The sequence below is a fragment of the Drosophila gunungcola genome, unplaced genomic scaffold, assembly GCF_025200985.1.
Source record: "Drosophila gunungcola strain Sukarami unplaced genomic scaffold, Dgunungcola_SK_2 000018F, whole genome shotgun sequence".
NCBI classification, from domain to species: domain Eukaryota; kingdom Metazoa; phylum Arthropoda; class Insecta; order Diptera; family Drosophilidae; genus Drosophila; species Drosophila gunungcola.
In genome coordinates this window covers 11956-134627 of record NW_026453200.1, presented here as the reverse complement: position 1 = coordinate 134627, position 122672 = coordinate 11956, and the positions used below count along the sequence as shown (strand labels likewise).

At 36.1% G+C, this 122672-nt stretch overlaps 3 protein-coding genes and 1 pseudogene across 11 annotated transcripts; all 4 read right to left on the bottom strand.

Annotated features, from left to right (window-relative positions):
- Positions 1 to 2974: 2974 nt before the first annotated feature.
- LOC128263777 (transcription factor SOX-6) lies at positions 2975 to 59436 on the bottom strand. 6 transcript variants are annotated; one of them, XM_052998970.1, is made up of 5 exons: positions 58319 to 59436; positions 46315 to 46396; positions 36971 to 37088; positions 7065 to 7991; positions 2975 to 4613 (listed from the first exon to the last, which is right to left on the bottom strand). In XM_052998970.1, the coding sequence occupies exons 3-5, from the start codon at positions 37067 to 37069 to the stop codon at positions 3771 to 3773; spliced, it is 1869 nt and encodes a 622-aa protein (XP_052854930.1). In that variant the 5' UTR covers positions 37070 to 37088; positions 46315 to 46396; positions 58319 to 59436; the 3' UTR covers positions 2975 to 3770. The 6 variants fall into 6 exon arrangements, with proteins under 6 accessions (XP_052854930.1, XP_052854929.1, XP_052854928.1 ...); XM_052998969.1 differs by lacking the exon at positions 46315 to 46396 and having other exon boundaries at positions 58319 to 58917; positions 59340 to 59429; XM_052998968.1 differs by lacking the exon at positions 46315 to 46396 and having other exon boundaries at positions 58319 to 58958; positions 59340 to 59420.
- Positions 59437 to 66256: 6820 nt separating this feature from the next.
- On the bottom strand, positions 66257 to 77887 carry LOC128263778 (uncharacterized). Of its 2 annotated transcripts, XM_052998975.1 has the most exons (3): positions 77503 to 77887; positions 67967 to 68533; positions 66257 to 67912 (listed from the first exon to the last, which is right to left on the bottom strand). In XM_052998975.1, the coding sequence occupies exons 2-3, from the start codon at positions 68467 to 68469 to the stop codon at positions 66586 to 66588; spliced, it is 1830 nt and encodes a 609-aa protein (XP_052854935.1). In that variant the 5' UTR covers positions 68470 to 68533; positions 77503 to 77887; the 3' UTR covers positions 66257 to 66585. The 2 variants fall into 2 exon arrangements, with proteins under 2 accessions (XP_052854935.1, XP_052854934.1); XM_052998974.1 differs by having other exon boundaries at positions 66257 to 68533.
- A 12751-nt stretch (positions 77888 to 90638) lies between these two features.
- LOC128263774 (GIGYF family protein Gyf) lies at positions 90639 to 106004 on the bottom strand. 3 transcript variants are annotated; one of them, XM_052998964.1, is made up of 9 exons: positions 105938 to 106004; positions 104871 to 105240; positions 104640 to 104813; positions 104299 to 104578; positions 98374 to 101007; positions 96084 to 97052; positions 95939 to 96013; positions 90968 to 91122; positions 90639 to 90915 (listed from the first exon to the last, which is right to left on the bottom strand). In XM_052998964.1, exons 2-9 carry the CDS (start codon positions 105201 to 105203, stop codon positions 90790 to 90792), a joined length of 4746 nt encoding a protein of 1581 aa, XP_052854924.1. In that variant the 5' UTR covers positions 105204 to 105240; positions 105938 to 106004; the 3' UTR covers positions 90639 to 90789. The 3 variants fall into 3 exon arrangements, with proteins under 3 accessions (XP_052854924.1, XP_052854925.1, XP_052854923.1); XM_052998965.1 differs by having other exon boundaries at positions 105944 to 105970; XM_052998963.1 differs by lacking the exon at positions 105938 to 106004 and adding an exon at positions 105744 to 105762 and having other exon boundaries at positions 90639 to 90906.
- A 2599-nt stretch (positions 106005 to 108603) lies between these two features.
- LOC128263763 (protein unc-13 homolog A-like) lies at positions 108604 to 122410 on the bottom strand (annotated as a pseudogene).
- Positions 122411 to 122672: the final 262 nt, after the last annotated feature.

Below are 122672 nucleotides of genomic sequence, written 5' to 3'. Positions count from 1 at the left end.
GATGGACTGTGTGGAAAGAGGGCATAACCGCACGTTCCAAGCCGATATTTAGCCGATGTTTTTCCGGCGCAACCCTCTTCAGGCAGAAATTTGTATACAGATAAGATGCAAGCTATCACCTCAAAGTCAGATAAATATTTAACTACATATCCCTAACATATAATACAATTAAAACATGAAAAAAAATACATCTAAAACAATTTTTATAGATATGTAGACCCCTCAAAGAATTGTGCTTACGACACTGATACTTTTGTTAAAATGAAATAAAGTATAAGTATAAGTATAAAGTTTAAAATGATAATCTATCTTGGAAGTCATTCGGAAAAATTTAAAAACTTCGAAGCTACAATGTGTTTCATAAAGTTTTCTTTTTTGCTCTCATTTGAGCTACATGATATAGTCTTCGTATCTGGCTCAATTTTAATAAAATATAAGCAGTAGTTTTAAAACAGTTTTGTTGAGGCTAAATACCCCATTCAAAAAATTGTGCATATAACCTAATGCCCTCTGTCCACACAGACCATCCGTTGGAAACTGTTGGAATTTTCAACAAATGTGAAACACAGAGCTCATCCACCTTCCCCCTTCCGATTTCAGCTGATTTGAACAACTGTGGCTCGTCAAAACGTAAACAAAGTCAACAGGTCAACCATCTTTGTTTATGTTTTGATAAGCTACAGCTGTAAAGAACAGCTGAAATCGGAACGTGGAAAGTGGATGTGCTCTGTTGAAACCGGAGTTTCACTTTTTTCAAAAATCCCAACGGGTTTCAGGGATGGACTGTGTGGAAAGAGGTTAGCACCGCAGAAACATCGGCAAACTATCGCATAAAATAGTCCGTCGAAGTCCGTCAAAGTCCGTCAAATTTTAACGGCGGAATAACTGGGAAGTGTTTGGAACGGCAAAACCTTATGGACCATCCCTTCAACTGATGGTGAAAGGTGAAGTGATCTCTGTGGAAGTACGCTATATATATATGTATAATTTAAAATCTATCGTATTCCAGTGGGAATCGGAAAGCAACTTTGTAGTACCGAACTATAATGACCGCTCAATATACAAATCCCATAGAGCTCATACTAGTGGAACGATTGAAGTTTTTGACAGATGTAATAGCCTAGTTACACTTAAGCACGTCTCCTATCGATATCGGCGAAGAAAATCGAAACGAAAATTAATTTTATTTATATTTCGACAGTAGAGCTGTAAAAACCTCGATAGTGACCCCACTCAATATTATCGATAGTGATAGTTTAAACCATCGATGTATCGATGGTGGCGAAAACAACCGATAGGGACCCGCAGCACAGCCGCCATCGACAATATTGATACCATCGTCGACTGTTTTACATCTTTTATAGACTGCCAAACAGTGAAAAGAAAAAAAATTTGGGAAAAAAAATACCGCGAGACTGGCGGATTTACTAATCAAAATCCAACTGCTTTATTGTGCGCAGCAGCGCAGCTTCGTGAGAGCCTTCGCTGGCCCGCTGAAATCAAACATAGCATAGAACGTATCGTAGACGCGTACATGTGAGCGGTGAACATTAAAGTTATTGGGCTCTCTTAAGCTATTATAATAGTTGTATCTTAAGTCTAAACTTCATGTATTTGCGTTCTGCGCTTCAACATTCCGTCCATCTTGAAGGACCTGCCTTCAATCTACTGGGAGCACAGCCAGCTTCTCAATTGGACGCTTAAGGGGTATTCTGGTCTAGAAAGTTGAACAATATTCTTTTTGCATATTTTGAATGTTTAAACTTTTAAAAATATGATCCTAAAATGATTCTTCAAAATTCGAAATATTATCGAAATTCCGTGATGTGGCGTCCTAGCCATTACAATTGTTTTCTAATCCTTAATCGCGTTTTTCTCGAAACTTCTTTTTTTTGAGGCTGTTGACATGATGTTTCATGTTCTACTGAACCGATTCCGTTAAAATTTGGTATATGTCTTGTTTATACTACACGTCTATCGCGTCTGGCTCGGACTTAAAAAATTTGGATTATAGGTATTTTTTAATTATTTGAAAAGGTAATTGCCTAAAAAAAAGAATTGTTTTTTTCAAGACGACTACCGTTTTGTTATTTTTAGCTTTTTTATTAAGTGGTCAACCCGATAACGGCATCTTGACTAATGAAGAATTTGTTTTATTTTTTTCCGATCTCTACAAAAGCTGAAATTATGTCAACCAGAACTCACCGTTTTTTTTTTAAAGACCTCACTTCACCATCCATTATTTCGGCAAATTTTGTGGTGTTCTTTTTTGTATTTTTAAAATGTCAATAAAAATTTATTTATTTTTAATCTTACTTAAAAAAATGCCTAAAATTTAGGTTTCTTGACCTTTTGTCTGGGACTTTATATTGTTTTGGGTGTTAACCCATGTATTTTATCATGCCATCGGCCAGGTAGAGCCTGTCGAAAGTGCAGAAGAGGCCTTTTGCAAGGCTATACGCTGTGTGAAAAATTTACATGCCCCTATCATTCATTCGCTAGTAGAAAAATTTATTAAATAAATGAATGGTGATTTATTTGGTGATGATTTTGGGTGCTGTTTAGCTGATGATTTGGTGTTGATTTGACTCAATGATGAATGCCCATGAATGAATGAATGAATGCCCTACTTAAATCATTACTATTTTGTATGAGAAATCCTCACATTTTTATCAGTAGTGATGGTTTTTTGATGATGAATCGTCAGAAAAAACGTAATGAACGGTTCTGCAAGGCAGTCATAAGCAGAGTTTGGGCACACCTGGGCTTAGACCAACTCGGCAGAGCAGCAGCAGCGAGGCGGCAGAGGCCGACAGTATAAACAGTATAAAACCGCACACACACTGAAAAGTTTCGCTGTGCAAATTACTTACGCAAAGAAGTGCGAGCATTAGTATGTACTATTAGTATTTGTGCCGACCACTGGACTAGTACGGACTTGCTGAAAATTATCCATCATAAAAATACAATTCGATTGAAATAATTTTAAATTTATATTTCAGAGTATGCGCATTTTGATTTGATTGCATTGTTAAAGTTGAAAATTAATTATGTTAGCGGGAAATAATGTTGTGACTGATTGTACATTTTGACATTTTTTTCATATACAACACATTTTGTGAATTTTTGTTTATAAATTTTGTATTTAAGTTAATATTACCAGCATCATTTACATACTAGCATATGAAATAGCGGCTTACTACAGGTATAGGAATACTATTAATTTATTTTAACAACATAGTAATGTGTTTACCAAGTATGCACACAAGTCATCCTATATCGAAAATAATCATGAAAATCTACGACTAAGTGAATATGTAGGTATATATACTTATGTACTTATGTAATTTAGTGGCTTCTATTTAACTACGTTCGAGTATTTGGACGCATACAATTTTGACATTTATGGATCTATTTAAGTTTGTATATTTTACAAATATTAAACGATACTAACTACCTATTTGTGTACGCCTAAGCTGGGGTATATTTCTATTGCTACAGCATTGGTGCGTAAATGGCACAAAAATTGCAATGTTCCCAAGACCGAGTGTCTTGCGAACTATGGTTTCACAAATTAACTATGTTTATATATACGTGTAATGGCACTTGAACTGAAACTTAAATGGCTAATCAAACAGTGACTATCCTAGCCGTTTGTATTTACAAAGCCGATTGTGTTTGTGTTATTCCTTTCATCTGGGAAGAGCTGGCACGTCTTTCCAGTGTGCAGTGTGTCCCTATCGCGTTCTTGGCTGCTCTTAGTCGTCATCCTAGTCGTCCATTTCGCGCGGAGACGCAAGCTCCAATTCGTCGGAAGAAAAGCCCGAGGGCGATAAGCTCTCCGGAGGATAGAAGAATTGCTGAGAGGGTGGATGCCCACAGTCATTGCCATGAGCCGTAGCGGCTGCTGCAGATGCCATGTCCTGCAGCTGGTAAACAGCTGCCGCGGCTGCAACCGCAGCCTGGGCATTGGATCCCCCGGAGTGTCCCTTGGGGCAGGTCTCTGCGCAGGCGCTTCCGGAGCCAGCAGTGACGCCGCCTGTGCGGCACCATAGCTGCCTCATTTCTGCCCGCCGATTTCGCATCAGAACCTTGTACTCGGAAATTCTCATCTTTTTGCCGTCCACGATGCAGGTGCGCTTGGGGCGTGGTCTGTAGCGGTAGTCCGGGTGCTGTTCCATGTGAAGCTTTGAGAGCCTTGACTGTTCCTCGTAGTATGGTTGCTTGTCGGCATTGGACATTGCTTTCCAGCGAGCTCCGAGAATTTTCGATATATTCGAGTTGTGCATGTCAGGACATGCCTTTAAAATCTTTCTGCGCTCATCCTTTGCCCACACCATGAACGCATTCATCGGCCTCTTGATGTGCGGCTTGCTGTGCCCGTGTCCATGGCCATGGCCGTGTCCATGTCCGTGTCCATGTCCGTTGCCTTGCCTGAGGGGATGTGATGATGGCGACGCAGGTATCGGGCCCAGTTGATCTGTGGTGACACTTTCCGGGTCCAACGCCGCCGATCGTTCAGAGTTCGTGCCACAACTATTTATTGAGTCACGACTCATGCGCGTTGCCCGTGATCCCCCAGAACCGACGACTGCCGTGTTCCACACTCTTCCCTGGAAAAAATTAAAACATAAATATGCTTATGTTAGTAAAATTGTGCGTACACACCAACAAATTGTGTAAGCAAAATTAACATACATACGAGAATAGTTATTTCATTATTTTACGATTAACATGCATTTTGTTTTTGCTTTCTTGGACAAGTTGGTACACAAGAAGAATATGTCAATCGTAAAACTAACTAATCTTGCATAGTTGTTACTTTACTATGTAACACATTTTAAATTACCTATTTTGCTGTTGCTTTTATGGTAAAAACAAATATTTTAATAGTCCCTATGAATTTGGTTATTGTCTCTCCAGACCAAATTTATAGTAAAACTATTATTAAAATTGTTAAAAAAAATGTTTATTTTTCTTTAGTTTGTTGTTGCAATACCTACTATTGTTGCTTGTGATTATTTCCAAGTTAATAGTGTCATAAAAACAGAAGGAGTAACAATTACATTTAAATTATACCCTTGCAGAGGGTACAATAATTTCAGTCAGAAGTTTGCATCGCAGTGAAGGCGACATCTCCGACCCTATAAAGTATATATATTCTTGATCAGCATCACTAGGAGAGTCGATCTAGCCATGTCTGTCTGTCCGTCCGTCTGTCAGTCTGTCCGTCTGTCCGTCCGTTTCTACGCAAACTAGTCTCTCAGTTTTAAAGCTATCTGCATGAAAGCCGAAGTTTATATACCCTTGCAGCTATTGCAAAAATTAAATATTTTTTAAAACATTAAAATTATGATTTACTTGCGTATATGTCTAAAAACATTGAAGCTATGATGATTTGTAGCTCAATTATTATATAGTTATTTTATATATTTATATTAGTTCTATGGGAGCTATATGATACAGTCGTCCGATTTTGATGAAATTTAAACCGTAATTCTGAAATATTTAACCATTACTATATGTCAAAGAACTAATAAAAAAAATTAAAAAACAGCAAAGTTATACTTTTTTTTATTTATTTTTTCGATTGTTCCTATGGGAGCTATATGCTATAGTCGTCCGATCCGGCTCGTTCCGACTTATATACTACCTGCCATGGAAAGCCAACTTTTGGGAAAGTTTCATGCAGATAGCTTTAAAACTGAGGGACTTGTTTGCGTAGAAACGGACGGACAGACGGACAGACTGACAGACGGACGGACAGACGGACATGGCTAGATCGACTCGCCTAGTCTAGTAATTCTGATCTAGAATATATATACTTTATAGGGTCGGAGATGTCTCCTTCACTGCGTTGCAAACTTCTGACTGAAATTATAATATTCTCTGCAAGGGTATAAAATGAAAATAAATTATAACTTTATTTACTTTTATTTTTTTTTATTGATTTATTATTCTTTCAATACGGTTCAAATATGATTATATAGCTCCCATGGGAACAATCAGAAAATTTAAAATAAATAAATGAAACAAAATTGTTATTTCTCTAATTTTCAATTTTTGTTTGTGTTTCTTTTGGACATATAAATAGTTAAATAATTCCCAATTACGCTTTTAAATTTATTCAAGTCGGAAAACAATATCAATATCAAATCGAATAATGGGGGTGAAAATCATCATAGCTTCAAAGGGTTTTAATGGGTACTCATATTAATCGAAATTTAGATGTTTTAAAGATTTTTTTTTATTTTTGTAATAGCTGCAAGGGTATATAAACTTCGGCTTGACTTTCTTGTTTTTGGTGCTTTAACTATACCTATTATACATACAAATTTTACTTTAAAACGATTTCAACGTAAAAAAAACATTGAAGGCCGTCTTATCGAGTGCCAGTTAATGAGTTTTCGAGTTTCGCAGAGTTAATGTGTGTGTAAAAAAACGCTTCGTTGATGTCAGGACTTCTATAAAAAACACATAGCATCCTCAACACTGTAGTATATATAGTATATTCAAAATACATTTTTAAAGCAGTTAAGGAGACATATCCGACTTCTTAACCCGCTCACCGTATGCAAGATCAGTTTAAAAGCTAGAGACTTGAAACTTTCGTAATCCTCCTTTATTGTCAGTAGACTGATAAGTTTGAAATCTGGTCGTGTGGTTCTTTGCGCAGACAAAAAGCTATTTACATAAGAATTTCAATAAATTTTCTGTTTGACTGCATGGGTTTTCGTTTTGATTAAAGCTTTCTTATATTTAGATACACCTGTAAGCCAATTATTATTAATCGGAGGACTTTATATATATGTGGCATAAAAAGAATTAATTAAAACTAGCTAAATTGTGTTATTTTAGATGAATTATCCGTACATCTTGTCTAATAAAATGGACTATTATCATAATCAGGGCCGCAGAGGGAAAATCAGGAGGTATCCATGGAAACCCACCCGTTTCAAATGGTGTACAAAAACTATTCTATTAAAAAATATTTAATAGAATTTTACACAACAGACAAAACTATTGCTTCAAGGGAATTTTTTGTTTTAATAGAATTTACTCACGTGGCTCTTCAAAAGGTGCGACTCTATCTCGCCATAATGCTGCTGTCCTTGATGCCAGCTGAGAGGGGGACTGGATACCACGGGCGTGAGGCTTTCGCTGTGGTGCCTCTGACAAGAGCTGTTCGGCGAAGAACTGGGCGAGCCCTTTGGCTTGGTAAGATTCAGGGGAGCGTCCATCTCAGAGTCCTGTGCTTCGGACAGACTCGCCATGCTGTGGTTGTCCGTCGGGGATGGCGGAAAGTTCTTGGGACACTCAGCTGTTCGACCGTGTGGCGACTCCGGAGGTGTATTGTGGCTATAAGAGAGTATTGCATAGGATGGGTTCTCGTATGCTGGGGATTCCGGCCTTGACAAGCAAGCCCCTCCATTCCCGCCCCTTTTCATTTCCCCCATCTCCACTAGCGGGAGCGAGGCGGAGGGGTCAACGCTCGAAGGCTCATTAGCACTAGTCGATGAATCGAGTACATTGTTGTTGCTAGAAAAATTGGTGCTGTTTTTATTGTTATTGGCAGCTGCCACTGCTGCAGCCGCCAGAGCTGCCTGTATGTGCGCAGCCGCCACGGCCGCAGTGGACCACATGGGAGCTAGGGCCATTTTGTGTGCGCTGGATGGCTCGTTTTGACTGTGACCGTGGTGGGCCACGGCTTGGGGACTCGCATGGCCGGGAATAAGCTGCAGCAGCTGTTGAGCGGGCATTGGGGGCTGCAGGAAAGCCGGAAGGAAAGGAACCAAGCTTCCGGAAGACACGGAGACTGCCTGCTGCTGGTGGTGGGGGTTCGGTGCTGTAAATCGGGCTGCCCCAAACTGGCTGCTCAGTTGGTTGTGCAACTCCTGAAGGCAGCTTTCGTGTTGCAGCCTCTGTACGTTCTGGAGGTGTTGTTGCTGTTGAGCACTTGCATCAATGTCGGTCATGCTAACGTAATGGGTCTAAAAGAAACGAAAATATGTGGTTTCTCAGTGAGTATGGATAGGTCAAATGAATGATACTACTAAGACGTAGTATTTAGATTTATTAATGAACGAATTTAAAGCACAACAGCATATTTTATCCAAGAACCCATCGGTTATGAGAACAACGTTTGTGGGCGTTACTGTTACACCTAAGTTAATTAATGCGCTGTGTGTGTTTGTTCCGATCATATTTTCACATTTTCAAAATTCATCTATTATTTTAGAAGGTGTTGGCAATTATGTTTCGTCTTGACGTCACTGCATATTCGAAACTTCGAAACAAAATTTACCTAAAAACAAGAAGTATTCGACTTCTTTTTTTTGTCATCATTGGCAACCCACCATAAGTTCTAAAATTAATGTCGTTTCTTTCTAGATTCTATGGCAAAAAGCCCTTGAAGCAAGAAAAACTTTTCTAGAACTTAGAAAAACGTGTCTCAAATGTAGGACAGCTTACCATACATTTTAAGCGACTTTTTCAAAAATTAGAAAAATTTATAAAAATTAACATGTTTATTCAGGTTGAATTTGTATTTCAGAATGTATAGATTTTTTATTATGTATATTGTCCATATACCACATCACATCATACGCATATATAATGTATGTACACATTTGTATTGTTTTTGTTTGGAAATGAAAAGGCAATTTTCAACTGGAAAACCTGGGGAAATGAAAATGTAGGATTATAATAAATAAACATAACATACTTTAGTTCATATATGTAAGTAAATTCTGATATAGTATCTGTCTAAAAAAAAACTAACATTTTTATTTGATCGTCGGACCGTCGTTGGGAATCGAACACGGGTCTCCCGAGCGCGACCAAAAAATTATTTAACCCTAAAAAGTAGAAAAGTTTACTCACATTTAGAAATCATTTTCTAAAATGTCGTGTCCTGACCCTGAAATGAAACTAACCCTAAAAATATAAATATTTCTCTTTCAACAAGCTTGTAGTCCTGTTGCCTTTTCATTTCCAAACAAGAACAATACATATATATAGTATATAGATATACATGCTGAAATACAAATTCATACTGAATAAACACGTTTAGTTTTTTAATTTTTTTTTATTATTTTTAGAAAAACTTGCCCTAAAATATATGGTTAGCTGCTCTACAGTTGAGACACGTTTTTCTAAATTCTAGAAAAGTTTTTCTCGCTTCAAGGGCTTTTTGCATCAGATTTGAGGAAAAAACGGCATTAATTTTAAAATAAAATTTCCCCCAGAATTTATGGTGGGTTGCCATTGAGGACAAAAATCTAGCCATGTCCGTCTGTATGAACGTCGAGATCACGGAAACCATAAAAGTAAGAGATTTGGGATTTAAAATGCAGATACTTATATTTCTTACGCAGCGCAAGTTTATTTCAAAACGGAGCCACGCCCACTCTAACGCCCACAAATCGCGAAACATTAAAAACCTCTGTCACGTCACTCGTTCTGTCTCCCTACAGCAGCCGAGCAGCAGCAGAGGGGCGGCAGAGAGCGGCAGAGCGTCGGCAGAGGATTTCATAACCCTATAACTTCTAAAATATTAGCTCGATTTTAAAAATTGTTTGTCTCTATCGATAGATAGACCGAAACACACTCACAGAGTCCAACACCTACAAACGTGTTAAGTGTTTTGCGATTTGTGGGCGTTAGAGTGGGCGTGGCTCCGTTTTGAAATAAACTTGCGCTGCTTAGGAAACACTAGAATCTGCAAGCCAAATTCCCTTGCTCTTAAAGTTTCCGAGATATCGACGTTAATACAGACGGACAGACGGTCAGACGGATATTTGCATAATTGTGTAACATACGTACTTTGTTAAGGGGGTCACTCCATGTGACGGCCCGTTTTTATACCGGTTACTCGTAGAGTAAAAGGATATATTGTATTCATTGAAAAGTATGTAACAGGTAGAAGGAAGCAAGTGTATAAAAATATTATCGCAAATAGAGGCCGAAGATCGGCAATAACAGCTCGTGACAAAAGAGCCATGGTGACAATTGTGAAGGTTGAGTGATTTGATTACAACGGAAAAAGTGTTAGGCGTGACACCTTTTAATTGATTCAACTCAGACCGCTTCATCCAGGTGTTTTGCCTACACAGGCATTTTTTATTTCAGCGTGACGAATGGAAACATGCAAAAAGTGTATTTAATTAGTCGAATGCTTATTCATTTTTCGTCACAAAATTTGATATCAGATATTTTATGCCATGTTATGCTATGTTGAAGTGTGATCGTTACGACTTTTTTATCTTGTTAAGAGATGTTTTTGTTTGATATCAAAAGTTTTGGTTTGAAATATGGTCAAAGTACCCGCATATTATGACCATGCTTTTAACAAAAAAACTTTTAACTATACTTCAGTACTAATTTTTTTTTAACAAACTACGTTTGGCAAGATTTTAAAGCTTAACAAACAAGGAAGGAAGTCAGCCTAAGTTTATATACCCTTGTAAATATTAAAAAAAATTAAAACAACAATATTTCGATTTTTATACTTTTATGTTTTACAAGCAGCTATTTGACATCGTGGTCTAATTTTAATTAAACTAGAACCGTAATTCTGAAACAAATAAATCATTATTTTGTATCGAAGTATACTCAAGTCAATTGAAAACAAGAAAGGAAGCAAACTTCGGCAAGCCGAAGTTCATATACCCTTGCAGCTATTGCAAAAATTAAATATTCTTGAAACATTAAAATTATGATTGACTTGTGTGTATGTTAAAATTGAAGCTATATGAAGCTTATTTGATAGTTCCTATGATAGCTATACGATTGTTCCTATAGGAGCTTTAAGTTATAGTCGTCCGATTTTGATGAAATTTAAACCGTAATTCTGAAATATTTAACCATTATTATATCTCGAAGAACTAAAAAAAAATTAAGAAACACCAAAGTTATAATTTTTTTTATTTATTTTTCCGATTGTTCCAATGGGAGCTATATGCTATAGTCGTCCAATCCGGCTCGTTCCGACTTATATACTACCTGCCATGGAAAGCCAACTTTTGGGAAAGTTTCATGCAGATAGTTTTAAAACTGAGAGACTAGTTTGCGTAGAAACGGACGGACAGACGGACAGACTGACAGACGGACGGACAGACGGACATGGCCAGATCGACTCTCCTAGTGATGCTGATCAAGAATATATATACTTTATAGGAGATGTCTCCTTCACTTCTGACTGAAATTATAATACCCTCTGCAAGGGTATAAACAGCCAAATTATAATTGTTTCATATATTTTCCCGAGTGTTCCCATGGGAGCTGTACGATATAGTCGTTCGATCCGACTCGTTTCAACTTCTACTTATAGTTTTAAAGCTGATGGACTTGTTAGAAACGAGTGGACAAACAATCGGACATGGCTAAATCGACTCTCCTAATCATGCTGTTAGGGTCGGGAATGCTATATTAAAAGGCCATTTTTAAGGATACAATTCGTAAGGATACAAAAATTAACAAGAAAGTTGTCTGACATCTTGCTCATTTTTTTGCAAAGTATCTGATTTCAAAAATTAAATTAAATTAAAAGAAAAAATTAATATGTTGAAAATATTTCTTCATTAAACCTGAAACCATCGTATTGTTTCAACTTCTTCACCAAATTTTTTGGTGGATACTTTAAGGTAAAAATTCTTGCCTCAGCAGCGTTAACTTCCCCAAACTGAGAAAAGTAGCCGATTTCGTTGCTTAATAGCTTTTGAAAATATTCATAAGGAATCTCAAGGACTGAAACATTAAACAAAAATCGCCAATTATGTTACGGCTTTGTGATTATAAATTATCCCAGAATTCTAAAACAAGTCCTCAAAATTGTTTGAAGCTGACAAACAACAAGGAAAGCTTTTGTATTTTTTAAAATACCAAAGAAGTATTTTTTAAATTACTTTTGAACGGAGCAAGCAATTTTTTTAGTATGTCACTTTCACCGCCCTCTCTCCTGAAACAATTAATTTTCCTAAAGTATGCAACACCGTTCGATTGGTTTATTACTCGTTACGATCCGACCATCACAGCAGATTTTCAATTCAACGGCTATATATGTATATGTAGTATACTCCTCTGCACACGCTCTTGGTTCGCATCGTCACTACATGTGCTGTCGTGCATAGTGATAAGGTACATATGTATGTATGTACGGTGATAAACTATGTTACATACTCAATAGCTTAACTTACTCTTAGGCCAAGGAAGAACCAATGCTTTAACTTGGTGAATACATATTTTAGCAGGATGGAGCTTCATCTCATACTGCTAACGGACTAAACCATGTAGTGTAAGGAATTTTGGGTCTTAGTTAAAGTACAATATATTTTTTAAAGTGATTATTCAGTTAAAAATATGTTTTCATGTGTTATGTACATTACTATCGCCAATACCGATTGCTACACATTACATGCGGCTAAAAAAGCTTGCCGTGCGAGTTGGTAGTTGTTGGGGCTGGCACTATGCATTCCTCAAAAGGTAAGGGGTCCGTGCGTGTCGGAGCACGATGAAATGATGAAAAAAAGAACAGAAAAAAAACAAAAAATTTTGTAAAAGCAAAACAAAACGTTTAAAAATGTTAATGCGTTTTAAAACGTAAAAGGTTTCACAAAAATTGAAAGTTCGAATTTTCTCTATGTAGAAGCGTTTTGAAGAAAACTATTATCAACTTAAAAATACATATGTTCTTAAAGCAAAGCTATTGTTGTTTTTCGACATGTAAAAAAGCTATATTCGATTTAGAAGTTACCAAGCACTCGTATTATTATAGGCCACAATCAGATCAACTTAACTGGCACTAAAACACATTATTATTATTTTTAGCTTTCTCTCGTACTGCATGATTTTTCATTTTCTTTTTTAATATTTAGTTATATCTTCTTATCTTTTGCGATTCGGAAATAATCACCAAAAATATACTGCACACTCACTTTTACTCATATTCACAAATGTTTTTATGTAAAGTCTTTCTCGCCTTGCACTCCCACACTCGCCACAGATCTTGATAAATATAGCAGGTGGCTCACCTCGCGCATCGTCAACAGTTGTGCCATTACAGCAAGTCAATCCTGTCGAGCAGTTCAACAATTTAAACAGGGAGGATGGCCCGAAAGGTCTGCGCCTGATTGGCCAGGGCAATGCGACACAATGGCAAATCGCAGCGTGACGCGTGTCCGTATCGGTATCAGCACCCGTAAACGTCACTGCCAAGCGACCCTCTTCTTCCACCGCCTACGACCAGGCTGCTTGGCTATGCTTATGCTCAGTGCCCACGCTCAATGCTCACTGCTCACTGCTCACTGCTCACTGCTCTCAGAGCCAGCACTCGGCACACAGTGGGTATGGGTATTCATTCGGGCAGGGTATGGGTATCCAAGTCCAAACGCCCTCGGGATTTCGATTTTTATTCCACTTGCCGTACTCAGAGCTCTTACGTCCGCCCTCCGCCTTGGCATCTACTGCTCCTGTCGAGCCATCGCGGGAAACTGCCGGCGCTGGAGCAGCCGACGACTTCTGAGGCTGGCAGAGCTGAACAATGAGCTGTTCGACGCTCAGCAAGCGGCAGCTGCGCACAGTGGGCGGAATGGCTTACAATAATAATCGTCAAGTAACAATTGTATCCTATTGGGAATCTAATGGTCATGTTGATACAAAAATTTAAAGCTGTAGAGTTTTTTTTAAATACAATAATAAATACAACGTTTCAGTCATACTTAAATAAATGAGTCGAAATATAATTAAAGTAGTGACCGAAATGTTGTCTGCGGATGAAAGCGACAGGTTTCTATAAAAAAAGGGTACAAGCAGTAAAATTGTTTGGGGCTGTCGGCAATTTAACCCAAACCAAAGCATTCTTCTCCACTCGTTTGGCAGTTTCTCCCACTGTGCGCGGCGGCAGCTCCACCTTTTATTCTCTTTGCCGCTCTTCGCTCTCCAAACCAACGGGAGCTCTTTCCACGCTACTCCCACCCTTTAAGGTCACGAGACAAGCTCGCCGAGCGGTTGGTTGGGGACTGCCGTAAATGTATGTGGGCGTGGATTCAATTGTTCTGCACATACATATTGTTGCACGAATTACGAGAATTGTCTCTCTCGCTCCTTGTATTCCGACCAAAGTTTTTCCAGTCTCTCTCTCACTCAGCCCCAGCACCAGATCTGGTCCTGTCTCTGTCTCGTCCGCGTCCCTATATGTATGTATGTACGTGCCTCGCAGCCGAGCGAATATATGAGAATGCCGAGAAACAAAACCTTTTTGTTTCTGCTCGACTCCAAAATCGATAGAAAGAAAGCCAAGGAAAGGGCATTGTCCAACTCAGCCGCACATATGTACAGTGAGGCCCCGCCCTTTTTCGTGCGTCGACGTCGCAAGTAGTGGTGGGTACGGCGGTACGGCTCCGCTGTCTCAGCCAATTGTCTCGTCAATTACTTGTTATTGTATTGCCGCAATGCGATTCGGTTGGCGGACGGATAGCGGAAACTAGTACCGTAAGTATATCGAAATAAAGCACATTTCGTTACAACATGTACACGTGGATATGTACATTGCCTTTCCGAACCGTTTCCACTGGTTCGATCATGAACGCAGGGGCGGTGCCAGGGATCCATCTAATAATGGCTCAAAATACTCTCTGTAAGACAATTTACTGCACAAAGCACATACTCGTATTGAAGACATACAAATAGGGTTCATCAAACGTGTACAAAATTAAAAATAACACTTATCTGAACATGCATGTGGGAAACATAGGAAATTATTTAACTTTGTCAAGAATTGGTTTTGGAAATTAGTATTAGTAACTGTCTACCCTTCTACATGCACTTACATAATTGCCAACAAAATCCCGAGCATGATCGGGGAACTTACCCGACCATTAAAATTATGAGGATGCATGGAAGAGGGCACAACATTTTAAAATTGTGTACTTGCATTTATATACAATCATTTAATATGTGTTTATAAATACGTATTTAACATTCCACTCTAAAACACTCCGTAAAGACCCAGTTCCGCAGTTTTCTTAACGTGGCTGGGCCTAAAGCGTTGTCAATATGTTTTACGAATTTAAACTTTCTCCTCGTTATCGGTATCTTCTGATATCTTTAATTCCGCAAGCTCTACTTTAAGGGGTTACAAGTTAGAATTTATACACGCAAATTTTAAAAGGCGTTTCAGAGTGCTTGGAGGTACAAGTACAATCTTTAAACGCGTTTTTCTTAAAATGTTTAGCAAACGGCTAAACCGATTAGTCACAGTTTTAACTCGAGCTTCTTAAATACATATTTTAGTAATTAATTGAAGGGGTTTTCCCAACGACGAACATGTACTCTTGCAGAGGGTATTATAATTTCAGTCAGAAGTTTGCAACGCAGTGAAGGAGACATTTCAACCCCATAGCTCCCATCGAAACAATCCAAATATTAAAAAAAAAAATTAAAAAATGTAACTACTTTATTTTATTTATTTTTTTTTTAATTCTCTTTGATATAATAAAATCTTGATAGTTCAGTATTACCCTTTTAATTTTATTTAAATCGGAAAACGACATCATATAGCTGCCATAGGATCGATCGAATAATTCAGCTGAAAATAGCTTCAATGTTCTTAAACCTTTACGCAAAGAAAACCAAAACTTGTTGGGTTGTTTACTTTCGAAGTCCAGTTCAAAAGTGAAGTGGTGAATGTATTTTTTGTGGAGCTCCAGGAGATCAGCTGGACCAAATAAATATTTTTGATTATACTAAGTCTTAAAAGTTTTCTCAGATAAAATTCTGAAAAATTCGTTTTTATATTCGTATATAACGCCTTTAAACATCAAAAATATCGACAAAAAATGTACATTTCCCGAAGATCGGTCGGTTATCACATACTGCACATATATAAAGTATTGTTCATTTTTAACTTTATTTATTTATAAATCAACAAGAATTGAAGCAATCTTATGCAACCAAAGTTTGTACACCCCTGCATAAATGTAATATTTTTTAAAACGACTATCGATTTTTATGCGTATATGTTTAAAAACAGTCCGATGTCAATTTCCTTCCAAGTTTTCGATCTCTTCTATGGCAATTATAAGACATCAATCAAAAACACCTCTTGACGTGGTAAAAAATTATTAGTAACAATTATTATTATTTGTTGTGCAGGCTTGTGCGGGTTACGAAATATTTGGAGACTAAGGTGCGGTCATCACATTATTATTACAAGGAAAGTAAAAAGCCCTTAAAAATACCTTATTAACGATATGCAGCAAGAAGCTTCAGTCGTTTAGGGCTACGAAAAAATGGTTTTCAGCTCGAGCTGCTTAACAGAGTAAAAGCGTCCGTCTTATTTTTCTGATTGTTTCTATGGGAGATATAAGATATAGTTGTCTGATCCGGCTCGCTCCGACTTATATACTTCCTGCAATAGAAAGAAAGTTTCCTAGTGATGCAAGGGTATATAAACTTCGGCTTGCCGAAGTCTGCTTCCTTTCTTGTTGTTAAATGTGTTGATAAATGCACTGCCATAAAATAGTTTTAAGCACCCCTGCTTCAGTACAAATTTTTTTTAACAAACTTGGTTTGGGAAGACTTTAAAGCTAAACTAACAATAAAAATTAAATATTTTTGAAAACAAAAATAATCAAATTTTTATGCTTTTACGTTTAACAATCATTTTAATTAAATTGGAACCGAAATTCTAAAACAATAAGCCATTAATAACTATCGAAGTATATTTAAATCAATTAAAAAACAGCGTAGTTGTAATTTTTCAAAATTTTTCCGATTGTTTCCATAAAAGCTGTATTGTAAAGTCGTCCGATCCGGCACGTTTCGGCCGTTTTTTTTATAAATTTCAAAAAAGTGTAAAAAATAAAAAAGAAAACCAAATAATGTGAATATATTTTATTAAGACCAATTATGTTTTGGCAGCGTGATTAGCATTTGACAATACCTTTTAAACGACTTAAAGCTTTTAGAAGCTAAGAAGTTTGCTTTTCCAGCCGATTTCCCGCTAAGTAAGCTAGGTGTTCAAAAAGTTGAAGAAAATCTTTTTTCTAACAACTTGCCCAATACAAGAAAAATTATCCCATTTTCAACTATGCGCGGAATGAGCCAATCCTAAGAACTTTAAGACTTTTTAACTCTTTGGCACTAAGTATTCGATTGGTTTGGGGATCCAAGAAGGATGTGCTAAGGCAATGGCTTAGGGAATAATATTAAGTTTTAGAGTTAAGTTAGCTGATAGCCAGGAAAGGATTTATCCATCCATTTGCGAATAAATAAATAAATAAATACAACAAGTGAAAATGACAAACAGAGAATGTTAATTTTTAAAATATATAAAAAAAAAGGATTTCTGGAATAACTTTTGATCGGAGCATCGGACACAAGCAAACTCGACCCGTATTTTCAACAAAATTTAAGTAAATTATTTTACCAAACCGGGCCCAATTAAAACAAGAAAGGAAGCAAACTTCTGCAAGCCGAAGTTTATATATCCTTGCAGCTATTGCAAAAATTAAGAATTCTATATAACCTCTAAACTTCAGATATAATATACCATTACTATACATCTAAAAAAACTAAGAAAAAAAAATAAAAAAACAGAAAAGTTTTAATTTTTACAACATATTTTCCCTATTGTTTCTATGGAAGCCATATGCGTAATCGTCCGATCCGGCTCGTTCCGACTTATATATCCCCTGCAACAGGAAGACAACTTTGAAATTATAATATCCTCTGCAAGCGTATGAAAACGAACTCTACGCCGCCCACTGCGAACTACTGACTTAACCATAAAAAGGGCGTTTTTAATAATATAAGAAGTGGCACTTGCGGCGCGAACTAATAAATACTTTCGTATTTTTCGGAAACGTTACCCACGAAAAATGTCCGGTTCAATAAAAGGCAACCCCCTTTATAACTTTCTTACGACGAAGATAAAAAATATATATTTTGTCTTGCTAAAAAGGGATGAACCCGTTTTGTGGTTCTTAAAACAATTATTTTATTAGTGCTTTAATTTTAAAGAATTTCAAAGAAAATAGCTTAGAATAGAAGCGGTCAATAACACTGGCTTACAGATTTAAATCGAAAAAATCCCCCAGGGGTCAAACTTTAATTTTCTATTGGGTCTTCCTGATTTAGACAATTACACTCAAAATTGTTTGTATGGTACCATTTTTCTTCCAAGTGTAAGTAACGTTTTTCACCTGTATACTTTAAGTCGTTAAAGGCCTAAACCGCAGAAAGTCATTTGGTTCTGGAGAAGTGGGTGTGTAAGAAATTTTTTTTTAATATTGGAGCTGTTGGGGCGGATGGAGCGGGTGGTCATCTCATTCCGATACTCTGTCTACTCTGCCCTATTTAAGTTCTGTGTTCACTTTTTTTAAAGTATAGTTGTCTCCAAAAATCCACGTTTGTGAGTTGTTCAGGATTAAACGCCTTAGAAATTAAAATAATTTTTTGTCCGAAATACACAAACCTGTTAAATAAGTAAATAAACAAGAAAAAATTAAATATTTTCCGCCTCTTTTGTATTTTAAGAATAATGATTTAAATTATTTTAAGTAAGCATGGTAATAATATCCCGAAAATGTGAAGTTAAATCGTGTAAATTGAACAAAAACTGTGAGGGATGTCTTGGAACCAAGAACGGTAAAATCCGTTCTGGTTCATTTTTGAAACGCAAGTTGCTAGATTCAAAGACATATATAATGACACAAGCTTACAAATTTAAATTAATAAAATCCACCAAATGGACTCCCTGATTAAAAAAAATTACACTCAAAATTGTTCGTATGGTACCATTTTTATACCCTTGCAGAGGGTATTATAATTTTAGTTATAAGTTTGCAACGCAGTGAAGAAGAAATTTCCGATCCTATAAATTATATATATTCTTGATCAGCATCACTAGGAGTGTCTATCGAGCTATCTGCATGAAACTTTCCTAAAAGTTGTCTTTCTATTGCATCGGAAAAAAAATAAAACAAAATATTACTTTGCTGTTTTTTAATTTTTTTTTTAATTCTTCGACATATAGTAATGGTTAAATATTTCAGAACTACGGTTTAAATTTCATCAAAATCGGACGACTACAACTCCCACAAAAACAATAAAAATATATAACAAATTTTTTTTTAATTTAACTTTTCTATTGTGTAATTTTTTTAAAATTCTTTTTGACTTATTAATAATTTGACAGTTTAGAATTACGCTTTTAATTTTATTAAAACCGGAAAACAATATCATATATGTAGCTGCCATAGGAACTATCGAATAATTAAGCTGCAAATCATCATAGCTTCAATTTTTTTAAACATATACGCAAGTAAACCATAATTTTAATGTTTTTAAAAATAATTTTGTTTGCAATAACTGCTAGGGTATATGAACTTCGGCTTGCCGAAGCTTGCTTCCTTTCTTGCTTTTTTTTAATCGATGAAATCCTCCGGAAAATAATTTTCTGGAAAATCAAGGTTTGATCTCTGGAGGATTTCATCGATTTAAATTTGTAAACCAGTGTTGTTAGTATTAGTATTAGTATATGGAATACCGTGTCTATCGCTTGCTTTTGGATTGTTCAACTTGCTCAAGAACTGCAGTTAGATAACCCATTAATCTTTGTAAATCTGGAGGAACATGCCTCCAAAAAAAGTTTAGATTTGTCCGTCACCATACCATCAATGTGTGGATATATAAATACTCCAATAACAAACCTAATATAGGCTAAAGGCGTGCTTAGCTTCCAACGAGCCAACCATAATCGAATGCGACTTACACAATTTTTATTTGCCTTTTCATTTGTTTATCTTGTTACTTTGGTTATGGCTTCAAAAGCGTCTATGAACCAGTCGAAAATTACGCATTCTTAGGCGTGGGTTAAGCGTGGAGGAGGCGGAAAAAGATCAAAGGACCATTTCCTGATTGTTTTATTCCGTTATTTTATTTTGTTTGCGCTCCGTTTCGTTTCGTGTTGTTGTGTATATGTATATGTTGGTACAGTTTTATTGTTGATTTTTGGGCGTATGTTGTCTTTGCTTATTTATTCAATTCGTTTACTTTGACAGTCACCGTCACTCTGTTTCGAAAACCCTCGGCCAGGCGCATCCGCCTCCCTTATTGTCAACCACCCGCCATGGTCAGACTTATTTATTTATTTGTTTATTTTCATTATTAAATTGTACTTCATTTGTATATTGCGTTTTGTTTCATCTCAATTATTGTCAGGGTATTGTGAAATTCAGCTGGGCCCCAAAAATTCTGGAACCTGCAAGCTTTTCTAGCTTTAAATCCGATTTACTAATTGGTAAGTGCTTGTTTTCTTGGCAGAAAACATAATCGAACTGTCATTTTCAATAGCAGATTTCGGTCTGGAACCATAAGGTGGTGGTTTTTGGGCAACCGGGGCTATCTATTGCACTAGCATTATAAACTCAAAATAAAGCTTTAGCTTCAATTAAATCAGCAAGTGTTTTAAGCCCCGAACCTCTTGTCTTCCACCAACAATATGCGCCCTCTGGCTCCCATCCTAGGAGAAACCGCAACCCTGACACCGGCACCTCATTAACGCCGCGAAACGAACTCGACACAATGTCAAGTTTTCAAGTATACCCTTACAGCCCAGCTCATCGGATGGGGAATGAGAAGAGGGTGCTAGGGATGCGCTTTGTTGTTAAAATGTTTTGTTTGCTACCAAACAATTGCTTTACATCCGTCAAATGTACTCATTCTTGGGTTCTCGAACCCAGTGCAAATCCGTCAAGGGTGTATGCGCCGCGAATATTTACTCTGCTACGTTGGTGGTGTCACATAGAATTGGTGGTTTCACATAAAATTACTCGCACTTTTTTAGCACAGTTAAAATTTTGTTGAAAATACGAGTCGAATGACATTCAATTGGCTTGGAGCCCATGGTCCGTTCAAAACTTTCTCAAACAAGAAAGGAAGCGAACTTCGGCAAGCCGAAGTTCATTTGCAGCTATTGCAAAAATTAAATATTCTTGAAAACATTTAAATTATGATTGACTTGCGAGTATGTTTAAAAACATTGAAGCTATGCAGTTTCATGCAGATAGCCTTAAAACTGAGAGACTAGAAACGGACAGACAGACGGACGGACATGGCTAGAACGACTCTCCTAGTGATACTGATCAAGAATATTTATACCTTATAGAGTCGGAATAATACCCTCTGCAAGGGTATAAAAACGAAATCGTCATATAACGCTTCGCCCTCTGTCTCAATACGTGTTTTTGGAACTTCTCAGCCTTAATTGATCCTTCTCGAACTATTTGGAAATGCCGTGTTACATGAAAGTTGAAAATATAAATACACCGCAGTATACTCCAAATTTTCTTTAAATATACCAATATAATAAAATTGTATTATCTATTTTTGCTAAATTGTTCGACCATCGATAATACCGATAGTTAGATCGATTGTTTTACCCACCCTAGTTCCCGCTATATTGTATCGTTGCAGCCGGATTAGGTAAAACAAATTTCGAAGCATAAGGCTTGTATTTCTAAAGTCTTAAAAAAGTATAGTCTTGGTCCTGAATTCCCCGTGGCCTAGAATACATATAGTCTCCCCTTCCTCATTGAGTCGCAAATTCCTCTTCGTTGCTTGTATATGTATTTTCATACCCTTGCAACCTATCCTATTCTTAACGTTATATATATGCATGTTTGTGCTTTGTTATGCTTACATCATTCAGAGTAATCGGCCACTACACTTTATATCTCAAAGTTGAGGCTGCCCCTTCTTCAAGATGCCGGGGATGGTGTCTGTTTCTTTTATTTTCGTTATTTATTCATCATTTGGGGCAAGGCAGACGTCGGTAATAATAAAAACGCAAAAGGATTGCCTGACGCGCCTTGGGTCTTAAAAACTCCAGCGCGCCAGTTGACTAGATACTCACAAACTTTATGGCGGCAAGTGCAATATGGTATTTCCACGTTAAAGGAACAAGTATTCCTAACATATCACCAATCTAATACAACCAATTTCTATAAAAACTCATTGACTTACCCTTTCATAAGATATTTTGGTAAAGGCAAAAGTATAAATTATAAGAATTTCACGTCTTATAATGCTAGATTTTATTTTTTAAACTGATATGTTTTATACTTAGTTATGGTTAATGGTAAATTATTCAACCGACCATATCCAAATTCACTTTACAGTTACACTAGCAAAACCAACCACTTAGCACAGTTAAACAAAAAAAAATACACTCAGAAAACAAATTCCTTGCTTTTAGGATTAATTGCCTTATCACTAGGAATAATTCTTTTAAGTAATGACTTCGTAAATTTGTATGAAATGCTCAAATTTAGGAAGTCATTACTTAAAAGAACCTTAAATCGTTTTAGGACATGTTGTCCTAAATTTTATATGGAAGTCTCAAGTTTCAAGGCAATTTTGTCCTAAAATTAAAGGAATTTAGTTTTTTGAGTGTACGTAGACAAAATGCTTAAGGATAGAAAATGTTAAATATATCAGGGTTAATATTAAATCCGCTATTAATGAAAGTTATAGGATATAAACCTCCGATCAGCAAGATACATGATCAGTGTACATGTGAGAAAATATCTAATTTTACACTTCGCGAACAACACAGGTACACAGCCAAAAAATTCTACGAACCATTTGTACCTTTCCATCATAATTTGGTTTTCAATCATAATTGGAGCATTAGCTAAGGGTTCCGCTGCTTACGATACTTTTAATTATGTAGCCCATATAATTGGGGTTTCCAAAAATGAAATCTCTGATTTTGACACAATTTCAGCAATAGAATCAATTTTAGTTTGTGTGTTTTTAATTTGGCTTAAACAGTATTTATAATTATATTTAGTTGGATATTTTTATAGCATTTAAAGCAAAATTGCAGAAGATGTTATAATTAAGTTAAGGAGCCATTTCCGACCCTATATATGTTCTGGATTAGAATCACTTGGAGAGTTGATCTAGTCATGTCCGACTGTCCATCCGTCTGTATAGCTGTTTTCGTCTTTTGGGAAAATTACCTCTATCTCATTTTTCATACATCGATAAGTTTTAAAGTAAGATGCAGTAAAGTGGGGGATGGGAGTCCCAAATTTGCCAGTTGGGTTTGTGTTTCGACCATGTCCAATGTTTAATGGATGAAGATTGATGACGTCGATTGATGATCGTTATTATCCGTGTTATTGGCGGGGTGGCGGTGGCTGCTGTGCTTGGTTTGGTTCAACGTGATGACAGACCGTATCGCTCTGCTTCTAATATGGCCACGTCCGAAGTCAAAGCCTCCGTCCAGGCTTTCGATCTACGGCACTTCCGTAGGCTTCAGCCTGTGCGAATACATCCCAGCTCTTCATTTGTGACCCCATTGTGTGGCAGGAACAATGGCGCTGGATGTCCCAATGCATTGACTGTGGCGCTACTTTGGCAACAAAACATCGACAATGAGCTTCTAATTTGAATGCTATTTTGTCTTTTGTTGTCAGAGATTTAATCATCTCCTTCTAGGCGGGACTGGAACTGCCTGGCGTTTTCCCATCATTAGAGCACCCATTGTTTTCGGGCTTAAATGAGCGCTTTATTCCCATTGTGGATGGTGGGTGGTCAGAAGATTGGGACTACCAACTACATATGCGAATGCCACAATACATACTATTTTTCAAACTGAAATATTTTCCGTTGCAGTTGGATTGGATTGGATTGGATTGGATTGGATTGGGTGAACAAAAGTAGCTAACCAAAAGCTCCATAATCTTTGCTAACTTGCCAACGACTGGCCTAAAAATTGGTGTCGGCTGGTTCCACTCGAACAGCAGATATAATAATTTGCTACAAATCCAGTTTTCAATTCAAATTTCAATTTCCCCAATCTATTTCCAAATTTCCTGGCCGAGAGAAACAGTCTGACAAGGTGCGGACGACATGTGAAGGCTTCGTGCGTGTCCCGTTTGCAGTGCGAACGTTAAATAATTCGTAATTGAATTGACGCCGACTCAGGATGCTGTTGAAGGGGAAGCGACGTCGAGGTGGAACAAAGTTACAAATTGTCGTGCAAAGAAAGAAAAAACAATTACCCAGCAAACGATGGGCGGTCCAAGATGAAATACGCAGCTATTGAAGAGCGAATGCAGACCCCCAATCTCGTCTCCCACATGACGCGACCTTTGCTCTGACCAAGACATTTGCACTTGACATTAGGCGCGCGGGTGGGCCGAGGGTTGTTTTTGTAGCGGCTTAGCGGCTTGTACTCGTAATTAGAATAAAGCCAGGAGTTGAGTGGCGGCTCCGCCGCTTCCACAGACGTTCCTCCCCAGAAAGTACAATTCATTATTTGTATTGCCCAGCCATTCAATGACCTGCACGTGCAGTTGCATCACCCTGCTTGGAGTACTCTCCCTTCCATGTGCCATTCCAAGAGCCATCAGGACAAGCGTTCGAGTTTTATTCGCTTGCCATTTTTTTGCGTTGGATCCTTTGTTAAAACTCGGCGAAAAGCACAGGTGTAACCTCGGCGGTTTATAGGTATACCCTAGTGGTATATCAAAAAAGCTTTAGCTGTAAGGTATTGTTGTCATGTTACCACGTCCTCTAAATTGTAAGAGCGAAGCCGCTGATATTTGTGACTACCTAAAATAAGTTAAGGGCGGGGAGGAGGTTCGTTTCGGAACACTAGTTTTGATTACATACAAAACTTTTTAATGTTTATTGCCGAACATCCTTGAACACGTAAATGTTGAAGAGAATGTTATCAAAACCAATACTGGGCCGGATGGGCTGTCAATTGCTTATTATTTAACGTCGAATCATATGATAAGTCCAGGGATTGAAACCGAATCAAATATCGGTTTCGGGTACAGTTACGGTTACAACCAATGTAACTATTTCGAATACGTTTTCGGTGACTGTACCGCAACCGGAAAAAAGAAGAATAATAAATGGAGCTTCATTACACGCGAAGAGAACTTATCACGAGAAAACGATGAGTGTTAACTATCGTGTGTCAGTGTGTTTATAGATGAAATGGTAGAATTTTTAGAACCTAAAGGGCCTTTTCTCCTCGTTATTTCCTTTTGTCCTCAAAGAACAAGAAGAATCAAATGATGAATGCCGACGACAAAGTTAAGCTCAATGTAATTTGGTGGACCAAACATAAAGAGAAGCGTTGTGCATGTCCCACTATTTGTTCGGAAATTGTCACTACTTAGCGACCACAAATATAATTAAATATTATCACTGACAGTTTGTACATTGCGAATACTTCGTAGGATGGGGTGCCTCATAGTCAGGACATACTGTCCACAGCGCTGTCAAAAGCAGCAACAACGCAAACACAGATTAATGGCAGCGACATAAAAGGAGCAGTTTATTATTATAATTGAGTTGAATTTCATTTGAATTTTACGGCATTTTGGTTCTGAAGGAAAAAATTAAATTTTGAATCAGAATAATCCCTTTTGCATTACATTTTAATATTTTAATGCGCTGGAATTGCAGTTCATTCGATGCTTGAACTCGCGAACTCGGATGCTGGGCTAACAATTCTAATTAATTTTGCAAAAAAGTTTAAAACTTTAAGAGAAGCAGAAGGACCGCCCACCACCCGTTGCGTATTATTTGTTTTCCCATTGGGCCTAATTTTAAATATTTGTTTTCATCTTATCTCATCGTCGGATCTCAGATGGCTGCTTTTTTTTTTTTTGAAAGAAAACGGTATTGATTTTCTGTTAGTGCCATTCAAAAACAAAATCGTTAGGCGAGCCCTTTGCAAGAGCACTTGTAAAACCAGCAACAAAGCGACCAGATATAAACGACAATGCGAAATTATTCAATAAGCAAAAGGCCCAACGCACAGGAAACTTTTTCCCCAGTCATCTTCCAGGACTAAGGAGTCAGTCAATGTAGCGATGACACAGCGTGTCATCTGTGTAATTTGCAGCATCCATGCCTCCATGCCTCCATGCCTCCATGCCACCGGCACTCTTCCGCTGCTCCGCCTGACTTGTGAGTACCTTGGGTTATTGGAATATTAACGGTTTTTGTTACAGCTTTCGGCGACAAGAACTGTCGCTTGGGAATTCGGATTCGACAACTAGGCGGTTGAATGTCTCAGCTGGTGGTTGCGGTACTGCGGTTGCTTCAATTTTTATCAGATTAAGCTTTGTTGGCAGGCGACACACGGAGCGTGCCAATGAATTTTAATAGCAGTAGCTCTACTGCCGCCGCAAGACCAATGCCAGGCCAATCTCAACAGTATTTTCTTTTCATCAGACTTTGACAGCTAGTTAGGGCGTTACAACTCATCCTTTCTACTAAAATATCAACAGAAATAAATATTAATTGGTTTTTTTTCAAACGATACTATATCTGCTAGCAAATACGCAACACTGTATTGTAGAGTAACATCGGGAGGAACAATTGCACGCACTTGTCGCACTTGTCCTTCACCGCAGAGTTTGTCAACTTTCTAAAAATGTTAATGTAAAAGGGTATATTTTACTTGCTTAAAAAAAGGGAACAGGTAAATAGTTTTGATCAGGATCAATAGCCAAGTCGAAAATGCTTGCTCTAAGCAAGCAGGTTGGCAGTCGGCACTTGTTTAAGCCCGAATGTTTTTGGGGCATGTTTGTTATTATTATTTGCTTATTCATTCGCCCTGCTCCAGTTTTCATATTCAAACGGATTTGAATTTCCCAGACTGTTCCAGTTTTTACTTCCGATGGACTCAGACGTTAAATTCCGTAAAAACTCACGGAAACTTTCCGCCAAGCAATTGGCTGATTCAATTAAAGATCGACTCCCCTTGTTATGCTGATCACGAATATATATAGATTTTATAAGGTCGGAAATGCCTCCTTCCCTGCGTTCTGACTGAAAATATAATTTCATTTTGTGTTATTTGAATTAACATCTCAACGCAGCAAGTTTATACTTAGATAGTCACGTTGAATGGGAGATACAAACTTATTTTACAGGCACAGAAAGGAAGCATTGTTAAAACAACTCTACAAACTAAACAGTACAACATCTCTTCGTGTTATAGTGACTACTCCTACACCTTAGTTTCCTACCTGAGTTCCTGAGCTTCGCACACAAACGAACAACCCCTGGAAGCCTTGTTCAAACTAATTGCGTAGCACATACACGCACTTCACCACAGATTTATTTGCTATTTCAGGAGTCATTAGCTGCGCAATGGGAATGGACGTCAACCCTATCCAAAGTCCCCTCTGACCACGTTAGAAGAAACATAGGCTGCAAACTGGTGTTGGATGTACCATACCTTTGAGGGAGTGACATGGGGCGCTTAATTATAATTGTTGATTGGAGGATTTGAATCCACGCACTTGGCTTTTAATACTCCCGATTCTTGTCATAATCTTGCCATTAAAACTTTACTTATTTATCTTGGAAAACAAAAAACATTTGCTTATTATGGCAGTAAAGTTGCCCATGTTGGTACTCAGCCCAATCACGCTATATTAATAGTTATAAAGGCGTGCTCCGGCTTACGCATGCCGCTCCAATCGACACAAAAAAGATAAAATGACCATATTTTAATTATTAATTCGATTACTGGAATAAAGTAGGGGAAACACCACTAAATTACGAGGTTCATAGTTGCATTGGTTATAAGTTGACAAAAGTCAACTGTCAATCAGAGCACTCGATTTATAAATACAACACATTACATACATAAACATTTAAATACAGTCGTTTTAAATAATAAATTTTTTTCTCCCCTTTCATGATTATTTGGAAATTGGAGTAACGGATAACCTTTAGTCGAATCACTCGACTACAGAGTTCCTTCTGGTTTTAAGCTTGATAGCCTTCTGCAGAGGGTACTTTAATTTCGGACCCTATAAAGTATTCTTGATCGGCATTACTAGGTGATCCGATCTAGGCAAACTCTCCAACGGTTGTCTTCCTATTGAAGGTAGTATTCAAGTCGGACCTCCCACAGGGTAAAATATAACGTTTTAAATTATTTTATAAAATAACAAGAAAGGAAGAAACCTTCGGCAAGCCGAAGTTCATATACCCTAACAGCTATTGCCAAAATTAAATACACTTCAAAACATTAAAATTATGATTTACTTGCGTTTATGTTTAAAAACATTAAAGCTATAATGTTTCGATTTCAAAGTTGTATATCTTCAAAGTCTTGTGGCTTAAGTCTATAGAAATTTGCATTTAAATTTGGTTTAGAAAGTTTGGGTTGATATTTTTACTTTATGCTGTTACTTAATTAAATACCGAAAAACATCATTGTAAAAAAGGTACCAAAAACCGGCAGTTTTAGTTCCATAACTTTTCTTGCAAACATCCGATTTCAAAATGGCTTATCTTTAAAGTATTGGGGCTTCAGTCTCTAAAACTCTGCGTTTAAAAATTGGTTTGTAATTTCGGGTCGATTTTTTGTCATTTTTGTGATGTAACCCCTTCTAAATCTCCGAAAAAATCGTCTTTGCAGAAAAGTGGCCAGAAACCTGCAGTTCTAAATCCATAACTTTTCTTTCGTGCATTTGATTTCAAACTTGTATATCTTCAAAGTCTTGGGCTTAAGCATCTAAAAATTTGCATTTGAATTTTGTTTTAAAATTTTGGGTTTTTAATTTTTTGACATAACTTCTTAATTTATATCTGAAAAACATAATTTGAAACAAGAAAGGAAGCAAACTTCCGCAAGTCGAAGTTCATATACCCTAACAGCTATTGCCAAAATTAAATACACTTGAAAACATTAAAATTATGATAAACTTGAGTATGTGTTTAAAAACATTGAATAAAAATAAAAAACATCAAAACTATATTTTTTTTTCATTTATTTTTCCGATTGTTCCTATGGGAGCTATATGCTATATTCGTCCGATCCGGCTCGTTCCGACTACTACCTGCAATAGAAAGACAACTTTTGGGAAAGTTTCATGCAGATAGCTTTAAAACTGAGAGACTAGTTTGCGTAGAAACGGACGGACGGACAGACGGATGGACAGACGGACATGGCTAGATCGACTCCCCTAGTGATGCTGATCAAGAATATATACACTAGGGTCGGAAATGTCTCCTTCACTGCGTTGCAAGCTTCTGACTGAAATTATAATACCCTCTGCAAGGGTATAATAAATAGTCAGGGTATTCCCGAAACGTCTGAATCACTGAATTGCTGAATATCCATCGTCACAACATGTAGTGCCGTTTATATATATATTTAAAGCATTGTTCTTTTACGGAATGTAGCCGCCGTGCTAAGCATGGACTTCCCGATGTGACCGAAGTGTTGAGAGTTCATCGCAACTGGGTGTACAACGGCAGAAAATGTTCCAAATTGTTTCTCGCCATCTTGCAACTATTACATAAATATAATTATTATCGAAATATTTAACAATTTAATATTATTAATTGAAAATTACAATTACAATCTGAGTATTGGGATTTAAGTATTTTGAATCATGTTTTATAAAATTCTTTAATTCGGTAGCAGGGCTCGAGTTCCTAAAACTGTTGTCATTAATCATTAAGGGCCACACTGTAAGGAGTTTTTTTATTGTGTACATACATACGTGCCTAACGTGCACTTGCCCTGCACGATGCTCACGAGAATGTCAACATACTATAGGAAAACACATTTTCCAGCCATGCCCCTAAGAATCAGAATTCTCCCATCATCTCAAAACAGCACACGACCAACACCAAACCACGCGCCTGCCGCACGCGTACCCCAATTGTCTCTGCGACCCTTCCCCTACCCTTCCCTTCCATTCCCTTCCCTTCCCCAGCACCCAGTGTGCAGACCTCGATATTTATAAGCAGCCGTAATGAAGTGAGAAAAGTATCACGATAGAACGGGAACGGAAGCTTACTTCGACAAGCCGTATTTTGTATACCCTGTCATTATATATACCTACTCATTATATATCTAAAGTAAATATATATAACCTTTGCTGATACTATATATCGAATAATATTTGAATCAATTGAAAAACAGAGAAGCTATAACCCTTGCAGAGGGTTTTAATATATTAGTCAGAAGTTTGGCATTTACGACCCTATAAAGTGAGTATTTGATCATGTCCGTCCATCTGTCCGTACGTCCGTTTCTACACAAACTATTCGCTCAGTTTTAAAGCTATCTTCATGAAACCTTCCCAAAAGTAGTCTTCCTACTTGTATTACAGCCAGATCGGACAGCTATATAATATAGCTAAGATATGAACAATTGGAAAATACAAAATTACTGCGGTTCTCCATTTTGGTTTTATTATTTTGCCCGATTTATTCTATGGGAGCTTAAAGCCGTTACTGCTCGATCCGAATTATGTATACAGTACCAGCTGACTGACTGAAATTATAATACTTTAATCAAGGGTATAATTAACAAGGTAAGACATCACTTAATCAACAAAATTGCAGTAACTTAAATTTAAGTTTGGCCAATTACCCCAATGGATACTATTTCTTTTAGCTTTTAATGACAGTTTTTATTAGACTCTGCTACAAACTGACTATATGAAAGCATTGTTCTAAAAACCATACGGAACTGAAATTTAGGTAATGAGCTATCAAAATCTGTCACTTGATATAAGATATCCAACACCAGTTTCAATGCAAAGTTATATAATAACCTATAAGTTCAGTGGTGCACTTTGTCAGTATATGTAAATATATGTATGTTAGGATTCCAATTCACACCGGAAATACGTTTGCAAAATTTTCTGAAAATATTCTAGCATTAATCAAATTGCGCTAACCTTGCAAAGCCACTGCATGACAACCTCATCGCTGCATGAGCATGACAACCGAAAGGAAAGGAAAGGAAAGGAAACGAAAGGAAGGAGGAGTACGAGTATGTGTTCCAAATGCAGGCGCAGAGCTAGGGAGTGGTATTACGGGGGGACAGAAATAGGAAGGAAAGACAGAGTTCTATTTTTAAGATCGAAATTTATGAATGAAAACAGAAACAGAAACAGCAACAGCAACAGAAACAGAAAATCATAATTCAGTATGTATCATCAGATATAGCACATCTCACTCGAACTTTATTCTTTGCTTGTGTCATATTAAATACTCCGGAGATCATAAAACTGTAAGAGTTAGGAAATGTAATCTGGAAAGTTTTTTTAAAAGGTTGTTTGCTTAAAACGAAATCAGAGTTAGAACTAACAAACGCTCGTTACATTAATAAACTAATAAAGAAATTACTAGGGTAGGGTTTTTAAGCGCTAGCGGATTATTTTCACTTTGGAAAGCAAATAAACGATTTCTAAGTGTGCGTGCCATCTGCACTAGCACATGCAGTAAATCAACACATATGTATAAATATAGAAAAACTCACAAAAATATGAACAATAAACTGTCCCAATGCTTTATATATGTACATCATTGCACTTTCAAACACATACAAGACTTATTTATACATATACAAACCGTGAATGGCGCTCGCCGTATGGATGGCAATCCATTTCCATTTCCCATCCCTATTGCTGTTCAATCTATGAACCGATTCATTGTGTGGGCGAAGGAAAGCAGAACATCTCACATATAAATTGATCAGCCAGTTCATATTTTATATACATGACAACACCAAAATGCTGAACTCATCCATAAATGTCATAAAATTCATAAATATCGCTGTAAAATGTTCATTGTATTTGCTGAAGTGATTTAGGTCAGCCTATATCTTAAAATGCTTGTGTGGGCTTCTGTTATTTTATTGATGGCCTGCCCAATGCCCTGGCAAAAAGCGAAATGAATAGTTTAGCTTTAGAGCCCATGTTTCTTTTTAAACGCTTGCAGAAGGTATTCAAATTTCAGTGACAAGTTGGCCACACTGTGTAGGAGACCTTTTCTGAATCTTAAGCCTGACAAAAATCAAAAGGAAGATCTTTTCGTCCCAAACAGATGCACCTAGTTTCGCTTTAAGGCCGATATCTTTATACCCTTGCAGAGGGTATCGTAAATTCAGTCAGAAGTTTGCAACGCAGTGAACGAGACATTTCCGACCCCATAAAGTATTTATATTCTTGATCAGCATCACGAGGAGAGTCGATCTAGTCATGCCCGTCTGTCCGTCCGTTTCTACCGGACTAGTGTCTCAGTTTTAAATGAAACTTACATAAGTCGGAACGAGCCGGATCGGACGACTATAGCGTATAGCTATAGGAACAACCAAAAAAAAAATTATTACTTTTTTTTGTAGTACTTCGACATATAGTAATGGTTAAATATTTTATAATTAAATAGGAACAATAAAAATATTTTAAAAAATGTTTTGTAACTTTTTTTTTAATTCTTTTTGTCTTATTAATAATTTGACAGTTCAGAATTACGCTTTTAATTTGATTAAAATCGGAAAACGATATCATATAGCTGTCATAGGAACTATCGAATAATCGCAGTATAGCAGACAATTTCGACCCTATATAATATATAAACAATCTTAATACACTGATGTTGGCCTATGGTGATCACCCGATCCCCATAGATGTACTGTGGGCAAAAAAAAATTTACGAACATTTTATATAAAGTTTCTGTGCAAAGTGTTCTTTCACTTATTTTTCCCACTGTATGTTTATGAGTGGTTTTCCGCGATAATTGTAGGTCGACTAGCTTTTTGCCCCTCAGGTCAAATTAAAGTCAATATTTCATATTATCAAATGGCACTTGTTCATTTAATGACATTTTTTGCTTAAGGTTTGGTGTTCAAGCTACTAAAATTGCTCCCAAAATATAAAACGTAGAAAAAAAAGCACACAAATTTTTGTAGCAAATATTTGTTTTGGTTTTTGGACAGCGGTACTCAGGCTAACAAAGACAAAATATTCAAAATACTCCTCAAGAAATAATTTATTGAGCTATCGACTGTTATCGATATGCAACCGCCAGACTCTGCTTTGTGTTAAATTCAAAAATGAATTTAAAAAGTCAAAAGCGCACCAAATCTTTCGTAACAGAGACAATATTTTATCGTTCTTTAAATAAATAACAACAGCAGCCATAAGCATCAGTTTTTATTGATTTGAATGATCAAATATACACGTCGACAGTTAAATATTTTGTTTCTGTTAAGCCAGTGTGAACAGGGCCGTAGCTAGCATGTGGCGGGTGCGGCGGTGCCCTCGCCGAAATGCTTCTTCATCTCCGGAAAATCCAAAACTGAATCACAACCGAACCGAACTACATTCACAGAGTTATACATATGTATGTATAATCTTACTAAATAAAGCAGGGGTGCTCAAGCCTATGCATGTGTGCACAATTGTTTTTGTAAATTTACACTGCTTAGGGAGAGGGAGATGTGAGGGCGGCACAATAGGTAAGCCCGCTATACACTAACAACTTTTTGTTTCTTCCTTGCGGTCCAATTCGTTACTGATAAGACCGAGCCAAGGCAACAACAATTTTATTGGGCCATTTGTTTTGCATCGCGAAAATGTTTTTGTTTTTTCCTTGACGCTACACTGACTTCGTTTCTTGTGTGGGATTTTTTTTTTAATTGTTTTGCTGCAGTTTGAGCACCACTGAATCAAAACAGAAAGGAAAGCTACAGTCGAGGGCCCCACCATTAAATAACATTTACTCAGCTAACAAATTTTGAAATAACAAATATGCCTATTGAAAATAACCGGGTTTTAGGTGGCGGACTCTGCTGGAAAATGTACAATAATGCGCACAACTAAAATAATGGTCGGATTTACATCATTTTTATATGAGCCGATAGATATTGACCGAATAAACATATACATACAGCCTAATACATAACTGACCTCTATCATGTGTGACAAACTTGTTTTCCATGGCAATAGAACTTCAAATGGCGTTTCTGATGGTCAGATCTTATTTTTGGATATATTTGTAGATGACGTTTTATTAAACGTCCGTTTAAGAACAATTTTTTTCATTCAGACAGCTTTTAATGTATTTTTAAGTGCTTCAGAGCAGGTAATTTGCATAATATGCGTACTCAACAGCTTCAAGGTTTAATCCTATGTGTGAAAATATGCTTTTAATGAGACCCTTTTGAACTTCCAAGCTAAGAGATGGTATCTTTCGATGGGACTATATATTGCGGCGGCGATGTGATTGTCTTTTTTTAAGCACACATTGTTGACAACTACCCTAGGAAGCAAACTCAAACCGGAAAATTCAGATTTCATTAGATCTTTTGCGCATTGACAACAACAATCAGCCCATCATCATCGTCAATCATCCCCTTCTTTTAGGCAAAGTATTGGACAGATAAACATCACATTAGTGTGATTCCAAGCCGATTAGCCTAGTTAAGCCGGAGTCTGAATCCGAACTCCGCCGAAGTTGCTTATTCATTGACAGCTACGGCCAAAAATCTGCTACCTCACCGTTACGCCATGCTTTGAATAATTCCCCGGTGAGTAATAAGTACACTCAAACTGGGTGGTGGTAAAAATCATAAGCAAAATAGGCCCGAATATATTTGGTGGTCAAAACACAGCAACATGCACGCAAAGAAAAATATTATTTGTTTGTCCGTATGGAAAAACCCTTATAGCAAAGCAAACAAAACCACTTACCAAAGCATTGAACGTTTAATTAAAAAATTTAACATAATTCATCGCTTGGAAAATAAGTTAGTTCATTAATTTTTTCGCAAACTGATTGTTTTGTAATCGTTGTATATTGTTAGGGAATAAACAACACATTTATGTTAGCTTTTCTCATTAAATTAAAGTGTGTTAAGGATGTGATTTTGAAATCTATATCGAGGACGGAAACCTTCTTCGACCATCCAAAGTTGTAATACACTTGCAGTTACATAGAGTTTTCTCCGACCGGCATCTTAGGAACAGGACGAGTCCCCGGCAAGGGACTAAAGCCGGCAGGAGTGCTCCGGAGCGGCAAGGGAAGCTCAAGGGGTTGGAAAGGTCACGGTGTCGCTTTTCTGGGTCTGTCATAGAACACTTTCACCTCTCGCGATCTCGTTTTGTACGCCCCCCTGGTGTCGTAAGGGCCACTTGTTTGTACTGATCATAGTGCATCAACGTCCACGGAAAGAAGGAGGCGAATGCTAAATGGTCTTAAAACAATAGTTTTAAAACTATAAGAAAAAGTTATTATTTTTTTGAAAAGTGCTGTACGGTTTCTTTTGAACTTTTGTATATATAGCCTTTACTTTTGATATGTAGCACATATGACATGATATGATGATAACATAAGTAAGTGAACTAATCCCGCAAAAACAAAGAATTTGAGATTCCTTTGGCAGCCAGACGACTTACTCGTAAATTTTTACCTAAGCTTTAAAGCCTTTAAAAACATAAAACATATTTATTTAGTCGGATGCTTGTTCATTTCGTATGTTGAAAAGGTCGGAAAGCAGGCTTATATTTTTACACTTTACTATATTGTAATCGTTGAAAACTATGTAATAGGTAAAAAAGTGCTTTTCCGACCCTATATCATTATATATATTCTTGATCAGGATCAATAGACAAGACGATCTAGCCAAGTCCATCTCTCCGTATGAACGTTGAATTCGGACTATGATGATGTATAGCTGCCATAGGAACGATCGCATAAATCATCATAGCTTTACTTTTGTTGAACATAAAGCATTAAAATCGGAATACGGCTGTATTAAATAATTTTAAATGTTTGGAACAGCTGCAAGGGTATATAAACTTCGGCTGGCCGTTTGTGGCACCACTGCCAGGAACAGTAAGAAGGTCACGTAATACATCTAAGGTACCTTTTGAAGAATTACCATGTCCAAATTAAAGTAAGTAGTCACGTAGTTCGGAAAGAATTCAACGTTTTCAATGAAGCATTCAGAGCTTTCTTGAATACAATCGAACTTTTGTAAAAATTTTTTGTTCTTATAATATATATTTTCATAATGTGTACCTAACGAACATTTTATCTATTGCAATACATGTTATGTTTGTAATGTTTTTACATTACATTTCCTTTTATTTGAATTTCCCCAAAGCCGGTGGTATAAGCTTTTATTATTATTCTTTTATACTCCACTGTGCCGCTTTGTGTGAAAGTCCTATTTAGTGCTTCTTTCATCATTTGCGCAGGTTTGAATAGCCTTTGTATTGTTCTCTCCATTCAGGACCCAAACAATACGCTTTTCTTTCCACTGGCTTGTACTTTCTTTCTTGATTTCCCTTGGCCCTCCCTCACGACGGGCTCCCCACAAAGCTGAATCCATAACCATGGTCCTGCTACTTTTCACTCGTATTTTGGAAAATCGCTTTGGCAAAGGCTCTTACGTCCTTTCCATAATTTAACATTAGTTTGTGCGCATCAGGTTCGAACGGACCGAAAAAGAATGAGATCCTACCAACCAAATTTATACACAGAGAAAAATTCTGACGTTCAGAAATTGAGAACATGAATACTCATTTTGAGTACAGATTTTGCCCAAGAACTCACATAAGAATATTTGTACTCACTTTAAGAAAAAAAACTTAAGCTGAGGATATATTCGATTAGCTTATCGTATAACGATGCCTGGTATTACTTTTATGTGTAAACTTATTCACGAAGAAGGGGAGAGTCCCGAGTTACTGAGTCGCCTACATGTCCATGTGCCTAACAGAATTACTAGGAACTATATTCCTCTTATTACCATTGTCGATCAAACTATGATATGCATGAACCTTTTAGAGTACTATGTGGTGACTATCACATCTATCTATCACATCATCTCTACTACCGACTCTTCACCGATTTTGAAAGCATTAATCTTATCTTACTTAGCACGATATTAGTATTTAGTATTTTGTTTCGTATGTATTTTGAATAAGTCCGTCCGTTACTCTATCGTCCCTTTTCATTCAAAGATTTAAAACAAAAGTAAATATGGCGCGGTATATAATATATATAATTTTGGAACATATCAAAAAAAAATTAGCATTTTTAAAAAGAAACATTTTTTGGTTTTCTTTATTCTCAACTCATTAAAGTGTAGGCTAAGGGACTTACCTGACTAAGTAATCTATTTCTTATTAGTTGAAGTTGTTTAATCATCTCCAAGTCAGAGTGTTCCTTCTTATTCGTTTGATCTTCTTCAGGAGGCGGCATATCGGCATTTCGGCGGTCCCTGTAAGAATAATTTTAAGTTTTTTGGAATTAAATAGTAAAAACTCTGGTGTTCTTTAATCGTTTCATCAAATCAGTGGTCCGAAAGGCCTATTTAGGCTAAGGCCAACACGGCAGAGCAGCAGCAGCACGGCGGCAGAGGCCGACACAAACAGTATAAAACCGCACACACACTGACAAGTTTCGCCGTGCAAATTACTCACACAAAGAAGTGCGAGCATGTTAGTATGTGTGCCGACCACAGCATGTAATCCAACTATTTCTCTAGATTGTATGATATGCGCGTTTGTATATATGTACAATTATACCCAACAATGTTGGTAGGTCGGTTTATTATTATACTTTATAACATATTAGTATATATCGTTATTACGAAACCAAATACATTAACATCAGAGCAGGCTTTATATAAAGTTTACATTTTGATAGTGAACGGTGAAGACCGAAGATAATTGTCAACTAACAGTTTCCGATACATTTCGACTGAGGCGGGTCTAAATAGAAATTGCATTTCCAATCTAGACCTTCCTGTTGTGTGGCAATCCACAATGCTGAAAATTTTCCGGTAAAGATTGCCAATTTGGGAAAACTTCCTTTTTAGAAAATTGGCAATCTAATTATATTAGACCTGCGCACCGAAACAACAGAAATGTAGTTCAGAACAGCTTGGTGCTTGTTGCCAAGGCAATTTATTCTTATCCTCCAGTCGTCATTTACTGACGGAGCATTATACAAACGTTCAAATTTAAATCATAATTTTTTAAGCAAGCTTATGTGTAGGGAAGTGCGGCAAGCCGAAGTTCATATACCCTTGCAGCTGTTTCAAAAATTAAATATTCTTGAAAACATTAAATTTATGATTTACTTGCATATTTGTTTGAAAGCATTGAGCTCTGATGATTATTCGATAGTTCTTATAACAGCTATACGTTATCGTTTTCCGATTTTAATAGAATTAAAAGCGTAATTCTGAACTGGCAAATTATTAATGAGTCAAAAAGAATTTAAAAATAAAATTACAAAATAGAAAAGTAACATAAAAAAAATTTTTGTTTATATTTTTATCGTTTCTATGGGAGCTATGTATATGATATAGTAGTCTTATTGTGATGAAATTAAAACCGTAATTCTGAAATAATTAATCATTTTTATATGTCGAAGAACTAAAAAAAAATTAAACAAGAAAGAAAGCAAACTTCGGCAAGCCGAAGTTCACATATCCTTGCATCTTTTTCAAAAATTAAATAATCTTGAAAACTTTAAAATATGATTGAAGCAATGATGATTTGCAGCTCAATTAATAGATAGTTATTTTATATATTTTTATTATTTCTATGGGAGCTATATGATATAGTCGTTCGATTTTGATACAATTAAAACCGTAATTCTAAAATATTTAACCATTACTATATGTCGAAGAACTAAAAAATAAATTAAAAAACAGCAAAGTTATAATTTTTTTTGTATTTTTTTCCGGTCGTTCCTATGGGAGCTATATGCTAGATGGACTCTAATAGTGATGCTGATCAAGAAACTTTGAAAACTTCTTATTGAAATTATGATACCCTCTGCAAGGGTGTAAAAACCGGACGATATCATATATAAAGACGAAAAAGGAATCAAAATTACCTTAGTTCATGGCCGATATTGTGAAGAGGAAAGTGATACGATCTTATTTCGCGTGGTGGTTCAATTTCCAAAGTGGAAAGCTGTTTTTCAAAAGTCTGCAGGATGCCACCAAGCCTCTTCGTGGACTGCTCCCTTTGGCCCGTATTCATTTTTAATGGCAGCACGTGTTTGAGCTGCCGCATTAGGGCTACTACCACTGCTCGTAAACAATGCTGGCCACAATCAATAGAACAGACCACATGTCAAGGGAAGGCTAGGACCTCAATTGAAAATTCATTATTGCACCAGGACGTTTTTTATGTGTTTTGGGTGTTTTTGCGGCGCTTCAAGGGGGGGAAATAATATTTATTGTATGCACCTTACGAAAAACACGCCAATCAACCACGTGCCTACTTAGTGAAATCGGACACACTCGGCCAAAGGTATGAGTAACAGCAAAAAAATACAAAATCGATTTACTTAAAATTCTAGCAAATGAACATTTTGCAGATATATGTGTGTGTTCTATAACATATGGAGTACCAGAATGATCGGATACATACACACATATATGATAGGGTCGTAAGCTAATCCGTTATTATTAAAACACTATATAAACTTTAATATAAATAAAATGTAAATAAGTTGTAAGCAACAAAACGTAGACGGTTTTATTTCTGAAAGCCTTATCAAAATTAAGCCCTAAAATTAGCTTTAATTTGAAGAGATTTCCAATTTAAGTTTTTCTGGAAAGTGTATATTTACATTTTTACATATTGATATATGAGCGTACATTTCCCAATAACTTCTTTTGTCCTCTTTGTTTGTACACTTACGCACTTTCCGTATCCAATTTGATATTTATTTGTTTTGTATTTTGGGTTTCAGTCGCTGACCATCTCAGTCGCTTGACTACAAGTGTTTCGAATTCGGAAACAAGAAGTTACCTTAACCATAAAGGATGTAATTTTTTTAAGTTACACTCGTTTACGGCGCATAGGTGGCTATAAATATTGGCATTTTAATATAGGAGAGGGAAAGAGCCAAAGAAGGTATAAAAGGAGAGAAGTAAAAGTATATTGAAGTGAATTTGCGGAAGCTATTTGTAAGTGTACAAGTCAATATTTGTGTCTACAACTGTGTGGAACATCCACATAGTCGGGTTTATTTGTAAGCCTCTATGTGCCTCTATGTATGAAGGGATACGGATACGGAGAAAAAGCACTATACCCCGTGCGGATGGAGTCGCAGAGAGCGGAAGTCATCATTATAAATAAAATGTTCAGTTCAAAGCGAATCGGGAAAACAATCATTTGTACTTGGAGTGAAGGGCATGGCAATTCTGAATCTAGTGCATGGGACAGAACTTGTGCGGGTCTTCCGTGCGTAGGATACTAAATATAAATTATGGATACATTATGCAGATTTCATCGTGACAAGCTACACTTCCTTGTTTTATTTTGAATTGAACCTCTTCATTCGTTAATGCAAAGAAAGCTATTTAGATCCCGTTAAGGATTGTTTTGGGGCTTCTAGTCTAATTTGCCAGAAGCTTTAATATTCCTTCCTTAATGAAGGATCTGTTGAGTCCGCAACAGTATATATGGTATTTGCTTGAAGCTATATCTCCATAACAATCATCACAATAAGAGAAGAAGCAAGCTGAAGTTTATATAACATTGCAGCTATTGCAAAAATTAAATGTTCCTTAATACTTATTAACTTCGATTTACTGTACATGAGTATATGTTCAGAAACATTAAAGTTAAGAATTTAAAAAATGTCCGTCTGTCTATCCTTTTCTACGCAAACTAGTCCCTCAGTTTTAAAGCTATCTGCATGAAACTTTCCCAAAAGTTGGCTTTCCATGGCAGGTAGTATATAAGTCGGAACGAGCCGGATCGGACGACATATAGTAATGGTTAAATGTTTCAGAATTACGCCTTTAATTTTATAAAAATCGGAAAACGATATCATATAGCTGCCATAGGAACTATCGAGTAATTGAGCTGCAAATAATCATAGCTTCAATGTTTTTAGGCATATACGCAAGTAAATCAAATTTTTGATGTTTTCAATAATATTTAATTTTTGCAGAAGCTGCAAGGGTAAATGAACTTCTGCATGCCGAAGTTTGCTCCTTTCTTGTTATTATTATTATTAATTGTCGTAAGGCGAAATTTAAATTTGAATATATGTTACGTATTGGGCTCGAAAGTAGGCAGAGTTTTCAGATCCTTTTTTTCTGCCTAGGGCTATGAACGGATCAAGGGGCTCTTACAAATCGCAGTTCAAAGAGAGGTTGCCTTTGTGTGTATGACTGTTTTGTTACTGAATGCGCATTGTGTGTGTTTTGTTTGTTTGTTGATGGTGCACTTGTTTGGTCAAAAAGCCGCAAACAAAGGGCTGACTGGACCGCGCATAGCTCACAAAGGACTACATTTTCTGCTCCGTTTATCCGGCTGTCCAGACTTCCATCCGCTGCCAGGCTTATGTATTATTTATGCCTGCTTATGTTTGTGCATTTCTATCTAGCACCAGCCATCCCCAAGAAAAGCTCGCACATTTCCATTCATACACACTTGACTATATCATATCCAGTTCTGTCTATTACCGTTTGGTTTGAGCTGCCACTGGCTTGAGAAATTAGATGCTGATCAGTGCGATTCAGCCGCTGATTGGGGCTTTTCCTTGAAATGTTGTAGTGCAGAATATAGTGGATATATTGGTGGATAAATTGGACGGACAGGGCTATCTGATCAAGAGTATATATACTTTATAGGGTCGGCAATGTTTTCTTCATTTCTAAATTAAGGGAAAATGCATTCTCAAAATGCATACAGAAAAAAGTTATTTTTTCAAACAAAATCTTTAATATAAAAAAGAAACACAACTAAGCTCTAAACAAAAATATTCTTAAGTGATAGAAAGGGGGTAAATGTCTTATAATGTTTGTAATTTTCTGTTTTCATTTTAATTTTAATTTTTTATTCAGCTGACTTTATAATAAGAGGGAACGCTACAGTCATGAGATACCCGTAAATAGGCTTATTAAATTAAATTATTAAATATGCTCCTAGATAACAATCGACTTTTAGGTGACGTCATCCGTTGAACACCTACACTTATTCTAATAGCCTCTTACTTCTGGTTCGAATTGACAATCTTCTGTATGATTTAAAATATATGGACCAAATAGACATAAAAGCCAACAACTCGCCACTATCATTTCTCAAAGTGACATGACAGACTTTCGCAATTTGTGGTCGTTAGAATGGGAAGGCCAAATTCTGAAATAAACTTGCGCTGCGTAGGCAGCTTTTATAGCTTCAAGATCTTGACTTTTACACGGACCGACAGACAGATCGATCCTGATCAAGAACATACTTTATACATATAAAAAACACTTTCTTGTACCCGTTAAATATACCCTTTCACTCTACGAGTTACTGGAGTAAGAACTGTTAGACATGGCAGATAAAAGCTTTTGAGCGGTGTACATTTATTTGGTCAATATTTTACGAAGCATCTTAATTTTGCAAACTAAACATTTATTAATTAACAAAAAAAATAATAAATATGCCTACCGCGCTAATAGAGTTGCAAAGGGCGCTTTCTGAAGGTTTCTAAATGTTTTGTTGTTTAGAGTATTTGATACTCAATACTCTCCTCCTTGTTTTTTGCCAAACTCAAGGGTAAATACACTGCGGCCTTACTTTAATAAAATAAAACCTGTCTGCACGTAAGACTAAGCGGATTATATACACACACAAACAAAAAGGTTAGAATGGGAAAATAAAACTTGGGTAAAATATATTCAAATTAAAGTAAAGACCATACAATATAATATAATAATAACAGAAATAATTATTTCTATTATTTTGTTTTTTCCAAAATAAAACTTATTCCTGTCACCTTGTATCATAACATTGAATCAAATCAAGATTAGAATCCATTTTAAGACCCTTGCAGTGGTATTCTAATTTTATACAACAGTCATAATTATTAGGAATATAATAGGATAATCACATAATATCACAATAAGTATAATTCGTGAAATAGTTGTTTCACCATGTCATTTTTAATTTTATGAATATCGGATGATGCCGGAACGATCGGAAAATTATTATACAGCTTTTCGGAAACAGCCGGATCGGACGCCTAAATCATATAATCATTAAAACAATTGAAAATAAAATGATCACATAAAAACTTTTCTGTTTTTTAATTTATTTGAATAAAGACATAGTAATTTATTACTAATTCAGAAATACGCTTTAATTTTAGTAAAGTCGGAGTCCTATTGGAACAATCAGAAAAAATAAAAAAATTAAATTTATACGATTACCCACTGACATAAAGTAAAAGCACTGGCTTACAAACTTAAATCGATGAAATCCTCCATAGTTCAAACTCTGATTTTCCTGTGCATATGGGCTCCCTGGTCCTAAATATGCCACTCAAGTTTTTTGTATGGAACAATTTTTTTTGAAAGTGTAAATTAAAAGTTTAAAGTTTAAAAAAACTGATGTTCCGACAACATAAATTAATTCGTTCAAAATACACGCCTGTAAATCAAAAATAATTTTGCCTAATCGGTTAAGCAGAAATGGAGAAAAAAAATAAATTGGCTTGAAAAGAGGTTAAAACGTTATTTGAACTTTAAAAAAAATTGTACCATACACAAAACCGTCCGTCTGCACTGGAAAATCAAGGTTTTATCGCTAAGGGCTTTCATTGATTTAAATTTGTAAACCAGTGTAGTTAAACATTTAAAAATTACAATTTTAATTGAAAAAAAAAACAATAAAACGATATCATAAAGCTACCGGAGAAACGTTCAAAATATTCATCGAAAAATCGATATAGTAATAGTTTTCTATTTCAAAAAGCAGAAAGCGATATCATATCGCTACCAGAGGACCGATCAAACTTATCGAAAAATTAATATTGTTTCATTTTTTTTTAGTCATATACGCATACATATCGAAATATAGTCGTTTTATAAAATATTTTGTTTATGTAATAGTTGCAAGGGAATATAAACATCGGCTTTCTGAGGTTTGCTCTTTCCCTGTTGTATTTGTTTGTTAATATTTAAATACACAGTAAAGAGAGAAAAGTATATTTTTGCAAAAGTGCGCATGTACGTAAACTGAAGAATTTATTATTCCAAGAGAGTCGATTTAGGTTGTGCTGTTTGTGTGTGTTCGACAACTAAACCCGTCTTTACTTTAAAAATCGGCTTTCAAGCCAGTCATTTGCGATGTAAGAAAGAAGAAGAAAGTACCCGATTCTATTTCGTTGGTTGAGCCCACGACCTCCAGTTGGCTACACCCCAAAAAAACACACAGAAACTTAACTATTGTCGCATGAAATATAAACTATTGGGTATAAAAATGTTCTCTGTAGTTTATTATCAAGACACATTTAATAAAACTTAACTTTTAGCTTTTGTTAGTGTAAACTTTACATGGCCCTCTATTAAAATGAATAGTATTTTATACAATTTATTCTGTGTGTAGTATAGGAACACAATCGAAATACATGCAAGCATGTGATCTGTAAGAGATGTCGCTTAGACGACTGCAAATCAGTATGGTATTAGGAAAACCTTCATCCCCTTTTAGCAGCTCTTGTCATCAATGTGAGAATGCGGTAGGAAACCAGACAGAATAATACGCCACAAAATTTCATTGCATCTACGTGAAAGCCAAGGAAATAAGTAACAATAAGTACAGCGCAGATGATGATAAACCGGAGCTCTGACGGTTCTTGAAGCCCAGTAATCTGCAGGGTGAGTCAATACGCCGTGGCTAAGCCCAATGGGGTGCGACAAGTGTAATAATCGCTGATGGGCTTGATGGCCACTACATGACCCGACACCGGCTTGACCCCAAGAATGTTGTTCAACCAAATTAGTTTGAATTTGTTTGGGGTAGAATCTGGCCTTCAATTTCGTACCGGATTTGTTGTGGCATTTCTTAGCACACTTTAATTAGCACCAGCACTTATCCAACGTAGCTCATAAAGATCTTAAAATGTACACTAAAGCCGTGCAAAAACATATCAAATAAAATAAACATAAATTTAAATACTCCCATACCTTATATTGATGAGCGTCTATAAACAGTACAAGCAAGTGGCCCAACGAAACCAAAATTAGGCTGGAGAAGGGAAGTGTTTGTATAAGGATCGTTTAATTCATTCGACCATCGATCAATAAACGCGAGTCCACTCGTAGCCTCGTTAGCAGTAGACATTATGTGACAGTCGAATTTTAATTTTGGGTCAAGAGAACTCCTAATTTGTTGACAGAATATATATATATATATATGCTATATATACTAAAATATGTATACATAACATCTGCCTGCACTTTATTATAAAATCCTTTAACTACAAGGGATGTCAATTCAAGTAGGTTCGTGGTAGTTGACCTTCGCGTTACAAAACCATGTTGACAAGGTGATATTAGCAAGGAACACAAATGTTGCAGATGAAGAGTAACAATCCGATCAAATGCTTAAGGTATTGCAGACCATTTAGAAATACCTCAATAATTTTGAACATACGACTTTCCTTCCGTTTTTTGGAGTGGAATAATAAAAGAATCTCTTCAGATAGTTGCAAAAACTGATGTTGAGGTAGACAATTGAGACAGTTTAAGAATCGGGTTTGAAATTAAAACAAAACTTTTTTTAATTTTTGATTTTTAAGTATTTTTGCAAATTTTTTAAAAGTGGACTCAACTTTTGATGTATAATAAATGGACCTAAAAAGTCGTTTTCGAAATAAAATAAATCAACAAAAAGGAAACTTTTCTCAGTTCGGCTCCCTTGCCATGAATTTTTTCCAAAAAGTATGCCGCACAAATTTGGTTGGGAAAATGCTATAAGCAATTTTTTTTTTAAGTTGAGAAAAAAATGTTCACTTCATATTTTAAAAATTTGCAGCGCATAAAATATTCATATCACAAAGCATCTATATTAAAATATATCTTTGCTGTTTTTTTTCGATATGTAGTAATGGCCTATTATTTTAAAATCACGATTTAAATTTGATTAAAATCGAACTACTGTATCATATAGCTCCCATGGGAACAACTGGAATATTAAAAACTTGAATAAACAAAATTTTAACTTCTCTAATTTAAAATTTTTTTTTCTTTTCCACATAGTAATGGTTTAATAGTTTACAATAACGCTTTTAATTTTATTCAAATCGAAGTATATAAAAGCTGCCTTAGGAATGATAGAATAACAGAGCTAAAAATCCTCCTAGCTTTACGCATATAATTCGAAATTTATACATTTGAAAGAATATATACTTTTTGATATAGCTGCAAGGGTATATAAATTTTGGCTTGCCGATATATGGATATGGGATATAGTAATGGATTAATATTTCAGGATTACTGCTTTAATTTGCATTATTTTGGACAATGGTATCATATAACTACCAAAAAATTGATGGAATAATTTATTTGAAAATCATCATTGCCTTACTGTTGTAAATCGAAAAATCGAAATTTTTAAACGTCGCTTAACTGGCTAAAAAAAGTCGTGACGATCGCTAAGAGGTGATTTTTGATACAGAAGGCTTTTCAATCTACTTACCCAATTCTATTATCGCTTCCCAATCATAGTGGAGGCATATTTCTAAGAACCTAATCTACTGAGCCATTTGTTAAGGTCGTCTCTGAAACAAAAAACAAATGAGTATGCAAAAATTATTTAAATCGGAAAACGATATCATATAGCTGTAATAGGAACTATCAAATAACTGAGCTGCAAATCATCATAGCTTCAATGTCTTTAAACATATACGCAAGATAATCATAATTGCAATAGCTGGCAGGGTATATGAACTTCGGCTTGCCGAAGCTAGCTACAGTCCTCGTTTTTTCTAACAACGGCGCCGCATTGGGACCATAAAGGCGCTTTCTTGGTCGCTGCTGTTCTAAAGAGATTTTGAAATGAAACCATGCATATCAAATTTATTGAATGTCCGAGTGGTCACATTTCTTGTATTTCAAGACCAATAAAAAAAGGACTTCCATTTCTGTTTTTTTTACACACACCATATGGTGTGTTTGACAAAATTACATCGAGAGGAAAAGTTGTTTAGGAATGTTCAGAAAATATTAGAGAAGAAAAAATATATGAGGAAAGCTAGCTATTGAAAGTTGAAGTTTATTTAAATGTAACTAATATAAGATCATGATACTGAGAAGATAAAACAATAAGAAACGCATTCGTCGACTATTATATACAAATTTCGAGCTCTGAGTGAAAATCTGCCAATCTAAAATGACAGATTTTCATGGAATTTTTTGGCTTTTTGGGTTCACAACAACAACAAAAAACTGTAGCTCAGCGGTCTAGTGCGCTGCCCTTTAAAATGTTGGGAAACTGATAGGCATGGGTGGGTTCGACCCCTCTGAATGTCATATGGTTTTCTCTTGTTAAAGTGTTTTTAAAATCTTTTTTAAAAGCTCATCTATTAACCTAGTGTTAGGTGTTACTTATTTTACAGTAAGTTGGAACGGCTTGTAAGCTGAACGTAAATAATAAACTTAAACTTTAAACCGAGGCCAGTCAATGTAGTAAATTTTAATTTTTAGATTTAAGCTTAAAATAATAGACCAAAGAGAAGGAATTAAATTATGGACAAATATAATTAAGTAATACATTTACAAATATTTTTTTTTAATCGATTAAGTTTAACGTTACGACTTTGATGTCTTAGTTGAGAATGGAGTAGTAAACCAAAAAAAGAAATAGATATGGAAAGCTTTCGACCGTCCCTCTTCGCGATATTGACTGAAACAATTATACCCTCTGCAAGGGTATACAAATATAATTAAACAATTTTAAGTGAAACACTATTTAATTTGTTGGTCATTACCTTTTGATGGGTTTCAGTCATATATATTTAAATATTATATGTAAGGGCTTATATATAAACAGGTTTAAAAACAATCGTGATAAAAATAAATAGACGAGAACTTATTTTCGTTCTTTAACAAAGACCAGAAGTTTGTATACGATTGACAATGAGGTAATGCTGCTTATAAACCACATCTGAGGCACATCTGCTCTGCATATGCAGGCTTATACACATATACACCGAAATAAAATAATCACAGAAGTAAAACTATAGTTACATAAATTTTAAGCTTCTACGATGGATGTTGGCATAATGCTTACAAAACAGTTAAATTGAAATATAATGTATTAAAAAATTTAAAAGGAAGCAACCGTCGGCAAGCCGAAGTTCATATACCCTTGCAGCCATTGCAGAAAATGAAATAGATATACTTGAATTTATATTTTGATTTATTTTATATATTTATGTGATATAGTTTTAACCCAAATTAAAAGTTAAATTAAATAAAATTATGTAAAAAAAGATATATTTTTTGTTTTTTTTTTTTATTGTATGACTATATGATAAAGTCGTCCGATTTTGATCAAATTAAAACCTTGAAGAACTAAACAAAACTTCAAAACAGCCGAGTTATAATTTGTTTCATTTATTTTAAATGTTTCCATTAGGACCGCTTCATCCAGCTATTTTGCATTTTCTATCTCAGCGTGCCAAATAACAACTTTTAACAAGAAAGGAAGCAAACTTCGGCAAGCCGAAGTTCATATACCCTTGCAGCTATTGCAAACCGTAATTCTAAAATATTTAACCATTACTATATGTCGAAGAACTAAAAAATAATTTAAAAAACAGTAAAGCTATAATTTTTTTTTTGTATTTTTTTACCGATTGTTCCTATGGGAGCTATATGATATAGTCGTCCGATTTTGATGAAATTTAAACCGTAATTCTATATTATTTAACCATTACTATATGTCGAAGAACTAAAAAAAAAAATTAAAAAACACCAAAGTTATAATTTTTTTTTATTTATTTTTTCAATTGTTCCTATGGGAGCTATATGCTATAGTCGTCCGATCTGGCTCGTTCCGACTTATATACAACTTTTGGGAAAGTTTCATTCAGATAGCTTTAAAACTGAGAGACTAGTTTGCGTAGAAACGGACGGACAGACGGACAGACTGACCGACGGACAGACGGACATGGCTTGATCGACTCGCCTAGTGATGCTGATCAAGAATATATATACTTTATAGGGTCGGAAATGTCTCCTTCACTGCGTTGCAAACTTCTGACTGAAATTATAATACCCTCTGCAAGGGTATAATAAGTGTATTTATTTATTTTTCGTCACAACATTTTTTTTGGTTTGATATCAGAAGTTTTTGTTTGAAATATAGTCAAGGTAGCCCAATATTATAACCATGATTTAAAAAAAAAACCGTTTAGCTATACCGCAGTACTTATTTTATTTTAAAACACTAACATGAAAGGAAGCAAACTCTGGCAAACCGATGTTTATATACCCTTGCAGCTATTCAAAAAATTAAATATTTTTAGAACAACAATATTCAGAATTTTATGATTTTATGTTTTACAAGCAGCTATATGATATCGTTGTCCGTAATTTGAAACAAACAGTAATTCTGAGACAATAAAACATTAAAAATTAAAACTTCTGACTGAAATTATAATACCCTCTGCAAGGGTATAAAAATGTATTTCAAGAATGTTTTACGTTTTTATACCCTTGCAATTAAAAAACAGCAAAGTTATCATTTTTTTCATTTATTTTTCCGATTGTTCCTATGGCTTCGATCCGACTTTTATACCTGCAATAGAAAAACGGCTTTTGAAAAAGTTTCATGCAGATGGCTCTAAAACTGAGAGACTAGTTTACGTAAAAACGGACGGACAGACGGACATGGCTCTCCTAGTGAAGGTGATCAAAAAAATCTTTAAAGGGTTGGAAACGTTTCCTTTACTGCGTTGCCAGCTTCTGACTTAAATTGTAATACCGCCTGCAAGGGTAAAAATATTAAATAACTTAACAGTTCAGAGTTACGCTTTTCATTTTATTAAAATCGGTAAACGATATCATATATGTAGCTGCCGTAGGAACTATCAAATAATTGAGCTGCAAATCATCATAGCTTCAATGTTTTTAAACATATACGCAAGTCAATCATAATTTTAATGTTTTCAAGAATATTTAATTTTTGCAATAGCTGCGAGGGTATATTTTTGTTTCTAACTTAAAACAAGAAAGGAAGCTAACTTCGGCAAGCCGAAATTTGCAAAAATTAAATTTTTTAAAAATCGAACATCTTTAGATCTTTAGGCGTGTATTTATAAACGGAGATACTTCGATATTTCAGATAAATTTTTCCATTTGTCCAATGGCTTGTAAGTTAATTATATATAGAATTAATAACTTAATAAAAAGTGTATTAACACTTTTGCAAAAACATTTCCAAGGGGAAGAGTTCCTGCTGAACAGGCTTTCTGTGCAAAACGACACTGGCTTTTGAAAGGGTATGCAAATCTGCGAGCAATGTATTGTTTCTGCTGATTGCTGTACGAGAATACAAGTGCAAGTGTGCTGAAGAAAGAAAGCGAAGCGTGTGACGACCAGCAACTAGATTGAGTCAAGGATTGAGGCTGGGACTGAGACTGAGACTGGGACTGGGACTGCAGCGCAAAGTGGTTTGGTCCCCACCGATTCCCCGAGTCGTTGGAGTACTGGCAATGCATCATTTTGTGTTGGGCAAAGACTCAGTGGCAGCCGCGAAATCAGCAACGGTCACAGAGTCGTTGACTTGAAATCGAGCTGCCTTTTGTTTTGTTCTCTTTGTATCTCTCGTTGGCAAGGCGCTGTCATCTTAATAGCTTTTTTATTTTGCCTTTATTGCTTTGAGCAAGGAAAAAACAGAGTATACACAACATTTTATAAAATTTTATTAGTCGGTGCGCTTCAGTAAAAGGTTATACGAAATGTTGATTTCCCCAGAAAATTTGATATTGGAAATATCACGACTTCCTTACCTTGCTAAGATATTTTTATAAACTTGCTATTGGTATTATAATTTCAGTCAGAAGATTGATACTCGTTGAATAGAACAGAATAGAATAGAATAGAAAATATATAAATATATAAATAGTTAAGCTGATCAAGAATACATATACTTTATAGGGTCGCAAATAACCCCTTCACTGCGTTGCAAGCTTCTGACTGAAACTATAAAACCCTCTGCAAGGGTATACAAATTATAACCTTAATGTTTTTCTAATCTAAATTATTTTGTAATATTGTTGAAGTAAATACCCTGTGAAAATCGACAATTATAAAAAAATATAAATATAACTGAAAAAAATAAAACTTCCCTGTTTTTAGTATCATTAAAATCGGACCACTATATTATATAGCTCCTGGCTTAACTTTGCCTTGAACATATTTCGATACATTGCAATGGTTTATTTAAGAATAACGGTTTTGTTTTATTAAAATCGGACAACGATGTCATATAGCTGCCGCAATGTTATTGCACTCGAGAAACGCGAAAACAAACGCATCGTCTGTTTATTAAAATCAGAATGGAAGGAGGATTGCATTTCGCCTAGAGGGACGAACAAAACAGCTTTTGTTTTCCATTCTAATGTTGGTCTTACTCTTGTTACTGACTCAAAGATTTTACGGTTGATTTCATCTGGAACAGTTCAAACACCACACAGCACTATTTGTTGTTGGTTCAATCAATCAACTTTTAAAGTTATTGTAATGGCATTGTTGGAGCAGTGTATTTTATACATTATTGACGGTTAAAAACCACCACTCAAATGTTTCTTTTACGTAGCACCATATTTAAAATTGTTTAAATAATTATTATACCCGTTCTTCGTAGAGTAGAAGGGTATATTGTATTTGTTGAAAAGTTTGTAACAGGTAGAAAAAAGCGTTTCCGACACTATAAGTATATAGATTCTTTTATCTGTGACCGTCTGTCCGTCTGTCCGTCTGTCCGTCTTTTTGTCCCTTTGAACAAGTTTCTTTCAAAACAGGAAAGGAAGCGAGCTTCGGCAAACCGAAGTTCATATACCCTTGCAGCTGTTACAAAAATTAAATATTCTCGAAAACATTAAAAGTATTATTTACTTGCGTATATGTCTAAAACATTGAAGCTATGATGATACTAAGGTAGCTATATGATATCGTTTTCTGATTTTAATAAAATTAAGAGCGTAGTTCTGAACTGACAAATTATTAATAGGGCAGAAATTTTACGTTTAAAAAAAAAATTGTTTAATAATTTTATTGTTCCCATGGGTCCTGAGAGACTTGTTTGCGTAGTAACGGACGGACGAACGGACAGACGGACGGACAAAAGGACAGACGGACGACAGACATGGCTAGATCGACTCTCCTAGTGATGCTGATCAAGAATATATATACTTTTAGGGTCGGAAATGTCTCCTTCACGCTGTGTGCAAACTTCTGACTGAAATTATAATACCCTCTGCAATGGCATAAAAATTAAGTAAAATAAAAAAGCAGAACAAATTTTTTAGCTGTCGGGCATTTAAAATATATATACAAATCGGATCAAAAAAATTTAAATTGGTTATGGAAAGCCAAGCAACTTAAAGAGAAACAATAGTAAATTGATATGACAATAATATCAGATTGGTATGAAAAAATGTCATCCTGTTCTTAGCCTTACCATATTGATTTGCTAATCTGATATGGGCAGCTGCACATTTTGAGAAAATACTATGGAAGTCATCAAGTTAGCTTAAATTAAGAACATAGTCGGTGCAAATAATTGAATGAGCAGAAGAAATTAAAAATTAATTTCATTTTATTAAAAAAAAAATAATTTGTAATTACTAAAACTATATTAAGTGATAATTAATTATTAATTTTCAATATGTATATAATATTAAACCATAATTTTTATTTTCAATTTGTATTATAAAAATCAAAAATAGTAATTATAACAACTAAAAATAATAATTACTTTGCCATTTTTAAAAAAAAAAAATGTAACCGAAGAATTAAGCCTAAACATCGGACTATATCATATTTATAATCTGCACATTAAGCCTTCTAATTTTGTCAGTACATATATATATTTCCCTCTACTTACAGCTTTATATATATACCCTTGCAGAGGGTATTATAATTTTAGTCATATTTTGTTTAAGTTATGTATTTTTGATCCGCATCGCGAGTAGAGTCGATCCAGCCATATCCATCTGTCCGTCCGTATGCCCGTCCGCCCGTTTATGCGCAAACTAGTCTCTCAGTTGTAAATTTATCTGCTTAAAACTTTCCCAAAAGTATACAAGTCGGAACGAGCCGGATCGGACGACTGTAGCATCTAAATATCTCCCTTAGGAACAGTCGGAAAAATAAATAAAAAAAAATTATATCTCTGCCGCTTTTCAATTATTTTGTGTTTTTCCAGATACAGTATTGGTTTATTATTTAAGAATTACCATTTACATTTCATTAAAATCCGTCGATTAAAGCATATAGCTCTCATGGGAACAATCGTAATATATATAAAAAAGAACAAAAAAATTATCTTCTCTATTTTAATTTTATTTTAAACATTGTAATGATTTAAATTTTAGAATTACGCTTATAATTTTTTTAAATTGGAAAACTATTTCATATATCTGCCTTAGGATCGAATAAAGAAGCTAAAAATCGTCATCGCTTCCTTCTTTTTAAACATACACGCTTATAATCGCATTTTAGATGTTTTAAAGAATATTTAATTTAGACAAAATTTGCAAGGGTATATAAACTTCGGCTTGCTGAAGTTTGCTTCCCTTATTGCCATAACTTAATTTGCCGACGGAAATCTTTTTGTAACTTAGAACTTGTTTTGAGATAAGCAGCAGTCAACATTTTTGCAAGCATTTACCTTGTTTCATTCAGTAATTGATTGCGTAAGCGTCGTAAGCTTGATACTATTGTTCGCGAATTGTCTTAATGCAGGAAAGAACGTATTTATATATGTACAAAAAACTTGTGTGCTGCATTTCGCATGGATATTCAAGGGATAGTCAATTTCAATTTAAAAGTAATAAAAAGAAACACCTCTTAACTAGGCTTTTCTTAGCAAAATCTTATTATTATTATTATTATTATTATTATTATTATTATTATTATTATTATTATTATTATTATTATTATTATTATTATTATTATTATTATTATTATTATTATTATTATTATTATTATTATTATTATTATTATTATTAATATTATTATTATTATTATTATTATTATTATTATTATTATTATTATTATTATTATTATTATTATTATTATTATTATTATTATTATTACTTTTATTATTATTATTATAAAAAAAAATAAAAAGTTGAATATATCAGTGAGAGCGTGCAGCACTCTCTCTCATCGGCTAGCAGCGGCAGAACAGCGGCCGATCAGTGAGCAGCGGCAGAGTCACCATAACTTCTAAAATAATAGCTCGACTTGAAACATTTTTGAGTCTACCGATAGATAGACCGAAACGCACACACAGAACCCACCCCTACGTTATGTCATGTCTCAGAGTGACACTAAATACTTTTACGATTTGTGGGCATGGCTCCGTTTTGAAATAAACTTGCACTGCTTAGGAACTACTAGAATCTGCATGCCAAGTCCCAAATCTCTAGCTTTTATAGTTTCCGAGATCTCGACGTTCATACAGACGGACAGACGGACATGGCTAGATCGACTCGGCTATTGATCCTGATCAAGAACATATATACTTTATATGGTCGGAAACGCTACCTTCTACCTGTTACATACTTTTCAACGAATACAATATGCTCTTTTACTCTACGAACAACGTGTATGATATAATCATAATATAAATGAGAATGAACGCTATAGTCGAGATCCCCGACTACACTGGCTTACAAATTTAAACCGATGAAATCCTCCAGATATCAAACCTAGATTTTCCGGTGCAGATGGACTCCCTGATTCAAAAATTGGCACTTACAATTTGTTGTATGGTACCATTTTTTTTAAGTGTAAATAACGTTTTACGCTTTTTTTTCATGATATTTTTTATCTCCAGTTCTGCTAAATTGATTTTGGTCATCGATAGATTATTAATTAATTAATTACTTCTTAAACTTTCCCATATATATTATTGGGAAAGGTTTTCTTATAAAGATGATAGACAAAGTTTGAACAAATTGCTAAAACTAAAGTTCCGACAGCCTGAAAACCGAAAATAATAGTTTCAGTTTATCTTGAAGAATCTAACAAGTTATTAACCTCAAGAATACGCCTGTAAATCTATTTTATACAGATTTTCCAAGCTTGCAAAAATGGTGATTTTTAGGCAGTTAGTGGCCGTAAAGCATATTTTAAGTGCTGTTTGCAGATGTTAACGAAGGCAACAGGGGTCTAAGTCGGAAAATAACCGTTTTTCGGGGACAGTAAAATCCGTATAAAATCGGTTTACCAGACAACAAACTTGGAGTGCCATTTTTTGAATCAGTGAGTCCCTCTGCACCGGAAAATCAAGGTTTGATCTCTGGAGGATTTCATCGGTTTAGAGTTGTAAACCAGTGCCATTAGATACTCGTTACTCAAATTTCAAACTCCCCAAATTCCCCAACACAACAATCGTGGTCTAGGTGGCGCCATCTCTCGAACTACATTGCCAACACTGGAAGCTTAAAGCGTGCAGCACTCCCCGTTCTTTATTCGTTCTGTGTATCTATCTATCTTCAAAACTTTTAAAATATTAGCTCGATATTTATAAATTTATTGTCTACAGACAGCCCCATGTCTATAACTAGCAAGGCTTAACATCTTCCAGAGTGGGCGTTAGATTGGGGCCACGGTTTGAAATTATCTTGCTTTGCATAAGGATTACACGAATCTGCTTTGTCGAATCCAAAATCTCTAACGGCTATTGACCCTAATACGACATACCTTTATCCTCTACGAGTAACGGTTATAATAATTGTAATAATTTATTTATATCACTGTTAGTCGATTATTAACCCCTGAAAGTAGATGCCTGAAAGATGGTACGCTGCGAATCCGATGCAATAAAAAAATACATCGGGGGTAGATTTCTGGTTCGGCTTCTTCGAAACAATAAAATTCTAACTACTAAAACTGGAAATATTTCTTTTACCTTGCAGACCTCCTCCGTCTTACTGAGCAGCCTAACAAACCTCGCTTGTTTTACTTTTATTGATATCTTGGATTCGCATTCACCTGTTGTTATTTCGAGTGTGTTGTTGCTTATTTTGTTGCATCGACGCAAAAAAAAGCAACAGCATTAGCGTCGACAATACAACTAGTTTTCCGTGCTGCATTCCCGTCGACTGTCGTCTTATGTCGTCCCGGCGGATCGACGCTATTTGCGGCATGGCTATGTGGATTCGGACTTTATCTATATAACCCAAAACATGTTTTTCGCTGCATTTTCTTAATAGACAGAGACTTGCAAGAGTTGTGCTCTTGCGTAAAGGTATGCACATAAGGATAGACATTAGCTTAGAGCTTTGACTAATTTACTTTTGTAGTTATGTTCTATCGGCTCTTGCCACTGTATCCAATAAGTTGTAATAATATATCAAAATGTATCCTATTAGGCAAATATATTGCTTATCAGCAACACAGCCAATATAACCCTCATATTTACTTTGTGATATAGTATTTCGATACCGACATTTTTTTCTGGTACTATATGAAAAGTCCTTAATGTTTTAACCTTATTTAATTGTATGAAACGGACGTATATGCACTCTGCCATATCGGACATAGAAAAGGATTTTAGTGTTAAGAATAAGAAATATTTAAATAGCTAGCTTTCTTTTCCATTATTTGATACCGCTTGAACTTGTTCCGTGACTTACTTGGTTAGGTCAAACTCGGGCAACTATACCACACAACTTCTTCAAGATCGATTGTGCAAAAATAATTATTAATCTTAGTATATTGGTGTTTCTTACTATCTCAATAAGATGTTATTACACACTTAAATATTTTGTAATAGTTCTGCAAGGGTATTCAAAGCTTCGGCCCCAAAAGCCAGCCTTTCTTTCTTGTTTAGTTTGTTGCTGCTAATTTTTTCTGTGGGCCAGTTTTGCCAGATCTCTCAGGCAGAACTGGATAAACAACCTGTCATGCGGCCCCCCGTTCGTACTCCTCAAGTTGAACTTAATGATCGTGCGTGCAAATGGGTAAGCGCTGTGGATCTTTTAAAAGTGCATGCTGTATTTCTGCGAATAAATGACTATTGCATACACTGGCACTGTTGATAACATATAGCTCACCACGTACGGTACTACAAACTCTGGACAGGAACCGCACAATGGACAAGTCAACTTTTCAAATCAAATGAAATGGAAGAGGCATTTGATCCCTAATCCAAGAGCGCGCCACCAAAACTCATGCTTTATTTTAAGATATTTACTAATATCCACTTTTAGGCAATCCCTGCATATGCAAAACTCTTCTTTTATACCATCTAAAAAGGTATCTAATAAAAAACTTATGGTCGTAGAGCTGTTGTTGTTGGCAAGCAAATAACAGGAACTAATAGAAAATCTGGAATGCATTACAAACTAGAATCAACCAATTCAATCAGCGAAAAATATGGCAAATTACGACCAAGCTTGTTTCACATCAATGCCACGCCTTAGTATCTAATCCATTTTGGCTGCACTCTGGGCACTCTAGGCACTCTAGGCACTCTAGGCACTGGAGGTTATGGTTCGGCAACCGACATGGTTGTTTTTTTGTTTGTTAGATGTGCGCCAATTCCTTTTTCGCTTGCACCATTAGTTTCGTGGGGAAGGCTGCATTGTTTTGCCTTTGATTGTCTCTTTGATGTAACCGTGCCCCTATTATAAGCGCTGAGGATGCGACACGGCACCTTTCCTGTCTTAACAGTCTCCACAATTTATGGCGTTCCACAGTGACACCACGGAGAACAAGTAAAGAAACCCGACAGACAATCGAATCGAAGAACGGCAACAAAAACAATAACTCGACACAAGTTTGTACCGATATCATTAGGCCGAAACGAAAACTAGAAAGCGTGAGCCCGACCGCGCGAATTGCGCTCAAATTGAAGTCTATATTTCATACGAGAGAAATGTAAGAACTCGAATGTAAGTGTAGCAGCCTTCGAAGGATTTCGCAAATCGTATTGCAAGACTTTGGCAAGTACTGCAACGTTGTCGCGACTGCGTTAATGTCCACATATATACGTGCACGGACATACAAACACATGAGTACTCAAAAAACCAGTCCAGTCCGAGCCATCTCATACACGATCTTCAGCTCCTTCGAGCCAGCTACTGATGAGATACTCCCCCCTCCCCCTTGTCCCGACTCCACTTCGACCAGCTTGAATTTCGAGTCCAGTTCCGATTTCTGCCTCAGCAGCACCTAACCACACCCCGCTAGCCCCCCAACCACCACCCAACCAGCGATATTCTCGCGTGGCAAGTGCACCTGTCGCGACCAATGCTTGTATGCAGCACTCCAGACTACGATGAATCAGGCAAACTGGCCTGAACCGAACCCGAGCCACGGACCTCAGATCTTGAGCATTGGGAAAAACAATGCCAAGCGACGTGGCAAAAAGCAAACATTTTATGACTATCATTGGGGGAATTTGTATATTTTGCATTCGGTGGGTTGCCGCTGCGTTGGTAGTATGATATACTCACATTTCCTTACAGAGCCCGGTCGAGATTACACATCTCTCAGTTGAACTCCTTTGACTAGGTGCAACAAGGACTGTTTCATAGGCCGATTGCATGTTATATATATTAATAGAACAAATACATATAAATCATTATGTATGCGTATGCACCCACTTATATCATCTTATGGCACTTTCGAAAATTCACAATATTACACCCCGTCACATCTAATTAGGTCCCATAGTGCGGATCGAGGATTTCCCGTTTATCTGCTTCACGACACATCAAAATAGTTTGTTTTGATCATGACATAAGTTCGGATATCCATGTGAGCTTAGTCACATTTACAACTAGCTCCCAGTGAACAGGAACAGTTCCTCGACGAGCTGGGCACTACAAATTTGTATTTAAAGTTCGGTTGGAATTGTGGATTTACGAGACATTTCCATTTCCATTTCCATTTCCATTGTGACTCCTCGCTTCTTCAAGTGCTGCCGTGTTACGAGTGAGCATCGATCCACGTAAGGTCCGGTGTCTTTTCAGTGCGCAGCAATGCAGCTTTGTGGGCTTTGCTTTCCGTCTGATCGCGCCGAGCGAAGCCACAATCAAATGTGATTTTTACACTGCATCGAGTATTGAGTTTACCAATTTTGTTAAACGTTTGCTAACGTAAATGATATCAGCTTCTGTGAGACCTACTGATGACCATTGACCAACATGGTAGAGCCCTTTTAATGACGTAAAAGGTTCTTGCCCCACTTGGTGTCATCACTCATCACTAGGCTCAATAGACAGTGGCGCACGAATCATTTTTATTAACTCGAACACACTAAAACTTAAATACGCAGCATAGTGTAAAAGGCGCATTGCACACATGTGATTGCGTCTTCGTCAGTTGCATGTTTTGAGAGTGCATTGCAATCCCCGCAATCGGCGCTTGGCGGCTTCTAGGCAAAAACTCATTCTAGCCCGTGCCGTGTGAAGCAATGCGGCATTAGGTTGGCATAGGACTCTTTAAGTTCGGCACGCGCACGTGGAATGTTACCCAAACCACCCGCAAGTCCACCAGCAAATGAGACGGCACAACGACGCGGATGAAGCACTACCACCACTGCGTAGCGATGTTCAATAGTCACTGACTCCGAGTCCACTTCCAAGTCCACTTCCACTGCATTTCGAAGAAAGAGAGAGGGCAAACAGCCCATGCTCTTTCGGGTTTCTCTTCACCGGCCGGAGCTCTGCTCTCTTTTCCCGCGCCCAGAGCAGCAGAGCAGAGATGCGGCAGCCAATGATTTGGTGCCGGGTTATCCAATCGCTGCACTGTTTTCGGGCCGCCCACGCCCCGAGTAAGGTTTGGCATTCGCGCGCACACACAGTTTTGCAGCCACTGATGTGCGGCGTCATGGGCACAGACCTTTACATTTTGTTTCTTCCGCTGGTAGCTTAGTAGCACCCAGCCCGGACTACTGGAGGCTTTTCTCGCAGTGCACTGTGTTTACTCACTTGAAGGTCAAACGGACATGATCGTAAGCACGCCCGTTGAGTGCCCAGCGCGAGAATTGCAACCAGATATTACAACTAATTCTACTTCCTAGAGTATGCACAACATCCTTAACTTAAATTGTGATTCTGACCAACTTAAAAATCTATTTATATACATTAAAGTGCTGGTTTGAAAAAATAGGCTCAAGTAAATCATGTGGGAAAAATCAACTCTTGGCCAGCTTTTCAAAGCCTGTTACTATTGAAAGTTTTATAACACATTTTGGAAAATTGGTTGGCTTTGCTTTATACACATTTACAAATGAGCGTAAGCTGTAAGCCTGTGGAAGGTGCTATTGGAAACTAATTTTATTTATTTTTTAAAAGCCTGTTAACGGTTTAGATTTTTCAATTTTGGAGATTCAATTGCAGAAGCAAGAAAACTCAATAACTTATATTTTATGACAAGCTATGTAGTTGAATTAAAAAACACTAGAGAAATCTACACAAACACAGTAAAGCTAACTGATAAAGAAAAATGGCATAGGACATTGGGTCAAATTCATTTTTAGTATCTAAATAAATTAGTTTAATGTAAAATACAGTCATTAAGTGCACTAACTGTACACAAAGTAATACGTCAAATATACAATTTGAGCATAAAAGAAAAAAAACCAAGGAAATATTAGAACTAGTGCACTCAGATTTAAACGGCACACATTCTTTAGATTACGGCAATGAAAAATACCTTTTAACGTTTATTTATGATTACTGCTTTAGGGAATAAATTCACTTTGTAGAGAATAAATTTAATAAAAGGTTACAGAAGTTGCAGTGCGACAATGGCAAAGAATATTTAAGGCGAGGAATTAAAGAGTTTATTCGAGATATAATGAATCGAAATGTAAACTTGCCCCCCACATGTACATGAATTAAACGGAGTAGCGGAAAGATATAACAAATTGGCCATGGACATGGGTAGATGTCTGATGCGAGAGGCAAAGGTAAATAGATGTTACTGGCCTGAAATTATCAAAGCCACTGCTTATTTGAAAAACCGAACACTTGCTAACACTCAAGAAAATAAAACTGCTTACGAAATATTCTTTGGTGTTCAAACAAACGTAAAACATTTAAAAATTTATGGAAGTAGATGCTTTACAGAATTATTCTATCGTTCCCATACCAGCTATATATAGTATCGTTCTCCGATTTGAATAAAATTAAAAGCGTAATTCTGAATTATTAAACCATTACTATGTAAAAAAGAATTAAAACAAACATTGAAAATTAGGGCAGTTAAAAGTTTTTTCATTTATTTTATCGTAAAGGTCCGATTGTTCGTCCGATTTTAATCAAATTTCAACCATATTCAACAACAACAAAAATTACTATATCTCGCGAAACTAAGAAAAAAATAAACAAGAAAGGTAGCAAACATCGACAAGCCGAAGTTCATATACCCTTGCAGCTGTTGCAAAAATTAAACATTTTTGAAAACATTAAAATTATGGTTTGCTTGCGTATATGTTTAAAATATTGTAGCTATGATGATTTGTCACTCATATTTGATAGTTAACATGGCAGCTTTATAATATCGCTTTCTGATTTTAATAAAATTAAAAGCGTAATTCTGAACTGTCAAATTATTAATTAGGCAAAAATAACTTTAAAAAAATAACAAAATAGAAAAGTTACATTTAAAAACAATTTCTTTTAATATATTGTTCCCACGGGAGCTATAAGTTATAGTCGCCCGATTTTGATGATATTTGAAGCGTATTTCTAAAACATTTCACCATTACCATATGTCGAAGAACTATACAAAAAAATAAAATGCAGCAAACTTTTATTTTTTCATTTATTTTCCCGATAGACAGACGGGCATGGCTAGATCGACTCTCCTAGTGGTGCTGATCAAGAATATATATACCTTATAGGGTCGGAAATGTCTCCTTAACTGCGTTACCTGTTACTCAGCTAACAAATTTAAATATAAATATTTCACCAGAAAACAATCGAATTTTAACCGCCATCTGCCGAATCTGCTTTGTCAACCCCAAAAGCTAAGAGCGAACAGCTTCCCCACCCCCCGCTAAAAGCGGCTTTATCTAAGCAGATCATAGGCAAAGCACCGGCAGAGCTCGGTTCGAAGAACAGTTTGATATAAGCCGCTGTACTATGGAGCCCATATTAGGAAAGTTGTTAAATCAAAAAATGTGGTTTTCGGATTCATTAACCCAGGTCTGCAAAGAGAAAATAAGGGCCTTCTCTTATCTTTAAATATATCAGCTATTTTCGGCTGAGATGCAATTTTTTTAACTTATAGATTTAATTTCCCTAATAGCTTATATATTGTTATTTGTTTGATCAACAGCGTTATTGATGTGGAGGCTTTTAGCAAAATCGCGGGACCTTTTGAAAACTGCAGGCCCGGGGGAAACCCAACCATCACCCAATATTTTTATGACACTCCACGTTTTTGGCCATTAAAAACTTAAAAAAAAACAGAAAAAATGTGAAAATGTAAATTACACCTTAAAAAATTGAATTAATAGCCAATGTTTCTTGTAATTGGTGAATTTGTTTGAGATAATCACATTACTCAGTAATAGTTTTTCCAGCACTTGACTTTTTATCCAGTGTCCAGACTTACATTACAGCATTTTTACATTTTACACTTTGTTTTTACTATAATTTACTTTGAAATGTATATACATATTTTTTCACTGGAACTTAATCTTCTTAGAACTTACAAGAACACACTGTTAAAATTATGATTTTATTGGATAGAAATATAGATATAGAAATATATATGTAAAAGAATATACTATTAAAATATTGGTCTTTGCTTATAGTGTTGTCAATGCAGTTTGCCAGATGGCGCCACATAAAACTCGTTTATCTGAAGGGAATTTTAATTTTTTTTTAATTTATTAGCTGAGTAATTGGTTTCTTATGTTTTTATTGTTTCTTACTTATTTATTTTATATTTCCGTTGTTAGAATCTCAAGAGAAGATTTCTTTAATAGCTAAAGATGTAGAAAGCGCAATGTAAAGTACCTTACGTTACCAAAATGTAAACTAAATGGTTCTTAACTTGGCTAACTAATATTAGGTGCTGGAAAACTGTAATAGTATTTGGCTATATTTAAAGTAAAAAAGGCTCATAGCTAGATGGCGCTACCTATTTATTGTTTTACGTACAAATTCTAAGTAGCGCCATCTGTTGGGTTATAACCTTAACAGAAGGCGCTACTTGAACGCCATTGTTTTTGAACCGGTTAACATTTAGTCTTATAATAAGCAATTTAAGAATTCAAGATGTTAACAAACACAGACTTCATTGAGTATAACAAGTTTCTGAATTAGATGAGTGTTAAATTAATAACTTCGAACTTCATAAAACTTATCAATTGTATACTCACGAGTATTAAATTTAAAGTCAAGATTTCAAATCGATTAATATTATTCTTACGTAATAAAGAAAACTGACATAGACATTTATTACCTTTTTTATGCACATTTTCGGGAGTGATCGTGATCTCGCAAAATGTAAATACGACAAGAAATCTTTACGATACATATAATTGAAATCGCACGCACACCACATACATACCCAAGAGAATATATTTATGTCGTTATGTGGATATTAATCCTTCCAACTAACTAATTTAATTTTGCTCGCACAAATTTTATAAAAACGCAATGTGCCTGCGCTCACGATACCTGTTTTTTTTATGTGGGGCAAAGTTGTGTAAGTTATTTTATATACACGTTATATATTGGTATTTTAGGTGTCTTAATAAGAACACTGATAAATAATAAAGTTTTAAGCAATAAAATGCCTAAATCTCTCTCTTAGGCGGTTTAAACTGCCCTGAATTAAAGTCGCAAACAAAACAAAAAAATAGTTCTAAAGAATGCAGCTTTTGTCCACATGTTGATATTTCATTCTTTTCTTATACGTAAATTCTGGTACTAAAATTATATTAAATTTATTTAAATGTTATTTCGTTTCGAACCATTTTGGTGGTGCTACTGAAAACCAAACGGGCTTAGGCAAGGATATAAACCTGGAAAACTGGACTTAAACTTGGATAAGAAAACAGTTATAAATTGTTATAAAAACATAAAATACACAATCAATTAAAAGCTAAATAATCGTTACTTTCAGCTGAAAGTAACAATCGTTCTTAAAGTCCCATCTCTAGTTCTTAATTTTGAGATTTTCGGGCAAACTCTTTGCGAACATGTATGAAACGGTGAACTGCTGAAATTGTTTAATTATTAATACGAAAATATGCCCGATATCGTTGATAAGCTTACGCTTGAGTTCACAGGCAACAACTGCCGTGTCACAGGGTAATGTTCACAAAAACAATCTTCACAGAGAAACGAAGATTTATAAACTTTTAATAATGCCAATATTAGTATGCTCAACCTCTCACTAAGACAATGCCTTTTGATTGCCATGTAATTTTTTAGGAATGGACTTTTTGTTTGCAGATTTGCATTATTAAAATATATTTTGCAAACAAGGCTGTGAGCTAGTGGTCTGCACGGCATTACTCCCTAAGCATAAGACTTTCCCAGACTATTTTCTGGTATGGTAACTGTATATACATTATGGCTAAGCCGATATAGATTTTCCAATTGATTTTCTAGTCTGTATACTACTATTTCACATAATATCCTGCAATAAATAATAAGCATTCTATTAGATAAAGAGTACTGAAATTATTTTCATAACATAATGATTGAGGTCAAATATAAATACTTTACTTGAGTCTTTACCCAAATAATATTTTCCTTCAACTGTAGTTAAACTTATTTATTTTAAAGTTCTATGCGATTTGTAATAAACTAAATTTAAGGAAATAGTTGCCTTCAAATTTGGCCTACAAATTACCTAGAAAGTTGAAACACAAACATAGTTTTGATATTTCTCTAATGGAAGACTATACTTCGGTATTTAGGAGATTTACCTCTAGGCATGCGCCATAGGCATCAGGTTCCTAAAATATTTAATCCTAAAACATCGTTTTTAGCTAATATGAATATTAGGCTAAAATATAAATATTAGGCTATAAAATACCAATTCCAATTTTAGGCAAAATTTATTTTTCTGGGTGTCGTAATTCTTATGCAGCGCAAGTTTGTCAACACGGAGCCACGACCACTCGAACGCCCACAAATTGCAAAACGTCTATTTGTAAAAACGTCTGTCAAAAATATAGTTTTCAATTTTTTTTTACTTCGGACGACTTTAGCATATAGTTCTCATAGGAACAATCGTAATACTATAAAAAATAAATGAAACAAAAATTTTAACTTAAGTTAAACAAAAATATTTAAAACTTTGCTATTTCGGCGTAACTTCCGGCAGTCCCTTGGAAAAAAGGTCTTTACGCGTTGACAGCAGAACCTTTTGCAGGATTATTAAAAAAATTTAAGCTAATTTTAATCCGTAATTCTGATAAAATAAACTATAGTAAATCTTGAAGAACTAAAAAAAAAATTTAAAAATCGTTATCTTTGCCTGATTGTTCCTAGGGCAGCTACATCTTATTGTCGTCTGATTCGGCTCGTTCCGAATAATAACTACCTGCAATATAAAGACAACTTTTGGGAAAGATTCATGCAGATAGCTCAAAATCTGAGAGACTAGTTTGTGTAGAAACGGACAGACGGATCGACTCTCCTAGCGATGCTGATCAAGAATATATTATATACGATATACTTTATTGTGTCTCCTTCACTGCGTTGCTAACTTCTGACTGTAATTATAATACCCTCTGCAAGGTTACAACAAGATTGGAAGCAAACTTCGGAAAGCCGAAGTTCGTATACCCTTGCAAAAATAAAACATCTTTAAAACAGCTTAATTTCGAATTATATTAGTACCCATTGAAACCCATTGAAACTATCGTATGATGACTTCCACCAAAATTATTCTATCGATTCTATGGCATCCTATGAATTATTAAACTATATCTAGTCTAAATATATTAAAAAAAAAAATGAAAAACTGGAAAAGTTACAAAAAGTGAGAAACTTTATTTTTGATATTCCAATGGTTTTCATGGGATGTTACAGTCGCCCGATCCGACTCGTTCCTGCAACAAAAGGAAAAATATTGGGAAAGTTTCATGCAGAATAGCTTTTAAGCTAAAAGACTAGTTTGCATCGAAACGGACGGACAGACGGAAAGACGGACAAACGGACATGGCTAGATCGACTCTTTTAGTGATGCTGATCGAGAATATATAGACATTATAGGATCTAACTTCTGACTGAAATGATAATACCCTACGTCACAACTAGCCGTTGTCCGATTTGCGGACAATCGTGTTCATCGCGTAGGATATCAATTTAAAACTTATTTATTAAATGGTAAGCCATTACATTCGAATAGTTTAATAAACAAAGGTCAAGCCACTTAAGAGTGCCCCAAAAATACACTTGGAATGACCAGAGTTAGGACGATACTAAAAATTGGAGTTTATTAAGTGATTATCGGGATGAGTGAGATTTACAGTACAGAGTTTTATCAAGTCACTAAACTTATTTAGCAACCTACGAAGTTTAACAATAGTTTAACATTTATTTACGCTCGTTAAAACATATAAAACTACACTGAAGAACCCTATTTAATAAGTATCGATTTAGGTATGTATGTGTTTGTATTGCAGGGTGGGTCGTCGGCTTCAAATGAACTAGTATATCATATGCAGTATATACATATATTGACCCTGCACACTTTACCAATGTGGGCAATGTGGGCAATGTGGGCGGTCTGATGTGATCTACTGCTTCTGTGAGACTATTTCCGTCTTCGGAGGTGGCGTAATGGAGGACGTCCGTCCAGTCTTGGACGCCTCCATACTAGCTCGTCGAGCAGCTGCGGCCATGTACGTCCCGTAGTACCTGCTCAGCATGTGCGGATCGACTTGGTTGAGTTCGATGTAGGCGTTTGGAATGGCCACTCCGAGAGTCGACGGCCTTGCAGCGGGCAGGGGCGAGAGGAGAACGGGCGGGGGACACTCCTCTAGTGAACTGGACTCCTCGTGCTGGCTGCTGCTGCTGCCCAAGGACCTCGCTGCCGAGCTGGACACGGAGTAAGGGTGCTGCTCCAGATCTTCAGGATCAGGATCGGGGTCGGGATCGGGATCGGGATCGGGATCTGGATCTGGATCAGACAGCCTGCCATCGCTAAGGTACGAGTTGTTGTCCTCAACAGAGGCAAACAGCTTCACTCTGCTCTTTTCCTGCCCATCCCCATCCGGATCCGCATCTGGATAGGGATCGGAGTCAGGATTAATGCTTTCGTCTACCACATCAACGTTGACCTCCACATCGACATCAGTGTCGATGTCGGCGTCGGTCACGGGTTGCTCCAGTCCCAGGACAACCTCGCGGTGTATGGTCTGCTTCGTGATGACCGTGTGGGTCTGGGTCGTTGTCCTCGCCGAGGCAGCTGGTCTCACCGAGGACTCCTGGTCCTCGGACACAATGTCGACGATCTGGACGTCGGGTGCCAGGAGCGAGGCCACGTCGAACTGACGCTTGCGAGTCTGCGAAAACATGTTCGCAATGGTCGTCGTAGTGGTGGAGTTGATGTAGGCGATGTGCTGATGCTGGTGCTGATGCTGGTGCTGATGCTGATGCTGATGCTGGCCATGTGGCTGCTGGAGCTGGAGCTGGAGCTGGAGCTGGTCCAGCTGGCTGGGCGGTGGACGCGGCATGAGCACGGGCGGATCGGCGGGGTACTGGGAGATGCCTGGTGCCGAGCTCCGGTTGAAGAAGTGGCCGATGTGCTGCTGGTGGTATGGATAGCCCAGAGTCGACAGTTGCATGGCGGACTGCGCGCCGGGCGGAGGCGGGGTGGTGAGGTCCAGGGGGGGCGGACTGGGCGAGTCGGTGCTGGCGTCGTCCACCGACAGACCCATGTGCTTGCGCACTTTACGCTGGGCCTTGCGCCGCCTGAAGTCGCCCTTGCGGAAATCATCCATGTTGGCCGGGTGGATGGCCCAATAGTGCCCCTTGCCATTGGCACTGCGGCCAGACTTGATAAAACAGTCGTTTAGCGAGAGGTTGTGCCTGATGGAGTTCCTCCAGCCCGGGCCGCGGCTTCTAAAATACGGATAGTTATCCAAAATGTACTGGTAAATGTCTGAGAGGACCAACTTCAGTTCGGCTGAGCTCAGAATGGCCATGGCTATGAGCCCAATGTAGCTGTGTTGCGGCTTGGGCTCCTCTGGCTGGAAAATGCGCTGCGTTTGCGGGAAGAGCGAAATGGTCGACAGGGCGGCCATGCGGTTCGCTCCCGGAAGGCTGCCTGAGCCCTGGTGTCCGTAGGGGCTCAGGTGCAGCCACGGGGCATTCGCTCCGCCTCCTCCGCCTCCGCCTCCTCCTGCGCCATACTGGGGGCAGCGGAAGCGCTCGATGCTCAGGGCGTAGTTGTACAGCTGCAGGCGGTACTGTTCCAGGGCCATTGTCGTGGCCTGGGCTTGGGCCTGCGAGTGCGATTGCGATTGCGATTGCGATTGCGATTGCGAATTTCTCTGCGTTCCAAGAGGATAGAGGCTGGACAACGTTGGCTGCTTGGGCACATTCTCGGTGCTCGACGTGTTCACATGATCCTGATCGGCCGTGGTCGCCTGCGAAGCAGCCAAGTCAGAGTGAGCCATTTGCTCTGCTTACATCCAGACTACAGCGTGTTTGTTTCCATCCTCGAAGATCACCGAATCGAACCTGTCCAAAGCAAACAAAAGACATTCTTAGTAACGATCAAATGCTTAGGTTGAATTGAGTTTTTAGCAAACATTTTATTTTGACCATAAAATAAATTCGGGATCTATTGGAATCATCAACTAATGGAATCGTACAACTCCTCTTTAATAACTACTAGATTTACATGTTAGACAAAAACAATTCATTTTCATTATTCATTTCCATTCATACCCTGGCTTTGCAGCATATACATATCATAATACATTTTGTAAGACTCATCTGGCGCAATTTATGTTTAAAGTTTGGACACCCCTTCCCTAAGAAACTCTGTGTTAGCCACCTTTTAATGCAGAACTAAGTATTAAAACAAGAAAGGAAGCAAGCTTCGGCAAGCCGAAGTTTATATACCCTTGCAGGTTGCATGTTAATGTTTTAACAAATTTTTTAAAGCTCATTTATTAACCCAATGTTATGTGTCAACTATTTGATACTTGTTGGAACGATTATCAGCGCAACGCAATTAATAACCTTAAACTTTAACTAGAGCCCAGTCAATTTAATAAATTAGCTATCTGCATAAAGCTTTCCCAAAAGCAAGCAAGCGGAAAAATAAATAAAAAAAAATGATAACAGCAAAGTCTGTTTTTAATTTTTTTGTAGTTCTTCAACATATGGTTAAATATTTCAGAATTACGGTTTAAATTTCATCAAAATCGGACGGATATATCATATAGCTCCCATGGAATAATAATAAATAAAACCCATTTTTTTAAATCTTTTCAAGAGTATTTAATTTTTGCAATTGCTGCAAGGGCATGTGAACTTCGGAGTGCCGAGGTTTGCTTCCTTTCTTGTTCTGTAAGAAAGTTGTTAATATAATATCCGACATACATACATATGTATCAGTTGCCCACAGTTTTAAATGATTTTTCACCATAAGAAGCCCTTTTTGAGATTTTTCATCTTACTGTGCGGTCTACGGGATGGCCAATGCTGAATTCAATGTTGATCTTAGGCATTTATGTTAATGAGTACTCCTCTTGACGCCACTTTCGAAGTGATGAAGAGTTTTTGTTTGTTTTGAATGATATACCAAGAGTACTCTTCAGGCTTTAGGTAAATCAATACTTACGACGATCAGTATATATGTGTAAAATAAGATGGCAAATGATAAGGTGCGGCTCACATATTATTGTTATAGATTGCAAGCCAAAACTAAATAATAATAATAATAGTATAAATAACACGGTCATTTAATATCAAACTGAGCAATTAAAGCTAATTCGACTCGACTCGATCAAAATTTGTATTTTTAAACTTGGCCTGGCAACGCAAAAAAAGTAATTTAAAGTCGCCACACTCAAAAAAAACCGAAAGTTTTAAATAATAGGTACCTACGTTTTAAAAATAAACTAAATAAACTTTAATTGAGGCACAAGTAGTAGTTCAATTGTAAAGAATGTAATGAGTTTACTTTGTAAATTAATTTATTTACCGAATAGCCCAAAATTGTAGTACGATGTTATTTTTAAAGCACATGTGTTTCAATGCTATAGTATTGAACTGCTAAACATAGGTCTTATACCATTTAGTATGAATTTATTGTGCATTTTTTGTAAGCACTCAAAAAAATCGCCATATATTTCATAAAATCGCCCATGATTGGAAATCGCAATAGAATCAATTACTTTTTTTTAGTTTTTTGTAAAATTTGCCATTAAAAGTCAAAATTAAGATATTAAAGTAGAAGCATTTTTTTCTAAGACTAAAGACCAATTTTTTTTATTTAATCACCCTGGCAGTGGGTAGTTTACTTAAAAATATGGCGATTTCTTTTTTGTTAATAAAGGGCGAATCCGCATTTTATATTAGAAAATCCTATGAACAAGAAATTGCGCAGGTAGTACATAAGTCCATGGGAACAATCGGAAAAATAAATGAAAAACAATTTAAGGATTCTTTTTATTTAGTTCCTTGATATGTGTTACTGGTTAAATATTTCCGAAATACGGTTTAAATTTCATGTAGCTCCCATTAGAACCATCAAAATAATAAAAAAAATGTTATTTCTTTTTTTTGAGAATTTAATTTTAAAATTCCTTTGGACATAGTTATATTTTGATAGTTCAGATATACGCATTTAATTTTATTTAAATCGGAAACAATATCATATCTTGAAAATCAAGAATATTAAATTTCTGCTAGCTGTAAGGGTATATAAACTTCGGCTTGCCGAAGCTTGCTTCCTTTAATGTTTATATGTTTTGTTTTGGGAGCAATTTTTGTAGCCTGCATAGTAAGCCTGAAGTGCCTCTAAAAAATTTCTTCAAGCAATTTTAATTTCTCTTGGAAACTACTAAAGCCCTGCATGATTGGAGTCATAGTTCTCTTTTTTTCATGAGCCACTCGATCCACCCATGTTTTTTAAGTCATAGCTCATGGGGTTCATGACTCCTACGAATCATAGCTTATAACGTGATCTATGATCTACTTGATTCATAAGAAACCAGTACAGCTCATGTAGCTCGTGAAGTGACTCGTGTCAAAATAAAAAAGTTTTGATCCGGCATTCCCTTATTTGAGCTTCCGTTCAAAAACGAACGAATCGAAAAAATATTTTGGATATTTTATTCAAGAAATAAGTTCTGTTCTTGTCCGAATATATCAATACACAGAAGACTTTGATTGCCTCAAGTGGTGGGACATCAATTAAACAAACTTTCCAAACTATAATTAATAATAATTTCTGCTTAAAAATCAAAGAATTTAAAGTATAAGTCAGTTTCAATTTATAATACAAGACATGGTAAGGGTTGCCTTGATTTTTTAAAATAGGAGAAAAAAAATTTTACCATCCAATTAAATATCCTGAAAGTTAATTTTTAGTACAATTTAATGTTTTCAAATTCCCCGACCACCTTCGCCACTTTTCGATTTATCAGCAAAAGAACAGGGCGTTTTTTTGTTGGTATTTTTATACCCGTTACTCGTAGAGTAAATGGGTACATCGTATTCGTTAAAAAGTTTGTAACAGGTAGAAGGAAGCGTTTCCGACCATATAAAGTATATACATTCTTGATCAGCATCAATAGCCGAGTCGATCTATCCATGTCCGTCTGTCTGCCCGTCTGTATGAGCGTCGAGATCTCGGAAACTATATGAGCTATAGATTTGGGACTTGACATGCAGATTCTAGTAGTTCCTAAACAGTGCAAGTTTATTTCAAAACGGAGACACGCCCACTCTAACGCCCATAAATTGCCCTGAGACATGTTCGAACGTAGGGGTTGGTTCTGTGTGTGAGTTTCGGTCATTTCTATCGGTAGACACAAATCTTTTTTAAATCGATCTATTATCCTAGAAGTTATGGCGCCTCTGCCGCCCTCTGCCGCCCTCTGCCGCTGCTCAGCCACTGATCGGCCGTTGTTCTGCCGCTGCCAGCAGATGAGAGAGAGAGAGAGAGAGAAAAAGTGTTACAGAATTACAGAACTGTTAGCGGGGGTGGGAAAGAAAGCTCTTAAACGTCGATTGTTTTGAAGTTTGTTTGCTGAGTAACAGGGATCTTATGGTCGGAAAACTCGACTCATATAGTGGCCCAAAATAAAAAATGTTTGTTATGCATTAGCAGCACGCAGCTTTAGATGACATATGCTTTGTATTCAGGCTACCAAAATTGCTCCCAAGCCTAAAACTTCATATAAAAATTACGGCACAAAAATTGTTGTGGCTAATTTGTGTTTTGGTCTTTGGACAGCAGTATACCGGAGAATAAATAATTTCGACCCGCTTATACGGGTATGACATTACTTTGTTCGTCTCGTTCGTTTACAGATTCATTGAAGCTCAGAGACAGAGACAACTATATGGATACGGCTTGAGATTTTGTTGGTAATAAGATCACGGTAACACTGTCTTTTTATCGTTAAATTCAAACTATTGTTTTGTTTATTATATTGTGTTCCACCCGCAAATTTCAACGTTTAAAGGGTTTTAGTTATTACTTTTAAATTTTAAAAATTCCGTTTTGTCGTCAACTCCAATCAATGAGGAAAACTGTACTTTTCAAATACAATTTGCTCATTGATGTATCGGCCCCGGTGGTATTTCATCGAATGGTATTTTTATACCAAAATCCGGGTCATATTTTTTACTATCGGGTATCGGTTCTGACAATTTTCTTCATTCATAGTTAAAACAAAAAATAAGCAATGAATGAGGCCAACAATGTATTGTCATAACCCCATAAGCCTAGTACTCAGATCTTCGAACAGTTTTGCCAGCAAAAAGACTTTATTTTTTCTAATGAGAGTTCGAGTCCTTCGGTCATACTGTCAATCAGCTGGGCTTGAAGACAAACAAATTAATTTGAGAAAGCAAAATCAAAGATGTTGAATATAAACGATTTGGTATTGGAACGGTGGCAGATACGCGGCTTTTTCGTGTTTTTGTCGTTTTTCCCTCCATTTCGCTTGTAAGATCAAATCCAACAACAACCAAGATTAAATTTTGTGTTCTTTTCGCCTGGACCTGACAAACATTCATCGAGAATTCATCCCTCACGTCTGGCAACGCTCTGCACATTTCTAGTATTTTTTCCGTCGATCTGTATATGCACCTCCTATGGAGGAAAACCTTGATGAATCGGAATTAGGTCACTGAGGCCCAGTATTCAGGTTACAAAAAGATCATCCAAAATAAAAATACCACTTTATTAATTTATCTATATGTTTTACGTTATACCTTCTGAACCAAAAAAAAATGAAACTGACTATTAAAACGAATAGAAACTAAAGCCTATGGCTGCTGTTGCCACAATATTAGTGCTCAATGATGAGGACCATATTATTGTTATTTATTGAATTGTGCATTTACATACTAGCTTGTCAGTTTTTTCCACTCTCTTGACGCACCTTTGGCATTATTTAATTTTTTGAATAACTTTTGGACGCAAAGTTGAATAACTTTTCCAAGCAAAGTGGGTGTCATTCGAATCGTGCTTTTTATACCCTTGCAGAGGGTATTATAATTTCAGTCAGAAGTTTGCAATGCAGTGAAGGAGACATTTTTGACCCTATAAAATATATATATTCTTGATCAGTATCACTAGGCGAGTCGATCTAGCCATGTCCGTCTGTCCGTCCGTTTCTACGCAAACTAGTCTCTCAGTTTTAAAGCTATCTTTCTCAAAAGTTGTCTTTCTATTGCAGGTTGTATATAAGTCGGAACGAGCCAGATCGGACGACTATAGCATATAGCTCCCATAGGAACAATCGAAAAAATAAATAAAAAAAAATTATAACTTTGCTGTTTTTTAATTTTTTTTAGTTCTTCGACATATAGTAATGGTAAATATTTTAGAATTACGGTTGAAGTTACAACAAAATCGGACGACTGTATCATACAGCTCCCATAGAAATAATAAAAATATATAAAATAACTATCTAATAATTGAGCTGCAAATCATCATAGCTTCAATCTTTTTAAGCATATACGCAAGTAAATCATAATTTTAATGTTTTCAAAATATTTAATTCTTGCAATAGCTGCAAGGGTATATGAACTTCGGCTTGCCGAAGTTTGCTTCCTTTCTTGTCTAACAAAATTTTAACTGTGTTACAAAAGTGGAACTTTTCACAAACCCGGTCTAAAGAACTTCACTTAAAAAATGTTTAATATTTCATTTTCACCGCCCTTTCTCCTGAAGCAATTATTTAAAGGCTTGGTATGCAATCACTGTTCTTTTAGAGATATATACATATATGCTATAGTGGCATTTACCAGCTTGGACGACAAGGAAGGGGAACTGATGGTGTTGTTTGACTGGTTTGCTAAGGGACCACCACAGTTTCTTAAGGGCTTATATACAGTTAGAAATCCGAAAAAAAAACGAATTTTTGAAACTTTTTTCTGAAAAAACTATTAAATTTATTTATCTGATACTTAGTACACATATTGAGTTATATTTTAACTGTATTTTAAGACAAAGTATTGGAAAAAATATTTATTTGGAAAGGAGCTACCGCAACTCCCCTCGCCCCTCACGGTGACCCCTATATCTTTACACTGGATCCTCTGAATTTAAAAAATCAAACAGATTTCGTTACAGTTTTGTTAAATCGAAGAAATAAGCTAAATAAGGTTATTTTTTAGAAAATTTTGGTTTCTTGCTTTTAAAAAAATATATTTATCGAAAAAAAATTCGATTAATTCTTAAAAAATATATTTGAGAAACTCGTGTTAAACTTTGAGACTAATCGGTTTAGCCGTTTTTGAGTACTGTTGGTCACCGACTTTGAACACACCATTTTAGTAAACTCGTTTAAAACTTGTACTAAAAAATGTTATCTTATATAACCCCTTAAAAAGAGCAAAAGGTCCCGTATAAGTAGGAGTTTTTCATGGCAGAGATCCAGCATTAACGCATTGTGGTACTGCGACCAGGATTCGCTCCAACCGGTTTCGTTACCGTTTTCCTTAACCGGTTAAACCGAACCATAACCGTAACCGTAACCGAAATCGGAACAGATATAAGATGTTTTTTCCTGACCGCAACCGTAACCGAAATATATAGCAACCAGAATAACCGTTACCGATACCGAGTTACAAGTTCCGGTTCTGTAAAAATGTATTGTTTAAAAATACACAAGTCGTAAAACGTTTTAACCGTTTAATAATTCAGATACTGCAAATGCATTTCTTTTAGATGATTTTTTCACAATACCAAAAAAATCTATACCGTTCGACAAAGTCCAAAATTTAAGTTATACTTAGTGTGAAAAAAAGTGTCGATGATTTAATAATATTAATACAATTTAAAAAAATGTAAGAAAAACAAGTAAAAATCTCATTCACTCATTAATTTTTTTACATAACATTTAGTTATAATGTAAGAAATAATATTTTTATTTTAACCGGTACAATACCGGTACCCGTAACTTTTTTTTACAAATACCGCAACCGTAATCGAAATATTTATATTGGTTGTAACCGATATTTGATTCGATTTTTATCCCTGGTTTTGATCTTATTTTATATTTTTATTTGTAGAAAATTAAAAATTTCGCCATCCTTGCATATAAAAACCAACTGTTGTAGTGGTGGCACGATACATCATTAACTATAGGCATTTTCCCGTTTTGCTCAGAAAACCGGATTGAAAGAATAAGGCTAATTTAATGCTTTTCAAAAACTTAAAAAGAAAAACCAAGAAAAACAAAAACATAAATATTTGTTTGCCTAGGCAGCGTGACAAATAACTAACTAACAACAAAGCCTAGTACTCAGATCGACGAAAACCGTTCGCCGCCTTTGAGAGAGAGCGAGAGGCAAGTAACCGGCGGACAGTGCCTTTTTGCAAGTCGCTACTCAGATCGACGGAAAAAAATACTAGAAATGTGCAGAGCGTTGCCAGACGTCTGGGATAAACGCTCGATGAATGTTTGTCAGCTCTGGCGAAAAGAATAAAATCTTAAATCTTTGGCGTTGTTGGATTTGAACTTGCAAGCGAAATGAAGGGAAAAACCAAAAAACACGAAAAAGTCGCGTATCTGCCACCATTCCAATACCAAATTTATCTCCGACCGAAGCGCACGATCTGGGGTAAATTCTGAAAACTTCGGTCTCACTAGAAAGAATAAAGTTCGCTGGCGAAACTGTTTGTCAGTCTGAGTACTAGGCTTAAAGCTTGAACTTAACGTTTAAAAGCAAGTGTGACCGTGGACTTATTAAAAAGTCTCACGCAATATCCATATACAATATTATAGTTGTCTCTTTCTGAGCTTGAATGAATCCGTTAATAAATGAGGCCAACAATGTAGCGTCATAACCCAAATACATTTCACGATATCACTCCCAAAAAAGTATATCTATGTCATGCATTAGTAGTTTAGTTTAGATTTTAAACTACAGAGTATAGGCCTCATTATATGTTGTAGACAATTTAGAATGTGTTGTTTGTATTTTTGACTCTTCGCTATAGAAACAAAACCACATAGCATAGGCCCCAGGTTATTATTACCTATACTTTTAATACTGCCTGTATTTCATTTTGAAGACGCTTATTCATTTTAAAGTTTCGGTTCTTTTGTATTTTGGTGTTTTGAAGGTGAGCAAAATTATACTTTTTAAACTTAATACTCGTAGAGTAAAATGGAGTATTGTGTTCGTTTAAAACTGTGCTTCCGTCCCCATAAATTATATATATTGCTAGCCAGGATCAATAGCAGAGTGGATCTACCCATGACAGTCTGTCCGTCTGAGCGTCTGTCCGTAATAACGCAGAGATCTCGCAAACTATAAAAGTTTGAGATTTGGGACTTAAAATGTAGATTCTAGTTATGCCTACACAGCGAAACTTTATTTCGAAATGTATCCAGTGCCACTTTAACGCCCACAAATCGATAAATTCTTTAAAACACGAGAATTTTCCAGGTTCTTATTTATTTTGAAATTAGTTACCTGAGTAATGGGTATCTAAAAGTCAATGCACTCTACTATAGCATTCCTTCTTGGTATAACCTTGCACAGGGTATTCTAATTGCAGTCTGAAGTTTGCAACACAGTATAGGAGGCGTTTCCGACCCTATAAAGTATATATATTCTGGATCAGCAGCACTAGGAGAGTGCGTCTGCCCGTCGGTCTGTCCGGTCTGTTCCTATTGCAGAAGGTAGATAAGTTGGAACGAGCATGAAGCTGCCATAGGAAATATAGGAAATATAGGAAAAATAATTCAACTATTCATTGTTTTGTCAAATACTATTTTTCTGTTTATTTAAAGCTATTAGGTGAACTACTATTTTCATGATTAAAACCTATTTTATAGAAACTGGGACAGTTTTGGGTAAGTGTTAGATTCTGTGTTTAGCAACTAGAAAATGAAACTAGAGTACTTTGGCATAACTTAGGGACAATTTCACACATGAAAGGGCCTCATTAATATCATCTAAACTGCGATTTTTTTGACAAAGGTATCATTTTAAAATGAGCTTACGATTTGACTGCGCAAATGTTGCGGTGTCGTTCTGGCATGTCCGCATGCGATGATGATGCGATCTTTCTTCAATGTATTGATAAGTGTTAACAATTATTGGTAATCACTGTCACAGGTAATCATTTATCGTACATATTATGTACACATTAACGACACTAACTTATCGGAACCACTCAAGCACTGGATTTCTGACGTGCACACGATTTGAGAACACTTTGTATTGTAAATATTATATTTGCAGAGAATCAATCGGAACATCGTCGGAATTCAGTAACGTGCGGTCGGCGCGATGTTCGAACCATGTCTGATTCCGAGCAAAATGGCTGAGAGCCTGGTCACAAGGGTGCGAGCGGTACGGATGGTCATGGCAGGCCACGCCCCGCCTGGATCGGCGTTCCCATTGGCCCCAGCCATTCCGAGCTCAGAGGGTGGCATTCTAGAGAGGTCACAGTTGTGCGGCCTGTCCTCTTCATTCTGTTCACGTAGTAGCGCTGTCCTGTTTGGGCCCACTAAAAGTAAGGAAGGGACTTGAACAGGGCGAACACACCTACACCTGTCTTTTTCTAGCACCCGCAGTAATTTTTAGTTCCTACACAATGCGGTGTACAGATCCGATACACATAACGGTTTAAGTGAACTGCTTTTGTATGTACGGGATCAAGGTATACCGAATTTGCATTGTAGGTAATCAATAAAAGCGCCATCAGATTGCTTATTTACGGGCTTAGGTTTTAATTAAACTGTTTTGAAAACATGGCGATACAAGAGAAGGTGAAAAACTGTTCACACGCCGAACGGATGTTCCATAGTTTTTGATTATCAAAATATAATTCATCACCACTTGGGTTCCACCTACAACAAAACATTAATAAAAGGGATGCCGCAGCTGGTAATTGATAACTTAGATCAAGAAAAAGACGCTTAAAGTTCTAAGGTATTTATCTTTTGTTCGAATAGGAATTTAAGTTTATACACCCATGCAGCTGTTACAAAAACAAAATACTCTATTTTTTCTGCTCAATTTTTCGGTCGTTGCCATTATTTATTTGATATCGATGACCGACTTCAATAAAATTAAAATGGTTAGCCATAAGTATATTTGTATAAATTCGATCTTGCCATGTCCGACTGTCCGTCCGTCTGTATGAACGTCGAGATCTCGGAAGGTACATATAAAAGCTTGAGGAACAAAGCCACGCCCACTAATCGTGAAGGTGTGTACTTTCACTCTGTGACCTTTTAGACCGTAGCTATTGGGTTTTGGTGTGTGATTTGGTCGTATCTATCGGTAGCTATATTTCTAAAAGCTATATTTTTAAAAGTTATTGTCAATTTATATTTTGCTTATGACTTCATTGCATATTTAATAAACGGAGTTCGATCATGAAGAGCAGTGGAGAGCAGCCGAAAGCAGATATACTAATAAGTGCACGCACCTAATTTGTGAGAGCAATTTGCAATGTGCGTGCGGTTCTTACTGTTCATGTGTGCTCTGGCACTGCTCTGCAAAAGAAAATGCTACTGGACTTTAGTGTTGTCCATGCAGTTTGGCAGACATCGCCAGTTATAACCTGATTGTTTTCTGAGGGAATATTTATTTGGAAATTTGTTAACTATTTAGCGGGTATCAAATAATCAATACAAATAATAATAAACTTGACTATTGCGTTCTCTCTTGTTTTCATTTAAACGCCAAATTAGAATTTTGTAATGAGAACGTTACAATAAAATAGCCACAAATGGTTAAATTCTTTGTTGAAGCGGGGCGCAAGTGAAATATAAAAAAGTGTACCAATTTATTTGAATGCTAAATCTTTTTCGTCACAAAATTTTATAAAAGAAATTTTGTACGTTAAAGGTGAGATCGTCTCGACTTATTACCTCTTTAAAAGGTGTTTTTGTTTGGTACAATATAGCTGCTTTAGATCGACTTAAGTTAAATGTAATAAAGGTACAGCTGTAAGTGTATATAAATTCGACATGCCGAAGCTTGGTTACTTTCTTGAATCTATTAGAATACCACAATAATCGTTAATACTAGAACACAAAATATCTACATTAATTTTCCGAATTTTTCAAATTGGTAACTAATAAAACGAAAACAAAATTCTTCGTAACATTACAATGGTTTGCAAATTTAATCGATGAAATCCTCCAGAGATCAAACCTTGATTCTCCGGTGCAGACTCCATCCCTGATTATAAAAATTACAGTCAAAATTTTTTGTATGGTACCATTTTTATACCCTATTATAATTTCAGTCAGAAGTTTGCAACGCAGTGAAGGAGACATCTCCGACCCTATAAAGTATTTATATTCTTGATCAGCATCACTAGGAGAGTCGATCTAGCCATGTCCGTCTGTCCGTCCGTTTCTACGCAAACTAGTCTCTCAGTTTTAAAGCTATCTGCATGCATTCCCAAAAGTTGTCTTTCTATTGCAGGTAGTATATAAGTCGGAACGAGCCGGATCGGACGACTATAGCATATAGCTCCCATAGGAACAATCGGAAAAATAAATTTAAAAAAATTATAACTTTTCTATTTTTAATTTTTTTTTAGTTCTTCGATACATAGTAATGGTTAATTATTTCAGAATTACGATTTAGATGTCATCAAAATCGGACGACTATAGCATATAGCTCCCATAGGAACAATCATAAAAATAAATAAAAAAAATTATAACTTTGGTGTTTTTTAATTTTTTTTTAGGGCTTCGAGATATAGTAATTGTTAAATATTTCAGAATTACGTTTTAAATTTCATCAAAATCGGACGACTATAGCATATAGCTCCCATAGGAACAATCATAAAAATAAATAAAAAAAAATTACAACTTTGGTGTTTTTTAATTTTTTTTTTAGTGCTTCGAGATATAGTATTGGTTAAATATTTCAGAATTACGGTTTAAATTTCATCAAAATCGGACGACTATAGCATTTAGCTCCCATAGGAGCAATCGTATAGCTGGCATAGGAACTATCGAATAACTAAGCTGAATATCATCATAGGTTCAATGTTTTTAAACATACACGCAAGTAAATCATAATTTTAACGTTTTCAAGAGTATTTAGTTTTTGAAATAGCTGCAAGGGTATATGAACTTCGGCACGCCGAAAATTGCTTCCTTTCTTGTTTTACTCTATTTTCATGCCAATTTTATTTCGTCTCCAGATCTGTTTAACTAATTTCGGTCATCTTTTCACTAGAAATAGATCATTCTTCAACTTTCCCATACGTGTTATTAAGATAGGTTTCCTAATATAGATGCTAGAGCTTGGCAAACCATCTCGAAATTAAAAAAAAAATTTTAAATTTAATGGGTAAATTAATTTTCACCATCCCACATATCTACTTTGCTTTTAATTGGCAGAGTTCGTATTCCCTTGGTAAGCAATTTTTCTATGTGTAAATAAAACTCAAAATGTTTTATTATTTCTAAGGGAAATCAATAAAATTAAAATAAATGAAAATAATTATTTTTGTTTTTTTGAATATCGCTTATAATGGTATTTATTTGTTTTTTTTTTACACTTTCTTGGAAAATACTTAAGGAGTACTTCAGAAGAGTTCTAAGTAGAGGTTCCCCGGTATTGGTGTTTTGAACAGTTTTATTACTTTAAGTCTACCTACTCCACGCACATTGTTAAAATCTTAATCTTGTCGACTCCTAGCCAAAATTGCCACCTTTTTTGGGATTTCCAGTCGCAAAACCACTTTAAAAGATTGCCAGCAATGCGATTAAGATTTGCAAAATAATCCCCCTTTGTCATTCAATACATACATCTCATCTTACCAAAACTGAAAGACTATATGAGTGAACAGTTTTTTCAAATCACTATTATTGTTTGTACTCGACACTTTCTATTTAAAATCGCAGGCGGTCACAATGACATCTATTATTGCTAAATGGGGTTCTTTAGAAGACCAGCCTAATGAAAACCACTTATAATTGTTCTTTGTTGAGCGCGAGTATTTATGTAAATAAACCATTCACACATTTCGTGAGCTCGTCCGGATTAGAGCCAGAGTCCTGCATAAATTGAAGTGCTTGCTTTATTCTGCCAACTCGCTTTTATATGTATTAGTGACTGGTATGATCCAAGTTTCAACTACAAACAGATATAAGGCTATGAACTCCCCTATGTTCCTCCGTACAACTGGGCTAGAAGATGAATCTCAGAAAAATGTCTAAATAGAAATCTTCGAAATACTAACGATACTTCTATGGATCGTGCATTTAAAAAAAAAATAAGGGAGACGTCGGTCACGTCACTCTGAGTCATGTTAGAAGTACTTTTGTACTTTTTTCAAATCGATCTATTATTTTAGATGTTATAGGGTTATTAAGACTTTTGCCGCCGCCCTGCCGCTGCTCTACCGCTGCTCGGCTGTCGCTCTGCCGGTAATCGCTGATGTTGAGAGACAGAACGAAAGAACTGTTAGCGGTAGATGGGGGTGCTGCACTCTCTTAGTTTTGACTATGCAGTTCGACAGATGGCGCCACCTGAACTCCGATTGTTTTCTGTAGGAATATTTAGTTTGAAAATTTTTAGCTGAGTAAGGGTTTCTAATAGTAGGGGAAGTCGACTACAGCGTTCTTTCTTTTAATTTAAAATTGTGGTGGTAGTTGAATTAAAAAATAAACATACAATCTTACGTCTACTTATCAAAACCGGTATCAACTAATATAGTATTCAACTTGAATTAACCTTATTCGCATATTTAAATGGTATACAACATTTAAACATCTCTTTTTCCTGAGAATTTTTGGGTATCCTTTTAAGAATTATTAATTTATAATATGATACTTAGATCTTATAGATTTCGGAATATTATTTGTAGTTTCTGGTTTGCTGGAAGGGAAGAATGAATATTGAACGTATACATTATTAGAAGACTTCGCCATCGATTGCCATCGGAACGCCACTTGCAGGATGACTTATCAAATTCTTGAATTCTAGCTATCGTCAAACTCCATCCCATAGTAAAGTGAAACGTGTGACCGCTCCAAAAATTGATAAGAATCGTTTCCAAATGTATGGGAGCAGGTGCGTTACATTCTCTTTATAATGTTCTTATTTTAGTTTTTCACAGACTGTGTTAGGACGGGCAATCCAATCTCTTCAAATACAAATTTAATGAAGCTAGTAGGAAATTTTGATGCATTTTACAGAAGCAGAACTGGCAACAATCCTACGAAAAATGTTCTGATTGGAGGATAAAGAAAATTTTCACCGCTTACTCATATAAACAACAAAAATAATAAAAAAATAAAATTAAAAAATTTAACTTTTTTATTTTGTAATTTTTTTAAGAAATTCTTTTTGGTTATTTAATTATTTGACAGTTAAGAATTACGCTTTTAATTTTATTAAAATCGGAAAACGATATCATATAGCTGCCATAGGAAACTCAAATAATTGAGCTGCAAATCATCATAGTTTCAATGCTTTTAAACATACACGCAAGTAAATCATAATTTTAATGTTTTCAGGAATATTTAATAGCTGCAAGGGTATATGAACTTCGGCTTGCCGAAGTTTGCTTCCTTTCTTGTTTAATATTTTTTTAGTTCTTCGACATATAGTAATGGTTAAATATTTCGGAATAACGGTTTAAATTTCATCAAAATCGGACGACTGTATCATATAGATAAAGAAACTATAAAAATATAAAAAAAATAATTGTATTTAAATTTAACTTTTATATTTTGTAATTTTTTTACAGTTCTTTTTAATATAACAAGAAAAGAAGCAAATAAGCTGAAGTTTGTACACCCTTGCAGCTTTGCAAAAATTAAATATTCTTTAAAACGTCTAAATTTCAAACTATATTTTAAAACAATAAAGCTACGATGATTTTGCAGCTATTGCAAAAATTAAACATCTAAACTTAGAATTATATGAGTACACAATAAAACCATTGAAGCTACGATGATATCGATGATATATGATATCGTTTTCCGATTTTAAAAACATTAAAAGCGTTATTCTGAGTTATTAAACCATTCCTATGTTCAAAAGAACTACAAAAAAAATTAAATTTAGAAAAGAAACAATTTTTTTTCGTTTATTTTTTAATATTTCAATTGATTTAGTTGCTTAAGCCATTTTCATATTTAAGCAAAATTTTTCGTTGGTACAACTGCATACTTACTTTATTGAATGATAATTTAAATGATTCTTGTCAAATGGAAGACCGTAATGCGTGCAAATTGTTTGATAATCACCAGTCCCAAAGGAGTTTCGTCGAGTCTTAACTAACAATAGAAAATACATACATCCTTGATAACCAACGAAATTAGATACGGGGGTAGAAAGCATACACTCGCAAAAATCTCCTTGAAGCGTTTATTAAATAAACTTTGTATAAAAGTAAAAACTAAAATATTTCAGTAAATAGCTTTTTTCAGAAGTTTGCAACGCATTGAAGGAGACATTTCCGACCCTATAAAGTACATATATTCTTGATCGGCACCACTAGGAGAGTCGATCTAGCCATGTCCGTCTGTCCGTCCGTTTCTACGCAAACTAGTCTCTCAGTTTTAAAGCTATCTGCATGAAACTTTTCCAAGAGTTGTCTTTCTTCGTTCTTCGACATTTAGTAATGGTTAAATATTTAAGAATTACGGTTTTATTAAAATCGGACGACTATAACTTAAAGCTTCCATAGAAACAATACAAATATTTTGAAAAAATTTAACTTTTCTATTTTGTAATTTTTTTAAAATTCTTTTTGACTTATTAATAATTTGAAGTTCAAATTACTATTTTAGTTTTATTAACTATCGAATAATTGAGCTGCAAATCGTCATAGCTTCAATGCTTTTAACATATAAAAAAAATTGTTTGCCGAAGTTTGCTACTTTTCTTGTTTTTTATTCGAGAGATATAAGAATAACAAAATTTGTATTTAGTTTTTCTGTTTTTATACCCTTGCAGAGGGTATTATAATTTCAGTCAGAAGTTTGCAACGCAGTGAAGGAGACGTTTCCGACCCTATAAAGTATATATATTCTTGATCAGCATCACTAGTAGAGTCGATCTAGCCATGTCCGTCTGTCCGTCCGTCTGTCCGTTTGTCCGTCTGTCCGTTTGTCCGTCTGTCCGTCCGTTTATATGCAAACTAGTCTCTCAGTTTTTAAGCTATCTGCATGAAACTTTCCCAAAAGTTGTCTTTCTATTGCAGGTAGTATATAAGTCGGAACGAGCCGGATCGGACGACTATAGCATATAGCTCCCATTGGAACAATCGGAAAAATAAATGAAAAAAAATTATAACTTTGCTGTTTTTTAATTTTTTGTTTAGTTCTTCGACATTTAGTAATGGTAAAATATTTCCGATTTACGGTTTAAATTTCATCAAAATCGGACGACTATAGCATATAGCTCCCATAGGAACAATCGGAAAAATAAATGAAAAAAAATTATAACTTTTCTGTTTTTTTTAATTTTTTGTTTAGTTCTTCGACATATAGCAATGTTTAATTATTTCAGAATTATGGTATACATTTTATCAAAATCGGACGTCTATAGCATATAGCTCCCATAGAAATAATAAAAATATATAAAATAACTATCTAATAATTGAGCTGCAAATCATCATAGTTTCGATGTTTTTTTTTAGCACATACTCAAGTAAATCATAATTTAAATGTTTTCAAAAGTATTTAATTAATGCAATAGCTGCAAGGGTATATGAACTTCGGCTTGCCGAAGTTTGCTTTCCTTCTTGTTATTTACTGGGAAAGACGATGAAGTTTTTAAATTAAAGTTATGTTATTATTTGCCTGATTTATTTGACTTATATATTCAAGTATAGTAAACAAAACAATTTAATGTAAAAATAAATTATATATTTTAAAATAATCAATATAATGGTAATCTGATCACGTGTGCAATTTAACAACTTGGCGTGAAAAGGCAAATATCTTTTTTAACCAAATCTAAAAAACTTTAATGAAGAAATTAAGTGACTCTTAAGTGCATTACAATTTTAGATGAACTTATAAAATTTGCAAATATTTTTTACAAGTGTAGTCCTTGCTCATTTGCTATTAGCTGAAAGGCACAAACAAGATTGCCACTGCTCGACGACGGGAAATTGTTAAACGGTATTTAAACAGCAAGCGAACCTGGTCTGGGACAAGGACAAAGGCCAGCTAATCCCAAGACGCACGCACCACAGGAAGCAACCACAAAAATGTGTAATTTCAACAGTAACGGAGCAACAGCGACATCAGTCATGCAAGGATAACACCAACAATACGGCGTATCAGCGATGTGAGGAAACGGCCCAGGACGCTAATGAAATAAATGGAACAGCTCTGCTGGGCGCAACTTGGGTGTGGGCCCGGGTGACTTTAAATATGGACAAGTGGAGTGGGCGGTAGGCGGTGACTGGTGGGTGGTGGTTGGTAACTGCAAAAACAATTTTTTCTTATATGGGGTATTTTGGGCTGCCATTGGCGCTCGACCAAGTCGCTTCGGAAGCCGGTGTTGAAGTACCCTGAGCGTATAATCCGTTTACAACCAATAAATCCCATTGGGGAATAGAAGCCATTGAAACTCGCTAAGCTAGATGAACACGGCCATATACATTAATATGACTCAGACAGAGGCGGATGCACGGGGGGCAAGGTTTCAACGTTTTAAATGCCCCCTAATTGGTACAGCAATGTTTTCTTAAAAACGCGATAGTAATTACCAAGAAAAACTGTCAATACCTTCCAAAAATTTGTGCATCCATTTGTGTGCTGTGACTCCCATATCCATATCTGATTTCTTTAAAAGTCAGATATGATTGTTCCGAAGGACCTTTTGCATTTTGTTATATGGCAAACACACTCTAATATTGCTCGAAAAGAAAAGGTCGACAAAAAAATTCTAGAATCGTCAATTTAGCTTTAAACTTAGCTAAGCAAAAGTGAAATCGGCAAGACGAAGTTTTTACATCCTTGCATCTTTTCCAAAAAACTATTTTTTTAATTCACATAAATATTCTAAATTAAGAAATTAAATTTTGTCGCTCCATAAAATTGGTTTCCACTTTGGCAGGTGGCAAATCTGTACGAACTGTACACCCACACAAACTTCTTTTTTTCGCACCATGTCAACCCAACCTTGATTCGAACCGAGGACCTTTGGGTTCGTGACGCAGGTTGCGCATCACATCACTAGGATGTTCGACATAGTCATGTTCGTCTGTCCGTCCGTTTCTACGCAAACTAGTCTCTCAGTTTTAAAGCTAAGCAACATAGTTTCAATGCTTTTAAACATATACGCAAGTAAACCATAAATTTTAATGTTTTCAAGAATATTTAATTTTTGAAATTGCAGCTCAAGGGTATATGAACTTCGGCTGTCCGAAGTTTGCTTTCTTTCTTGTTTCATTTAATTTTATTGAAGAACAAGTTTCCTAAAGTTGCTAGCACAGTATTGAATGATCGATTGGCGCTTAGTTTAAAAAAAGGTTGAAGGTAAAAAAAACAAAGGAAAACATATATTTTTATTATTTTTGGATTTGTAACCACTTCAAGTCTAAATAAAAATAAAAAAAAATAAAAAAAGTGTACATATTATATAATCATGCTTCCTAGGGTCGGAAATGCGTCCTTCACAGCGTACACAGTGACTGAAGTTTACCCTCTGCAAGGGTATAGAATAATGTAGGTCTCGAAACATTATTGAAATGTAATCTCGACTGAATCTACACTATAAAACAATCGTATTGAAAAATTGTCTATCGTTCCTGAAATTTTGTATAGCCAAATATAATAGCCCTTAATAGCTTTATTCTTGTTTTAACCAAGAGGAATTTAAAAGTCAGGCTGGAAAGTGGATGGTGCGTTTTCATTGTTCGGTAAAGGACTGCTCTAATTGAGTTATATGAGCTTCGACTTGGTGTTGTAATTGGGCGGTTGCGACAGATGTTGAAACCAGATACCTGTTTATTATCTGATAGAACTGGTTATGTTTTCACATTGAGGGTGCGCAACATTTTGTTCATGGTGGTGTTTTTGAACAACTTTTCGCACTTGATAGCAAACACTTTACTTTACCCTTTTAAAAGACTTATTTATAATGACGTTAATACTAATTAATAGTAGTAATAAATATAACTAGCAAGGCCAATTCTATGATTGGCTGTACTTCCGGAAAGCTCAAACGCCCGATAATTTTTTAAATTTTTAGGATCCATGTACTTAGGGGTCTTGATTACGAATAAATAGGTGAAGTTTGCGATACATACAAACACAATTTCAAGACTGATTTAAATACACATATTATGTTTTGTGACTTTTTTCAGTTAAGTTAATATTTAAAGAGATATCTACCAAAATAAATTGCTTCTTATATCCTTGCAGAGGGAATTATAATTTCAGGCAGTGATGGAGACATTTCCAACCCTATAAAGTATATATATTCTTGATCATTTGTCAGTCTGTCCGCCTGTCAGTCTGATTCTACGGAAACTAGTCTCTCAGTTAAAAAAAAAAAAAAAATTGTCCAAAGTTGTCTTTCTATTGCAGGTAGTACATAAGTCGGAACGGCCGGATCGGACGACGATAGCATATAGCTCCCATAGGACAGACGGACAGACTGACAGACGGACATGGCTAGATCGACTCTACTAACTAGTGATGGTGATCAAGAATATATATACTTTGTAGGGTCGGAAATGTCTCCTTCACTGCGTTGCAATCTTCTGACTGAAATTATAATACCCTCTGCAAGGGTATAAAAAATTAAAAGTTACCTTTTTTTAAATATTTCTTAGTTCTTTGACATATAGTAAAGGTTAAATATTTTAGAATTACGGTTTAAATTTCATCAAAATACTCCGATTGTTCCCATGGGAGCTTTATGATATAGTCATCCGATTTTTAAGAAATTTGAACCATAGTTTTAATATAATAACCTGCCACACAATATCGAAGAACCAAAAAAAAAAGGAATGAGAATGGTTGAATGGACCTCTAACTCAACCGCTAATTCCACAGAAGATGATGGCCATTGTATATACTTAAATAAAGGCATCTCTGAAGGCGCTGTATCATTCATTCATTTCGTAAATATCATAAGTAAACCCTTTGAGTTAGTGGTCCATTCTGTCTGATTTTCATACCAACACGCAATCGTGGCCTGTGCCCGACGGTAATGAAGACGAGTTGCAGCTATTCAAGTCGATACAGAGATCGCTTGCTTGATCACACGAACAGTCTAGCTAGACGTCTTGCTACACCAGAGTGTCGACGACGCCTCCGCAGACGGCACCCGGAGGACCTGCGGATTATTGGCCGTGATAGACACGGGCGCCTCCTATAAAATCTTCAAAATACTGGCATCCTATGAGAGCACCTAATAACCAAATATTTGTGATCCTTGGAACACTCTTTCAAAGCATACACGAAAGCAAGTACCACCCTTGTAAGGCGTGTTCCGTTCTTTTTTAAAAAATATGTATTTTGTTTTCTAAGAAAAAATGAGTTGCCCAAAAATTATTTTTAATTAAATACCCAAATAAATTCCCTTAATGGGTTAGCCGAAAAAACACGGATTTTTGAAAATATTTTCTGAGAAAACTATTAAATTTGAATTATTTGATAAACTGTTTTAAGACTAATTATTGGGAATATTTTTTTTATTTTTACTGCTAATCTCCGTTAGCTCGTCTCAGAAAATGGGTTTTGCGTTGTCCGCTATATCTTTTGACTAGATCCTATGGTCTAATCTAGTAATTAATCGAAAACAAAGATTTTTGACAAAATTGCGGTTTTTCAAACAAAAAAATATTGTTTTGAGCAAATTCGGTCTTAAATTGCTTATAAAAAAATATTTATCGAAAAACAAATCGTCGATTAATTACTAAATAATATATTTAAGAAGCTCGTGTTAAAATTTGAAACTAATCGGTTTAGCCGTTTTCGAGTAAAGTTTTTCACCGACTTTAAAAACACAATTTTGAGTACAACGCGTGTAAAGTTTGTACTTGCAATTGCAAAACTCTGAAACGCCTTTTAAAATTTGGATGTAACTTTGAAAATATTCACCGGATCGATATGAATTTTTTAGGGTGTGTTCTTTAATATATAGACATAAACAAAACAAAATTTAACAATAATTATTTTTTTTTAAATTTTGAACTGTATGTAACAAACTGTTTTAAAATTAGAAAGGAATTTTAGTCTTGGAACATCAAATATTGCGTAACTACAAAGGTTGACTACTACTTTTTTGTATGTTTATGTTTATTTATGGTAATGTTGATATTAATACACTATACCCTCGACAAAATAAAATAAATACCACCTCCTCTGACCAAGCTTTAGGAGGATATGTAATGGGTATTAAATAAGGGATATTTTTTCTTAAATATAGAAAATCATTTTGATGCCGATCAAGAAAGTAGGTATATACTTTTCAGGGTCGAAAATTTCTCTTTTACTGACTGGCAAACTTCTGACCAAAATAATTATATCCCTTTGCAAAAGTACACAAATGCGGTACGTACCAACCAAGGTCCAGTGAAATTGAAAGAAAAATGAAATTGAAAAATAAAATGACATAAAATCACAAACATAAATTAAATAAAAATGAATAATTATTAAGCATACGTAGATTGATCATTTTTTTATCCGCCAGTCAAACTTTTGTGAAATCTAAAAGTGAGTCAAGTGAAAAGTCAAACACAGTCAGTACCAAATTTACAAAATACGACTCTGTTTTGTATTATTTTGCGTTCAAGTGGAAAAAGACAAAAGTCGTTAATTTGTTTGATTGCGCAATATATACATTTAAGAGTGCACAAATTTCACACAGCAACGACCAAATAATAAGGCAACGACAAAGCCTGCGCCTGCCGAAGGCGGAAACAGAACCAGCTGAGAGGCAGAGCCGCAACTAATGTATACTTCTCTTCCTCTACACTCACCCTGTCCAATGTTCTTGCCACAGGCTGTGTTGTACAACCCTGGCGAAGTTAACCGACAAAGCATACGACATCAATTCGCCGGACGCTTATTTATTTGGCAACAATGAATCTACAACTCTGTTAATGTATATATATATCTCTATACATACATATATATATTTATATATATATATATATATATATATATATATATATATTGATATATATATTGATACATATATTTATTTATTTGTTAAGGTATATCAGGGTTTAGCGCACATTCATTTGTGACCTAACACTTACTTTAATTCTGTAGTTTATAAGATTTGCAATTTTATATAAAATTTGAGGTTGTCGTTGGCCTTTCTGCTGTTTATGGTCCTTCGACATAATCACGAACGCCAACATTTATGCGACCCTCGGCGGCTGTAACCGAAAACCCAAGAATGCGGGCGTCCATTCTAGTCATCTTATTCTTCTTCACTTTCTTCTGCTTGTTCTTAGGAAGGACAAAATTAGTACGCTATGAGAGTTAGTTGTACGAGACCCACCTTGCTGTCAGTATAGTCGTTCGCCGATGGGGTTATGGCGGGAGCTGGCTTGCACATGTCGTCGTTGTGTGCATTTTGGGCCCGCTGCAAACTCTTGTATTTACTGCGGCGTTCCAAAAACTGCTTGGCGAAATCCAAAGACTCTTTTCCTTCACCTGAAAGATTATTTTGGGTTAGAATATTCCATTTGTGGGGCGAAATACGAATTTTTTAGGCTATAGAGATAGATTTTTAACCAGCCGATTAGTTTTTTCTTGTCTGTTCATCAGTATTAGTTCAGATAGAATGTTTTAAGTCCCTGCTGTTTTACCTCATCTTGAGCGTCGATAGATCGTTATATTAAAAAGTTTTAAAAATTTTCACGTACTCAAAGACAAACATTTATTCAGAAAATTTTAATTTAAAAAAACAAAAGAATTATACACCTATAAATGATTGAATTGTAACACGACATCGCGAACGCTACAAATTTCCACTTTGTTTGTCTTAAGACAACCATTTATTCAGCAAATTTTGTTCAAAAATACCTCTTTTTTTTACACGTGTATATAGTTATGAACATTAACATTATTAAGAACCGTTTTTTAATAATCAAAAAATGTATATTAAGATTAGCGGGACTTATTGTCAATCTCATTGCTGCTTTTTCACGGTACTTCTGACGCTCGTAGGGATCGGTTTAAAATTATTGTAAATTATTGTTTCTGCGGGGTGTTTCTTTGTTATAATTTTTAGTCATATGCGTAAAAAGGAAGCAAAAATCTGACTAACTTACGATTGAGATCGCGACAAACTTAACTCTGCCAATAATAACAAAATATTTCACAACAAAAACAAGAAAGGAAGCAAACTTCGGCAAGCCGAAGTTCATATACCCTTGCAGCTATTGCAAGAATTAAATATTTTTGAAAACATTAAAATTAAGATTTACTTGCGTATATGTTTAAAAACATTGAAGCTATGATGATTTGCAGCTCAATTATTAGATAGTTATTTTATATATTTATATTATTTCTATGGGAGCTATATGATATAGTCGTCCGATTTTGATGAAATTTAAACCGTAATTCTGAAATATTTAACCATTACCATATGTCGAAGAACTAATAGAAAAATTTAAAAACAGCAAAGTTATAATTTTTTTTGTATTTTTTTTTCCGATTGTTCCTATGGGAGCTATATGATATAGTCGTCCGATCCGGCTCGTTCCGACTTATATACTACCTGCAATAGAAATACAATTTTTGGGAAAGTTTCATGCAGATAGCCTTTAAACTGAGAGACTAGTTTGCGTAGAAACGGACGGACAGACGGACGGACATGGCTAGATCGACTCTCCTAGTGATGCTGATCAAGAATATATATACATTATAGGGTCGGAAATGTCTCCTTCACTGCGTTGCAAACTTCTGACTGAAATTATAATACCCTCTGCAAGGGTATAACAACATATGCTGTAAACTAATTATCATCTTTAAAGATAAATATTTTTTTATCAATATAAAAAAGAAAAGCGTGGAAATGCCCATATTCAATTTTAATCGGACCCGAAGGCGATTTGGTTGCTCTCGCACGCTTTTCCCATTACTTGTAATGCAGATTGTATACGCCTTGACTTACAATGTAATCGATACTCTGTTGATTACTGGAATGCAATAATAAAATAATGCATTCGTAATTGGTAAGCGATTTTGTAATGTCAATTTTCTTTTTATTTAGTTTAGTTTATATTGTTTTTTTTTTTTGTATATAGTAAGCGCTTAGCCTTCTAACTTTTCAAATCTTATCAGTTTTGATATGAAACATACTCCTAAAATATTTCGAGACCCTGCAGTCCATATGTTTCGAGACATTAAAACAATGAGACAGACAATGAGAAATCACCTAAACATAAGAAACTGACTGTGACAGAAGGGTTCGAAAACTGTTGACTCATGCCTCACTAATGATTTCTTAATATCGTCTGCACACAGCCGCTTAAAAGTTGTAGCGAAAAAGTTGAGGCGACCCATTTACACAGGCAAAAACAGCTTATCGGCCTACTATAAGTAAACAAATCTTAAAAGAAAAAGAGAACACAAAGTTCAATTTTCCCGCCAAAAAAATTGATATTAACGCAAAACTAATGGCACTTTTGACATTCGCAAGTGGACAGTTTCTTCTCTGCTAATGATTAATCCATTGATGTTGACCTTTGATGGATTATATGGTGATATTTGATAGCCCGATTCATTGAATTCTGCTGGATTTCCCCATAAAAATGAGTGTTTTTCTGCCGACTCGCTGCCGACACCAACAATGTAAAAAGTCGTGTGGCTTCGGCAAGCGTCTTCAGTTTAACGCCCACAAATGCACGTAAACGTGTCATTGTATTTGTGTGAACATCTCTGATTGAACTACATTCAAAGGCATTTACCTTAAATCCGCAGTTTTTAAATTAACAGTCTTCTATTCGGAACAACTAGTTAAAGCGACTTTTTTTGTGTTTCTTTCTAGCTCATGCACCTCTTATGGAAGTAAAGAAAAGAAAAGCCGCCTGTCGAAAAAGGCTATAGGATACACTGAGCAACAGGGCTGCAACATTGTCTTTTTATGCGTTTCCACCCCTGCCACGCCATTCGGTGACGCGTGTATTCAGCAAACAATAAAGGAGGCATATTTGCATAAGTTTAAATTCGAGACGCAACATTTCCTAAAATAACGATATCTTTAAAGCCAATTAAAATAATATTTATATTCACACTCTTCTTAAATTGTTTTTACGGTACGTGTTCGCCACTTGTCTTTATCAACTTAACTTATTTTGCACTTATTTCTTCATATATTATTCTTTCTATTAAACTTTATCAAAATCAGTAATTTTTTATCACTGTGGACGGCAGTACATGTAGTGACGAAGAGCGTGTGCATAGGAGACTACTATATATAGCCGCAGCATTAACAATCTGCTTTGATGTTGCCAACTTGGACGACAAGGAAAGGGAGCTGATGGTGTTGTTTGGCGGGTTTGCAAAGGAGACCACCACAGTTTCTAAAAAAGAGCAAGGATCCCAGTATATGTTGGAGTTTTCTCCTGCCGGAGATGCAGCAGTAAGACATTGTGGACCTGCGAGCAGGATTTGCTGCGCTTGCAATTGTTTTCAGTCATTTTTACGCAAAATAGATTTCATATTGATAAGAAACAAAAATTGCGCCATTCTTGCATAAAAACCCAGCTGTTATTGTGGTGACACTAATGAAATATCGTTAAAAATCAGTATTTTCCGGTATTTTTTCTAAAAGCTTTTGATTCCAATTATTTATTGCATTTATTTTAAAATCCTTGTGTAAATAAATGCGCATTAGGCTAAATCCGGCTATAATACACTATAATCACTAAAACTAAAGGGATTGGATACCCAGACTTAAGGAAAATTATTTGTTTTAGGGAAAAGGGCGGTGAGGGTGAAAAACTAAATTTATTTTCTTTTTTTCAATTATAATTTTGTTGAAAATACGCGTTGAGGGACACCTTCCTCGCTGGAATTCGATGCTCTGTTCAAAAGTTATTCAAAGAATACTTTTTTATATCTCAAAACGACAATTTTTGAGTCTCTGCCTCTGTCGGTTTAACAAAAATTTTAAGGACAAGTTTTAAAATCCTGGAGTAATTTTTCCTGGGCAGTTTGTTACAAAAAAGTTTGTTCTACGATTTTTTAAAAAACAAGCTTATTTAGGGGGAAATCGCTAAAAATAGCTCAACTTTCCAAGGCTATAAAAAAGCGAGATGTAAGCAAATATCTTAAAAACAACAAAGTTATGAAAAATTGTATATTCTTTTGGGAGCCAGACTCTTTTTCTCGTTAATTTTTACATCCTTACAAATGGAATTGTAATTTCAGTTAGAAGGTCAGAAGGACTACGCCAACTAGCCTATCAGTCTTAAAGCTTTTAGTAGTAGTTAAATCGAGCCGTTTCGGACGACTATATCATTAAGCTACCATGGGAACAACCATGAAAATATATGAAACAAATTTTAACATTCCCTTTTTAAAACTTATTTGAATATGCTTCGATATAAATTAATTGTTGTTTCTTTCAGAATTACGGTTATAATTTTATTAAAATCGGACAACGATATTATATAGCAGCTTTTATGACAAAATAGCATAAAAATCGGAATATTGTTGTTTTAAAAAAAACATTTTTTTTGGAATAGCTGCAAGGGTATATAAACTTCGGCTTGAAAAATTAAGCGACACTCGCTTTCAATACCAATCACATGAATTTCGACGACCGCTTTTTTCCCGTCAAATATGGTTTGGCTTAAATTGTGGGAAGCGGAAAATCTGGGTTTTTAAAAATGTTTGTATTTTTTTCAGCTTTTTCCGAAATGCCGAAGGAGTATAAGTAAAAGTGCCGCGATGTGTGGCTAAACCTTTGGCTATGGCTTTTTTTTAAACATAATCTTTTTTTTTTGTTTTTTTTGTTTACTTTCAGTACTTTTTTAAAATTATTCAAACATTTTCCAACTTTTTTTTTTCCTTTTAAGTTGGCAGCACTGCCTATACATAAGCGAAAGGTAATGCTCACAAAAGTTTGTATTGTGTATAGAAGTTCTGTATAGAACTCACGCGGAGAGGTTCACCTGGGTATTTAGCTCGAGCTAGACTCACATTCATAAACAGCTAAGTAATGCCAATCAGCCAGAAAGAAATCTAAAATCGGAAATGTCATCTCCGAAACGGAATAAATAGATTGGTCTTGACCAAATTTGTGGCCGAATTGCGAACATAGCATTTCCAAATTACACATTGACTAAACTTAAATCTAACAACTCAAAATTCAACAGCTCCTGTTTTTAGTGATTGCCATTTTGTACGAAGTTTTACCAAAGAACACAACCCGATCGTCCTGACCACAAGACAAAAAAAAATAATCAAAACATTTTTTTAATTTATTGATAGTTAAATTATAAAGACAACTACATACCAAGATATATTCGCACATAGTCCTTCACTTCATATGGTGCCTCCAAGTCTTGCAAGAATGCTACGAATGTTGGCACTAAAACATAACACAACAACACAACACAATAGTTGGGAAAGAGCTGACAATCAAGCTTACAAATATTTACCATCAACTTTTGCGGACATATTGTCGAGGCTCTTTATGCACCAGCTGGTGAACTCGTTTTCGTACTCGTTAACCTTACTAGTGGCATGTTCGGAGGGGCCTTGCTGCGCCTTGGACTTTCTCTCCTTGTCCTTGTCATCAGTTGAAGTAGCTGCACCTTTCGAGCCCGCACGGATCTGATCCGACTTCGGTTTCTCTTGCTGTTGTTGTCCTTGTGCTGTTTTAGTGGCTTTTCCTGTGTTGTGTATGGCCGGCAATGTCTGACTTTTGCGTAAATTCCGAGGCGATGCAAATGCCACAGACTGTTTTTGATCATGCGGATTGGTTTTGCTGGCCGAACTCAGTGCTCCTGCCAGGACTGCTGCCGCAGTGACGGAACCGCCACTAGTCGTTCCAGTGCCAAACAGACCCTGACTCTGATTAGTACCTGAGGCACTTGGTTCGTCCCACAGACCAGCTCCAGTGCTCGACCTCAACGGAAGTAAGGGAGCCCCGCTCGCACCGCTCCATGCCTTATTGGCGCTGCCCCAGATGTTGGAGGTTCCACTCGCCCCAACAGAGGCTGACTGCAGCGGAGCATGCTGGTGTTGCTCCAGCTCGCGACGACGCTGCTGATCCAAGAGGTCGTTGGTCAATCGCTTGGTCTCTTCTGCTTGAATCTCGGCCAGGCTCATTACGGGAGTCGCCGCTGGTGCCGCCTGCCATTTTAGCAAGGCATCATTGGCTTCAGCCGCTGCCGCAGCGTTGGCTCGCGATTGCTTATCTAGCAGCTCTTGATGGCGCTGCTGGTCCGCGCGTCGCTCCCGCCGCTCTGCCTTCTGTATCTCAGCCAGTCCAGGCGCAGTGCTTTTGGAATTCGGTGACTGAAGAGACCACGGCGCCACGGATGCAGCAGGTAAACGTGAAGCTGCTTGCGGTTCAGCCGACTTGACGGCGTCATTCTTATTGCCGTGGGCAAGAGCGGAATTTCCTGAAAAAAACGCAAAAAAAAACATTTAAAAAAAATCATTTTTTTTAAGTAGCCTGAAAACATGTTTGTTCGATAAGGGGCCCAAAAAGAAAAATGCTAGCTAGCACTTTGAAGTCTGAGGTTATGAACTTCTGAATTAAAAAAATAGGGCAATTTTCAACAAGAAAGTCTTGATACTCTAACCCATATAACTGGAACTAGCTAGTTCTGTTTACCAGAAACACCCTCTTAAACACACCACCGTATTACAAAACCAAATTCGGCGGCTTAAACCAATTACCACTATATTTTTCTTAAATCTAAAAGAAGTTATGGCAATTTGTAACCTAAAGCTCAACAAACTTATTGAGTACACTTTATCAGAACATACATTTTTAATGCCAAGTTATAGGTTATAGGTCGGCAGACGGACATGGCTAGATCCACTTGGCTAATGATCCTGATTAATGATCTTTTGACCATTTCACCGTATACAGACAGCTTAATTTAGAAGCCTGAATTTATAATTTCAGTTGGAAGTTTGCTAACCAGTGACATCTCAGAACATATAAAGTCGATCAAGCCATGTCCGTCTGTCCGTCCGTTTTTACGCATATATTTATTTTATTCATATATATATTTTTTAGGGTCGAAAAAGTCTCCTTCACTACGTTGCAAACTTCTTACTTCCGACAAACTTATAATACCCTCTGCAAGGGTATACAAAAATAATGGTGTGCCAGCAGGCACCAAATTTGTTCCGATCTGAAAATCGTTAGTGCTCCTGCAGCCTGAAAATCACTAAATTATAAAAAAAAAAACACTAACACAGTTCAAACAAATGAAAACATACTTTTTTTACGACACAAGTATAACGTTTCTGTTTTTGTTAATAAGAAAAATTGAATTGGCCTTTTTGTTCTGTATCCAAAAAGATATGCCAAAATATGTATAAAAAAAATGTTATATTTTCTAGTGAGAACGCTATCAGCTCGTTTCTATTATTTTTTCCACCACTGTAGGCTCCATGGAAACAATCGGAGAATTATAAAAATAATTTGTTCAGAATTCAGAAAATTCAGAATTGCGGTTTTAATTTTATTAAAATCGGACGTCTAATCATATAGCTGCCATAGAAACGATCGAGCAATTTACATGAAATTTTGTTGTTATATACGAAAATTTAGTTTTTGAAATAGGAGCAAAGGGTATATATATATAAACTTCGGCCTGCCGAAGTTGGATTCATTTCCAGTTTTAAAATACTGTGATAAGAAATAAGGAATATTTAATTTAGTCTAATGTGTCATAACAATAGCACATTAGACTTGTGGAAACCTACCTGTCATGCCACTTTGCACTGAAGACTGAGCATTGCCCAATAGCGCCTTTCGACGTTGGGCTTGTATTTGCTGTTGCCTTTCCTTCTCCTCCTGCATTTGGCGGGCCCTTTCCTCGGATTCCAACATGGCACGGCGTTTTTCTTCTTCTAGTTGCTGTCGCTTGCGCTCCTCCTTTTGGCGTCTTTTTTCTTCTGTCTGCTCCCGCTTGCGATCGTCTTCAGTTGTTTGCTTTGTTGCGGACGACTGCGGCGGATTCTGCCTCACATTCAAATGCTGTTTGTTAGTCTGTTTTGCCTGCTGCTGGTTTGGATGTTGTTCCTTGTTCTGATACTGTTCTGTGTCGGAAACAAATGGTGTAGCTAACTTTTGATTATTGGAATCCTTTAGATTGTCAGTAGCATGATCTAAATCGGCCGAGGAGGCTGGCTTTGAATTGTCTTCTGGTTGAACTTTGGATAGTGGTGATGTTTGCACAGAATGCAATGGATCCGCAAAGCAGGTTTCATGTAACTTTTGTACTAAAAGTGGCTGCTCTTCGTTTTGTTCTTCGTTTAAATTGGCCACTTCCCACAATGTTGCCTTCGTGTTAGGTATTCCAGGCCACTGTTGGTCGGGCTGCTGGTGCTTGTTGGGCGGTAGCCACATCGGAATCATTAAGTTCTGTCCTGCTAGCAACTGATTTTCAGTTATAAAACCGCCTCCAGAAAGATTTTCGTTGCCAGAACTTTGCAGTGAAGGCTGTTGCTGCTGGCCAACTGTGGGCTGGCCCCGCAACAGCATTCGTAAATTGTATTCATTCAACAGGTCCAAGTCATTTCTGGGCAGCTCATCAAGTTTGTTATGGTCGGCTGCCGAGCCACTGTGCATAACACAATCAGCAGATGTGGCCAAAGGAGCTACCACAGTCTGTGCTTGCTGATGCATAATTTGGGCGTTTAGAACGAAGTTATTGGCATCTAACAGGTTACCCACTGAACGCGGCTGTTCGTTACTGGTTGCAAACATGTGCGGCTGATCCTTTTTGGCTTGTTCGACCACTTCACTGTACAACTGGCTTCCAGCCACAGGGTTTAGCATGGACAGCGAATTTCTAAGTGCATTTAGGCTGCTCAAATACTCAGGAAGAACGAGCATTTGAACTTTGCGCCGAACAACCGCTTCTCTTTCCACTGCCGAAAGCCGCTGAAAGCACTCATTCTTCGATAGCTCGGCCAGTATTTGGTACTCCTGGTGCTGTAAGTACTGATCTTGCAGCATCTCGAATCGCATTGCAAGCAAATGCGATGTAGAGCCTCTGCTGTTTCCTCCAAGGTTTCCCTTTATGGCAGCGCTAAGGGACTCCGCAGCAGCGGTAACGTTTGCCTTGAGTTGCTCGTCCCTCTGTTGTTGCAACTGCTGTTCAACAACAGACAGAGACAGAGTGATTGGAGATGGCTTACGTGGTGTAAGCGGAAGTGCTGCTGGAAGAGCGGGGGGCACCAACGGACCAACAGGAAGGTTCTCCAGCTCAATTGGTGAAGGAAGCAAGTGGCTGTGCGTAAATGGCATGTTCCCATGGCAAAACTTTATAAGCTCGCCCAGCGGTCTAAACCTATTATCGGAGAATCGGCGCACAAACAGGTTCTCATTAAAGTAGCCAGCACGATACCATTCTGTCATCTCTATGGCACTGAATGGGCCCTGTACGTTGGCCTGGGGATCCCGGTAGAACCACAATTCATTGAGATTTGGGTTGATCATATGGGGTGTTGGAAGCATTGAAAAGTGCGACTGGTGATGTAAATTGTGGTGCTGCATAGTCACATGATCTGAGAACGGCACAGCTGGGTGCTGATGGGCTGGATGAGCTGTTTCTGAAAGTGAAGTAGCCATTTGAATTGGCATGGTGGGAGGTGCTTGCTGGCGAACTGTAGTCACACACACAGGATTGGGTTTCATGCTTAACTCAATGTCTGCTAGACCTGGCAGAGAGCCTGCAAACTGGTCGCCATCATTCTGATGTTGGCTTTGATTATCATCTTCCATTATTAGTTTTTCCACTTCATCGGCGACTTCTTTGATTCGGTCTGAAATATCCCCGTGGGTCACTTCAATTTTTGTCGTTGCTGAGTTTGTTGGAGACATACGGCTGTTGTTGGCTTCCTGTGCTGCTATGCTCGGATCCTTTGTGAATGGGTCCTCAGATGTGTTATCGTTCACAATATCCCTATCAGTTACGTCCTTACTTTCTGATTTTGTCACATCGTGCTCAGAGTTTGAGCTTTCTGGCTTCAAGGCACTATGCGAACTTTTTTTGTTTTGTAGATCGGTGTCCCCGTGAAAGGCCCCACTTGCATCAAAGCTGCCACCCAACTCCGATGGATTTTCCATGGCCCATTCTGGAAGATTGTCCTCGGCATTACCACCGACTGCATTACTATTGACATTCCACAGTTGTGAGGGCTTTGAGCTGGACAAACGTGCAGAGGGGTTGGATGTGCCTCCTCCTGTCTCTCCCGCTCCCATACCAGATCCCTTACTGCTTCCAGTCCGCTCACGCTCTGTGCCTACAGTCCCAACCGTTGAAATTGAACGCTGCAAGCTGGTTTGACTCTCAACGTTGGCGTCTTCATCGCGCCAACTTGTAGACCTTCCTAAAAATAAATAAATAAATAATAATTAATTTCATTAATGAAATGCTGTTTAACGTTTAGTGTTTTCTAGCAGTTTTTTAATTTATTAAAAACAAATTAGCAACCGACTTTTCTACGTTATTTAGCCTAAAAGCATATTTTAAAACATTTTAACCTTTTTCTACCTTGCTTACCTATTTACATTCTAGAATAATAAATATATATATATATATATATATATATATATATATTCACTTTCTACTGTCGCAAAAATCGTAATCTATTTGTATTACTTAAAACTCGAAGTTATTTGTTTACACATGTCGAAAAAATCTGAACTTTTTCGGCCCAAAACCAAGTGCTAGTGATTCTGAAAGGTTTTTAACTGCAGAGTACTTATCCAAAACAGAAAACATTTTTCACGTCCATGTTATAGGGAAGACGTGGTCAAAGACTCAAATATTTGATCTTAAGGACCTTTTAAAGGCTTCATAACAACGAATTGCCCAGAGCTTTAACCATACTTTGAACGTTTGATTACAATGTTAAACAAGAAAATTTCATATGAGTCATTTGGTTTTTAAAAAATTTCATTTTTCGAAGTTCATTTTTGTCACTTTTTGTCACATACACAAATATAAACCTAAAGTTAGATTTTTTTAAAAATATTTAATTTTAGCTGCAAGGGTATAAAAACTTGGTCTTGCCGAAGTTTGATTCCTTTCTTGTTTTCATTTCTGCTCTTAAACCTAAAGCCGATACAGAATTGTTATTAAGCCTCGAAACGGTTTTAAAAATCAAATATTCGAGGCTTAGACCACAATTGGACGTGATGAAAAGTTGTTGGTTTCTGATTAATAAGAAAATAGGAACATAATAAAATAGTGTTCCGTTTAACCGTAATTTTTGTTGAAAATTAGTTTAATTTATTTGAAGATAAGCCGAAGTTTATATGCCCTTGCTAGTAGCTGCAATCATCGATTAAAAATTCAATAAAACTACCATATTTCGATTTTATTTCTTTTGTATACAAATAACCAAGCTACATTTCTCGATCGTTCCTATGGCAGCTATATGATGTCGTTGTCCGAGAACTACTGTGATTTCTCTGAGTGCACCTAGCCGAGGCGCCATCGTAGCCTGCGATGGCACCAGCTCGAACCAATCCCAAACTAGGGATGTCTGGTGGCAACAGTTGTTCGCCAGTACCTATGCCAAAACCCGCAGCTAAGACTGTGTTGCGCACTGCCGCACAAGCACTCCGATCCCATAAAAGGAGCCAGGCGACTATCGTGCTGAACAATGAGTCCACAATAGTGGCTCCTCGCGGGAAACAGAACTTCGGTTTCAGCGCGATTTATGAGGGTTTCTTTGAGGAAAATTCTGTCGGAAAACCCAGTCCAGCAGGTTTACGCCGGAGATAACGAGGCACTTGGTAAAGCGCCGTAGAGCCTTGACGATGTTCCAGAAAAAATAGCAAACACCCAGTCGATATTTTCAACAACGATCCCAACATCGATACTCACGATGAAATATGCGTGTGTGCCTGCAACATCTTGCGATTCAGAACGAAGTTAAACCAAGCAGACGTTCTCTTGTCTCAAACCAAATTATTTTTCTTAACGATTTCGTATATTAAGTTTTTTATGTGTGATCCACCGAAATGTACCAAAGTGCACCGATGTTTTTTGTCAAAACATCGGAACATCGATGCTAGCCAAATTCGGTGGTTTTTAAGCTCTACTCTACGGACTCGCTAAGCAGATGGATGCAGGCGATAAAACCGGCGGACGAAGTCGACGACGACCTCAGAGGAAGCGAAACGGAGCTTAGCCCTTATTTTGGTATCAGGTTCTCTACTAGAATCAGTTAGGAAGTCTCAAGACGAGCTAACTGGCGTATGTATTTCTATGGAGCCCTTTAAATATCATAATAATCTACTTTAATAACCTATTAGCTTCGTAGGAAAGTTTACGAAAGCATGAAAAACGGCTTTCGGGACAGCTTGCCTTAAAAATAAACCAAAGGGGAAACAAAAGCTCCTCAATGCAGTCAATAACTTTCAGGTCTATTTAGCATGGCAATGGCTGGAAATGAATACACGAAACACATAAGACTGGCCAAAAATGACCCATCACAAAGGAGAAAACCACGTCTGAGCTTCTGAGGCTTAGCCGTACCGAGTGCGGGACGATAATGCGTGTCCTAACAGGACACTGTTGCACGCAGGCGAGCAGACTAGGCACTGTCCGTTTTTTTACCTGTCCAATTAAGAAGTTCTCCCTCTCCCAACTAGCAAATATAAGCCTAAAAATATAAAAATTCATAAGAGCGACCGGGTAGGCGCTGCTACCTGAGTTGCAACAGATCATAGGATAATAGGAGTTGGTCTAGGTGTGTCAGATCATATCTGGCCGCCGCCCTAACCTAACCTTACCTAAACCGTAGTTCTGAAACAGTGGAACATTACTTTGTCTCGAAGAACATTCGAATAAATTGAAAAATACCGAAGTTAAAATTAGTATACCCTTGCAGAGGACATTATAAGTTCAGTGAGAAGTTTGCAACGCAGTGAAAGAGAATTTCCGACCCTGTAAACTATATTTCCTCAGCATCACTAGGAGAGTCGACCTAGCTATGTCCGTCTGTCATATTTCATAAAGCTGCCGTAGGAACGATCGAAAAATGGAGCAAATAATCGTCTTAGCTTCAATTTTTTTATAAATCGAAATTTAGATATTTAAAAGAATGTTTAATTTTGTTAACGGCTGAAAGGATATATAAATTTCTTTGCTATAGGAACTGTATGATATAGTCGTCCGATCCGCCCATTCCGGCTTATACACTTTTAGCAATAAAAAGCTGAATTTTGGAAAATTTTCATCTAGACAGCTTTAAAACTGAGAGACCAGTTTGATAGAAACAGGGTGAAGGACGGACAGACGGACATGGCTAGATCGACTCTGCTGATCTAGAACTAATATACTTTATAATTTGTATGCCCCTGCAGCAACTACATATTGCTGGCAGATTTAAATAACATTAAAATCGTAACATTTTGGCTCTACGCTTAAGGTTATACCTTTTCTTACTATAATTAAATTTTTTTGTTGACCAATTTGGTCACTTTGCGATGTTTAGTATGTATCTTCTGTGCTTTCTTATTTTAACTTCTGATTTAACGAATCGATAAATTGAAACCCAAATTTGGCGCTGCGCTGATACCTAATCTAACCTATGGCCGGGGATATCTCTTGCGTTGCATTGTTTTGTTGTGTACTAAAATAATAATAAAATGTTGTAATAACTAACCCCAGCGATGACTGTTTGTACCAAAACCAGTGGCATTTCCTCCGCCGCCACCACTTCGCCAACCAGCAATGTCTGGGCCGCTGGCAACTGGACCATCTCCAGATCCGTCTTCGTTCCTAGTTCGTCTCCAATTCTCCATGTTGCGATGATGACTCGAAAAGTCTTTTCGAGGACTTGAACTTGGAGTGCCGTTCCAATCCAAGGCACCTGCACCAGTAGTAGGAGTGTTAGCAATTGCTGAATCTCCAGTTCCGTTCCGGTCATTCCAAGTACGTTCGGCCTGGGTGAAGAAAGTTATTAGCTAGCAACATATCAATCTTCCCTCGAATCTTTCCGCTTGCCTTGATAGATATAACAGATAAACCCTCATCGTAAAGACCACTTGGACGTTGATATATAGGATGATAGACAGATTTACCGCGCATTCGGCCTCGTTCGACTGTCCCACCACGTCCTGTGCCCCGGGAAGCAGTACTAAATCCACCGGATGAGCGCTGCAACCAGGCAGGACGCGACTGTTGCAAAGTAGAGAAACATCAGTTCCCGAAAACAAGCCCAATCCGGTTACTTACGCTATTTCCAAGAGGGTTTTGGTTGTTGTCCTCCTCGGAGCTTGGGGTAAGGGCAAGTGGGTATTGAACCTTCTCCACGAAAAGTTTCTTAAACGAAGGTAGGATCTGCGGTAGCAAACAGTTCCGGTCAAACAACGACAGCATTTCCTCACGTCCATACCGGTATTCTGGAAACAGATTACGCGAGGCAGATGCTGTGTTGTTGCCGAGGTTGTGCGCTGCAATTGAGCTATTTGGTCCTCCGGTACCGATGTTGTAAGTACTGGGAGAGCCTGCGGGCTCAGCTGACATGTTGCGCAACCATTCCGGACCAAATTTCATTGAATCTGTCATTTTCAGTAGCCTCTGGTTCGATATGTTAATGATGACGCTAGGTTCACAGAAAAAATGTATTATTTTAAACAGCTTGACTTGCATATTACAACAGCGCCAAGCAAACAAACGTAAACGTTATATTTTCTAATTAAATTATAATTGCAAAAACGCTCCGTATTATTTTTATGATTAGTTCTGTAAGCTAAACAAAATAAAACTTAATGCACATAGTTTTTAGCTATCGGTCTAGGGGGTTAAATTAAATTTAGAATTCCCATAAACGGGCTGTTACCAACAAAGAGGACCTTACAAATTATTACCGAATGCAGTAAAAATAAAGGAACAAAAATGTAAGACAGCTAAGCAACCTAACCTAGAAAATCAAACTGTAATATCACATACAAACGCAATTTACTCATGCATACGCATTTATAATTTTAAACATACACATTGCTTACTAGCGTATCTAATTCGAATATTTTTATGCTTTGAAATTTGTAAATTTGCTGACCAAAAAAATAAATATTAAAAGTGCAGCTCATATATCTACATATGCACATATGGATGTAAGTCTGTTCGTGCATTCTAATGCGTGTATGAGTAAACGTAGGAAAACATTCAGTGGCTGTTAACTGCGTTAGTACTATTGTTCGGTCTAATTTATTTAAGCCATTTTTATGCGCTTTGGTCAACCCGTTCAACAGAAAAAGAAGCAAAACTTCTTGTTTTAATTTGTAATATGTTATACTTACACGTACCACCGAGATATTATAGTAAAATACCAATACCAATATAAAAGTCGGTCTAGTGTGCCCAACTTTCAAAAAGTCAGCTTACTATTTACTTAACATTAAGGGAATTCCTAAGGCGGATTTCGATGTACATATTTTATAGCCTTTAATAGCGTTTGCACACAAAAAGTTGAAGCGACCCATTCACACAGGCAGCCGTTGATGCAAAAGCAACTGATCGGCTTTTGAGAAGTAAACAAAGTTAAAAATAAGAAGAAGAGAACACAAAATTGCATTTTACCGCCATTGTAATGGATATCAACGTTAAACTAAATACAATTTTGACATACCCAAGTGAAGAGATATATCTCAGCTAATGGGTTACCTATGATGTATGATATGGTGATGGTCACTCCCTAATTCTTTTATTCCTGCTGTCCTTCCCCATATATATGATAGTTTTTCCGCGCTCCTTGTAGGTCGTCAAGCTTATTGTCCCACAGGTCGAATGGAAGTCAATACCTCCATAATATTTAATATAATCGTTTTCGGTATTTCCGAAACATCTTAATCTCTAAATGGCTGAAAATCAGTCAGCTGTTTGTAAGCTCTTCCATACAAACTGAACTTTCTGAAATTTCAGCAACCAATAGGCTGCTGAACATTTTGTTGAATTGCTGAAAATTCAGTGCAGTGACAACATGAAAGGAATCAACGAATATATGCAAATAAAGAAGTTAAGACAGTAGCTTGTTGTTATTACTTTTATTGGGCATTTTCATCGACTCCAAGCAATAGCTAAGAAAAACAAAGCTAGGGCAATTTTCAAACAGTACCTGTAACACCTGGCCTATGATGGACTATGGTGAACACCCGGTCCAATAATTTCTGCTGGATTTCCCCAAAATTTGAATTTGGTCGCTGAAGCAGAAAAGCCGCCTGTCCGAATAGTCTATAAAGCAGAAAAGCCAGTATTTTTAGATGTTAGAGTCGTCACAAAGCTTGTCACACGGTGCTATACACTAAAATGTTTCCTAAGGGCCTAATTACTCTTGGGTTGCTTCATTGCGGATGTTGGAGGATGTATCACCGCTAACGACCGACAAATTTCCCGATAAATCAAAACAAAGAGCAGCTGTACAGACGCAATGAAGCACGTCTGTTAATTGTAACTGTCTATTATGCTTCATTGCGTCCATTTCGATATCGATAGCAGACGTGCTTGAGTGTAACTAGACTATTATTCTTTGCGATGTAGGCTTTGAAAAACTTCGACGTTTGTTAAAATCGATGTTTCGAATGTTTTGAACAAAATTATTCCCTATCGGACGTGCTTGAGTGTAACTAGACTATTATTCTTTGCGATGTAGGCTTTGAAAAACTTCGACGTTTGTTAAAATCGATGTTTCAAATGTTTTGAACAAAATTATTCCCTATCGGATTTTACTGCCAATAAAATCTGATGCAACAGGGAAACTGGACTTTGACTTCAATATGGCTTCCACAACATAAATAAACTAATGCCCTCATTCCACACAATTCATCCGTTGGATACGGTTGGAATTTTCAACAAATATGAAACTCCGATTTCCACAGAGCAAATCAACCTTCCACCTTCCGATTTCAGATAATCTGAACAGCTGTGGCTCGTTAAAACGTAAAAAAAGTCAACAGGTCAACCATCTTTGTTTATGTTTTGATGAGCTACAGCTGTTAAGATCAGCTGAAATAGGAAGGTGAAAGGAGGATGTGCTCTGTGGAAACCGGAGTATCACTCTTTTCAAAAATCCCAACGGTTTTTCAGGGATGGACTGAGGGGAAAGAGGGCTGCACCGCAGAAACATCAGCTAACTATCGCATAAATTAGTCCGACAAAGTCCGACAAACTTTAACGGCAGACTAACTGGGAAGATTTTTGAACTGCAAAACCTTATGGACCATCCCTGCAACGGATGGTGGAAGGTGGATAGATCTCTGTGGAAATAACCTATAAAATCGATGTTCCGGATGTTTTGAACAAAATTATACATTATCGGAATTTACTGCCAAAAAAATCTGATGCCACTGGCGAATAGTTGGTAAATTGTTATATTTAGTCTTACAAAATTCACTCTAACAATCTTTACTTATATTGTGATGAGCCATAGCTGTTATTGGTTGTGGATGTGCTCTGTGGGAATCGGAGCTTCACATTTGCCATCTTTTTCGCACGGACGGACTGTGTGGGAAACGGAAATTTGACATCAATATGGTTTCCACAACATAAACTAAAATGCTGGTCGGAACTTTTTGCCTGCAGTCCTGATATCGTATTTCCACAGATATCCATTCGCCTTCCACCATCTGTTGAAGGGATGGTCCATAATGTTTTGCCGTTCCAAAAACTTCCCAGTTAGTCCGCCATCAAAATTTGACGAACTTTGACGGACCAATTTATGCGATAGTTAGCCCATGTTTTTTCGGTGCAGCCCTCTTTCCACGCCTTCCATCCCTGAAAAACCGTTGGGATTTTTGAAATAAATGAAACTCCGGCTTGCACATCCTACCGATTTCAGCTGAACTAAACAGTTGTGACTCATTAAAACATAAACAAAGATGCTTGACCTGTTGGCTTTTTCCCAAATCTTGACGTAATGAGTAATGTCTTTACGTATTCTTCGGGGACATCTAAAAGTTCAAATTCAATATTTCTTTGAAAAATGTATATTTATTTTGTTGATTGATTTGTAATTTTATATATCTTTTATTGCAATAGAAAAAAATAAGGATTCACATGGACTTATTGTGTACTTATGTGAAGTATCTTTAACAAATATGTTTGAGAATTACCAATTAATATTTATACAGGTACTTATTTACAGAAATAGGAATGTGCATGTAGTGATTTTTAAATTTACAGATGAATATGGATTTAGTAAATAAATATAAAAAATTATATAAGCGTCTTGCCTGCATTATGTACAAATGCACGAATGTATGCGGATGTATTACAGCTGATCAGTTAAACATAATTGTGTATAGACAGAAGTTAGAAATAGTGTGATTATTTGGTTATCTTTCTAAGTGCTCTTTTCAATATTGGATATGACAATATAAACATCGAGGCTTGATGTAAGTCATTTCTGTGAACGTGGTGGAGTTATGATATACAGGTTTACGTCAATGAACATACATAGTGTTTAGATATATATTTATATTGCATATTTTTTGTATGATTTTGCTATATGGGAATACTTGTAATACAGAACACCGGAAAAAATAAAATAGCTATTTTGTCAAAGTAATATTATGTAATAGGTGAATTTGTAGATTTATGTGCCCATCGTTGGCTCCTGTCGTATTTCCGATTTCAGCTTGACAAATTCCTTGGCTACTTCATCATTGTTACGTTGTGATAAAATCCTTAAAATGGTCCAGCCCGTTTCGTCCATTTCAATACGTCTCATTAAGGGTAACCAGCAGGCGACAGAACCCTGTCAGTTATAACATAAATTACATGTTTGAAATGTATTTTATTTTTAAAAGCATTCCGAACCTTTTCTGAAATATCTTTTAGTGGGATTACAGCTACGCCTACGAGTCGATCGTCACGGGCAAACAATAGTCCTTAACGCAAATGTGCAACTCAAAAAAGTCTAGCTGCTCCTCATTTCCAATAGTGCTAATAAGACACATTTTGAAAATATCAACCAATTCAAGTTTTTATGTTTAACAAGGACTTACAAGCTGAACGACTCGTTGTATTTGGGTGACCAATTGTTTGACTTTGACTTAGTAGCGAATTTCCTTTTTTTTTCTTGTAGGTGTGGTCCGATTAAATTGATGTCAACAAATGGTCTAAACATACCGGACGGTATTTGCCATTTAAGATCATTAGCAGCAACAACTGAAGGTGAAGAAAAAGCGTTACATACAACTTGTTATAAATATATGTTTCAAATACTTATTTTGACTTACCTTTTACGTTTACTTTGTGTTCACCGGTGCCTGGATGAGAGAACAAGTCTATTTGCACGGAAATTTCGCCGACACTTTCCTCGGCGTTTTCAGGATCAACTGCATCAAGAAAAAAAAGGAATAAAGTAAGAAGCACAAACATTGAGGGGGGTTTAAACTTTTTTTTTCTGATTTAAAAATAAGTTTAGAATGTTCTGTACAAATTTTAAGTCAATCCGAGTAAAAACTAACAGAGTAACAGGGTTTCAAACGACCGACCGTTTTTGTAGTGCTCAAAAAAATAGAAAAAAAAAATAAAACAAAAACCTCGTGATTACCTCAAAAAATTCATTAGCTTTAAAAGTTATATACATATTTTTTGATACTTCGTCACGAGTTATAATGTTCACCGCAAACCATTTTTTTTAAGGCGCCTGGCTTATTTTTATACTCTTGCAGAGGGTATTATTATTTCAGTCAGAAATTTGCAACGCAGTGAAGGAGACATCTCCGACCCTATAAAGTATATATATTCTTGATCAGAATTACTAGACTAGGCGAGTCGATCTACCCATGTCCGTCTGTCCGTCCGTTTCTACGCAAACTAGTCTCTCAGTTAGTAAAGCTATCTGCATGAAACTTTCCCAAAAGTTGTTTCTATTGCAGGTAGTACATAAGTCGGAACGAGCAATAGGAACAATCGATTTTAATTTTTATACCCTTGCAGAGGGTATTATAATTTCAGTCAGAAGTTTGCAACGCAGTGAAGGAGACGTTTCCGACCCTATAAAGTATATATATTCTTGATCAGCATCACTAGGAGAGTCGATCTAGCCATGTCCGTCTGTCCGTCTGTCCGTCTGTCCGTCCGTTTATATGCAAACTAGTCTCTCAGTTTTAAAGCTATCTGCATGAAACTTTCCCAAAAGTTGTCTTTCTATTGCAGGTAGTATATAAGTCGGAACGAGCCGGATCGGACGACTATAGCATATAGCTCCCATAGGAACAATCGGAAAAATAAATGAAAAAAAATTATAACTTTGCTGTTTTTTAATTTTTGTTTAGTTCTTCGACATATAGTAATGGTAAAATATTTCCGATTTACGGTTTAAATTTCATCAAAATCGGACGACTATAGCATATAGCTCCCATAGGAACAATCGGAAAAATAAATGAAAAAAAATTATAACTTTGCTGTTTTTTAATTTTTTGTTTAGTTCTTCGAGATATAGTAATGGTTTAATATTTCAGAATTACGGTTTCAATTTCATCAAAATCGGACGACTATAGCATATAGCTCCCATAGGAACAATCGGAAAAATAAATGAAAAAAATTATAACTTTTCTGTTTTTTAATTTTTTGTTTAGTTCTTCGACATATAGCAATGTTTAATTATTTCAGAATTATGGTATAAATTTTATCAAAATCGGACGTCTATAGCATATAGCTCCCATAGAAATAATAAAAATATATAAAATAACTATCTAATAATTGAGCTGCAAATAATCATAGTTTCAATGTTTTTTTTTAGCACATACTCAAGTAAATCATAATTTAAATGTTTTCAAAAGTATTTAATTAATGCAATAGCTGCAAGGGTATATGAACTTCGGCTTGCCGAAGTTTGCTTTCCTTCTTGTTTATTTTTCTATTAGTTCTTCGACATATAGTCATGGTTAAATATTTCTGAATTACGGTTTAAATTGCATCAAATCGGACGACTATATCATATAGCTCCCATTGATTATAAAAATATATAAAATAACTATATAATAATTGAGCTGCAAATCATCATAGCTTCAATGTTTTTAGACATATACGCAAGTAAATCATAATTTTAATGTTTTAAAAAATATTTCATTTTTGCAATAGCTGCAAGGGTATATGAACTTCGGCTTGCCGAAGTTTGCTTCCCTTCTTGTTTTTATTATTTTTCTTTGAACATTTTTTCCTACATTCTTTAAAAGTTGTATAATAATTTGTAATTAAACTAAAAAATCATAAAAATCTTCGTTTTTTCGCCATTAAGAACCTATCCCCCCTTACTGAAGTCTGAATATTTCAATAAAAAATTATTACTATGGACGGCAGTACTCGTAGTGACGAAACGCACCAAAGCGTGTCCAGAATTGAAAATCTGCTGGGATGGTCCGATCGTTACGAGTAGTACACAACCAAAAGGAACCGCTTAAAGAATAGGGATTGCCAAGACTTTCGGAATATTCATTTGTTCAGGAGAAAGGGTGGTGACAGTAACATACTAAAGCTTTATTTAAGTGGAGTGTGAATTTTTTTTTTTTTGGCGCAGATAAATTTTTGCTTGGATCCAAAGCTCCGTGCAAAAGTTATTCAAAACTTTTTTTAGTATATCTCAATATCTACATTTTCCCGTGTCTGTTTGTCAGTTTCAAAAATTTTAGAATTCTGGTTGATCAGGTCGTAAAAAAAAATTTTTCTACGACTATTTGAAAAACTAGTTTATTTAACGGGAAATCGGTAAAGGAAAACTTTTTATTGTAATTATAATACAGGGTATATATGTAAATTTTTCAAGTCATGTTAATGGGCGTCATTACTTTTTTGAAATAAAAAGAATTAGATAATACCCAGAAATTTGTCTTTTAATGTTATATAAAATCCAATTAAATAAAAAAACAGTTTAAACTGTATCGTCTAAAAAATGATATAAAATAGTACGATCGTCTGGGTTTTCTGTCCTGATCTATTCACGCATGATAGAAAACGATTGCGAGAGCTTTAAGTATAGCTGACGCATCCAGACGCATATCGGCGATATCATAAACATCTAAGCAATGTTTTAACACTAGCAGGGCTGTATAAAATTATTAACAACCATACGTTCAATAAAGTATATCCAACAGTTTGAGCACATCAAATTGTACTTACCCTCATGAACTTGACTAGATATAAATGTTTTGATTAGTGTGTCTGTCATTTGCGTATATAAACTGAGTGCGTAACGTAAACTTTGCAGTTCGGACGATTTTTCCAGAAACGTCTTTTTCAGTCCATTGCCACCGGCGTGGAAATATTGTTTTATTGTATCTAAGGCAACGTCAAGCACGGCACACTGTTTGGGTGACAAGTTCTTTTCGACTTCCTTCGATATGTCCATTACACCACTAAGCGCACTTTTAACATCCTGCTTCCCTGCCATATGTGACTTAAACAGTCGGCCCATGTCTTCAATTTTTGCATTGGATGCTAAGTTTTTTGCATTGTCAGTAAGGTGCTTAAACATCATCTATTTAAAAAAGTACAATTATATGTCATCATATTATCATCATCATTAAAAAATCGGTATACGTACGGTTTTATCAGTCATTGGTGGTAGAACAATAGTTTTTTTCTAATATTCGCATCACAATTTCCATAGCTCCTTTAGTAACCTCTTTAGTACGGTCTTTTCACACGATTGGGCATATAGAGTTAAAGAGCCGTCGAGCAAATCCATAAGCGGCCTTAAAACTTCATCGGCCTCGACGGCAACCGTGTTTCTTTGAGCGGCTAGGTTCCCAGCTGCCAGAGTCCCACTACCTCCTTTGATAGAAAGTAGCATATCACCAAGTTCTCTTACAGACTGAGTTATTCGCGGCTCCAAGCTAAAGGCAATTAGGTATTAAAATCTTTATTCATTCAAAAGGTTGATTTATGCCCACCTGATAGCGAATTGTGATGCCAAATCGTCCAGTGCTGAATTTAAATTCTGCTGAAGTTCCTTCAAAATGTTGGCTGCGTCCTCCTCTAGCTTATCCCCTCCCATAGACTCAAACATTCTTTCCAACTGCACTCTCAGTTGTTGAATGTTGTTCATAAGTATGCAAGCCTAATGGCACAAAAGTGGAAGAAATTGGTGCGTTTATAAAAGTTAATGTTATTATGAAGGCACTTGGCACTTTGTCTACTCACAATTCTTTCATCCTTCATGTGATCTGGAAATTCTACTTTTACAATATCCGCATAAGCTATTAGCACTTTTACGATTGTTTTAGCAAAACGCCTCATGTAACGTTTCCAAATTTCTGGATCAGGACACTCGAGTTTGCTAACAACATCGAAACATTGCGTCAATTGCGTAAAAACGTCGACAACCGAATTTGAAAAAAGCGCGTGTTCGCTGCTCTTTTGAAACTGCAACCCAAGGAAAATAGTAATGGCATTTAATATTGAATGGTTTTTAAAATAACCACTAGAGACCTGCACAAGTTTAATAAAATGTACTTGAGTTAAGGAGATAGGTTGGCCCTATCGATAGTTTACAATGTTAAAAAATCTTAAAATAAAGTTGAAACCTCACCTTAAGGTGTTATATAGTTAACATTTTAAAAATATATATATTTTTTTTATTGTATTTTGTAAATGTGTCATATCGTTCCGGTGAACATATTCGAAGTTACATCATTTTGTCAAAAAAAATATTTTGCTTATTCCTTCGGTTAATTAATAGATTTGAAAATACTTTATCTCTTGATTTTATTGAATTTTTAATTTCGGAGGATTTAGTCCAAAGATATAGTGGTCAATAAAAACGCCTTAATCCCGGAGATTAGCTGTAGCTCAATTCCAAATAAATATACTTTCCAATACTAAATGTTTAAATACCGTTAAAATATAACATAACATGTGTACAAATTATCAGATAATTAAATTAAATAGTTTTCTCAGAAAAAATTTCCAAAAACTCGCTTTTTCGGCCTTCTGTATTTAACCCTTTCTACACAGAAACCCCTTAATATGTGCAAACAAATTTCAAAAACTCTTTCTTTAAAAAAAATATCTAAAAGTTGACACCGGTGTAGCACCTTAAATCTTTATATTATATGATTTCTTAACATTTACTATATTTCAAACAAAATTACCTCTTAAGGAGGAAAAAAGTCGTGACGATCGCACCTTTAACAAACAAAATATCTGATATCAAATTTTGTGACGAAATATGAATAGGCATTCGACTGAATAAATACACTTTTAAATGTTTCCATTCGGACCGTTTCATCTAGGTATTTGCCTACGCAGGCTTTTTTTTCTGAGCGTGACGAATGGATTTTAAAAAAAGTATTATAAATTTTGTGGCTTTAGGTACATTGTTTTAACTCGAACAAGTCTCTTGTTTCCTAATAATTCTTACCCCGTCTTTTTGGTCTCGCTTAAATGCGCCGTGAAGATATTCCAGTGATACGTCGTCGTTCTCATTAGCCATTGCATCACAAAGGCTCAAACCATGCTGGATAATCGGGAACTGCTCCTTTGTAGGGAGGCACCTCTTTAACGTAGTTACTATACAGCCATTTAACTCGAAAGTGAAGATCATATAAGCCGATGACTTGCAAAGACGATGCTGCTCGTGCTCTTCAAGTGCATACTCATGGCCACAGCAAAAGATGCACATTGAGGATTCTGATAGCTGCACACATGTATTAAATTAAACAAGATTTACAAATATATTACACTCCAGTGGCAAGTTTACCTGGCCAATATTTAGTTCCTGAGGAAATTGGTTTAAAACTGTGCCATAGCTGTTTTTATCTCATCTATCACTGACACGATCAAAGCTATAAGCTTGTGCCAGAAGTCTACGCTATCCAGTTTGGGTTCATGATCATCCGGCGCGCGTTTTGCTTCGTTGGGATCAACCTGTGTGTTCAAGAATAAAGAGTTACTTATCAAGAATACATAATTTTTTTCGAGCTATTTAGAAAATAAATGTTAATTGCCATTATTTCTGAATGATTGCAATTATTTTTATAAACCAGAATCTTTAAGCTTTAGAAACGAAAATAGGGTTTTTTTTTCACAAAATAAGTTTTTAAAAAATGGTTTTTAAATCTGTACGAACGACTATATCTAAAGCTATTGACCCAAAAAAAGAGAACCAGAATTATCAAAAAGGTCAAACAAACTTGCACTTCCTGGTGCATTATTAAGTATTCAATTGAATATTAAACTATCGATTAATTTAAAGCTTATTTAATTTTCTGCCTACGTTCAAAGTACTTGTGTATATTTCGCATAAAGATTGCGTTCAATACGCAAGAAAGAGAAACCAACAGTTCTTGAAAGTTGTATATTCAAAAGAAATACAAAATTGCGCCATTCTTTCATAGAAAAACTAGTTTTTTAGTGGTTGCACTAACAAATATCGATAACTATCGTTTTCACTAATTTTTTCTAAAACCTTCGGAGGGAATGGTTTGTAGTCGCATATATTTTTAATGCCTTGTAGCCTAATTCCATTGCCGCATTAGTGATCTTTCCATTGGCGCTTAGCATTTAGCTAATGGCTACTCCGAAATATGAGTGGCACGAACAGCTGACTTAGGTTTGTTTACTTTTGAATTGTCGCAACTCAAAACGAAATGAATTAAAAAACAATGAATATGAGGGAGTTAACGGATATCCTTACTGCCAACAGGACATCCATAATGCGACCGATGCATTTGCCAACTTTGGCGACAAGAAAGGGAAGCTGATGGGTTGTTGGACGGGTTTGCAAATGAGAGCACCACCCAGTTTTCAAAAAAAAGCAAGGTTTTTTTTTCCTGCCAGAGATCCAGAAATAATATACTGCGACCAGGAAATGACTCCTTTGACGTGGCCAAAAATATTTGAGAAGTAAAACATTTGATCTACCTATACCAAACCCTTTTTCACCTCATATAAAACGAATAATTCTAAACAATAGTTATTCTATAGGTTAAAGCCGTTTACCTGAAATTCTCTGTTGTAGAGTTCATAGCAGTTCTCGAACAAGAACTGATAAGTTGATCTCAGGCAAGCTTTAACACAGTCCTTAACCACTGTGCTCGCCCTCGGAGGACTAGATAGCTCTTGGCCCTGTGTGGATATATATTTAATATATTTGATTCAATCTAAATTTACAGTTCAATTACCTTCATGCGGAAAAAGGTAATGCTCGTCAATAATCGACTGTCGACTTAGATCCATTAACTTTTCCGGGCTCGATGCAGGGAAGTTGTTTTCATACATTGACAAATCAATTCTAAGTGAGTTGTGCAACTGGTCCAGCAGCTTTACAAATTTTTCTTTCTAATAAATAATTTAGCAGGTTTTGTAAAATATTATCATTGTTAATTAAGTAAGTAGACTAAATACCCCAAAATTGCTGGCCGCAAATCGATCACTGGCCGACACAGCTGAAGAAGCAGTTGTATGAGCATAATATGCATTTATATTTGCCAACAGTGTGCTCATTACGGCTGGTACTCCGGGGCAAAGGTATTTGGCAGATAAGCAATGAAAGTGCGTCATAGCTTGATAGATGTTCTCAATTCCATACCGCATAGAAAACTCATCGACAATCTCTCGGGAATTTCGTCAAAATACAGTTTCCAAGCATCGTCGCCTTCTGGGTTGGCAATTTAACCTTTAACATTATTTCAAAGTTGCATTATTTAAATGAGGTAAGCCAATCTTAAGGTAATAAATAATACAAAATGCTTACCATTCCGATGTTTTCTTCACAAAGATAATGAAACAGATTCTCGTGCAAGCAGGTATATTGAACATGATAAGGAGCTACCTTCTCCTCGCCCTTTATTTCAACGGATATGTGAAGCCGTATCGCACCTGATACGGCCGATTTGTCTGTGCGCTTCTCCAAGTTGTACCAAACATCCTTCACCGGAAAGCGTACGAACCTCTATAATTGTTTGACCCAAGAAGTCGTCCGACTCTCGGGTTAATTTCTGCCGAAGTTTTGACTTAAGATCGTTGTCTTCGTCCCAAACTCGTACTTTTATACGGTCTGAGGAGTTATGGCACTCGCTACATATACCCAATAAACAATAATTAGTTATGAGCGTATAAAGCAATATAAAAGATAATAACTTTAGAAGTTGTGCAGTTTTTTATTTGGCAGTTGGTATTGGAAACGTTTAAAACATTGGTTTACAAATTTTAATCGATAAATACTCCAAAGATCAATCCGGTAGGTGGTTGACTTTATTAGCTATTGGCTTAGCATCTATAAAAGGAACTTTAAAGAATATATTTCTATTAAAATAAGCTATCGATGACTGAAATTTTTTTAGCATAACTGGAGATAAAAAATAAAACAGGTGAAAACGTTATTTACACTTCAAAAATATGGAACTATTTTCCCGAAATAGCAGATTGCGAATTGTGCCTGTTTCAGGCCAGCAACTTTATCCCAAACGGAACGCACTCGAATGCATCATTTCCAAAGATTCGTTTATTACTGATTTTTCGCCACTTTCGCTTCTCCTTGGTGAGTGGTGAGAATAGCGAAACAGTTTTGGCGGTACAATTCAAATTTTTACAATAACGTCGTTAAGTAAAGTCGATAATAAGTAAATACTTAGAACCCTTGCAACACGGACCCGTTGTGGTGGTTTAATTTGCTCGCAGAGTGGTATGCCCCGTTTCATGACTAAGTGGTTCACGTTGAAAGTCTAAGTAATTCTTTCAAATTGTTTAGCAATTAATCTAAGTTATGACTAAATAGGTACCATACAAAAATTTGTGTCATTTTCTGAATCAGGGTAGTCCAACTACACCGAAATATCAAGATTCTTTTTGAAAATAGGCGTCGAAAGACACTCAACTCGCTTAGAACCGATGCTTCGTTTAAAAATTATTCGAAAATACTTTTTATTTGAACTTGTCAAAATGAAATGAGCCTTTGCTTGACGGTTATTAGGCTTATTTTAAACCAGGAAGCTACATACAAGATGTTGAAAATTTAGTTTCAATCACGCTGACCTAACATAGTAGTTTAGTTTTACAAAAAAAAAACAAACAAAAACTTTATTTAAGTTAAGTTTTCAAAAACCGCCCACGACATTTTCGTTTAAACTTGCAGGGAGTATTATAAATTCAATCGGCAGTTTGCAACGCAGTGAAGGAAACATATCCGACCCTGTAAGTATATATTTTGATCAGCATCTCTTGGAGATTCGATCTAACCATACCCTTGAACATTTGATTTGGTGCTTGGTTTGTTGTTATTGTAATTCTGTTGCCTCCCTTTTTATACCCTTGCAGAGGGTATTATAATTTCAGTCAGAAGTTTGCAACGCAGTGAAGGAGACGTTTCCGACCCTATAAAGTATATATTCTTGATCAGCATCACTAGGAGAGTCGATCTAGCCATGTCCGTCTGTCCGTCCGTCTGTCTGTCGTCTGTCCGTCTGTCCGTCCGTTTATATGCAAACTAGTCTCTCAGTTTTAAAGCTATCTGCATGAAACTTTCCCAAAAGTTGTCTTTCTATTGCAGGTAGTATATAAGTCGGAACGAGCCGGATCGGACGACTATAGCATATAGCTCCCATAGGAACAATCGGAAAAATAAATGAAAAAAAATTATAACTTTGCTGTTTTTTAATTTTTTGTTTAGTTCTTCGACATATAGTAATGGTAAAATATTTCCGATTTACGGTTTAAATTTCATCAAAATCGGACGACTATAGCATATAGCTCCCATAGGAACAATCGGAAAAATAAATGAAAAAAAATTATAACTTTGCTGTTTTTTAATTTTTTGTTTAGTTCTTCGAGATATAGTAATGGTTTATATTTCAGAATTACGGTTTCAATTTCATCAAAATCGGAACGACTATAGCATATAGCTCCCATAGGAACAATCGGAAAAATAAATGAAAAAAAATTATAACTTTTCTGTTTTTTAATTTTTTGTTTAGTTCTTCGACATATAGCAATGTTTAATTATTTCAGAATTATGGTATAAAATTTTATCAAAATCGGACGTCTATAGCATATAGCTCCATAGAAATAATAAAATATATAAATAAACTATCTAATAATGAGCTGCAAATAATCATAGTTTCAATGTTTTTTTTTAGCACATACTCAAGTAAATCATAATTTAAATGTTTTCAAAAGTATTTAATTAATGCAATAGCTGCAAGGGTATATGAACTTCGGCTTGCCGAAGTTTGCTTTCCTTCTTGTTTTACCTTCATTTTTTCTGAGCTTGTGTAATGGAGTAAATAATTTAAAAGCCAGCTAAAGAGATACTTAAGAGGCTATATTATTAATGGGCTTTACGTATGGAAGTGGAAATACCAAAAAAATTATATTACATTTTACATCCATCTCAAAAAATTATATTTAAATTAAACAAATAATTGAATGGTTAATGGAAATAAACGTATTTTATAAATTCATCTGTAATTAAATTCAATGAAACCAAATATATAAAATAAAAGCTCTACAAGCAATACAGCTTTTAACGCTTTTTGATTTTAATGAGTTCAAACAAAAATTAATGGAATAAATTTAAAATTAAATCCATTTCCACTCTTCATATTGGTATTTTATTATAAGATAATGATCCAAATAAATACATTTTAACTCTTATGTCATTTGCAACAAATGCTTTTACCTCTTTCAATTTACACAAAACTGCGAGTGTACCATTGAAAAAATCACCATAATGGATATGAAAAATAAGCACTAAGGATGAGGGATTGCACGGAGATGCAATAAAATTCATTAACCCGAACTTAATTAAAATTAATAGGCAACAAGGCACAGTTGACTCGAGGCAGCCAGTTTATTAGTTCATGAAGCGTTAATTGCATTTGTCGAACCGGATCCCTCCACCTGAGCACTTAGCCCATTTTCCCTTTTCGCCCAGCGACATCGAAGCAGCTATCACGTCCACAAAAACAAAAACGTAAGCGAGATGAGACGGCCATAAATCGAAATCAAATCAAATGCCTGGCAATGTGGACTATAAAATACTTGAAGGAGTTTTTTCTTTCCGCTACTGTTTTCCTCTGACCACCACGCCCACCAGGTCCAGTATTTTGTCTGTTGGTCTCCCACTGGTTTTCCTCCACACTGCCGCCTTTTATGAAAGCATACAACTTTATTTGTTTTCAATGGCAATATTTTGCAGGCAAAAAATGTCTTCTCTGTATACCCACTATGCGCAAAGGTTGGCACGGATCTAAACTAATATTGTTACAAAATATGTTTTGTTAAAGTCTTTAGATGACTTAGTTGTGTATTCATGCAAGCTACTAGTTCTTCTTTCATATTTTGACTTCAATTATTTTTCGGCAAGAATATAAAATTATAAACATCGTTTTAAAAATTTAACTTATTGTTGCCAAATGCCAGAAAAATGAAACTCATTAAAAAATAAAAAATATTACAAATATATCAACATTGCCTATAGTTGTCTAGTATAAGACATACAAATTTTGAAGGGTATATTAACGTCTGTACTTCAAGGCAATGTAAGTGCTTGTTTTTTGTGTGTTATTGTTCAGCTCTTAGAAAATATCTCTGTGATACATTCGCCTAAACTAGTCGAGGGTTTGTGTTGAATTTCCCCGAAAGTGAATCGCTTTTATTAGTTGAGGCAGCTTGCGTTGAATTGATTTGTTGTTATCGCATTGTTTGTGGGCTGTGGCCAAGTGGATAGATGGATGGATAGATGGATGTGAATGTGGATGTGGATGCGAATGCGAATGGCTAGAGTGGACGAAGGATCTCGTTTAGGGACGTGTCATGTGGCAATCAAAATTGAAAATAAAAGGCAACAGCTGCGATGTCAACAAAATAAATCAGCGGCAGCAATTTCATTATTTGACAGTAAACGCGGATAAACTGTTTCGGCCTGCACTTGGAGCAGATGGCTATCCTCTGATGGTGGTGCCGAAAAGTGGAAATTGTTATTTGTGCTATATTTCACAGTCGAATACACGTACGACTGCGTACACAATTAGCAGCTTCCTCTTTAGTTGTTTATTAATTGAGCTGCAAAAAGTTGAACTGTTTTCCGTTTTAACTTCACCTGATCCTTGCCACCTTCTTGCACTGGAAACAAAAGTTATAATGAAAATGGCTGCAAAACTTAAATCAAGAAGGGATTTCGGCTAACTAAATAATGTAATTTTTTTTGTTGAAAATTTTTAAATTTAGAAAAATGAAGCCCAATAAATACTTTATAATTTATTTATTATATAGATGTAATATATACGGCTAGTCCGTAGCTATATAAATAAAAAAGCAATGAATATCAAAAATGAACATTTCAATATTTAGATCTTTACAAATTCTATTATTTATATAATGCTAACTTATATTTAAAACTAAGAGCTCACAAAAAATGATTAGAGCTATAGCTGCTAGAGGACTTCCGCTCATGGAGTAGTTTAGTATTCTAAGTATAGGTTTTTAGAGCTACTTATAATTTTATAAAAATGAAATAATAGCTTGCATAGACTATTGACTTAGAAATTATGTATAATAAAACAAAATATATAATAAGAAACGTTAATCAATCAATATGCAACTTTATATTATTATTTATTATTATATTAATTTGCATCAAATACTTTTCCGAGTGTGGAGGTTCCTATTTCCGTATCCTGCAGCTCCTGTTGGAGGAGGATGAGGAGGAGCGTCCCACCGTCGGCAGCCAGCGACAACAGGAACCAAGTTCCCAGGGCCAGATCCAGAGTCAGAAGACCGGAGTCAGAGCCGCAGTGGAAGTCATGGCAACAACGTATGGAAATCCACATGTGCGTGTGCACACAAAAAGTTGCTCTGGGAATTCCTTGAGAGGAGTTTCGGAGGAGGAACACGGGAATGGGGGTATGGTGGGATGGTGGGGTAGCCAAACCACAGGAGGCTCTGCAGAGCTGCCGAGATTGGAGGGAATGCTACGAATAAAATTTCATTAAATACACCAACAACAGACAAGTGCACGCAATTATGGTGAGATAGTTAAGTTTTGATTGTGGGAATCACGCATGAGTACGCACACTCGCACACACACACACT

Bases quoted from the DNA above. Each gene is read 5' to 3' on its own strand.
- LOC128263778 (XM_052998974.1), bottom strand. From the start codon at position 68,469: ATGGCTCACTCTGACTTGGCTGCTTCGCAGGCGACCACGGCCGATCAG.
- LOC128263777 (XM_052998969.1), bottom strand. From the start codon at position 58,410: ATGCAATCGGCCTATGAAACAGTCCTTGTTGCACCTAGTCAAAGGAGT. The intron at 37,089-58,318 runs GTGAGTATATCA...TTATTCTTACAG, and splicing joins ACCGGGCTCTGTAAGGAAAT to GGACCGCCGAAATGCCGATA. The intron at 7,992-36,970 runs GTAAGTCCCTTA...CGTTTCTTTTAG, and splicing joins GAAATAGATTACTTAGTCAG to ACCCATTACGTTAGCATGAC.
- LOC128263774 (XM_052998964.1), bottom strand. From the start codon at position 105,203: ATGACAGATTCAATGAAATTTGGTCCGGAATGGTTGCGCAACATGTCA. The intron at 104,579-104,639 runs GCAAGCGGAAAG...TTCTTCACCCAG, and splicing joins TATCTGTTATATCTATCAAG to GCCGAACGTACTTGGAATGA. The intron at 96,014-96,083 runs GTAAATATTTGT...GTTATGTTTTAG, and splicing joins TATGTCCGCAAAAGTTGATG to TGCCAACATTCGTAGCATTC.